This window comes from Neofelis nebulosa, chromosome 7 (genome assembly GCF_028018385.1).
Source record: "Neofelis nebulosa isolate mNeoNeb1 chromosome 7, mNeoNeb1.pri, whole genome shotgun sequence".
In the NCBI taxonomy this organism is placed as follows: Eukaryota; Metazoa; Chordata; class Mammalia; order Carnivora; family Felidae; genus Neofelis; species Neofelis nebulosa.
Window position 1 is genome coordinate 139,677,152 of NC_080788.1, and position 143,204 is coordinate 139,820,355.

The 143,204-nt window shown below is 49.9% G+C and overlaps 1 protein-coding gene across 2 annotated transcripts; it reads left to right on the plus strand.

Annotated features, from left to right (window-relative positions):
- Positions 1-38,062: 38,062 nt before the first annotated feature.
- C7H14orf132 (chromosome 7 C14orf132 homolog) lies at positions 38,063-94,169 on the plus strand. 2 transcript variants are annotated; one of them, XM_058740213.1, is made up of 3 exons: positions 38,063-38,315; positions 56,244-56,523; positions 88,088-94,169. In XM_058740213.1, the coding sequence occupies exons 2-3, from the start codon at positions 56,506-56,508 to the stop codon at positions 88,310-88,312; spliced, it is 243 nt and encodes an 80-aa protein (XP_058596196.1). In that variant the 5' UTR covers positions 38,063-38,315; positions 56,244-56,505; the 3' UTR covers positions 88,313-94,169. The 2 variants fall into 2 exon arrangements, with proteins under 2 accessions (XP_058596196.1, XP_058596194.1); XM_058740211.1 differs by lacking the exon at positions 56,244-56,523 and having other exon boundaries at positions 38,064-38,315.
- The last annotated feature ends 49,035 nt before the right edge of the window (positions 94,170-143,204 follow it).

Below are 143,204 nucleotides of genomic sequence, written 5' to 3' on the forward strand. Positions count from 1 at the left end.
AAGTCACAGAGAATTGAAGGCTTCTGCAGCACAGCCTCGCCTGTCTGGACTAATATTTCTATGTGCTATTTTCCTCTAGTCACCGAGTAGAAACAGACATTGCATTACAAGGTAACATAATTAGATTGTTACAAAGACTCCAAAATCTTAACACCATTCTAATGCGGCTGGTCTCTGGACTTCTTTCTGGAGCCTCTTTGAGTTAGATTCATTTTCCTGCTGTTATTTCTGAGGTGTGAGGGAGGGGTTGGAGGGCTCACTGCTACCCTCCCTCCTCTTTCTGACTCCAGCCCTTCAGTAACGTGTGTAGCCCAGACTCTCCTATGAAGTCTTTCATATGAAGTCTTTCACTGCTCATCCCACTAGGAAAGAGAGATGGGGACCCAGCAAATAATCTTCACCATTTCTGAACCCAGTCAGCCTGGCAACAGCTCACTCCTTGGGTTCCCAGCTCCAACCTGAGCCAGCTTTCTTGGAATATTTCTCTCCACCATGATATCTTTGTCCAGTGCACCTAGGCCAAAAGACTCCATGCTTTCTGAGACACTGAGCTCTTTGAGGAGCATTTGTTCCCGGCTCGAAGGATGCCTTTACCCAAAGTTAGGAAATCTAAGATTTAGAACCTTAAGCATGAAAGCCTAATGGTATGTCTCCTTCCCAGACCTAGCATTTAGGAGTGTGGAAGGCACAGAGAAGCTAGATACAGGTTCAGCTCCAAAGAGTGCCCGGGTCAGGATCCCGTCTCTGCACCTGCTGTATCTGAGTTAAAAACCTTCATTCATTTCCGTGAAAGGCAGTTCCCCCCTGAAGCCAGCCATCAACTGGCAGGCAAACAGGACTGGTTCACTCTTCCCCCAGTAAACCCTGACTTTTGAAAATACAAAATTGTCTAAATTATCTAGTGGTTCTTAACTTGCCTTCAGTTGTAAGAGGTTCAACGGTTCCCTAAAGCCTAAACGTGGGATTAGGGATTTGAATATCTTACCTAGAGGGGGGAAACACTGCATTTTAGGCTTTTTGACAAATGTATAAGAGGTCCTCCAAAGACATTTCCTAATGACGCCAACTTTGACCATCATTATTAAGAACATGACTCTCAGGGCGCCTGGGTGGTTCAGTCGGTTGAGTGTCTGACTCTTGCTTTTGGCTCAGGTCATGATCTCATGGTTTGTGAGTTCAAGCCCTTTGTTGGGCTCCAGGCTGGCGGTTCAGAGTGTACTTGGGGTTCTCTCTTTCCCCCTGTCTCTCTCTGCCTCTGACCCACTCACATACATGTGTTCTCTCTCTCTGTCTCTCTAATAAATAAAATAAACTTTATATTAAAAAAGAACATGACTTTGAATCCATTACAAGGCTCAGAGTCATAGCATTCCTGTGGTCGAGGGGGCATTACAGATCAACTAGCAAGGGGTCATGGGAGTGTCCTAAGGAGTCACGGGGATCCCAAAGCCATAATAGGGGTACTTCCTAGATTGGAGGCCTCATCCTTTAACTACGTCAAACACCTGAATCACTTTGATCTATTTTATATTATGGAGGGTCACATAAAGTTCTTGGGAGGCAAGAGGAAAAGCACAGTTTAACTGCTCAGACAATTAAATTAAAATCTCATCCAAATAACCTTCAGTTTACTGATGGAGAAACTGAGGCCCAGACTGGCCTCTAGGGTAAAGCAGACCCTACGTCACATTCCTGTAGTTTTGCTGCACTTCCTCCTCTGTCTGGACCAGTCTTCCTGAAACGTCCTTCCATGCCTCCCTATGCCCCAAGCTTACCTGATGCATACTTGTTCACTTTCCCAAATTGGGATCTCTCTGGGCTCCTGGAAGGAACAGACGGTCTCTTCCTTGGTGAACCTACAGAGCCCTCTGTATACCTGCCTCTTGAAGGTCCTATTGACATTTCCAATCTGTCTTCCTGTCTCGGTTGTGAGCTTTTTGGGCCCAAGATCTATGTTGCTTGGTCTCTCTATCCCTCCCACCATAATATCTCATTTTGAGTTATTTATCCATTTTGACTTGCATGACTTTGGCTTTAGGAGGAGGACCCCTTGCACGTTGGAGGTTCCTGGTATACTGAGAAACCACGTGAAGGGGGGGAGATGGGACTATAATGGTCCTCAAGACTGGGCAACTAACCACCCCTTGGTAAGTCTCCTGCTGTCAGAGCTAGGGTCTTGTCCTTGAAAGGGCCTAAGTAGCACACTTCTAAATTACATGTAGGTCAAAGAACAAATCTCAAGAGAAATTTTAAAATACTTTGAATTAATGAAAATGCAAATATAACATTTCAAATTTATGGGTACAGCAAAAGCAGTGCTTGGAAGGACATTTATAGCATTGAATGCAGATGTTAGAAAAGAAGAAAGATCAGGGTACCTGGGTGGCTCAGTTGGTTAAGCAGCCAATTCTTGATTTCAGCTCAGGTCATGATCTCACAGTTCATGGGTTCAAACCCTGCATCCGGCTCTGCACTGACAGCATGGAGCCTACTTGGGATTCTCCCTCTGTCTCTGCCTTTACCCCACTTGCTCTCTATCTCTCTCAAAAACAGAGGGGCGCCTGGGTGGCTCAGTCAGTTGAGCGTCTGGCTTCAGGTCAGGTCATGATCTCACGGTTCATGAGTTTGAGCCCCGCTTTGGGCTCTGTGCTGACAGCTCAGAGCCTGGAGCCTGTTTCGGATTCTGTGTCTTCCTCTCTCTCTCTCTCTGCTCCTCCCCAACTTGTGTGCTCTCTCTCTCTCTCTCTCTCTCGCAAAAATAAATAAACATTAAAACAAAACTGATAAATAAACATTTAAAAAGAAAAGAAAAGAAGAAAGATCTAAAATCAATATTTTAAGTTTCTGCTGTAGAAAACCAGGCAAAGTAGAGAAAAATAAATCCAGAGTAACCAAAAGAAAAGAAATAATAGGAATTAGAGCAGAAACCAATGAAATTGAAAAATAGGGAAAAGAAATGAAACCAAAAGCTGGATCTTTGAAAAGATCAATAAAATTGATAAGCCTCAAGCCAGGTTAATTAAGAAAAAAAGAGAACACAAATTACTAATATCAGAAATAAAAGAGGGGATGTTGTTACAGATCCCATGGACGTTAAGGGATAATAAAGAAATACTATGAGTAACTCTATTCTCACAAATTTGATAACCTAGATGAGATGGACCGATTCCTTGAAATACACAACATGCCAAAACTCACACAAGATGAAATGGACAACCTAAGTAGTCCTGTGTCTGTGAAATACATCTAATCAATAATTAATAACGTTTCGAAACAGAAGGCACCAGGCCCAAGTGGGGCCACGGGTGAATTCTCCCAAAATTTAAGAAAGAAATTATAGCAATCCTCTATGATTTCTTTCAGAGTATGGAAGCCGAGGGAACACCCCTAACTCATTCTAAGAGGCCAGCATTACCATAATACCCAAACCAAAGACATTACAAGAAGAGAAAACTACAGACCAATATTTCTCATGGACATAGATGCAAAAATCCTCAACAAAAATACTAGCAAATTAAATCTAACAATATATCTCAAGGAGTATGCACCGCAACCAGATGGGATTATCCCAGGTATGCAAGGCTGGTTCAGTATTTGAAAGTGAGGGAGCCCAGGAAGAGAGCTAGGCAAAGAAACCTAAGGACCAAAAATAGAGGGTTCCCTGAGTGAGCTCTCTCCTTGGAAATCGTCAGGGAACAGGACAGGCCCCAGTAGAAACTAACCCTGCCAAGGTCAGACATCTGAACGCATCAGGCAAACGAGATTCCTGTTCCCGTTGTCCTCTGTTGTCCCCACTAGATATTCAGTGACCTCTTTGGAAATTCCTGTGGCCTCAGCTTAGGGATCCAAGGGTCAGAAGCTTGGTCTCATGCAAGCTTTATTACTTGAGGGCAAAGGTACCTTCATGGGAATCTCAATAATCAGAGGAAAGCTACCAGGGATGGAACAATGGCTGCCAGCTCGGCTCTTTCCACCCTGCACCTGCCGGTTGAAACCTTGGGTATATTTCGATACATGAATCTATTCCCCCAAGACTCTTTCTAAGACCCATATGAGAACAGGGCCTGAATGTTGAACAAAAGCTACCTCCTGCATGGAGGCTCCAATATTTCTCCTTCATGTTCCCCACAGACAGAGGAGACTCTTCAGAGGAACTTCACATAGCAGTAACCAGTGCTCACTGAGCATCCACTCTGCCAGGCACTCAGCGAACACATCTCTAATCATCTCAGCAGCAATTTATGGTGGAAGTTTCCACCTCCATTCACAGGAAGAATCTGAAGCTCAGAGAGGTCAAGTGACTGGCCCAAGATCCGCAGCAGATAGCAGAGCCGGGACTGGAACCCAGGCTTGTTGGATCTCAAAGCTTATGCTGTTTCTACCTCCAGTTTAGCTTTGCACCTGCTGCTTTGTCCCTTCCCTGTTAGAAGTCAACTCTGCATCACTTCAGTCTCACGCAGCCATCATTGCCCCACCGCCTACCATGCACCCAGCACCATGCTGGCCCTTGAGGGTCTGGGGTGACCAAGAAGTATGCAAGTATGCAATACAAGCAAGATGGTCAGCTTCTTGAAATGTGCACCATTTAAATCGCCGTGGCTGATCTCTGTTGAATGTAAGGCAGAGGCTCAGATGGTCAATGTCCCCTTCCCATTCCAGCTTCCCACATGCCCTGTGTTGCAACCTTCTCAATCTGTTCTCTGATGCCAGCATATTCAAGGTGCCTTGCAGGACTCTCCAGTGTGGCTCTCAATCCTCCTCATCAAAGCTGGCCAATCCACTGACTCGTCTCCCAGAACTCAGCTGACCGCACACCGTGCTCTTTCTTCTCAGGAGCTCTGTAGACAAACAATTCATCCATTCGTTCATCCAGCAGACACGGTCCATTCAGGGTGCTGGGCTCCCTTGGGTAGACCCTGGGGTTACAATGATAGATAATACAGTGGTGTTGCCTGCATCGAATGCAGGCTAGAAACGGGGAGGTGGACACACAAGGGCACCGAAGTATGACAGGTGTGGTGACAGGAGTCTGGACACAGCACAAGGTTACAAGGGAAGGGAGAGTCGATGCATTCTGGGGGCCAATGATTCCAGAGAGGCTTCAGGGAAGAGGTGACAGCTCAAAATAAACATGAAGCATGGGCAGCTGATCTTGGGTTTCCCGGAGAGGAAGTGGGTTGTGGGGGGTTTGGTACGGGAAGCATTCAGGAGAAGGAACCAGCATGAGCAAGTGCATAGCTGTTTGAACCATTCGGGTGCGTTCTCCAAAGCCAGGCAGCGGGGGAGGGCCAGGTTCCAGCGTATGGGATGTGTGTTGTCGGAAGAAGGATGCACAGGGAGGGGTGCTAGGCAGAGGCCCGATTCTGCAGGGCTGATGAGCCGAGCCAGGGAGAGGCTGGACTTTATCCTATGGGCAGTGGTCTCACACTTTAGTGAGCGTCAGGATCCCCCAGGGGTCAACTGTGTGCTGGTGGGTCCACACCAGCATCTCTGGCGTGGGGGGTGGGTGGGCAGGAGGCTGAGGGTCTGCATGTTTGACAGGCAGCTGTGAGCCCTGTGCACGTGGTCCTGGGAGCCCAGCTTGCCCTGAGAGAGGCAGAGCCCGTGGACAACACCCTGAGCGAACCCCACCCTGGCTAACAAAACAACAGCCAACTGCAGCACAGAGTTTCAGTGTTCTTGGTGGCATTCACACCACCCTCTCGCAAAATCAAGATGCAGAGCCTCCGAGAAAACAAGGGCCCGGCTCAGGCTATGCCTTCATTTACAGATGAGGCTCAGAGAGAGTGCAGCCTGTGGCTGCCGGTGGCCGAGCTGGGATTCGAAGCCACGTTCTTTCCCTGCTCGCACTGCCACGGCCACAGCCATCTCTCCACAAAACCATGATCACAGAAAAATCACCTCCGGCTGTCGGCCGACTGGGACCAGGACTGGTCAGCTGATGGGCCCTCTGTTCTTCCTACAGGGCATAGTAACCGAATAAAGGGCTCTTGGGAGCCAGCGGTCAAGTACAATAGCTTATATAAAGACACTCTGGAGTGGTGTTGATGATCAGCTTTGGGTCTCTGGAAGGCTAACAGAAACGCTTCTGGAGCCCCTGTCCGAGCCCTCAGCACAGGAAATGCACTGTTGAAGACAGAATATTCTGTGTGGGGATGTTGTGGGGTGAAGTTCAAACTGTTTCTTCCCCAGACTTCAGGCTGTCTACATCACTGACGGCAGACGGCAGACAGAGAGGCCTCTTCTCCGCGGGCCCTGGCCCGGAGCTGGGGCGGGGCGCCTAGCTCTGCCAATTTCAGAGAGAACAAATGATCTATTGGAGGAATTTAGCCTGTCGTCAGAGGCCCGTTCCTTAAGCACCAGAGCCCCCTGCTGGCGACACGTGAATCTTGCTGATCCTGCCTAAATTGACCTAAGTGGGGAAGCTCCCAGCCGAAGATGTTCAACGCTCAGACTTCTTATTTGTGACATCAGATCACACACCCTTCAAATTCCATGGAGAAGAAGGTGCCTTATTCTGTAATGAGTGCTGGGGGCCGACTGTGGGAGGAGACTTCATTAGATTCCACTTCACATACGAATTCCACTCCACTATATGAATTCTAGAGTTACATGTAAAAATATGGACCACTAAAGTCAAGAGAAGATAGGGTGAACATTAACTGGGTGCCTGGTGGAAAATACTTTATACAGATAGAACCGAAATAAGATTTCATAAAGGAAAGTAATAAAAGGTTTGACAAGGGGAAGTATGTCCGTTTCCCCATGGCAGTCGTCTTAGGCTGAAACAGACAGAGGGCGGAGATGCGTGTGCTGGGGGTGTCCTGGAAGGACTCGCGCAGTGACACCTGTTGGGGAGGGAGTGGGAGAAGCAAGACTGGACAGAGGAACTGAACTGCAGACCTCACAGGCAATTCTAGATCTGGGGCTCTGCCTCCAGCTGTTCTGAATCAAGGCAAAAGGCGCGGGTTTTTGTGTCCCCATGTGGACCAGGCGTGGGATGCCCCTGGAGACAACTATTTCTCAGGAAGGGACTAGGTTGTGAGCCCTTTATCAGCAGCCAACACTCCTGGCAGCTGGGAAGTGAGTGCCTGTGTCCTGCAGTGGAAATCCAGATGACAAACCACAGTGTCCCCTCCACCAGTATCTGTGTCCATGAATGAGTGATGTTTTTAAATCTCTGCCGGTTGCATGGGTAAATATTGAATATTGTTTTCATCTATTAAGGCATCTCTGTGTTCACATATTTACTGATCTCCCCCCATGTTTTGTGACACGCCTAGCTAGCTTCCTTGCTCCTTTTCCTACTAACTCAATTTGGCTTCTCCATCAAGTGGGAGTTTGGATAACAACCAATCTGCAAAGGGAAGTTGGGAGCAAATTACGACTTGAAGGCTTTTTTCTACCACCATAATCCTAAAACTGTAAAGGTATTCTTAAGAACAGAAAACCTTCTCACCCTATTTTATTCTTACTCTCCATTGCCACCGCTGTATTTCACTTGGATTCCATTCCCTTCCTTTTTCTTAAAAGCCCCAAGGCAATAAATCTGATGAATGCTGCCTGTCAACGGCTAAAATAATAATCAATTACTTTTGAGAGAAATCTATCTTCTAGCAAAAAGGCACTCAGATCCATTTTTAGATGTTCTGAAATCTATGTATGATTACTGAATCTTTTGTATTCCAAGAAGTGCATGTACTAGACTCTTTAAAAAGCCAAATTTGGCGGGGGATCCTGGGTATCTCAGTCAGTTAAACACCTGACTTCAGCTCAGGTCACCATCTCGCGGTTCGTGGGTCCGAGTCCTGCACTGGGCTCTGTGCTGACAGCTCAGAGCCTGGAACCTGCTTCAGATTCTGTGTCTCCCTCTCCCACTGCCCCTCCCTGCTCATGCTCTGTCTCTGTCTCTCTGTCTCTCTCTCTCTCAAAAATAAATGAACATTTAAAAAAAATTTTAAGCCACATTTTTTAAATTTTATTTTTTATTTTTTTTAAATTTACATCCAAATTAGCGTATAGAGCAACAATGATTTCAAGAGTAGATTCCTTAGTGCCCCGTACCCATTTAGCCCATCCCCCCTCCCACAACCCCTCCAGCAACCCTCAGTTTGTTCTCCATATTTATGAGTCTCTTTTGTTTTGTCCCCCTCGTTTCTTTATTATTGTTGCTTCCCTTCCCTTATGCTCATGTGTTTTGTATCTTAAAGTCTTCATACGAGTGAAGTCATATGATTTTTGTCTTTCTCTGACTAATTTCATTTAGCATCATACCCTCCAGTTCCATCCACGTAGTTGCAAATGACAAGACTTCTTCTTTCTGATCGCCGAGTAATACTCCATTGTATACATATACCACATCTTCTTTATCCATTCATCCATCGATGGACATTTGGGCTCTTGCCATACTTTGCCTATTGTTGATGGTGCTGCTATAAACATGGGGGTGCATGGGTCCCTTCGAAACAGCACACCTGTATCCTGTGGATAAATGCCTAGTAGTGCCATTGCTGGGTTGTAGGGTAGTTCTATTTTTAGTGTTGTGAGGACCCTCCATCCTGTTTTCCAGAGTGGCCGCACCAGCTTGCATTCCCACCAACAATGCAAAAGGGCTCCTCTTTCTCCGCATCCTCGCCAACATCTGTTGTTGCCTGAGTTGTTAATGTTAGCCCTTCTGACAAGTGTGAGGTGGTATCTCACGGTGGTTTTGATTTGTGTTTCCCTGATGATGGGTGACGTTGAACACTTTTTCATGTGTCGGTTGGCCATCTGGATGTCTTCTTTGGAGAAGTATCTATTCATGTTTAAGCCACATTTTCTTAAGGATCACTTTCTGAGAAAAAAAATCACATTGTCAAGCCATGAGACTTTTCTCTTTTTTTTAAGTTTATTTACTTGTTTTGAGAGAGAGAGAGTGCGCGCTTCTGTGCACACGCAAGCAGGGGAGGAGCAGAGAGAGAGAGAGAGAGAGAGAGAGAGAGAGAGAGAATCCCAAGAGGATTCCAATGTGGATCCCAATGCAGAGCTCAATCCCATAAACCATGAGGTCATGACCTGAGCTGAGCTCAAGAGGCGGACGCTTAACCAACTGAACCACCCAGGCGCCCCAAGACTTTTTTTTATGAACAGGGACAAATATCAATTTCACATGGTGGCCTAGGGAATGTGTTGGGGACAATGCTATTATTAAAACAGACGTGGTAAAGCTGCAACTTTGCAAATTGCCTCTCAAACCAGAGGACAACAGACGGTTCAAGATAGAAACAATGACTCTTCCTACCTTCGTATCCATTTAATTCAACATCACAGGAGCCTGTTGAATGTCTACCCTCTGGAAGGCAGCTGGCTAAGCTTCAGGATCTGTGTCCATATTTCTGAAGACAGTTCAAGGTTCTTCCTGTTCTTCTCCACTGCTCTTGTCATTCCAGACCCTTCTCCAGCCACACCCAGCACAGCCCTCAAAGTGCCCCCATACAGGACCCCGAGATGGCCCCGGCATGCCTCCTTGTCTCCCGCCTCCCTGTATTTGTTGACCCTCCCTCTGAGATCATCTTTCTGTCCACAGTGATCTCCTGCTGAGGCTGCTAGGCAGCTCAGACCTGCTCTGTGTAGGCTCCTCGCTTGCCCTCTGTCCCCAGCGGGACTCTCCCTCCCTTCTCTGCGCTCCCACGGCGCTTTGCACAACCTGGACCCCGCTTTCAACAGTTGTTCTCTCCTACCGCCAGGAGGCCGCCAACTCTTTAAGGAAATGAGCTGTGCCCTCCAAATTGTGCAGCGTGCAGCTGGTAGACATCGTTAGCAAATGTTTGCGAACGAGCAAATGAGTGGATCTGGAAAGCATGGTGTAGTTTACAAGGTGTTTTCACAGACTTGAGACGGTGCGATCATCACAACAGCCATGCAGGCTTCATGCTGTTTTGTCCCTTTTTTTTTTTTTTTTTTTTGTTAATGAAAATAAAGGAGAGACAGAGAGAAGTTCCTACCCTCAAGGGGTTTACAAGCTTGTGGGGCAAGCCTTTGACGGTAACAGAAACCTAAGTGGGACACAGCAGAATCGGTCTTGGAGTCCAAGAGGTGAAAGAGATGAATTGCAATTTAAGAGGCAAGTAAATAATGTTCATTTTGATTTTTCCACGATTTAGAAAAATCCTAGCAATAACCTAAACACGCCACACAGGGGCAGAAGCAGCTCATTATAATTAGGATTTCTTCTTCAACGAGTCTGCCCCTGTTCATAGCTCTACATTGGGTGGAGACACAGAAGGAAATGAAGTTCCTCACATTTATTGAGCGCCTACTGTATGTCAGAATGTTTACATATGGTGAGTCAGTAAATCCTCTTAATCCTGTAAAGGAATCTTATCTGCCCCTCAAACTCGTCGGCTCTCCATTCCTCCCCACCTCTTTTTAGTCCCAGAGGTGATGTGACATGTCCAAGGAAATACATATATGGTCAGCAGTGGTAGGATTCAAGCCCATGTTAAATTCCAAAGTCTGTTTTTATTCTTTTCATTTCCTATTTCCTTTTCACACTTTTTAATTTTTTTAAGTTTTCATTTATTTATTTTGAGAGAAAGAGAGAGAGAGTGCAGGAGTAGAGTAGGGGCAGAGAGAGAGGGAGAGAGAGAGAGAACACCCTCATGCATGAGTTGAGGAGAGGCAGAGAGGGAAGGAGAGAGAATCCCAAGCAGGCTCTGTGCTGTCAGCTCAGAGCCTGATGTGGGGCTCGATCACACAAACCATGAGATCATGACCTGACCTGAAATCAGGAGTCAGACACTTAACCGACTGAGCCACCCAGATGCCCCTCCTTTTCACACTTTTTAGATTACACAAAAAAGACAAGAATACATTCTCATGGTTAATGAAGACATTCAAGATAAAAGATATGTCACCCTTGACTCCCACCCAATCCCATCCTTCTCTTAAATCAGTTTTCTGTGTCCCTTTCCAGACTCCTGTCCATGCATTTATAAACATACGTTTATTTGAGCACAAATTACTTCATGCTGAGTTATTATGGCACTGTAGTGATACACTTATTGACTTAAAATATATCTTACAATGACATCCTACGTTTAAAATTTGATAGTGTATAGGATTTGCTGCAAAATAATCCACTGATGTGGGAGGAAACAAGATGAAATGAGAGGGGTCTCGGATTGACAATTGTTATAACTGGGTGGTTAGGTTCACTGCACTTCAATTTATCATACTAAAACTTTTTCAGATACCTTGACTTCCAGTCTCCATTTAGGATGTAGGAAAATGGAAAGAACCCTGCTCCACCTTTACAACGACAATAAAACTGCCAGACAAATTTATACCTTTTCTTGAGCCTTCAGAAAGCTGAGGTCAGAGGGCAACCAACCACTGCCGTGGGGCAATAAACCTTGTCATCCTCAGGGCGCTGGTGAAAACCCATTATAGCTGCAGAAAAAAGGGGGGAAACGTCCCCTATTTGGGGGAAAAGTGCATGATCACTGTCCACTGGCCAAACCACAGTTGGAGGTAGGCAAGATCACTGACGAGTCCCACCCCCAAGACCTAAGGAAAGAGCTTTTGACGAAAACTAAGTCTTAGAACAAGAAAGAATGTCTCCCAAAACCCACCAGAGGCAAAAATGACGTTGTGGGCATGTGAGGTGTGCAATCAGAGGGCCCATGCTCAAAAGTGTCCTGTACTGGGTTTAAAATTCTGCTATTGCCATTTAAAAAATTTTTAGGGGCACCTGGGTGGCTCAGTCGGTTAAGCTTCCGACTTCAGCTCAGGTCACGATCTCGCGGTCCGTGAGTTCAAGCCCCGCGTCAGGCTCTGGGCTGATGGCTCAGAGCCTGGAGCCTGTTTCAGATTCTGTGTCTCCCTCTGTCTCTGACCCTCCCCCGTTCATGCTCTGTCTCTCTCTGTCTCAAAAATAAATAAACGTTAAAAAAATTTTAATGAAATTTTATAATTTTTAAAAATTTTTAATGTTTTATTTATTTTTGACAGAGAGAGAGAGAGAGAGAGAGAGAGTGAGTGAGGGAGGGGCAGAGAGAGGGAGACACAGAGTCCTATGCAAGGCTCGAACCCACGAACCATGAGATCATGACCTGAGCTGAAGTCAGATGCTTAACCAACCGAGCCACCCAGGCGCCCCAGAATTTTTAATAATTTTTGAACATGGTGCTCCACATTTTCATTTTTCACTTCAAATTGCATTGTTGATCTTGTTACCAGGCTAACAAGTGTCCAGTAACAAGTAACTTGGTTGAGGAAAGAAACAGGAAACTTCAAGATAGTTTCATTGAGATTATCCATTCCGAGGAACAGAAATTTTTTTTAAAAAGAGGTTTTTTTTTTTTTTTTTAAAGAACAAGATAAATGAACACAGCTTCAGAAACCTGTGGAACACCATCAAATGTGACAACATACACATAATAAGAGAACCAGGAGAAAAGAAAGAAAAGACAGAAAGTATATTTTAAAACAGAATATTCTAATACTTGGTAAATTTTGATGAAAAACATCAATATGCACATCCAAAAAATTTAACAAACTCCAAGTAGGATAAATGCAAAACTTTCCATATATATATATATATATATATATATATATATATATACACATATACATATCATAATCCAACTTTCAACATCCAGTGACAAAGAGGGAGTCTTGAAAGCAGCAAAAATACAAGTGACTTTCAATAAGATTAATCAATGATTTCTCAGAGAAATCATAGAGCCCTAAAGGCAGTAGTATGGTATATTCAAAGTGATGAAAGCAAAAACCCATCAAATAAGAATTTTATATCCATCAAGCTATAGATATGGAAACTAAGGTATTCTCAGATAAATAAAAACTTAGAGAATTAGTTACTAGCAGACCTTTCCCACAAGAAATACTAAAGAGAATACCACTGGCTGAGAGGAAAGGACACTAGACAGTAATTCTAATCTGAATGTCCCCATGAAGAAAGAAAGACACTGGTAAAGGTGACTCTATGGTAAGTATAAAGGATGGCCAACATGTATTTTTTATATGTAACTTTTCCCCCTTCTGTCTTATAAAAAAAACTGCATAAAGCAAAAATTGTAAGTCTGTGTTTATGGGTATAAAATGTATAAAGGTGTAATTTGTATGATAATAATAACACAAGGGAAAAAATAATATTACAAGGGAAGAGGAAAGTGAACAGAGCTATACACGACCAAAGATTTTGTGGACTATTAAAATTAAATTGGTATTAATTTGAACTAAACTACTATATATATATGATATTAACATATATAGACATATTAAGAAATAAGAGGATTAAAATGGTATTAGAAAATGTCTATTTATGGTATTAATTTGAACTAGACTACTGTCTATATGATATTAACATATATAGACATTTTAAGAAGTAAGAGAATTAAAATGGTATTAGAAAATATTTAATACAGAATAATGGAGGAATAGAGGAATAAAAAAACTGAAGACATAGACAAAGCAAACACCAAAGTAGCAGACATAATTCTACCTGATCAGTAATAACATTAAATGTAAATGGCTTAAATATTCCAATTAAAAGGCAGAGGTTGGCAAAATGGATTAAAAAAACCCACTATCCAAGTATATACTATCCACAAGAGACATACTTTAGATTCAAAGACACAAATAACTTGACAATAAAAGGATGGAAACAATATACTATGCCAAGTGTAACCTGAAGAGATCTGGAATGGCTCTTCTAATATCAAATAAAATGGGCTTTAAGACAAAAAAAAAAATTATTACTAAGGACAAAGAAAGACATATATAATGAGAATAGGGTCAATCCATCAAGAAGATATAACAATTATAAACATATATTCACCTAAGAACAGAGTCCTAAAATACATAAAGCAAGAAATGACAACGTTGAGAACAGAAATAAGTGATTGAACAAAATAGTTGCAGATTTCAACACCTCAATTTCAATAACAGAAAGAACAAGTATACATAAGATCAGTAAGGAAATACAAAACTTTAACAATATTATAAGCCAACTAAGTCTGTCCTCAAAGGACACAAATGTCCCATGGAACATTTTCCAGAATAAATCATTAAGTTAGACTATAAAACAAATCTTGAGAAATTTAAAAGGACTAAAATCACACAAAGTATTTTCTCTGACTACAATGGAATGAAATGAAAAATCAATAATAGAAGGAAATTTGGTAAATTCACATATGTGGGAATTAAACAATACATTCCTAAATAATGAATAAAAGAAGAAATCACAAGGAAAATTTAAAAATATTTTGAATAAATGAAAGTGGAAGCATAATGTACCAAGATTTATAAGTTTCAACTAAAGCAGATGTAGGGGTAAAATATAGCTCTAAATGCTTATATTTAAGAAGAGGAGAGATCTCAAATCAAAAACCTAACCTTATACCTTAAGATACAAAACAAAGAAAATCAAACTAAACCCAAAGCAAGCTGAAATTTTTCCGCCCATTTTTAGATTGGATTGTGTTGCTGTTGTTTTGCTTTGTTTGGGGTTTTTTTTTGTGGGTTTGTTTGTTTGTTTGTTTTGTTTTGGTGTTGAGTTGTATAACTTCTTTATATATTCGGATACTAACCTTTTATCAGATATGTCATTTGCAAATATCTTCTCCCATTCAGTAGGCTGCCTTTTAGTTTTTTGATTGTTTCTTTCACTGTGCAGACACTTTTAATTGTGATGTAGTCCCAATAGTTTATTTTTGCTTTTATTTCCTTTGCCTCAGGAGACAAATGTAGAAAAATGTTGCTACAGCCGATTGCAGAGAAATTACTGCCTGTGCTCTCTTCTAGGATTTTTATGGTTTCAGGTCTCACATTTAGCTCTTTAATCCACTTTGAATTTTTTTGTTTACGGTGTAAGAAAGTAGTCCAGTTTCATTTTTTTTTTTTTCTGCATGTAGCTGTCCAGTTTTCCCAACACCATTTTTGAAGGGACCATCTTTTTTCGCATTGCAAATACCTTATTCTTTTGTTGAAGATGAATTGACCATATAATTGTGGATTTATTTCTGGGTTTTCTATTCTGTCATATTGATCTATGTGTCTATTTTTGTGCCAGTACCATAGTGTTTTGATTACTACAGCTTTGTAATATAACTTGAAGTCCGGACTTGTGATACCTCAAGTTTTGTTTTTCTTTTTAAGGATTGCTTTGGCTATTTGGGGGTCTTTTGTGGTTCCATACAAATTTTAGGATTTTTGTTTCCATTCTGTGGAAAATTCTGTTGTTATTTTGATAAAGATTGCATTAAATCTGAATATGTAGATTGTCCTGGGTAATACAGACATTTTAATAATATTTGTTTTTCCAATCCATGAACATGGAAGATGTTTCCATTTCTGTGTGTTGTCTTCGATTTCTTTCATCGATGTTTTCTGCTTTTTAGAGCGCACGTCTTTCACCTCTTTGGTTAAGTTAATTCCCAGATATTTAATTATTTTTGGTGCAGTTATAAATGGGATTGTTTTCTTAATTTCTCTTTCTGGTGCTTCATTTCCATGTTTAGAAATGCAACAGATTTCTGTGCATTGGTGGCATACTACAACTTTACTGAATTAATGTAGCAGTTCTAGTAGTTTTTTAGTGGAGACTTTAGGGTTTTCTATATATAGTCTCACGTCATCTGCAAATAGTCAAAGTTTTACTTCTACCTTGCCAATAGTCAAAGTTTTACTTCTACCTTGCCAATTTGGATGCCTTTTATTTCTTCGTGTCTGATTGCTGTGGCTAGGACTTCCAACAGAATGTTGAATAAAAGTGATGAGAGTGGACATCCTTGTCTTGTTCCTGATCTTAGGGGAAAAGCTCTCATTTTTTTCCCCATTGAGAATGATGTTCACTATGGGTTTTTCACACATGACTTTTATTATGTTGAGTTATGTTCCCTCTACACCCACCTTGTTGAGGATTTTCATCATGAATTGATGTTGTGCTTTGTCAAATACTTTTTCTACATCTATTAAAATGACCACATGTGTGCTTTTATCCTTTCTCTTATTGATGTGATGTAGCACGCTGATTGATTTGCGAATATTGAACCACCCTTGCATCCTGGGAATAAATCCCACTTGACTGTGGTAAATGATTTTTTTAAATGTATTGTTGGAGTCAGTTTGCTGTATTCTGTTGAGGATTTTTGCATCTATGTTCATCAGAGAGATATTGGCCTATTTTTTGTCATGTCTTTATCTGGCTTTGGTATCAGGGTAATGCTGACTTCATAGAACAAATTTGGAAGTTTTCCTTCCTTCTTAAACTTTTCGGGATGGTTTGAGAGGAATAAGTATTAACTCTTCTTTAAATGCTTGGTAGATATAGCCAGTGAAGCCGTCTGGTCCTGAACTTTTGTTTGTTGGGAGTTTTTTGATTACTGGTTCAATTTCATCGCTGGTAATCAGTCTGTTTAAATTTTCTATTTATTCCTGATTCCGTTTTGGTGGGTTATGCTTCTAGGAACCTATCCATTTCTTCTAGGTTGTTCAATTTGTTGGCATATAATTTTTCATAATATTATCTTACAATTGTTTGTATTTCTATTGTGTTGATTGTTATTTCTCCTCGTTCATTTGTGATTTTGTTTATTTGAGTCTTCTTTCTCTCTTTCTCTTTTTCTTTGTAAGAGTCTGGCTAGAGGTTTATTAGTTTTGTTGCTCTTTTCAAAGAATCAGCTCCTGGTTTCATTGATCTGTCCTGTTGTGATTTTTTGCTTCTGTGTTGTTTATTTTTGCTCTAATATTTATTATTTCCCTTCTTCTGCTGGCTTTAGGCTTTATTTGCTGTTCCTTTTCTAGCTCCTTTGGTTGCGTATTTGAGACTTTTCTTGCTTTTTGAGGTAGACCTGTATTGCAATACAGTTCCCTCTTTTCTTTTCCTGCATCCCAAAGGTTTTGGACTGTTGCCTTTTCATTTTCATTTGTTTCTATGTAATTCTTTATTTCTTCTCTGATTTCTTGGTTGACCCATTCATTTATCAGCAGCATGTTGTTCAACCTCCATGTATATATGTTCTTTCCAGATTTTCTTGTGGTTGACTTCCAGTTTCATAGTGTTGTGGTCAGAAAAGAAGCACGGCATGACTAATTTTTTTTTTCAATTTTTTGAGACTTGTTTTGTGGTCTAATATGTGATCTATTCTGGAGAATGTTCCAGGATGCAGCCACTTTGGAAAACAGTTTTTCATTTCCAAAAAGTTAAACATAGAGTTACCATCAAAGCCAACAATTCTACTCCAAGAGAACTGAAAACATATATAATTTGCACGTTCATGTTCGTAGAAGAATTATTCACATCAGACCAAAAGTGAAAACACTCAAACACCCATCAATTGATAGGCAAACAAAATGTGGTCTCTCCATACAATGGAATGTTTTCAGCCATAAAAAAGAAATATAGTAGTGATACATGACACAACACCGATGACCCTTGAAAACATTAAGCTAGGTGAAAGAAACCAGACACAAAAGGCCATACATTATGTGATTCCATTCATATGAAATGTCCTAAATAAGCAAATCCACAGAAAGAGAAAATAGATTAATGGTTGCCATGGGCTGAGAGGAGGAAATTGGGAGTAAATGCTAATGGATGTGGGGTTTCTTAATGGTATGTTAAAAATACTCTGGAATTACATAGTGGTAATGGCTGCACAATTCTGGGAATACACACAAAAAAACCCCACTAAATTGTTCACTTTAATGTGGTAAATTTTAAAAGATGTGAGTTATAGCCCAATTTGAAAAGCCTGTACACAAATGCTTATAGTGGCTTGTTTGTAATTGCTAAGCAGGGGAGAGAGAGAGAGAGAGAGAGAGAGAGAGAGAGAGAGAGAGATGGAGAGAGAGGGAGGAAGGAAGGACAGAAGGAGGGAAGGGAGGGAAAACACCAAGTCCCTCAAGTGGAGAATGGATAACGTGGGACATGCACGCAGTGGAATATTCCTCAGCAAGAAAAAAGAGAAGGAACTGTTGAGACACAGAGCACCATGGTTGTATCTCTGACTCATTATGTGAAATGGAAAGAGCCAGACTCAAAGGCTTGCATACTGTATAATTCCATTTCTAGCACCTTCCTGCAAAGACACAGTTGTATAGACAGATAACAGATGTGTGGTTGCTTGTGACTGGGGTGTGGGGAGAGGATGGCTACAAAGGAACGTGGTGGGAGGTACTTTGGGGAGATGATGGAAGTCTTCTATATCTTGATAGTGGTGGGGGTTACATGATTACCTACATGTGTCAAAACTCACAGACTTGGGGGGCGCCTGGGTGGCTCAGTAGGTTAAGCGGCCGACTTTGGCTCAGGTCATGATCTCGCGGTCCGTGAGTTCGAGCCCTGCGTCGGGCTCTGGGCTGACAGCTCAGAGCCTGGAGCCTGTTTCAGATTCTGTGTCTCCCTCTCTCTCTGACCCTCCCCTGTTCATGCTCTGTCTCTCTCTGTCTCAAAAATAAAAAAATAAATTAAAAAAAAAAACCTCACAGACTTGTACTCTAAACAGAATAAGTTTGACTTTATGTGTCTTATAACTTAATAGAAAATGTGAGTGATTTCTCTTTAATGTCTTAGAAATCTTACCTGTCAGTGTTTGGAACACCACTCATTTTTAGAGTGATGCAGAGCATTGCACATTGCACACTACAGATATATCCTAGTTTATTTACCCATTCCTTAATTGGGGGGGGGGCACTTTTCCCTTCCCTTCCCTTCCCTTCCCTTCCCTTCCCTTCCCTTCCCTTCCCTTTTCTTCCCTTCCCCTCCCTTACCTTCTTTTCCCTATAGCATTCTTTCCATAAACATTCCTGTCCTTGCTTCCTTACACCATGTTTTTATTTCTCTAAGACACAAACCTACAAATGGAATCCCTAGGTCACTTCTTACCCTTAGTGTTCTGCTGAACCCAGACAACCCTAGGATTCTTCTACCCAGTGGTAGCCTGAAACCTTTCCTCTGCAGCCCAATAGGGGGCTGAATACGGAGGCACTGGTGCTCAGTTTCACTGCCTAAGGGTTGGTTACTTTTTACTCAAACACTTGCCTCCAGCATTGTTGCCCTGTTTGGTGGAATGAATGAGCTGATATATATCCCCTCTGTGGTTCACTTATCTTGCTTTCCAACAATCTTGTCTTTCGTGAGGTGGGTAATAGATTTGCAAAGCTACTCAGGATTTTTTGGCAGGAGCACTGATACTTTTTAAGCAACGTTGGATAGCCTCCGTTACCACAATTGACAGCTTTACTTACGATGCACAGATGATTCATGCAGGGTTTTATGTCTAATTTAAAATCCCTAGGAAGTATTAATTTCTCAAGGCGATTGTGTGTGTGTGTGTGTGTGTGTGTGTGTGTGCATATATATATATATATATATATACATCAACATATATTTAGCCATGGAGTCTTGAAACTAGGAAGAACCCACTACACCCATGTGGGAATGAATAGTAATTGTGGAATACTCAGTATCTCGCACTGTGCGTGGCATGGGGTAGCTGTGGACTAGATGTTAAATATACAATCCCTCCGGGTCACTAACACCAGACTAAGAGTATTTACACTCACAAGCTTGGGAATCAGGCATCTGTCTGCTGGGACCCTACTCCAACCTCTCTTTCTCCATCATGGATTCTTTTCAGAGCCCTAGAACTGCAAGTCTGTCTGCCTATCAGACATCATCATGGGATAGCCCATCAACCTGCCTAAGAATGGAATCTCAGCTTCCTTCCTTCTCCTCCTGCAGTGCCCTGACCTCAAACGATGGTGTAACAACCCCCTCGGTTGGCCAAACCAGAAACCCAGACATCACCTTTTTAAGTCAGTCTCCCACACCCAATCAATTCCCAGCCCTGTTGATTCCACCTTCCTAACCATGTTCTATAAATGCCTTTGGAAACCACGGATTCTATCCATTACTTCACCACAGTTCTCTCCAGGCCATGTCCCAGAAGAACTGTGACTTGTTCCCAGCTTCTTTCTTGACTTCTGTGCCCTCTTTTATGCCATTCTCCAATTGGCAGACAATGTTATGTTTTGAAGGTGCTTTTGAGGGGCACCTGGGAGTCTCAGTCAGTTGAATGCCTGACTATTGATTTCAGCTCAGGTCACGATCCCAGGGTCGTGGGATCAAGCCCCGTGTCGGGCTCTGCCCTGAGAGTGGAGCCTGCTTGAGATTCTCTCCCTCTCTCTCTCTCTCTCTCTCTCTCAAATAAACAAGAAAGAAAGAAATGTGGCTTTGGAACGTAAACAAGATACTTGCTTTTATAATCGATTGAAACCTTGGCTTTCATGACGGCTGCCTTAGCTATGAGTATGAAAATAATGTTCTTAAAAACTCAATTGACAACTTTGTTCTCTCAGAGATCAATAATTTCCCCTGAGGCCATAAGCCTCAGACACCTAGCCTACTCTTAGTGGTGAAACGATTTAAGGTTAAAATGAATTACCTACAATGTATATATGTTTCAAATATATACACTATATATGTGTGTGTGTGTGTGTGTCTATACATATATATATATATATGTATATGTATATATATATATATATATATATATATATGTATAGACACACACACACACACACATATATAGTATACATATTTCAAAATGTTATCCTCCCATATTTTTGACAGTATAAAGATAAATAATGTCAGTTTCCATGTCCTTGTAATGGACAGGGCGAACCTGATGTCTGAGCCAAGGTGCTCAGTTCCGATGAGAGTCTTAACAGTAGCATGTACATTTCTGATTCTGAATTATGGAAAGAAATCTCAAGCATAATAAAATTTGCTCCATTGACTTATTTTTTTCTGAAGAATTATGATGAACTAGAGACATATTGACTGCAAGGAGTAGAAATCTACTCAGATGAGCCAAAACACAAATGCGCTTACAAAATATCAAAGGGAAGTTCGTCGATATCAAGTGCAGGGTGTACTTGGAAACTGGAAGTGTGCCAGCCTCCTCTTTGCCCCTGGATAGCTAGAAGGCAGACATGGGGTGGGGGTGGGGATATCTTGGACCGTGGGGTCAAGGGCAACACCAAAGGATGGTTCAGTAGCAAAATGAAGAGAATCTGGACTCAAGTAACTTTGGAGAGTAAAGCCAAGACAGACTTGGACTATTCTGTGAGACAGAATACGCTGCAGTCTTGTTTATTTCACTGTTATTTTGGTTTTCTGCCATGGCAGCTGAACTGACATCCTAAATACTGCACTCCACATCCCTTATACCCTTAACTGAACCCCATCTCTACATTTATCTCTCCCAGGCTATGTGTTTCTCGTATCTTGCTCTCTGCTTGCCATCTGTGTTCTCTCTCAGTGCAAACTCTGCCTCCATGACTGATAAGCCAGCCTTTACCTCAATGCCAAATTCCTAAGACAGGGAGCGTCTCCCGGGCTCCCAGCTAGACCTCCATCAAGCTATAGGTGGGATCCCAAGGGCTCCTGGTGCCAGAACAGAGGATGACGCAGGGTCTTTAGGAAAGAAATGTGAAAAGGAAGGACATGATTAACAACTCCAAGATAGCCTGACACTCTCTCCACCTAACCATGGAGACCATTTGTGGGGCCCAAGTTAACAGCATAGGAAATAAAGCAGAAAAAGCTCCTGAAAATTAGGTCTGAGCAATTTGTTTTAATTTATCATTTCATTTTGTCCTCCTGACTACCGATGACACAGGTACTATGATCATCCCCATTCATAAGAGAAAAGTGCAACACAGAGAGGCAGAACACTGTGATCAGGCTGGAAGAGGTAGGGCAGGCGCTCTTGCCCACAGCGCTGAATTGCCTCTGAAAGTCTCAGGGACCTCTAACCCAGCCTTACTAGAGAGAACAAGTCTGGGGTCCCCTGGCCAGCTGCCGTGCAGCAGGGTGAGACCCTGAGTCTCTTGACATCTAGCTGGTGATCTTTGCACTGCACCAGGCTCCTCTGGGGATGTCTGGAGAAAACACCTAGAAGGGTGTTGGAATGTCAGCTGCCTCTCTTGCCCCGCTCACTACTTCTGAGCCTCAGACACCACTGTGGTAATGGAAACAAAGAGTTTCTGATTGAGTCCGAGGGCTGCGATGTGGACATTGACCCTCAGCGTCACTATCTTCTGCCTGGTCACCTGCAAAGTATCGCCCAGAGCCTCTTCCTGAAGCCTTCCAAGTCCTCCCCAGTGTGGAATGGACAGGCGTGCTGCCCCGGTCAGCAGGCCCACCGTCCATGGTGATAATGGAGGGCTCGCTTGGGTTGAATGCATCAGTGGATTCCCCAAAGTGATGATTTTCAGCTTGAAAAACAATTACCTAGTTAGCACAACATCCATTACTGGGAATCAAGGTCACTGTCCCGGGATTCTCTCTGGCTTTCCACGCCTGCGTCCTGGGATGCACGACTCTGAGGGAAGGCAGGATGCCAGTGGTACCCAGCTGCGCCCCATCGGGTGGCACGGAACCCTTTCCAAAACAACGCAAGGTGGAGCCTTTCTGGCAAATAATACAAAGCAGGAGCCAGTGGCTCAAACACGCATGCGCAAGGCCACCCCTCCCACCTTGCCGATGCCGAAGTTGGTTGACATGTGTGGTGTGTGAGAATGAGAACTCCCTGTGGACAAACCGAAGAAGGGCAATTTATGGTGGCCTTGGCATTGACTTGGGACATCTGTCCACAGGATACCTTTACTCAAAGACCAGGAAGTGGGTCAGGCAGGCCAATGCTTGAAGAACACACTGGAAAGGGGGCACCTGGGTGGCTCAGTTGGTTAAGTGTCTGACTCTCGGTTTTGGCTCTGGTCACGATCTCACGGTTGTGAGATCAAGCCCGGCGTTGGGCTCTGCACCGACAGCAAGGGGTCTGCTTGGGATCCTTTCTCTCCCTCTCTCTGCCCCTCCCCTGCTCTGCTCATGCTCTCTTTCTCAAAATAAATCAACATTAAAAAAAAAGAAAGAATACACTGAAGAGAACAAAACCTGGATCCCCATGAATGAATTAAAAAGGATCTCAGCCTATTTTATGGAGCATGCCCTATAGGCAGTACTTTTCATGGGTCCTCTCATGTAACATTCATAAAAAAAACCCTACGATGTACCATCACCGTTCTCACTTTACAAATGAAACTTTGGATTCCAGGTCCTGAGATGTCTCCATTGCAACATCCAGGACGGGGCATGGTGATGCCACATGTCAAATCTCAGCACAGAGTGTTTATAGCATATGGAAAATTCCTTACATCCTTGGATATCCCTCTTCAACAAGAGAACTCTCCTTTTATCTATATGCTAGATGGTAATAGCCCCCAACCAACACACAAAAACACAAAATTCCACTTTTAAAAAATCAACTCAGATCCAGGTTTGAGTTCTTCTCAAAAGGTTTCTAAGATCTAACACTGGTGCACTCCCTTAGGTTATACCAGAAATCCCAAGGCTTGCTCAGACCATAAAATTGGGGGACAGACCTAGCTCTCTACTTCATGGTACCTGTGTTCTCCTTCCTCATCCATGGAGGCTGCTTTTAGGAATAGAGCTCAGGCATCCCCACTCCAAGAACATGCAAAATCTGCCCCTTTCTGATCTCATGGCCTCAAAGCTCAGAAATAAACAGCCCCTCCCTCTAAGAAGAGAACCAACTTAATTATGAAACACAAAACCATTAAATCCTCTTGGAACTCAAAGCCTGCCTGCCCATCGTACTGGGGCAGGGAAGGGGACAAATCCCTCTTCACTTTTATTCAAGTGTCCCCAGCCGCCCAACAAGCCAGAAACCAACTAATTTCTCAAACACCCCCCCCCCCCACATCTATTTTACCCACCGGGCTTCTTTGAACAAAGCACACCACAGCTAAAAATAAAATGGTTGAAACAACTGGAAAATGTTTGCATTTTACAGATGAGAAGGTAAGGGTTTCCCCCAGGGTCTCTGAGCTTCTGGAGAAGCCCATCAGAGTTTCAGAAGTTGCCCCACTCTGGGTTCAAAAGCCCAGTGATTGTTACATCTTGATTTCTAAACACCAGTCCCAATGAAGGAAAACAGAGCTTCTTTGAAAAATGTCTGGCCTCAGGCTGGAACAGGAAAAGCATGATATGGGTCTATAACATCAAATTGTGTCTCAAGAATAAGGACGTTCTAGAAAAAAAAAGAAGGAAGGAAGGAAGGGAGGAAGGAAGGAAGGAAGGAACAGAGAGAAAAAAAGAAAGGAAGGAAGAAAGGAAGGAAGAAAGAAAGAAAGAAAGAAAGAAAGAAAGAAAGAAAGAAAGAAACAAACAAACAAACAAACAAGGGTGGGAGGGAGGGAGGGAAGAAAGGAAGGGAGGGAGGGAGGGAGGGAGAGATGAAAGAAAGAAAGAAAGAAAGAAAGAAAGAAAGAAAGAAAGAAAGAAAGAAAGAAAGAAAGAAACAAGGGTGGCGGGGGAAGAAAGGAAGGAAGGGAGGGAATAGAGAAAGAAAGAAAGAAAGAAAGAAAGAAAGAAAGAAAGAAAGAAAGAAAGAAAGAAAGAAAGAAAGAGAAAGGGAGGGAGGAAGGGGGAAAATGTAAAAAGGACACAGAAACCAACGTGAACCAACTTGAAGGAGTTTCCAGTGGACAAATCTGAGACAATGTGCACCTCAAAATAATGTAGTTTCTCTTCACTAAATTATGTCCCCACAAAATTTACATATCAGAGCCCTAAAAATGAAATGGCATTTGGAGATGGAGACTTGGGAGGTAGTAAGAATTGGATGAGGTCAAGAGGATGGGCCTTGATGATGGTATCAGTGCTCCTATAAGAAAAGACAACAGAGAGGGGTCATCTGTGACCCCGGAAAGCAGGGCCTCACCAGAAACAGAATCGGATGACCCCTTGATCTGGGCCCTCCAGCCTCTGTAACTGTGAGGAATACATTTCTGTTGTTTGTAAGCCCCACTGTCTACGGTACTTTGTTACAGAAACCCAGGCGGACAAAGACACCAACTGAGGAACATTCTATGGAACAAAAATGCCAAGATGTCAAGAAAAACAAAGATTAACCAATGGACGATTGATTCCAGGCTAAAGGAGACGAAAAAGCAATGAAAATCAAATGCAACACTTAATCCCAACATGGGATCCTGGATTAGAATAAAAATGACCATAAGGGACAGTTAGATATCTGATGAAATTTGAATAAATTCCATGGATTAAATAATAATGTTACATCAGTGCTAAATTGTCTGATTTTGATCATGATACCGGAAGAAATATTCTTTTTTTTAAGAACACACAGTACCTCTTTGTGGGTTAGAGATGCACAATATCTGTATCCTTAATCTCAAATAGTTCAGAAGAAAATTAATAATTTGGATATATAGAGAGGGAATAATAAAGCACTTGCCTTATTATTAATAAGCATTATTATTAATAAAGCATTAGCTTTATTATTGCTGAATCAATATAGTTCACAAAAAATAATTGGATATATATGGAGAGAAGGAATAATAAAGCTAATGCTTTATTATTGGTGAATCTGGGTGGTATATGGGAGGGCCTCATAGTATTCTTGTGACTTTCTGGTGTTTGACGTCATTTCAAATCTAGAAATTTGAAGCTAACGTGAAATTCAAAGATAATTGGAGCGCCTGGGTGGCTCAGTCGGTTAAGCGTCTGACTTCAGCTCAGGTCATGATCTCGCTGGGTTTGTGAGTTCAAGCCCCGCGTCGGGATCTGTGCTGACAGCTCAGAGCCTGGAGCCTCCTTCGAATTCTGTGTCTCCTCCTCTCACTGCCCCTCCCCTGCTCATGCTCTGTCTCTCAATGATAAACATTTAAAAAATTAAAAAAAAAAAGATAATTATGTGGAGCTCAAAGATAAGTATATTCACTCACACTTACCCCCTATGTGACAGGGGTGGGGGTGGGGGTTGGTGGGGAGCCAAATTCAGTCTCAAAGTGAAGATTTCCACACCTCAGTGACTCCACATGTCCATCGGGTTGACACAGCTGCGGAAGTTCCGCAGTTGGTGATGGGGAGTTTTCTGTCATTCACATGGAGACGGAGGACGAAGGGCACAGAAGATCAAACCCTTACAGAAATCCCCAGGGCTCTTTGACTCCAGATGCCCCCACCCCAAGAATCGGCCTGCGTTCCTATATGCCAAGGCTCTTTCTACCGTAATGGCAGGCACCCAATTCAAGTCGGCTGGCCAAAGAGACAGTTCACTGGCTCACTTAAGCCTCAGGTTCTAGGAGCTCAGAGGCTGTCGTGGTAGGTGTGTCTCACTCTGTCCCTTCCATTCTGATCACCTCTGCTTTCAAGCAGACGCTCCCTTCACAGGAGCAAGATGGTACCAGCAGCCCCAGGCTTGCCTCCTACAGGCTTCATGGCCTCAGGGCAAAGGGAACCTCTTTTTGCCTCGTGGTTTCAGAGGAAGTACTTGCTTGACTTTCATGGGCATCCTATGTCTCTGCCTGACGGACTCGGGGATGTAACCACTGATCGTCCAGGCTCTGGGTCATGGGGTAACCCCTAAGTCTGAGAGGGTGGGTGGGAGACAAGCTGCCAACCCGGTCGGGCACTCTGTGCGACAGTCGGGGAGGGCTTTGCTCTGCGGTCTTTTCTCCCACAGGGTGCTGGGAATGGAGAAGGCGAGAGTGAGTGCCGGGCAGGTGAAAACCACGGACGTCACCTACACCCTGCCCTCCAACTTGCACGTGCCACAGCCTTCCCGTACCTTCAAATTGCCTCCACCTAACAGGATGCAATGAAATCGGGTCCAGTCAGACACTGCCCTCTCCCCCAGCCCCAAACAGAGCCGACCTAGAGGCATATCCAGATCGGAACCCATGACCCCTGGGTGAATTTCATTAACCTCCGTCAGATCTCAGGATGATTTCCAGAGGCCCAGCTCACAAGCAGCTGAATGATAAATTAACTCCCTCTCTCAACCCATCTCTTGTACAACAGAGGAGACAGAAAAGGAAAAATTACAACACAAATCCCTTTAGGAGAAGGAGGAGAAACGGCAGACTGCCCCTTGCCCATAGTGTTTGCCTTAGGAACGATAACAAAGGACTCCCTCCCGGCAATGAACGAGTCCTTGGTGGGTCACTTTTGGCTGCCCGTGGTCTGCTCTCTGAGCAGATCCCCTCATCTGCTGACCTTTGTTGCTGGATCACGAAGGATGCTCCTTTGAAAGCTGTATGTCTTTGGCAACCCAATCTCTGATCGTGTAGGCTCAAGGCCTCACGATTGCCTCCAGGGTGGAGGAACCGAGGCTTTCAGTTTTCCGGTACTGGGATTTCTCTAGAAGCCCAATGACCTGACGAGTTCATATCCTGGTCTGCTTATTTCAGAGCAAATCCCCAGGCCAGTTAGAAGCCTGCTTGAGGTGGTCCTTACATCCAGACCGTGGCTTGGGAAATTCTGTAGATCAGAAACAGCCTTCCCTCGGGGCGCCTGGGTGGCTCAGTCGGTTAAGCGTCCGACTTCGGCTCAGGTCATGATCTCACGGTCCGTGAGTTTGAGCCCCGCGTCGGGCTCTGTGCTGACAGCTCAGAGCCTGGAGCCTGTTTCCGATTCTGTGTCTCCCTCTCTCTCTGCCCCTCCCCTGTTCATGCTCTGTCTCTGTCTCAAAAATAAATAAACGTTAAAAAAAAAAAATTTAAAGAAACAGCCTTCCCTCTGTTCTCATAGCTGGCTCTTGGTCAACCTGGATCATTAACCACAGGCAGGGAAACTCGCTCAGGGAAGCCAGATTTTATTCTCCACCATGTCTTGGGCAGGCCAGCTTCCAGAAAAGCTCAATTCTTTCTTGTAAGAACTTACTAAAGTCCGCAAGAAGCTTATGCCAAAATCCATTTTCCCACCGTCTCTTAAAGCCAGTACCAGTGGGCACACAGTCTCTGTCCCTGGAAAAGCAAGACACTCTCAGCCGGCTAGTTTGCTCCAAATAACATCCCGCTGTAGATTTTAAAATTCTCATTGCTCAACACCACTTACCGTTCAGCTGATTCCTCATTTTGGGTTCTGTTACTAACAATACCTCACTTCTGCCATGCATTTCTTTTTTTTCTTTTTAAGCAAGAGACTTAAAAAATTTTTTTTGTTGATTTATTTATTTTTGAGAGAGACAGAGACAGCGTGAGTCGGGGAGGGGCAGAGAGAGAGAGGGAGAGAGAGAATCCCAGGAGGGCTCTGTGCAGCCAGTGCAGAGCCCCAATACGGCGCTTGAACCCACGAAACCATGAGATCGTGACCTGAGCCGAAACCAAGAGTGGGATGCTTAACTGTCAGAGCCCCCGGGGTGCCTGCCCCTCTGCTACGAATTTCAATACTGAGCCAGATCTTTTGGTTTCAGGACACAAAACTCTTATTTATTTTCTCCAGCAACTGCAAAGCCCAGAAGTAGATGCGCCTTCAAGCACCAGAGGATCCAGGTGTTCAGATGACGACACCAGGGACCCTCCCTCTTGATCCCTCAGCTCTGCTTTCCGATGGGTCACTTGGGTAGGATGATGACTAGTGACAGCTCCAGGGCTAACTCTCATTGGACCAACCTGGGATTACTTGCTCTTCCTTCAATCAAATTCCTGTGGTAGCCCGGGGGGTGCGGGGGTCAGCGTCAGTCCTGGCCAAGCCACATGGATGGAGAGCTGAGGATGGGGAAAATTAGGGTGCCATCGCCAGAACAGAGAGAATGGGTGCCGAACAGACGCCAACAATACATATCCGCTAGAAGTCTCTGGGCTTAAATGGCAGTTGTCCCTGGAGGGCACAAAGAAAAAGGGAAGGCACAATTCTGGATCGCCTACTATGTGGCTTTCATCCATTTCTTTTCTCCACATAAACTTTTGAGCCCCTGCGATTACCAAGAATAATAACAGCGAATTCTTATGTAGCACGTGTTGTTTACTGAGCTTCAGTCTTCCGTTTGCTTGGCTGACAACTCTACAAGGGAAGTCCCATAACGATCATCCCGGTTTTACAAGGAACTGAAGCACAGTTCAGTTAAATTGTAGGGCTGGGCATCTATGTTAATTTCCTAGCGGTGCTGTAACAAAGAACCCCAAACCAGGAGGGGCTTGAAACAACAGAAATACATTGTTACAGTTCTGGAGGCTAGAAGCCTGAAATCAAGGTGTCAGCAGAACCACATTCCTTCTGAGACCCTAGGCAATTCTCCTTCCTCGTCTCTTCCCAAGCTGCTGCTGGTGGATAGCGGCCCTTGGGTTTCCCAGGCTTACAGGTGCACCACTCTGGTCTCTGCCCCATCATCGTGTGACCATAGTCTCTTCTCTTCTTCTTCTTCTTTTTTTTTTTTCTGTTTATTTTTGAGAGGGGGGAGGGGCAGAGAGAGAGAGGCACAGAGGATCCAAAGTGGGCTCCGTGCTGACAGCAGACAGCCTGATGCCGGGCTCACTCACGAACCGCAAGACCATGACCTGAGCCAAAGTCAGATGCTTAGCCATCTGAGCCACCCAGACACCCCTCTCTTCTCTTCTTATAAGGACAGTCACATTGGATCAAGTCCCACCCTAATGACTTTATTTAGCCTTTCAGGTAAGGGCATTTGGGGTCCTTTCACAGGTACTGGGGGATTAGGACTTCACCATATCTTTGCGGGGGGGACACAATTCAACTCACGGCATCCAAGGCAGGCCAGGTCCCAGAGGTCTCTGTTCCCTCTGGTCTCAGGTCTGGGAGACAGCTACTGGGGTCCCAGCGGTGAGGAAGCCAAGAAGCCCTGTACCTTTCAGGGGCTTTCACAGTGTGGGGAGACACAAGGTAGGCAGAGAACGCTCTGATACGAGTGGGCACAGAAACTGGACCCTGGCAGGTTCCTGGAGAAGGGGAATGTCTGCATGGAGCCATGAGGGTTGAGCACAATGGAGGCAGGAGGGGGCAGGGATGGGAGGGAGACATATTCCAGGCAGAAGGGAACAGGACAAAGGCTGGGAAAGAGAGGGAACAGAGCTTTTTGGATTTGACAAAACAGTTCAGCAGGACCCAAAGCACAGAAGTCAGAGGGAAATGCGAAACAGGAAGCCATGCTGAGGAGCTCACGTGCTGTCCTGGACGTCACAGAAGCCATGCGAGGGTATGTTGGGGCCCCGATAAAGGTGTTGATTTCAACTGAATTCTCACTGTCCTGTGGGGTCGATGATATTAGCTCAGTGTGACACAACAGAGAAATCGGGGCTCCCAGGGATCAAAGCTGTCTAGGTAGAAGCAGAGGCCACATGTGGCTGGGTTCCGACCCTGGGAGTCCCCTAGGGACACATCTCATCCCTGGGGGTTGGGATATGAGGTGGTGGCAGTGAACAGATCACCAGGTCAGATGCTGAGTTCAAGCCCTGCCCTTCCGCTCACTCGCCCAGGACTTTGGGGAAGTCCGCCTTCGGTTCCCCGAATGGCGACCCCAACACACAGACACCTTGCCCCGGCAGGCTGCTGCCTCGAGTGGCCCAGAAGTGGGCACAAAGGAGCTTGGGAAATTGAGGAGCAGGAAAATGGGAGCAGCCCAGAGACAGCATGATTAATACCATCATCACCATGGTCATTGTTAGGTACCGGGAGAGGGTGGGAAACGGCTGCCCGGGGAAGGCAGAGCTGGAGGGAGAGGCGTCCTCCTGCGTCACAGCCCTGCCGTCCTCCCCAGCAGACCCGCCCGCCCCCCACCATTTCCTCCCAATGCAATCAGCGCTTTAATTAAAATCAGTTCATCAGACTCTGGAGGCGCAGCCAACAAAGGAAGCAGAAACAGCAATTACCTTCTGGAGGCGGTGCCGGGAGCTGTGGAAGTTTCCTACGAAGAGAAGCGAGTGGGGACGGCCTGGCATGACTGAGCTGGGGGTCTGGGGACAGGGAGACACTTTCCTCTCTGTGTGTGAGAGACAAAAGCGGCCATGCACGGATTTCTAAGCATTCCACACCCCAGCTCCCTCTCCAGGACCCTGATGTTGGGGGAGTGGGGGGCCTGGGATGCCGGGGGGGGGGGGGGGGGGGGCGGGCTATCTTCCCCAGACAGTGAAACAAGCAGATTTGAAACGCTTCTGTTCCGTGTACTTGGGAAGCTGGGGACACGTTTTGGTGAAAATTGCCCTCTGGCTGGAGCACTCTGTCCTTCTCTCTCATCCAGCCCATCCTTGAAGGCCACAGAGCTGGCCCAGACCCCTCCACCTTCCTGCCTCCCACCCCCACACCACAGACCAGCCAGTGCTCTGCAACAGAAGCAGAATGCAAGGCACACACGCAGCTTGAAATTTTCTAGCAGCCACGTTAAAAAAAGGGCAAAACAAAACCAAACAAAACCAAGCCAGGTGAAATCTATTTTAATCATACATTTTATTTGACCCATTATATCCAAAATAGTGTCATTTCAACATGTGATCAATATTGAAATCATTACTTTTTTTTTTACAGCATTTTAAGTTTATTGATTTATTTTGAGAGAGAGAGAGAGAGAGAGAGAGAGAGAGAGCAAGCACATAAGCAGGGGAGGGGCAAAGAGAGACGAGAGACAGAGTTCCAAGCAGGCTCCGTGCCTTCAGCCAAGAGCCCGATTCGAGGCTTGAACCCAGGTACCATGACATCATGACCTGAGCCAAAACCAAGAGTCAAATGAAAATCATTACATTTTTATACTAAGTCTCCAAAGTCCTGTGTGTATTTTTACACTTACATCTGAATTTGGGCTTGCCAGATCTCTTTTTCTTTTCTCTTGTCTTCTCTTTTTCTTTCTTTCTTTCTTTCTTTTTTTTTTTTTTGAGTATAGTTGACACACAGTGTTACATTAGTTTCAAATATACAACACGGTGGTTCAACATCTCTACACGTTGTGCTATTTTTGCCACAAGGGTAGCTACCATCTGTCACCACACAACATTGTTACAGTATCCCTGACTATATCCCCTATGCTGTGCCTTTTATTCCTGTGACTTAATCGTTCCCTACCTGCACTCCACCATCCCCCATGTTGCTCATCCCCGCCCCCCACCTTCTCTAGCCACCACCAGTTTGTTCTCTGTATTTATAGGTCTGGTTCGCATTGCCACCCACGGTGCCCAAGGGTTCCCTTTTTCCACATCCTTGCCAATGCTTATTATTTCTCGTCTTCGTGTCCAGCCGTTCTGACGGGTGTAGAGTGATGTTTCATTGTGGGTTCGATTTGCATTTCCCTGATGATGAGTGATGTTGAGCATGGCTTCATGTGTCTGTTGGCCATGTGTATATTTCCTTCGGAAAGATGTCTATTCAGGTCTTCTGCCCTTTTTTAATCAGGTTAGTTAGTGTTGAGTTGCAGAAGTTCTTTATATATTTTAGATATTATCCTCTTATCAGGTATACCACTTACCAATATCTTCTCCCATTCCGTTGGTTGCCTTTATTTTGTTGATGGCTTCCTTCACCATACAGAAGCTTTTTGTTTTGGTATAGTCCCAAGAGTTTATCTTTGCTTTTGTTTCCCTTGCCTTAGGACACCTATTTAGGAAAATGTTGCTGTGACTGATGTCAGAGAAATGACTATGTTTTCTTCTAGTTTTGTGGTTTCAGGTCTCAAATTTAGGTACTTAGTCTATTTTGACTTTAGTTTTGTGTATGGTGTGAGAAAGTGGTGCAGTTCCATTCTTTTGCATGCAGCTGTCCGGTTTTCCCAATACCACTTATTGAAGAGACTGCGAGGAGATGTGGGCTTGGCAATGACCCAGGAATCCTGCTCCAAGTTCCCTGCTCCTTCGCATGCCGTGGAAGCCCTCCACTAAAGAGGAGTCAGTGAGTCCAACAACTGAGTGTCCGGTGTCTGGCATTCTCTCATTTTAAATATCAGCCCCGAGGTGTGTGCACCAGCAAAGGAAAGCAGGTAAGTCCACTGAGGGCGGTGGGGGGGGGGGGGGGCAGGGGAGGGAGACATTCCACATCTTACACCCCCCTACTTAATTTCGTCCATTCATTTATTCAACCATAAATGCTTATTAGCTCATTAGTTTGCTCATTTCCGAAATGTTCCCAGAGTACTTCATTGAAGCCAGGCGTTTGCTAGGTGCTGATGCATTTCATGAATAAATAAGAAACCATTCTGTCTTTTGCTCTGTAATCCTCTGGTGAACTTATTCCAGCAGAACATGGGTTTGAACAGGAATAAACAAGCAAATGAGCAATCCTTGTATAAAACTAGCAACTTCCCTTCCCCCGGCGGACTTTAACCTTCCTTCTCTCCGTCCCCTGGCAGTACGCCTACTACGTGCCAGATTGAACCTTCCTCCACTCAGTACACCTGCTATGTGCCAGAGGCAGTGCTAGGTCCCCTAGCCACCATCCCATCCAGTCTTCCGTCTTCAGGAATGAAAAGACTCTGGGTCAGAAAAGGTCAAGTAGCTTGCCTCATGGCTTCCAGCTAGCAAGCGGCAGAGCTAAGATTCAAACCCGACTCTTCAGGCTCCCCCAGTAGGGGGCTTTGGATGCTACCGCAGCTCCTTGTCCTTGCTGCCTCCGCTCCTTCTGGCACACAGTCCCCAGCACACGGCAGGTGCTCGGGAAACATACTGAATGGACGAACGGAATACTTGTCGAATGAAAGAAAGAATGAATGAATCCCTCGTCACTTTGTGATGACTTGCTTTCGCGCTGGTCTGACAGACGTTTAGGGTCCTCACGGGCAGGAACCGTAGTGTGGAAGGCATGTGGACTCTGTGTTGGCTGGATCTGGGTTCAAATCCTGGCTCGGCCCATATCTGCTCAGTGACCTGAGCGAGTTTCTTAACCCCTCTGAGGCTATTCTTTTTTTGACGTTCGGAAGCAAAGTATTCGAGATTCTACGCCGAGCGTCGTATAGGTGCTCAGAAAACACCGTTATGGGATGCAGCTGAATCGCACTTTTTTAGCACAGTCTGAGGGAGGCCTGGGGAAGAGAAAGCTTAGTTCTGATTAGAAGGTGAGCCGGCGTCATCGGTGAAGCAGGTACAATGCCGACTGCAAGCCTCGCTTTCAGAGAACGAGATTCACCAGGAATCTGCCTGGCGACCCAGGCGCTGGCGGGCTAGGGATCACCTAGTGAATGGCCAGAAGAAGCATGTCATGCAACAAAGGTTGGCAGGGAAGGGACAGTGGAGGCAGGCCTCGAAGGGGAGCAGGATTTCCTGTGCATTTTGCTGCCTCCATCGCTGCCCTCAATTTTCTCGGCCTGCTCGAAGCAGGGTGGGTCCTAAGCCATGTCTGCCCCTGTGATGTGCCTTGAAAAATTTATCAAGTTGCTCGTGAGAAGCTCATGAATTCTTAAACCCTTTTAAGGGCCTCCCAGGAAGGGAGGGAATCCCCTCCAGGGTCACTGTGGCCCCTGCCCTCTCTCTCTAGGTCCCGGATGAGGCGAGACGAAATGTCAGGGTCAGGCACCCCTCTGTGGTGGCCTTCAGGCCGACAGCCTTTTAGGGAATAGATGTTTCCTCTCACAGGATCCCTACTTCTCTGTGTACCTGGATTCCATTCCAGTACTTGGCATAAGGGTGGTCTGGAGACCGTCCCTGGGGCCCAAACCCTCTCAATGGGCCATGTATAGATGCGTCCCCTTCCTCCGTCCCCAGGCCAGGCTGCCAGGACCTAGAGCCTGCTGGTGCCTTGAAACCTGGATGCTCAGGGCCCTGGCACATTGCCTCTCCCAACAAGTAAATACATTTAAAAAGTGGAGAAATGCTATGGGAAAAAAATGGTGTTTTTTTAATTTTAAGGACAGATTGCTTAAGCCAGGGAAGGCCCCCTGAAAAGGGTGGCTTTTGAATTGAAACCTGAAGCATCAAAGGAAAGATCTGGAGAAAGACAGGTGCAGCCAGAAGGATAGCAGAATCACACTTGGGGTGTTGCTGGGACAGAAGGAAGCCCAGTGTGGATGGAGCACAGAGAATGAGAGGGTTAATGGGGTGTAAGGGAGACAGAAGACCGGATCTACTGGTCCTTACGAGGGCTCTGGGGAGAAGAGCAAAGACACCCCTCTTTCTAGATAGACATAGCCCCTTATCACACACAAGATGCCACCAGAGGGACATGGCTGAATTTTAACTCCTGCTTGCCTATCTGCCGTGCCCCCTTGTGCAGTGCACAACACACAGAACTGTATAGGGAGGACCTGGGGAGTGACGTTATCTGCCTATGAGCAGCCGGATAGAAGGGGGAAATCATAGCTTAGTCCTGGCCAGGTTAAATTTGAGATGCCATTGGCCATCCAGGAGAAGGTGCTGAGTAGACAGACGGACGTGCCCATCGGGAGCTCAGGGCTGAGGTCTGGGTGTCCTCGCTGGATCATCACACACCTGGATGAGGTCGCCCAGGGCAAAACCACAGAGTGGTATTTCTAATGTGCAGATCTGCCTGTGAGGGGCTTACTAGTCAGTGGGAGAGGCCAACAAGGTGCTTAGGAATCAAACTTTAAGGAGAGGTGCCTAGGTGGCTCAGTTGGTTAAGCGTCTGACTCTTGGTTTTGACTCAGGTCATGATCTCATGGTTCGTGGGTTCAAGTCCCGCATCGACCTCTGCAGCGGGCAGCTTGAAGCCTGCTTGGAATTCTATCTCTCTCCCTCTCTCTGCCCCTCCCCTGCTCGCTCGGTCTCTGTCTCTCTCAAAATAAATAAATAAACTTAAAAAAATTTAAGGAGACACTCCCAGGGTCACATAAGTGAAGAGTGGCACATGAGAGTCTGTGCCACATTAAAATTCGTGTCTTCTTGGGACGGCTGGGTAGTTCAGACGGTTGACTACCTCGATTCAGGTCACGATCTCACCGCTCACGAGTTCAAGCCCTGCATCAGGCTCTGTGCTGACAGCCCTGAGCCCGGAGCCTGCTTCGGATTCTGTGTCTCCCTCTCTTTCTGCTCCTCCCCTTCTCATGCTCTGTCTCTCTCCTTTGAAAATAAACATTAAAAAAATTAAAAAAGAAATTTGTGTCTCCTTAAATCTAGTCCTGGTCCTAGAACTAAGAACTAAGAACTAAGAACTTTTCTATCAGAACTAAGAACTTTTCTTCAAAACAACACCATTCAGAAAACAAAAAACACCACAGATGGAGAAAAAATACGTCTAATATAGATAGCAGATGGAGGACTTGTATCCAGAACACTTATGGAACTCTTACAACTCAATAATAAAGGATAATTGACCCAATGTTTTTCAATGGGCAAAAGACTGGCACAGACCCTTCATCAAAGAAAACAAATGAACGTCCAAGAGTGAGCAAGTGAAAGTGATGTTTGAGTTTACCAGTCATCAGGAAAATGCAAATTCAAACCACAAGGCCCGCTAGAATGGCTTCAATTAACAATATCAAAAGGGGCACCCGGGTGACTCAGTCCGTTAAGCATCCGCCTCTTGACCTCGGCTCAGGTCATGATCTTGCCGTTGGTGGGTTCGAGCTGGGTTCGAGCCTCGCATCGGGCTCTGTGCTGACAATGGGGAGCCTGCCTAGGATTCTCCCTCTCCCCCTCTCGCTGTCCCTCCTTCTCTCTCTAAAAATAAATAAATAAAAACTTAAAACCAAAGACAATATCAAGTGTTGGTGGGAACAGGAAGGAACTAGAATTCCCATACACTGTCGGTGGGAATGTAAAATGTACGAGCACGTTGTAAAATGGCTTGGCAGTCTATCATAAACACACAACTAAGTCATTCCAATTTGAGACTGGAAACAAGATGTCTATACAAAGACTTATATGCCAGTGTTCACAGGCGTTTGAGTCACGATCGCCAAAAACCTGGAAACAACTCAAGTGTCCACGAGCAAGAGAAAAGATTGAAACACGCGTGGTCCATCCATTTGCAGGAACCGTATTCAGGCACCAAAATATAACCACCTACACATGCCACAATATGGAAGATTCTCGACAACATCACCCTGAATCGAAGAAGCCAGACGAAGAAAAGAATACAATCTGTACGATTCCAGAAATCTAGAAAAGACAGATCTAAACCATAGTGATAGAGAGGTGGGTGACTTCAAAGGAGCAAGAGGGAACTTTTGGTTAGGGGTGAGTGGAAGGTTCTATATCTTGATTATAGTTCTGGTTACAAGGGTGTATATATGTATCAAGACTCATCGACCTGTATGTGTAAAATAGGGACATTTATGTAAATTATCCATCAGTAGAGGGATTTAAATACCTCCATTCAAGCTTTTGTTGACAACCTTCTAAGTCCTCTGGTCCTCCTTGTCACCCTGAGTGTGGTAACATCAGTATGTTTTCTCTCTTCGAGGACACTGTGGTTTAACGGGTCAGTTCATGGCCAGGACCTAATAATGGACCCAGCAACTGCGAGAACGGATGGGAACTCAGTGAGGAGAGACTTATCTAAGGACCCACAACCCGAGACAGGTATTGACCACAGGGTGCTGCTCGGGGTGGGAGGTTTGGGTTTAAGAACATAAAACCAAAACACGCCACGAGACGGTGGTCCATCCAACATCCGCTCACCTTCTGTCCCGTTTTTCTTCAGAGCCGAGTCCTGGGAGAGGTCAGGGCGCCCGCCACCTCTCCCCGAGCAAGGCCAGGCTCGCCAGGCGGGTAACTGCCCAAACCCTTGGTCTGCAGAGATCCTTCCAGGTGAGACGCCGCCCCCCGGGAGCACTGTCTTCACGGAGCCGCGAGGATGCAGGGGCGCGAGGTGTGCCCCTTGCAGGTGTCTCCAAGCTTCATCACCGCCCCCCTTCCAGCGAGGGGTTAATGACCATGGCTGTCCGCTCTCACGACTTTTATGGAACCCAGAAGGTCTGCTCAGGAAAGGGAGGCGAGGCAGGGGCAAGAAAGAACAGCCCCGGCCAGGATGGAAACCTCCTTTTGCGGAGGCACACCCGACGCGGGGCGCAGAGCTGGCACAGAAAGCTGGGTCACGCTGACCCTGACCCTCAAGCCCCCGAGCAACACACGCCAGCCCCAAGGGGCGCCTACAGCGTCGTACTCGAGGTCCCGCTCCCGCCAGCCGGGCGACCTCCGGCCTCAGCTTCCGCCTGCGGCCCCCAAGCGGGAGAGGATCTTGGGCGCGCAGGGGTTCCGTCTGGCCCCGCCCTTGGGGTGGGGCTGGGAGCGGTCACGTGGAGGGGCTCCCGGGCCCCCGAGCCCCGCCCCGCCCCGCCCCGCCCCGCCCCCCGCCTCGGCCGGGTCTCGGTCCCGAGCGCGGAGCGCTGAGGCTGCCGAGGCCGCGACGCCGGGGCTGCTGAGGTGGGCGGCGCGGCGGGGTGCGGGGTCCCTGCTCGCTGCTCGGCCCGCTCGCGGCCAGCGGTGCAGGCGGCTGGACCCGCAGCGGCGGCGGCGGCAGCGAGGACTCCAGCGCGGGCGGCGGCAGCGACACCGGCGACACCATGGATCTGTCCTTTATGGCCGCGCAGGTAACGGGGCGCCTTCCCCGCGCGCCCCGGGCTGCGAAGTTTGGGGAGGTTCGGGGCCAGGGGCTGGACGCGCCGGGAGGATTCCAGCCGGGCGGTGGCGCCCGCCGGGGATCTACGTCCCGATCCTTTGTCCCGAGCCGGGCATCCCCACCTGGCTTTTCTCGTCGGAGGCGGGAGCGCGGCGCCCGGGGGTGGGGCTGGCCGTGCGCCCAGGAGCGCGCCCGGCCGACCTCGTTCCGGACTGCCAGGGGCCAGGGCGGTGCGAGTCGACCCCTCCCTGCCCATGCCCTATCTGCCGTCGCGGCTCCAGTCCCCAGGACGCACCCAAGGCGGTGCAGCCCGCATCCGCGCGGACCTGGGTGGGTGGGCAACCTCGCTGTTCTCCATTCCACATCTTCCCGAGGCGCAGATTTATCTGCAACTTGCCTGTGATTTGGGGCGCTCCCCCCCTCAACTCACTTTCTCCCCTTTGAGTGGAGACCACAGCCTCTGTAGCCGAGGAAGGCGGCGAGACCCCCTCGGTGACCAGCCAAGCGCGAGAGCGCAACGATCATTTTATCCTTTTTTTTTTTTTTTTTTTTTTTTTTTTTTTTTGCTTTGTGCTGAGTCTGTAGAGTCATCAGTGCCCGACGCGACCATAACTCTTCCCTGGACACAAAACAGGTTGCCAATGGCAGGAGAAAACAGATGACCTGTCATCACTCGATCACTTGATCCTTGCTGAAGGGGGGTCCCCTTGAGTTCTGAGCGTTGGGTGATCCGTTTCTGTGCTCAGCTCTCTTGAGCTAGAACAAAGGCAGACAGACCCCCTCTTTGTGGAGCGGCTTGTGGCCTTTCCCAGGACCCGGTGCCGAGGACAGTCTGGCTCCAGGGAAGGCCACATTTGGTCCGGGAGAGTAAATCCCAGGTTACCACATTCAGACCTTGCACCTTCCATGAGTTGGTTATGTTGGGAGCCCAGAGGTGGGAAGGCCACTGACGTGCTGTCTGTCCCCTGTGTGTGTGGCAGGGGCCCCACCTGCTGCTGTTTAATTTTCCAGGGAATGGATTTTAAAAGGACACCTGCCTTCCCCCCCCCCGCCCCCCCGCCAAATTTCACCCCAGTGGGAGCCTGTTGAAAAACTAACAGCAACATCCAAGCTGTGTGGACAACAAGCCCCCGACACAGTCATGGAAGGACACAGAATCCCCAGGGTGGCTCCAGATCCCAGCTCCTGGCAGCCTCTTGTTTAGTTTTCCAAAATGCTCGTTGCTCCTATCAGCAACACTGTTGTTGTTGTTGTTTTCCTTATTTTCTCTCCTGTTCCTAAACCCACGTTTATAAATATTGTCATGTGGGTGTTATTTTAGACAGTGGTGACTTTAGCTACATGATAACTGAGGCGGCTTCACCAGATTTATTTCTAGGGGAGAGAGGACCTTACACATGGCTGTCCCTGCCTTCCCCTTCTGGATCCCACCACACAGCCGGTGTCCCTGGTTACAAGATAAATCGATCACTGCTAACCCAGGGGCTGGCTGGAGCATCACATGTTGCTATGGTAACTTGACAAAATAAACATAAGGCTTTTCGCCATCTGTAGGCAGAGCCCGCGCAGAGACTGGGTTCTTTTTTTTTTCTCTGTGTCTATTTTGTTTACTCTCATGTTATGTGTGGTCGATGTGTTCCTGCCAACAGATACTTGGGCATCGATCACATGCTCGGTCTCGAGTCAGTTGCAAGGAACAGAAACAACGATGTGCGCTCAGGTGGGCAGAGATGCTGGGGTTACAGTAAATCCTTACAAGTCTGTGACGTGGGTGCTATTATTCCCCTGTTTATAGATCAGGATATCAGACTTCAGCAGGATTAATCATTTACCCAGGGCACACCATTTTAAGGAGGAGAACTGGGTTTTAAACCCGGGTCTGAGTATTTGCACAGCTGCTGGGTGTTCCTCCTTGCCGCTCCTCCCTGAGGAAGACACACTGTAAGGGCCAGGGGCACATGTTTAAAGAGGGGTCATCTCTTCTGCCTTCTGCCAGGAAGTGGTCTCACCAGGATGCATTGCCTTCTGGTGTTGCTGTGCACCTGTTATCCCCACGAGGGTGGGAACTTTGACTCTTTTTATCTGCAGCACTTAGTGCCCGGCTTCTGCGAACGCTCGACACGTGCTCGGACCGTGCAGGGACCACCAGGTGTGTGACACCAAGTTGCTGTCCCCCCACGCAGAAGCAGTGGGCAGTTTGACGGAGGAATGTTAATGCTTCCGTCTACTTGTTCGGCAAAAGCTGAGTCCCCGTCTTGTGCCAAGCTCCGTGCCCGGCACTGGGACCAAGGTGCTGGGGGGCACAGTGGAATGGGATGTAGATTTTCTTTCTGGGTGCTTATAGAGGACTGGAGAAATGATGAGCCACACCATCCTCAGCAAGGGGAATGGATCAGGGCTGGGGGGACCAAGATACTTGGCACATAGTAGGCCCTCAGCAAGTTTCTGTTAGATGATTGGATGGGGCGAGACACGACGTATGCGCGTGGAAAGACGAGGACAGGAGAACAGTGCATTCAGGGTGTAGAATGCCCTGCCTGTGAACCTGTCAAGGACTTTGAGGACTTGAGTTTTGATGGATTAGAACTACAGACAGATCTCTGATGGATTCTAGGCAGAGAGGCAGGAGGAGGAAGGCCCAGAATATATTCACAGACTCCTTCAGGAAGGAGGGAGGTGAGGGCACAGGACACGCTGAGAGAGAGGGGGGCCGACCGTTGAGCGAGAAGTTCACGTGACTCAGCGGGCAGTGGGAGCCATTGCAGGTTGTTGAGCGGGCAGTGGTTCATAATTGAAGCAGTGCTTTGGGAGGATCCCAGCCCTGGTGGAGCATAGAGGCTGGAGGCCTGAGGGGAGCTGGCAGCACCCACCTGCTTGATTAATTGACTGGATGAAAGGACATCCCTGTGATTCCAAGACTCCTCCCCCTCCTCAAGGTTGTGAAGTGTGAGTCCTGTTTGTGCCTTTATCTATTGATTTATTGATTTATTCGTTAGAAAGGGTGTGCGAACCGGGGAGAAGGGCAGAGGGAGAGAGAGGGGGACTCTTAAGTGGGCTCCATGCTTGCAGGGCTCCACCTCGTGACCCCGGGATCATGACCGGAGCCAAAATCAAGAGTCGGGCGCTCAACGGACTGAGCCACCCAGGCGTCCCCTCTTCATGGCTTTAAAAGGCCCGCAGGATATAAGCCATTTCGGAAAGATTTGCCTCTCAACAGCCAAGCATTACGAAGCTACCCTTTATGGATGGCCAGAGTGGTCAGTGGTTATCCAGCAACTCCTCTGACGCCCTCCCTGGTGGTGGAGGGAGGTGCCCTCCCTGGTGTGAGTGCGTGGGGTTGCGTGTTAGGGCTTAAGAGAGGCTTTGGGCACTGAAGATGTGAAGACTCAGCCCGTGGACCCCACCTCACCCCTGAGCCCTGGGGTGGTGCTCAGCTGCCCTTTCCTCGCCCTGGGAGGCACCCCGGTCCCACTCTGCACAATCCCTGCATCCCCACAGCCCCCTGGAGCATCGAACAGTACACAGGAGCACCTGTTTCTCTCTGGCCAGTGGTGGCCAAGAGGACAGGGCTGCCCAGACCCCCAGGGAGCTGGAGACCAGGGGACGACACAGACTTTGAGGACTGAGCCCCAAATCTCTGTGTCATTGGTGGGGTAGCCCTTCTCCAAAGATGGCCATGTTCCCTTCTTCCCCTGTCGGAGGGGAATCTCATTCCCCTCCCCTTAAATCTGGGCTGACTTTCTTGACCAAGAGAATGCCGTGTGAAGGGCCTTCTGGAGCCTCCGAGATTAGCTTTAAGAAGACCGTAGCTTCCACCGACAACCCCCAGGATGCTTGTTCTGGGGCAAGCCCACCATCAGGCAAGAAGTGCAGAGACCCTGAGACCTCCAGGATGCGAGGAGAGAGTGAAATTTCAGGAAGCTGCCGCATGGGCAGAAATGAACAAGAGGGCCCAGGAGCGCTCATCACACGTTCCAGGCCGTAAGGCCGTGTTGAACCAGCCCACCTGTGGCACAAGAGCTCAGTCTTGTGTTTGCCTTGAGCCGTCCCAAGAGCGACCAGTCTAGACCCAGTAGTTCCCAAATGCTGCTGCCATTAGAATCCCCTGGGAGCTTTTAAGACCAGCGACCCAGGTCCTGCCCCCAGTACCCCCTCGAAGAGTCTTAGCTGGAAGCAGATATCGGAATCCTCTGTCCATTGACTCCAGTTGATTCCAGCCCAGTGGCCAGGGTTGAGGCTCAAAGCTGAAACCACACTTAGAGCGTTCTCCTTCCCCCTCCTTGGGGATGGAACAGATCTGTGGCTCTCTGGTCCCTTCCAGGTCATAAAAAGTCATGCGGTCACTGGAAGAAAGTCACCCGAGCAGGGACTCAGCAACTTAAAATAGTGAGACCCAGGAACTTGCTCCAAAATTGAGGTGTTCCTTTCCTCCTGACCACACCTGCCGCAGGTGAGAAACCTGTGGTCGGGTAGGTGGCTTTGTTAGTCCCGCCATATGCACAGGGAAGAAATGGGGAGCCGGGGTGGTTCAGCCGGCAAGCAGAGGAGCCAGGAGTGGAACCCCGACCGCAGGGGCCACCCTGCATGGGACCAAACCACCTCGCAGAGCAGACCAAGTGCTGGGAGGACGGGAGGGACTCTAGGGCCCCATCATGGATCCTTTTCAGGGAATCAACAATACCGAGGTACACGGAGTGTTGGGTTTATGCATATATTTTTGAATTTATTTATTTAAATCCAAGTTAGTTAACATACAGTGTAGTCTTGGCTTCAGGAGTAGAAGCCGGTGATTCATCGCTTGCATGCGACACCCAGTGCTCATCCCAACAAGTGTCATCTTTAATGCCCGTCACCCATTTAGCCCACCCCCCCCCACTTCCCCTCCAGCAACCCTTAGTTTGTTCTCTGTATTTAAGAGTCTCTTCTGGCTTGCCTCTCTACTTTTAAACAAGTTCTTTTTTTAAAAAATTAATGTTCATTTATTTTTGAGAGAGAGAGAGAGAGAGACAGAGCGTGAGCTGGGAGGGGCAGAGAGAGAGGGAGACACAGAATCCGAAGCAGGCTCCAGGCTCCGAGCTGTCAGCCCAGAGCCCGATGCGGGGCTTGAACTCACGAACCAAGAGATCACGACCTGAGCCGAGGTTGGACGCCTAACCCACTGAGCTACCCAGCCAGCCCTGAGCAAGTTCTTAAAGAGGACTGTATTATTTCTAGGGCTGCTATAACAAATAACCACAAACAGAATGGCTTCAAACAGAAATATAATCTCCCCCAGTTCTGGAGGCTAGAAAACCCAAATCCAGGCGGTGGCAGGGCGAGTGTCTCGGAAGATGTCAGGGGAGACCCCATCCCACGCCTCTCTCTGAGCCTCAGGGTGTTGCCTGAAGTCCTTGGAGCCCTTCCACTGTAGCCACGTCGCTCCAATCTCTGCCTCTGTGTACCGGGCCCTCGCCTTGCACGTCTGTGTCTCTTCTCCTCTTATCAGGACACCAGTATGTTGGATTAGGGCCCACTCTGATGACCTCATTTTAACTTGATTACATCTGCAGAGAAACTAGTTTGAAAGGTCACTTTCACAAGTACCAGGAGTTAGAGCTTCAATAGCATATTCTTGGGGGAGACACAATTCAACCCGTAACGAGTTCTGAAGACCCATAAAGAATAAGGATCTGGGGGCACCTGGGTGGCTCAGTCGGTGAAGCGTCGGACTTCGGCTCAGGTCATGATCCCGCGGTTTGTGGGTTCGAGCCCCGCTTCGGGCTCTGTGCTGACAGCTCGGGGCCTGAAGCCTGCTTCGGATTCTGTGTCTCCCTCTCTCTCTCTCTGCACTTCCCCAACTTGTGCTCTGTCTCTCAAAAATGAATAAATGTAAAAAAAAAAATTTAAAAAAAAGAATAAGGATCTGGATTCTTGTGTGGGTGGTCACTGGTCTTAGAGGGGCAACGGACAGATCACTTCTCCAAACCTCAGTTTCATGTTCTGTGAAATGGGCGCAAAATCGCCTTCCCCATGGAGCTGTTCATTTAGCAAATGTTTCCTGTGGGCCAGGCCTGGGGCTTCAGGGAGGAGAGGGCCACCGGGCTGCCGTGTGGTATGTGACACGGTGCAGGTAAACACAGGTGCCCTGGGAGCCCAGAGGAGGCACCTAACCCAGAGGTCAGGGAAGGAGGTTTGAACCGAGCTGTCTGAAGGATGCCTGGGTGTTATGTACACCAAGGAGTGAGGGCATTCCAGGCAGGGGGGATGACATACACCAGGGTGGAGTGGAATGGGGGCTTGAAATAGTGTCTCCTGCTGGGCGGGGGGTTGGGCAGAGCATTTAGTTGGGCCAAGGACAGATGGGGAGAGAGTGGGAGATGAGAGCCCAGCCGCGGACCTCATGCAGTGCAGCAGAGAGGGGTGGGGGGCTGTGGTGACTCAGACAGTGGACAGCTGCTGCCTGAGATTTCCCCCCCCACCCCCCACCCCCTGCTCCTTCCTCGAGCCATGCAGACACGCAGGCCCAGGGCTGCGGGCTCTTGTGGGTTTTCAAAAACACTGAAAATTTGGATTTTTAACGTGCAGCCTGGATTTTTAAATGTTGGCCACTGATTAAAAATGTTTAACAAGCTGGGGCCCCTGGGTGGCTCCGTCGGTTAAGCATCCGTCTTTGGCTCAGGTCATGATCTCGAGGTTCGTGAGTTCGAGCCCCGCATCAGGCGCTGTGCTGACAGCTCGGAGCCTGGAGCCTGCTTCGGATTCTGGGTCTCCCTCTCTCTCTGCCTCTCTCCTGCCCATGCTCTGTCTCGCTCTGTATCTCAAAAATAAATGTTAAAAAAATTTATGTTTAATAAGCCAGCCAACCATGATGGGAGCTGTGTCAGTTACTTATAGCTCATTATTTCAGGTACTTAGTGGCTTACAGCAATCATTTATTTTGCCCACGACTTTGTGGGACCAGAGTTTGGGAAGGACTCGGCTTGGCAGTTTCTTCCTGCTCGGTGACATCAGCTGGGATACCTGAGCCTGGGGTCCAGACTTCCAGCATTCCTTCTGCACACGTGTCTGGCAACTCCATTCAACTTGACCCTTCTCTCCACTTGGCATTTCATCCTGTAGACGTTTCTTTAAGCAGCTGGGCTTTCCTCCCAGTATGGTGGTCTTGTGGGACACTGCCTTCCTCTCCCCACCCCCAACAGGTGTTCCCAGGTCAAAGCTACGAAGCTTCTTATGAATGAGCCTTGGAAGTTCCAAAATGTCACCCACTCTGCATTTCTTTGGCCAAGAAAGCCCTAAGACCAGCTCGCGTTTCAGTGGAGAGGGTACCCTCCACTTCTCAACGTGGGGAACAGCGTGCACGTCCGGGAGGGACGGAAGGAATATGGATATCTTTGGGGACTGGCCGCTGCATGGGGCAGACAGGACAGGTGTGTGGGCGGGGTTCACCCTGGGGCCGCCCCAGTAATCGCTCTAGACCAGTCAGATGTGTGTAGAGCTTGACAGAACTTTGTGAACTGCCTTGCCCGAGAGAGAAGTAAGTTACTACTGAGGAGGTAACCCATGACTTCGTTCGGCCGAACAGTATGAAGTTGCTTGACATTCGGCCACTTCTTTTCTTGATTTAAAACCACTTTTACTGAGCTGTCATTGACATGCAACATTTTATTAGTTGTAGGGGGCACCATAATGATCCAACATATGTATTTATTGTGAAATGATTACCATAGTTAGTTTGGTTACATCCTTAACCACACGTAGTCACATTTTTTTCTTGCGATGAGAATGTTTAAGATTTACTTTGTCAGCAGCTTTCAAATACACAATGTAGAATTGCTAACTATACTCACCATGATGTGTATATTACATCCCCAGGGCTTATTTATTTCATAACTGGAAGTTTGCCTCTTTTGGCCACCTTCACTCATCTGGCCCACTCCCTGCCCCCACCTATGGCAGCACCAATGTGAACTCTCTATTCACTAATTCAAGGTGTTTGTTTGGTTGGTTGGTTGTTTTGGTTTGGGTTTTGGTTTTGGTTTTTAGATTACTAGTATAAGTGAGATCAAAAAGTGTTCATCTTTCTCTGTCTAAATTATTTCGCTTAGCATAATGCCCTCAAGGTCCATGCATATTGTCACAAATGGCAAAATTCCTTTCTTTTGTGGCTGAATAATATTTCAGTGCCACATGTCAAAAATTTTTTTAATTTTTTTAAATTGTTTTAAATTTAAATTCAAGTTAGTTAACATAGAAAGTGGTATTGGTTTCAGGAGTAGAATTCAGTGATCCATCACTTACATACAACACCCAGTGCTCATCCCAACAAGCGCCCTCCTTAATGCCCATCACCCATTTAGCCATGCCCCCCACCTACCCTCTAGCAACCCCCAGTTTGTTCTCTGTATTTAAGAGTTTCTTAAGATTTGCGCCCCCCATTTTTATCTTATTTTCCCTTCCCTTTCCCTCATTTCATCTGTTTTGTTTCTTAAATTCCACATATGAGTGAAATTATATATTTGTCTTTCTCTGACTTATTTCGCTTAGCATAATACACTGTAGTCCTACCCACGTTGTTGCAAATGTCAAGATTTCATTCTTTTTGATGGCTCCATAATATTCCAGTGTGTGTGTGTGTGTGTGTGTGTGTGTGTGTCACATCTTTATCCATTCATCAGTGGATGGACATTTGGGCTGGTGCAACCTCTCTGGAAAACGTATGGAGGTTCCCCCTGCCAAATTAAAAATAGAACTACCCTACGACCCAGCAATGGCACTACTAGGTTTTAATCTAGAGGATACAAAAACGCTGACTTGAAGAGGCACATGCACCCCAGTGTCTATAGCAATGCTATCGTCAATAGCCAAATTATGGAAAGAGCCCACATGACCATTTTTGACCTGAGAGTTTCATGTAGTTCAGCCCAGTAAGTACTACCTGGTGAGACAGTAAGTTCTTGAGTTATGGAGGGGTGGAGTGAGTGGATGTGGGGAGGGTAATCAGCACCTGCTGGGGAGGTCTGAGGAGTAGAGGCCCCCCCCCGCCCATGAAACACACACAATTCTCCCCCCAGCTGGGCTCTTAGAACTTTGGCCTTGCTGGTGGGAAGACATAGTCACACCTGGAATAGTATGTTGACAGTGGACAGGTCTTTCTGGAAGACAGCCTGTGCGGTCCAATCAGAGCTGAGATACTGACCTATCTGCTGCCAGCCCCCAGCCCCCTGGACCTTGGGAGGCTCACCGTTAATTTGCATTTTAATCATTTTTCATGGAGGGGGAAAAAATCCGCAAAAAAATCTGGTCGTGTGGAAGAGGCTGTTATCTCTTGAAATGGTTGTGGCTACACTCATGGGCTCGTGGGATCGTTCCAAACGGTCTGCAACACACCCTGCAGAAATGTTCTCTCCCCAGGGGAACACAGCACCTCCCAGGAAAATAAAATTCTAGGGAGTCTGGCAATCTGCTGCTTACAGAATGTTTTCCCCAGCCACTGGCTGCTTCTTTCCCTTAAAGCAAGAATTATGATTAAAATACAAATTGTCTATTATCTCAGCTGTTTTTAATCGAAGGGCCTGCTTGTTGTACTTCAAGTTCTCATTTAAAAAATTTAAATATTTTATTATTCTAATTAGATCTGCTTCGGCGAGAGAGAACACAGGGCTACATTTTTGCAGAGGTGTGATGAGCAGTGAAGGAAGAGTAAAAATCTGTAGTACTTTTTGTAGACCAGATTTCTAGACAGCGTTTTAAGAGTCAAGACATTCCATCTGACTTGCAATAATTGTAAGTCACAGAGCTAAGAGAACTGGGGCATCTGGAGGTGGATTGCAGTCTCCAGTTAAATACTTGAGTGCTTAAGGAGCAGCTGTTGTGTGCTCAACCCTGCTCACCCTGCTTCGAGGGTCTGAACTCCGACTCTTTCTACTCTGAAGTGATGGAGTCCTGCCTGTATTCACTCTCTCCCCATTCTGTCTCCTCAAGATGTCCCTGTACCTTCCCATGATAGCTGCCATTTATCAAGTGCTTAGAGGGTGCTGGGCAGGCCCTGTGTCCTATAATACACAGAATCTCACTAAATCCTTTATGACAGCTCCTGGAATAAGCAATTTTAAGGTCCATTTTACAGATGAAGAAACTGAGGCTTAGGCACACAGGTGGGATTCAAACCCAGATCTCTGTGCCATGTCAGCTTGTTTTTTAAATGCAATTTCACAGTCTCTGCCTTCAGATTAGAGTTTTTAAGCCGTTCGTGTTTAGTGTGATTCCTTATATGGTTGGATTTAAATCTACTCTCTTACAGTTGCCTATTGGTCCATATGTTCTTTGTTCCTTTTTACCTCTTTTTCTGCCTTCTTTTGGATTGAGAACATTTTATTATTCCATATGATCTCTTTTGTTGGCTTATTAGTTCTAACTGTTTTGTTATTTGGGTGGTTGCTTTAGGATTTGCAGTGTATATCATTAACGTAGCACAGCCTATCTACAAGTAATATTATGCCCACTTCACATGTAAGAACCTTATAACCAAACACTTCTATTCTCCCCTCTCAGCTGGTGTGATATTATTATCATACATTTCACTTCTGCATGTTATAAACATCATACCACATTATCGTTTTTGTGAAAACGGAATTATCTTTTATTTTTTTAATGTTTATTTGTTTATTTTGAGAGAGAGAGACAGAGAGCATGAGAGGGAGAGGTGCAGAGAGAGAGGGAAAGAGAGAATCCCAAGCAGGCTCTGCTCTGGCCGCACAGAGCCCACCTTGGGGCTCGAACTCACAAACTGTGAGATTATGACCTGAGCTGAGAGCAAGAGTCAGATGCTTAACTGACTGAGCCACCCAGGCACCCCCAGATCGATGATCTTTTAAAGAGAACTAAATAGTAAGAAAAAAGCCCTATGTATTTTCCTATATAGTTATTATGTCTAGTGCTTTTTATTCCTTTGTGCAGATCACAAATATGGTATCATTTTCTTTTTGCCTAAAGGACTTTTAACATTTTTAGTAGTGCGGAAGGGCTGGCACTGAATTCTTTCAGCTTTTATATGCCTGGGAGGGTGGGGAATATGTCTCTTTTTTTTTTTTTTTTTTTGGCTCTCATTTTTGAAAGTTAATTTCACTAGGCATAGAATTCCAGGTCGGCAGTTTGTTTTTCAGTAAAGATATTGTTCCACCATCTCCCTGCTTGCAAGGTTTCCACTGAGAGATCTGCTGCCATCGGATCATGTTCCTCTGAACATAATGTGCCTTTTTTCCTTCGGCAAAAAAAAGTTTTACAGTTTTCTCCGTACTGATGTTGAGCATTTTGCTTATAATGTGCCTCCGTGTCATTTTTTCCCATGTTTCTTGTGGTTGGGGTTTGGAATCTTTCACAGTTGTGGGCTTATACCTTTCTTCACCTTTGGAGAGTCTTCTGCTGTTCTTTCTTTTTCTCCCCCAAGCCTTTTCAAGATATAGTTGACGTATAACATCGTGTACGTCTGAGGTCTACAACACGGTGACTTGGTATGTGTGTCTATTGCAAAACGATGACCGTATCCTTACCTCACCTAATTACAATTATTTTTTCGTTGTGATGCGAACTTTTAAGATCTACTCTCTTAGCCACTGTCAAATATATGGTACAGTATTGTCACCTGTAGGCACCATGCTGTACATTATGTCCCCGGAAGTTACCTTCTAACTGGAAATTTGTACCTTTTGATTATCTTCACCAAACTCCTCCACCCCCTCTGGCAACCACCCATTTGGTCTCTGTTTCTATGAGTTTGGTTTTTTTTTAGATTCCCCGTATAAGTGAGATCGTACGGTATTCCGTTTTTCTTTCTGACTTCGTTCATACAGCGCGAAGCCCTCAAGGTCCATCCAATGGTGGTGCCGACGGCAAGATCTCATTCTTTATTGTGACTAAATAGTATTCAGGTGTGTGTATGTGTGTGACATCTTTGTTCACCCATCGATGGACACTTAGGTTGTCTCCGTGTGCCGGCTGTTGCGATAATGATGCAGTGAACATAGAGGTGTGGATAATCTCTTCAGGGGGGTGAGTTCATTTTCTCGGGCTATATACCCAGAAGTGAGGTTGCTGGATCATATGGCGGTTCTGGTTTTTCATTGTTAACTTAATTTTTGAACCTCCGTACTTTTTCCCACAGTGGTTGTGCCAGTTTTCACACCATCCGCAGTGCACGAGGGTTCCCTTTTCTCCGGGTCCATGCCAACTGTTGTTACTTCTCATCTTCTTTCTTCTTGATGATAGCCATTCTGACAGGCGTGAGGTGACATCTCATTGTGCTTTTTTAAAGTTTTTTATTTTGAGAGAGAGAAAGAATATGAGTAGAGGAGCAGCAGAGAGAGGGGGAGAGACAATCCCAAGCAGGCTCCAGGCTCTGAGCTGTTAGCGCAGAGCCTGATGTGGGGCTTGATCTCACAAATCATGAGATCACGCCTGAGATGAAATCAAGATTTGGACGCTTAGACGCCCCTGATTGTGGGTTGTTTTTTTTTTTAACGTTTATTTTTGAGAGACAGAGAGCGCAAACGGGGGAGGGGCAGAGAAAGAGGGAGACACAGAATCCGAAGCAGGCTCCAGGCTCCGAGCGGTCAGCACAGAGCCCGACGTGGGGCTCGAACCCACGAACCGCGAGATCGTGACCTGCGCCGAAGTCAGATGCCTAACTGACTAAGCCACCCAGGCGCCCTTCATTGTGGTTTTGATTTGCATTTCACTGATGGCTAGTCATATCGAGCACCTTTTCATGCACCCGTTTGGTCATTTGAATATCTTCTTTGGAAAAATGCCTTTTGGGTCCTCTGCCTCCCCCCACCTTTTTTTTTTTACCTGGATTGTTTGGGTTTTTTGCTGTTGAGTTGCATGAGCTTTTCGTGATTTCTTTACCTATTTCTTCTGTTCCCTCCTCTTCTTTCCTTTGGCGACTCCATTCACACATACACATACCTGCTGCCCGCACGTGTCTCCCAGCCCCCTGGTATTTATTCACGGTTTTGAGTCTCTTTCTCTATGTATGTTTCACGTAGGCTGATTACTACTGATGTGTCCTCAAGTTCACCAGTGTGTTTCTTGAACATCTCACCTCTGTGAATCCCATGCAGTGTATTTTTGATGTCAGACATTGTAGTTTTTAGGCCTGGAAGCTTAATTTGTGTCTCTTTTTATATTTTCCATTCTCTTAACCTGTTCAGTGCCTCCTCTAGCCTTTTTTAATTTTTTTTAATGTTTCTTTTTGAGAGACAGAGACAGAGAGAGAGAGAGATAAAACGCGAGTGGAGGAGGGGCAGAGAGAGAGGGAGACACAGAACCTGAAACAGGCTCCAGGCTCTGAGCTGTTAGCACAGAGCCCGATGCGGGGCTCGAACTCATGGACCGTGAGATCGTGACCTGAGCTGAAGCCAGATGCCCAACCGACTGAGCCACCCAGGTGCCCCTGGATTTTTTTTTTAATGTTTATTTATTTATTTTGAGAGAGAGACAGTGCCAGCAGGGGAGGGGCAGAGAGAGAGGGAGACACAGAACCTGAAACAGGCCCCAGGCTGTGAGCTGTCAGCACAGAGCCCGACGTGGGGCTCGAACCCACGAACTGTGAGATCAAAGTCAGACACGTAACCGACTGAGCCGCCCAGGCGCCCCCCTCCTCTCGCTTTTTGGGTGTGTGGAACAGTGACAACAGCTGCTCCCCTGCCCTCCTCTGCTGGTTCTAAATCCACCTCCGTTCTGGCTGGGTTTGATTGCTGGCTGTCTCCCCCTTATGGGTCATAGCGTCCTGCTGCCTTGCATGCCTGATAAATATTGAGTGGATGCCAAACACTGTGAGTTTTACCTTGTGGGACACCCGGTGCTCTTGTGTTCCTGCAAATATTCTTGAGCTTTATTCTGGGGTACAGTTATGTTACCTGGAAACACTTTGATCCTTTGGGGTCTTGAGCTTTCAAGGTTTCTCAGGTCGGACTGGGGCCGTCTTTAGTCTAAAAGTAAGTCTTTCCTGCTGCTGAGGCAGGCAGTTTTGAGGATTCTACCCAGTGGCCTGGGAATTAGGAGGTTTTTCAAAGGGGCTGGTGGAAACAGGGACTGTCTCTGGCCTGTACGGGTGCTAGGAACGACTTCCTGTCATGCTTCTGGGGGATTCCTGCCTCCAGAGTGTCCCTCGCACATGTGCACGCTTCAGTGCTCTGCTGATATCTAAGGGGTCCTCCTGCAGACCCCCAGGATCCTCTCTCCGTACACCTCTCTCCCCTCCATGCTGTGCCTTGTTGTCTGTAGCTGCATTGGTCTCCCCAGACTCTCAACCCTGCCCTTCCCATCAAGGCGCCCACTGGCCGCTGTCTGGGTTCCTCCTCCCTGCTCCACAGCCTGGCACCTCTCCCCAGACGGGAAACTGAGTCACTTGCAGGGATCACCTGGTTTGTTTCCTAACTCTCGAGGGCCACGTTCTGCACCAGCCTGATGTCCCACGTCTTGAAAACCATTTTCGTATGTTTTGTACGTTTTCGTTGTGGCTTCATCTGGAAGGGGAGATCCAGTCCCCTCTACTCCATCTTGGCCAGAAGCAGAATTTCCTCAAGCCGGTGTTTTTAACAGCTGTGTTTGCACCTTCCTCCTTTCCCGCACTGTGGAAAAGGGGATGTAACAGTTGAGTCCGAATCGGGCCCACTGCTAACTCCCCCGGGCCCCGGCTGCAGCACCTTGCTCGGTCTGGCACGTCTTGGAATCTTCTAGATGCCGTAAAAGGTGGGCAGTGTACGCACTGAACCTCACAGCCGAGTCTGATGCCAGGGTTAGAGAGCCAAGCCGTGAACCTACAGAGCAAGTCCCTTTCCACACCGCCATTGCCTCTCGAGTTGCTTCTGGGTGCCCTGTGACCGCATGCGGGAGTCATCCAGAGGGCCAGTGTTGGGATGCGGGAGTCAGGCCTGTGTGCCGGCAGCCCGAAGCCGGGTGGGTGCCCCCAGGCCTCCACCCAGGCCCCTGCACCGTGGGGAGTCTCGCTCCCCAGGGGTATGCAATTGGGCAGTGGGGGTGGGCACCAGACGGCCGCAGCCTCAGGCCTCCCCGGGGTGGTCGCCAACAGCCGGGCCCCCGCGTGTCCTCTCCAGACCCCGTGACGGCCCCTCATCCTTCTCAGCACGGGGCTGTGGGGGCCGGTTAGCAATGCAGTAAAACTTGGCTTCCAGCAGCTTTGGCAGGAGTGGGGGGGGAGGGGCCTAGGGGAGGTGACGAATTGGTGTCCCAGGCCCCTGTGCCCCTGCCTCTCTGCCGAGCCGGGTGGCACTTGCCTGTACCCCCTGCCTCCTCTCTGAGGTCCCTGCAGCCCTGCTTCCTCCCCGTGGAGATTCCACCGGGGCCCCCTCTGTGCCCCCCAACAACCAAATCTATCAGGCAGGGTCGGCCACGCGGGCAGCGTGCCACGGAGAGGCCCCCCTGTGCTGTGTTGGGGGGCGCCGAGGAGCCCGAACGAAGCTATTACCAGACTTTGTCACCTTGGTCACCCTGATCAACATTGTGTCAACGCACGTTGCGCCCCGAACGTCACCCTCAGGCACGCAGACAGGTGAGGCAGGAGCCTGCCTTCAGGTGGAAGGGGGGTGGGCAGACGGCGTGGATGCATCTTGAGCACCAGGCCCTGTGCTGCACGACCGCCCTGCCACACAGCCCCTTCACACGGGGATAGCAGGGCTCAGAGAGCCTGTGGGTCTGGCCCAGAGTCACCCAGGTAGGAAGGGGTGAGAGCGGGCTGGGTCCGAGCCAGGGCCCAGGTACCAGCTGGATAGCAGCTGATGGACTGCAGCGCTCAAGGTGGAGGGCAGGGAGCCCTGAGCCCTGGCAGGTGTGGTTCAGGGTCACAGACCTCCGCGGCCCAGCCTGCCGTTAGCCTGTCTTCCTCCCCGGAGCCTGTGTGCGCAGAGGGCATTGTGGCTGCAGTGAGTTGTCCCAAAGCCCAGACGGGCTGGTGCCAGAGGCTGGCCGGCGGGGTGGGGGGCCCACACGAGGCTGAAAGAGCCCGGGACGGGGCCGCAGCAGGGGAAGCTTACTCCGGAAGTGGTCACCCCTCCTCTCCCGCCTCCTCCGCACCCCCACATCCCCTCTGTGTCCGTCAGAAGAGCAGAGGATCCTGGCGTTCCTTGAGGGCGAGCCCTCCTGTCTCGTTTATACCCGGATCGCTGCTACCCCCCGACCCAAGGCCAGACTCGAGACAGCCAGGAATCAAGAAGAGCACAAGAAAAGCTGGATAGAAAACCTCGTCTTCCACCCGCTTGCCGGGCACTGACTGCTTGAGTCCGGATCGTAGCTCTCTTTCCCCAGGGCAGGGCCACCTGTTACTGGCCATACCCAGTCCCGCCACTGCACCCCACGCCCTGTCCCTGAGCTCCCCAGGCCCCAGCACCCTCCCCTGCCCCCTGCAGGGTGATTGCCACGATGCGGCCCAGGACGCGGGCTTTCCGGGAAACGTTGCGTGCCAGCCTGTGAACAGTCCCAGCGGTGGGAACTGAGGGTCGTCGTTCCACCACCGGAGAGGGTGAGACCTCTGCAGCCCGCAGCCGGTGGTACTTGGGTTTGAATAGAGGGCTGATCCCTCTCAACTTCCGGGCCTCGGTATCAACGTGGTGGCTCGGAGGTAAGGCCACACCAGCTGTCCGGGTCGGCCCAGGACCGAGGGGTTTCTCGGAACGTGGGGCTTTAAGTGCTGAGACCCAGAGACTTCCTGGCAAACCTGGGTGTTGGGGACCCTACTCACAAGTCACCTGGGGTTCCCCAGGGATCTTTGGATCCCTCGGGGACGACTGCCATACCCTTCCAGAGTGTAGGGCACCTCACTGTGTATTTCACTAATACTCTTGCTCTTTAAAAAGGAAGGGGGATGATGGAATTAGCACCTTCCTTCTGGCCATTCATTTCTCAAAAATTTCATATGCACCCAGTATAGGTCTGATACGGTTCTGGGCACTGGGCACACAGGGGAATATGTGCTAAAGTCCCTGCTCTCTGCGTGGGGACAAGTAATGAGTGTAGAGGTGAACATGTACACAGCTGGTTGTCAGTGATGGCACCCAGTCCCGACCCCTCGGCACCTCCCAGGGAAGGTGGCCCAGGCCCAGGAGACCGCACAGCCCCTGCTGCCCCTCCCCCACCTCTGTGTCTCAGCAGCCACCAGGAGGGATGCCCAGGAATTAATGCCCACTCCTGTGGCTTCATCGGGAAGGCGGCAGAGGGCGAGCAGGACCCATCACACCCCTGGCCCCGGGGAGTTGACTCCCCTGGGCTGCCGGCGAAGTGCACTTTTCTTCTGTGCCCTAGCCCTGCTGTGTCCCCGGGGACCCCCTGAAATCCCAGCCTGGGCCTGACAGCGGTTGGCGACCCCATTAGGAGACCTCTAGGAAGTAAATCCCAAAGCTCAGGGAAGTTGGTTTGCCTGACTACTCTTGGTCCCTTCTGTCTCCCACTGGCCACCCACCACCCAGAAGCCCCCCACGGGTCTGGAGCACTGTTGTGGGAGCACACTTAGCCAGAAGCATGGCTCGCCCTATGGCTCCCCAGTAGCCCATCTGGGGAAGAAGTGCCAAACAAAAACAAAACAAAAAAAAAGAAGACGACGACGACGACAGTTCCACTAAAGTCATGAGCCTCCATGGGGAGCACTCCAGGCAAGCTGAAATTGAACCCCCCGCCCCCCGACATCAACGTCTTACAACTCATTCCTCTTGACACATATATCTGCCTCCCCTCTCTGTCCAGGAGACCCTCCGAGGCCGATGGGACAAGCTGTGCCTTGTTCCTCTTTGGAGCCCCAGGGCCTGGCCCACAGTAGGTGCTTAATAAAAACCCACGGGATGGACGCAGTGAGCCCCCAAGTCAGGGAGCCTGAGGGTGAGTTCTGACTCCTGTGTTTTCATTGCTCTAGGCCCCTGGCCAGATCCCTGAGCAGATCTCACGTAATGCCAGAATCCTTCCCAGCATTCCTTAGAAAGGGTGACTGGCCCTCTGTGTGCCTTCGGCGACGGGGAACTTACCACCTTGCGAGACAGTGACTTCTGCTGTCAGGCTGCCACTGTACGGCCTGGGACCTCACTTCTTCTCTCCAAGCCCCGGCACGCTCAACTTTGCAACAGGATGGCGGGGGTTGTGATGAGTTACGACACACCTCGAGATTGTGAGGCTTAACTATGGTGACGTGGCCCCTAGTAAGTGTCAGCAAATGGGACTTGCTCACTGCCAGCTTCCTCTCTTGAGCCAAAGGTGACCTTCCCTTTAATTCTGCCCCTTGGTCCCAGGAAACAAGTCTGTTCCTCCTTGCACATGGCAGCCTCTGCTGTGATTGCACGGGGCCAGGGAGAGCATTGAGCTGGGGAAGCCGGAGGCCCGAGTCCCAGGGTGGCCCTTCCACCTGTGACTTAGGGTAAGATACCTTCTTGGAGCCTCAGTGTCTCTGTCTGTTACATGGGAGCAGTAACACCTAGCTCAGAGCGTGGGCCGGAGAATGATACGCGATGATGGATGAAAAAGTGCACCCTGCACAAGATTGCACGAATGCCAGTAACTATTACTCTGTTCGAATCGTCACCTCCTTGAATCTAGCCCTGATACACCCATTAATGTGGCCATTGAGGGCCAAATCTCGCCTTCCGTGATGCTGGACCCTTGACTCCTACTGAGGAGACACATCTCTTTTCTGAGCGCTGTTTAGCCACTTCTGCCTTCCAGAATGTGCACCCCTGATCTTTTTGAACCTTAGCACAGATATGTCAAGAACAGTGAGGTGTCTGAAATCGCATGTTTGCCTACTATAATTTAAAAGATGCTGGGGCGCCTGGGTGGCTCAGTCGGGTAAGCGGCCAACTTCAGCTCAGGTCACGACCTCACGGTCTGTGGGTTCGAGCCCCGCATCGGGCTCCATGCTGGCGGCTCAGAGCCTGGAACCTGCTTCCGATTCTGTGTCTCCCTCTCTCTCTGCCCCTCCGTTGCTCTCGCTCTGGCTCTCTCTCCCTCCCTCCCTCCCTCTCTCCGTCTCTCTCTCCCTCCCTCTCTCTCTGTCCCTCCCCTGCTTGCTCTCTATCTCTCACTGTCTCTCAAATAATAAACATTAAAAAAAAAAAAGATGCTGACAGAACACATGGGCTTCTGGATAAAGGACTTTCTCAGCCACAGCACAGCCAGCAGCATGGGCTTCATGTTCTCTCTGTGCACCTTACCGCACAAGTCCCGGTGGGGTGATGTGGGGCATCCTGGGGGGAGACCCTGGGCACACACTGGGTTTGTGGAACGGCCAAGAAACCACATGCTTAGGAATCCCCACTCTTTTTTTTTTAATTTTTTAACGTTTATTTTTATTTTTGAGAGACAGAGAGAGACAGCATGAGTGGGAGAGGGGCAGAGAGGGAGAGAGACCCAGAATCCGAAGCAGGTTCCAGGCTCCGAGCTGTCAGCACAGAGCCCGATGCGGGGCTCAAACTCACGAGCCGTGAGATCATGACCTGAGCCGAGGTTGGACTCTCAACCAACTGAGCCCCCCCAGGTGCCCTGAAACCCCACTCTTTTAAAGGGAGCTGCCGGCAAAGCTGTCCAGCCTTTGCTCAGAGGGAGACGTCACCATGGTCAGGAAGCAGAGGGACCGCTATGTCTTTCTTCGGGGCGGTTTGCTGTGCAAACGCCTTTAAAAGACCGTCGGAAACAAAAGCCATCAAGGCCTTTGCTCGGAAGGCGCGCGAGAGACCGATGGAGAATTGTCTCCTGATAATGCTCATCCCTCGAACTGCAGTGCCCAGATCTGGGTTTGCATCTCCCTTGGCCACTCCTGAGCTGTGTCACCCTGGGCAAAAGTACTAGCCTCTCTGATCCTGCTTCTACAGCCTGAAGTAGAAGTGCTGTAAGGGGTTCTGGAAGCTTCTTCTGGAAGCATGCTTACTGTGCGGGTACGGAGGAGCCTACGGGGAGAAGGCACAGAGCTGCGATCGCGGTGGTTTGGAGCTCCTCTGTCCAGCGCTTGATTCTCCCCCGTGTGTCTTCAGGATCCCTCCCTGACCTGGTCCTCGGGCTCCTGCTCCTTCCCTCCTGTCCAATGGGCAGAATCTCCATCCCGGCCCAGAGCCCGTCGGCCGGCGGTGCGCGCCCGCAAGCTGGGGTTGGGAAGGCACGGAGCCCGGCTCCCGCCCAGGCTTAGGGGAAGCGGGTGAGTTACTTCTGAGTCTCAGCCTCCTCATCCAGGTCATGGAACCTGCCTCTTGGGGGTTAGGGGACAAATGAAAGGAGGGGATAAACACGGCACGTTTGGAGCCTCCACCCCTCCCCCCGCACTCCCCGTGCTGAGCAGGGCCATTATGACGCCGTTCCAGAAGTCTGAGCTTCCTGGGACACAGTGTGAGGCAGGACGTGGGTTTCCTACCTGGGGCCGTGTGGAGCGAGCTGGTGTTGCAAACCTTGCAGACCCGTCCACATGCTGCCACACGGGCAGTAATTTACCAGGCATCCGCGCGGCAGGGCCCCTGTGCGTCTCCTGCGCAGGGAACACAGAACTGCCCCGCGTGTCCTTCCGTGGGCTGGAGCGGTGGGGGTAGCTCGGGCCCCCAGACACCTGCTGTCCGGTCTCGGCAATGCTGCCCACGCGCTGTGCGACCTCGGGGCTGGGTGACGGACGTCCCCCCTCGAGGCTCCACTTAGGGTCTCAGCGAAGCCGGCGGTTACGGGCCAGAGACGAAGAGTCAGACAGACTGGGTTTGAAACTTGCGTTTGAAACTGGCTGGGAGATTCAAACGTGCCCTGCATCTTCCTAGGCCTCAGTTTCCTCGTCTGCGAGGATTTCTCGATGACCTCTCGGGCCTCGTGGATCAGACCACGCCGTATGTGTGCGGGCACGTGTTGTGATGTTGCATTTCCTGTGTCCTGGTGCGCAAAATGGGGCGGTGGGGGGGAGGTGGACCGCGGGACCTCTTGCTGCACGCAGAAATGGGAAGACCCCCCAGAGACAGGGTGGGGAAACCCTGGTCCAAATTCTCTTCAGCCCCTTCTTGGTCGCGTGTGACCTGGGCAAGCCATACTACCTGTCTGTGCCCACCGCCAATGGCAGCAGCTAATCGCACCTCCTCCCACCATGTGTGACAAACGCACCGGTCACCATGCCTGGCCCGGGACCTGGGCCGGTGCTCAGGGTGCCTCCCGGCTCTGAGCTTGTCACCCTGCAGGGCTGTTGGCCGCAGAGATGGCTTCTCTACGTGGGGTTGCAGCCAGCAAGAAGGTGACAGATCCTCAAAGTGGGCCATGCACAGGTCCCAATGGCTGGAGCTGCCCATCGTTCTGTCCCAAACCAGGGGTCAGTCCCCAGGACACCCACTGGAGCAGCTTGGGCTGATGGACCCTCCCCAACTCAGTGCCCCCCAGTGCCACGCAGTGTGGACTGGCCCGTGGGTGGACAGGGAAGAACGATGCCTTCTGCTAAAGGAAGATCAGCTCAGCCTCCTCCTGGCAAACGAGGTCTACGGATCCCTCTGGGTGGAGCCCATTTTTTTTAACGTTTATTTATTTTTGAGACAGAGAGAGACAGAGCATGAATGAGGGAGGGTCAGAGAGAGAGGTTCACAGAATCTGGAACAGGCTCCAGGCTCCGAGCTGTCAGCACAGAGCCCGACGCGGGGCTCGAACTCACGGACCGCGAGATCGTGACCTGAGCCGAAGTCGGACGCTTCACCGACTGAGCCCCCCAGGTGCCCCTGGAGCCCATTTTTTATACTTTTGGTCAGGAAAATTCGGCACCGCTGGGGGATGCTCTGGGGGGAGGAACGTGCGGGCCTCCTCTCCCCGGATCCATCATGTCCGCAATGGGCGGACACCAGGGCTCCTTCTGTGTTGACTCGTGTCACGGTGGTGGAGGAGGTGACCTCCGGGTGCCCTTGGCCCCTCGGGTCGCTCTGTGGCGCCACCCGTGCTAACACCGGCCATTTGCGGGGCGCCAGGCTCTTTGCTGAGCGCTTTCCTGGGATCAACACAGATCAGCCTCCGCCCTCCGTTTTGAGTTAGAAATCACAATTCTGCTCATTTTTCAGGTGAAGCCACTGAGGCTCGGAGAGCTGCTGTAAATGGTAGAGCTGGGATTCCAGCTGGCTGCCAGGCGCCCGTGTGCTTTTTCCCACCTCCCTGCTCTGCCGTGCGGGGGACGGGTGGCTGGGTCTGAGCTCAGCCCGAGCAGGGAGCCGGAAGGACGGCAGTGACTGGCATCCCTCACATTTCCACGGCGCTTCTGGTTTGCAGGGCAAGCTTGCTCTGATGCGGGAGCACGGGTCACCAGCTTTGCCTGCAAAAGTAGGAACCCAGGTGCAGAGAGGAAAAGCGGGTCTCCCCATGCCAGGCTGCATGCCAGCCCTTCCACAGGGTATATGGCGGGCGGGGGGGGGGGGTGGGTAAAGAAGGGGCTCTGGAGAAAGGGCAGCACCACGGAAGGCTCAGGAAGCAGCCGGTGAGTGGCCTGGGAGGTCCCTGAGCAGGGGAGCCGGTGTCGCATCTGAAAGGTGCTTGGCGCGCAGGAGGGGCAGGTGGAGGGGACCTGCACCAACAGACAGAACAGTAGGACAGATGCCAGGTCCCGTGGCTTCGGTGCCCACTGGGGATGAGCCCCTTGGGCCTGGAAAGCAGAGGGGCCGGGGGCTGGACCCCGCAACGGGAAGACTGATGCTACCACTCAGGGCCTCGTGCCAAGCAAGCCCAGTCTTCCTTCCTCCGTCTGCTTAATTCGTTCGCCAGCCGTGCTCTGGGCCCCTTGCCTGGGTCCGGCTCCGCACCGGGTACTGGGAGAAGAGGCGGCCAGGACAGCCCCTGCTACCGAGGGGACAGCCATTTGGTGGGAGAGCAGAGGAGCCGAGAGAACTGATGATACTCAGAGAGAAGGCTGGGGCTGGCCTCACAGGAAGGCACTTCAGACAGCCTGCAGCGGCAGGCTCTCTGGGAGGGCTTCCTGGAGGAGGTGGTGTCTCCAGCCCTGCTGTTATGGACTTCCTGTCCTGCTGCTCTCATTCTGCACACTTGGGTCTTTCTTCTGGCTGCAGCAGCTGTGGTGTGGCCCCAGGCTCTGGAGGGGGCCGGCTGGCGGGTCCTCGAGTCCTGAAACTCTGGGCTCCAGCCGGTGCCGGCTTCCTTCTGTTTGGGGGCGTGCAGGGTTTGCCACTGGGGCGCAAGGGTCCTCAGGAAGGAAGGAGGGCCAGAGCACGCGTGGAGTCTGGGTGCCCCTCCCACCTTCTCCCCCGCCACCCGATGAGGCTCAGACCCCTTTATGTGTCCCCACTTCTCATCCCACCTGTAACGCACAAGGCCCGCTGTCCGCCTCATGCTCAAGCCCAGGGGCTTCGTGCCCGCCGCGTTCATTCCGGACTAGGCCCAGGCTCCTCCCTGAGACCCCTCCCGTGCACCTGTACAGGTCCCTGGGGTGTCGGCCCTGAGACATTTGCCCACAGGCGACAGTTGGCTCCCCCTTTGGGCAGGGAGAGCACACGAGGCTCAGACCACCAGTCATAGACCTGCATCCTGTGGAAGGCACTTGGGTCCCTCCACACAGAGCCCGCGTCAGTCCTGTGTGGGACAGTGTAGGGCGCGGGGTGAGCCTGGGACAGGGCCTGCATCTGTGGTCGGAGCTGGCCTCTAGAACAGATGCCCTCAGAGACCGCCTGCTCTTCTCATCTGTCCTAATGACCCACCTGTCCTTTTAATACCCGAAAATGCCTCCACTTTGGAGGGAAACGTGCCGCTGTCCGTGTCCCCTCCCCGAGCTGTGCTGCCTTTGGAGGAAGGCACCAGTCACTTAGCAGCTCTGGACCTGTTTTCCTGGCCTGTAAGACTGAGCCAGTGGCATTTGTCTGGAAGGGGAAGAGCGGTAGGGTCCCCCGTCACCCACGCTTGGGTCTGCTGACCGCCCTGTGCTTCCTCCGACCAGCCTGACTCCAGCTGGCAAAGCCTCCTGACTCAGACCGGTCCCTTCTCCCAGAAGAACCTTGTCTCAAATATGTTGGTTCTCTTGCCATCTTTCTTTTTTTTTTTTTTTTTAGCTCTTTTTTGGGTCAGCTTTGCTGGTAGGCAGCAGGGGGAGATTCAGTGTGTTGCAGTTGAAAGCTCATCTGTCAGTGACTGACTCGCAAGATAGCAAAGTAATAATCGTGTGCAAGGAGGCCAAAGCCTTCGGCTGTATTCCTCGTTTTTAAGGCAATCAGCACCTTGAACCGATTTCCCACCAGTTTGGTCAGAGGGCAACTCACAGCCAGGGTGGTGGAGACCATCCTCCCGAAGCAAACCTAGTCCACAACCCCGGGTGACCAGATCATTTTTCACCACAAATATTCCAACAAAGGATAACAATATTCACAGAGTCAGAGTTGTAAGTCATGCAGGGCTGTTGAAACAAAGCATTCATTACAACATCAAAACCGGCAGGTCTTCTCGGTAAACACAGCGAGGCTTGACCTTCTGAGGACAAGACTCAGCATCAGATTTACCTTAAACGTTCTGGTAACTGTTACATGAATACGTAATTATCTTCTTATCTGTCCGAGCGAAGGCCAACCAAAGGCCCGTGCCCACAGCTTCGTAGGTCTCACATCTCAAGCAAACGTGTCTGTGGATCCTGGTTTCCTGTTTGCTTCCGGGGAGGCGTAACTTAGCATCCAGAGCCCATCTCTGAAGTGTGCAGCCTGAAGCATCTACAGATGGTGTGACAGTGGTTGACATATCAGGCCTGTGTCCCAGCCATCCTGTGAAAGCCCTGCTTATACAAAGTTAGCGCTTGGCTGGAGGGTCCCCCGCATCCCAACTGCTAAGGACCGTTCACGCTGCAAACAGTACGGTTTACATGGGACACCGGCTTTCCTTCCCGGAGTCTGGAATTTGGGTAGGTGCTGGGCAGAAGGTGCCTGCGTGACCGGCCCCTGGTGAACACCTGGTGCTGAGCAGCCTGTGGTTACACTGGGGACATTTCGTCCGAACCCACTGTTGGGGAGCACGGGGCATCCTGTGCGACTGTTCCAGGAGGAGGCGCTCCCGAAGCAGGTGCCTATGGGCTCCACCCGCCTGCACCTTTCCCTTTGCTGACCTTGCTTTGTGTCCTGTGCTGTAGGTGATACACGAGCCGCGAGCCTTGTCAGAGCGTCCTCGACATACACATACCCATGTAGACGCCCCCATGACTGCCATCCAGGTCAAGAAGCAGACCATTCCCGGGGCCCCTGAAGATGCCCTCTCAGAGCCGGTGCCTTCCAAGGACTTGCTCACCCATCGCTGTCCCTGTCCCCCGATCTCTGCCAGACCTTGGGACCCATCTCCCTCACCTGCCACTCCTCTCCAGCTCTGTACACAGCTTCTTTTGCACACAGACAGCTTACTCACAAATGCATCTTTTGTCTCCTGGAAATAGCTGCCCCTGCCCCAGCTATGTTTTATCCACCAGAACGTTCCTTAATGACATCATTTCTACTGACCCTCTTCCCTGACCCCCAGCACTTAACTCCCCGTTCTCACTTTTAAAAACCTTGTGAATATTGGCTTATTATAATTATGTGCATCATTAAAATGCTCCTGGGGTGGGGGGGTGGTCAATAGTTAACTTTCCTGCTGAGACTTCTTAATAAACTCTAATCCCTCACTCCATCTGAGAACATTTTAAAGCAGAACAGGATTCATCGGAACAGCTTTGTTGCTGTTTTGTTTTGTCTTTGATTTTAGAGAGAGAGCATGGGCAGGGGAGAGGGGCAAAGGGAGACACAGAGAGAGAGAGAGAGAGAGACAGAGAGAGAGAGAATCTTAAGTAGGCTCTATGCTCATTGCAGAGCCCGACTTGGGGCTCGATCCCACAACCCTGGCATCGTGACCTCAGTCGGATGCCCAACTGACTGAGCCACCCAGGCGCCCCTTCAGAGCAGTTTTTTTTTAATGTTTATGTATTTTGGGAGAGAGAGAGAGCATGAATGGGGGAAGGGCAGAGAGAGAGAGGGAGAGAGAGAGAGAGAATCCCACGCAGGCTCTGCTCTGGCAACACAGAGCCTGACTTGGGACCTGAACTCAGGAACTGTGAGATCGTGACCTGAGCCCAAATCAGGAGTTGGGTGCTCAACCGACTGAGCCACCCAGGTGTCCCTTCAGACAGTTCTGAAAGGGCGCTAACGTTTCAGGTTTTCCCACGTAGTCAGACGCTCAGACATGCTCTAGGGACTTACAGGTGAAACGGGAAACGCATCAGAATCTGTCCTCTCAGGCAGGATGGGGTCCCGCAACCAGAGGGATCCGGGTCCTCTCTCAGAGTGACAGGCTCTTCCTAGTTTTAGCTGGAGGAGATACAGAAATGACACGACTGTGTTGACCAGGGGCAACAGCAACAGAAAATTACAACCGACAAATAGAGGCTCAAAAACAATGGAACACCTTAAAACAACAATATCGTGAAATCCCGATGACTCCTGTATTGATAGAATTCACTATTTTTAACTCTTTTCTTCGGTGTAATTCACTTTCATGCAAACTCTCAAGAAACCAGTGTATTCCTGATGATGTGTGAATGAGGCTCCCAAAACGAACAGAGCTGCGCAAAGTCCAGCTGCTTTCGTGGTTTTTATGGCATGAAATAACCTGATTAGTTCATGTTTACGCTTCTTCGCGTATAGAAAGGATTCATCTTTTTATCACTTTTTTTTTATGCATTAATTTTGAGAGAAAGAGAGCAAGTGGGGGAGGGGCAAAGAGAAAAAGAGAGAGAATCCCAAGCAGGCTCTGTCCGCACTGTCAGTGTGGAGCCCAGTGAGGGGCTCAGAGTCATGAAACACAAGATCGTGCCCTGAGGCTGAAGTTGGATGCGTAACAGACGGAGCCACCCAGACGCCCCTCTTATCACTAATTTTTGATGCAGAAGTTGAGGTCACTCCGAAGTTTCTCTGTCAGAAGCCGGGGGGGTGGGGCTGGGGGCTCATGCTGTACTGCTCTGTCCCTTGGCCACCTCTCCCTGGCTGTAGAGGAATCGGGTAAATACTTGGCACAGAATGGGATCTGTTGATCACATTGGGTTAAACTGTATCTGTTTTATATAAACGGTATCTTTTTATGTCTTTTACTTGTAAATGACATCTGAAAGCGAGAGAAGAAAACAGACACACTTTCCATTAGACAGGCTGGACGTCAACAGGGAGCCAGGAAGAGCGGCCATCCCAGAGTTCCGTGTTCTGGCCCTGCACTCGCGGGCGCCTCTGGGATAGAGCCGATGGGCTGCTGGCGGCAAGATCACTCGTCTTCCGTGGTGGGGGGCCCACTGGTTGTCCACGAGGGTCCGAACCCGCTCGGTTCTGCCATGTTGCGCTAGGTACCTGCACCTGTCATAACTCTGAGTCCCTCGGTAGATCTCAAAACAGGCTCGGTCACACCTGCACTGGTTCGTTTGGGACTCTGGCTGTGCTCGCGTGTGCACACAGCTTTGCACACGTAACAGCAGTGATGTTGGTGCAGCCCGACCTTTGTTGGACGTGTGCTAAGTGCCCAATACGGTGCCCGCCGTATATGCGCGAATCTTCACAACGGCCCGGTGCCGGGAGGGGCTCCTATCATCCCCATTCTACAGATTAGGAAACTGAGGACGCTTGCCCAAGTCCTACAACGAGCGAGCGGCAGGAGGGACGTGAAGGTCTGTGGTGGGACCTCCCTGCTGTCACCTGCCGTGAGAAGCCCAACGGTCAGATGCGGCGTAAATTGCAGGATATTTATTCCCTAGCGGGGTGGGGTGTTTCTTAACACACAAACATCCGTCCGCAAATCCCCATGGCATTGCTGTGGGCCGGCCAGCCCTCCTCTCCTGGACCATCGTGGGTGCATCTGACCTGCTGGGTGCCTCGAGTCCCTTCCTGACCCAGGATCCTGTCCTTGTCCTGCCCGTGGGGGGATCAAGTCCAAGTCCCCAGGCTGACCCTCAGTCCTGCGAGCAGACCCTGGTGCCCGCCCCAGCCCAGGCCCCAAATGCACCTTCTCGGTCCCAGCTCCGGCCTGGCAGACCCACACGCAGCCCCCGACGGCATGGCCCAGACTCCACGTGCTTTGTCCCTGGAATGCCCCGCTCCCCTCCTTCGGGGTCAGGTTCAGAACCCCCTCACCCACGTATCCGGGTGCCCTGGACCCCGCACATGAAAGCAGGGCTCTTTCTCTGTGCTGCTCTCGAAGCTCCTCCCCCTTCCATCCGCTAGGGTGTCGTCCCTGTGGACGTCAGGCGGGGCCCCGCTGGCCCGGGCTTCCCAGTGTCCCCAGCACAGAGCAGGGGACCGCACGAGGTGCGGTCTGCACGGGAGGAGGAGGTCGGTGGGCCTGGGTGGTGAGGCCCAGGTCTGCGCTGGGCCCCACACTTGCCGTGGGATGTCTGGCAAGTCCTCGCCCCACGGGGCTCCGTCCCCCCCATGGCAGAGTGGGAATGCTAGTGGCCCTGTTTATACAGCCAGTGCTGAGCGAGCCGAGCCAGGGGTGGTGTGCTTTGTGGGGTGTGGACGCTTTCCCGCGTCACGCACGTTTGCTGGTCCGGTGGAGAAACGGTGCGTTGAGTGTATGTGAGCAGATGGCTTGCCTTCCTGCCGGGCACTCGGGCCTCAGTTTACCCGCAGGGCGGCGTCCTTTCTCCCTCTCTGTTTCCCATGCGCCTCCTGCCTCACCTCGGCCAGACGCCTCTTCCCTCCCACCCACACCCACGGATCAGCCCAGCAAGATCCGCAAACACGCATCCGTCCGGAGAGGAGCAAACCATCACACCGAACATCAGAGGATGTGAGATGCCACCCGGGCAGGGGGTGGGCAAAGGTTTCCTGATCCCCCAGCTACCTCTAGTAGCGACGCTAAGGAATCTGGCGGCCTATCAAATAATCACCCGTCTGGTAGTTACCACGACACGTGCCACGCACTGAGCTCTCAAGGTCTCTACGTCTGTCGGCCGTGAAGCCCTTACGGCTCCCCGGCCAGGCTGTTCTCGTTGGCCTCCGTACGGAGGAGAAGCGTAAGGCGCAGAGAGGGTGAGGGACTAGTCCACGGTCACACAGCTCCCTGGTAGCCGCGTCAGACGTGGCACTCGGGTGGCCCGGCGCCCCGTCCTCGCGCTTATCTCCACTGGAGTGATCGGGGTTCGGTGCGACGCGTTGCCAGTGGACGTGCACAGCGTTGCCCCGCGTTACAGACCGTTAGGTTCGCTCGGGGGGCCGCTGGCTCTTGTTCAGGTGTCGCCAAGTCTCAAACTGGCCACCAGCCAGTGAGATGGCCGGCGCTGCGCGTGGTGGACCTCCGGCCACAGCAGGAAGTATGGGCTGGGCGTGTGTGTGTTTAATTCACTGTTTTCTTTCTGGCAGAGCTCGTTGGCCGCCTATAAGCAGCAGGTGATCTGAGACGATGCCTTTGGGTGGGCAAGATTTAAGGAAAGAAATGCTTCGGCGCGATCCTCAGTGGGATGACCGTCCTAAGGCTTGGTTTTCTCCCTCGGGCACCGCCTCTCTCCCTAATAAGGAGTGATTTTAATCAGACTTCCCGAAGAGAAAGCCTCTGTCCATCTGCCCTGGCCCTTCAGCGTGTTGTGAAGTCAGAAGCCCTTGCAGGCAGCTCTCTTAGCTGCCCACTGCTTTTCTCAGAAAGTCACCACGCTTATGAAGCCCCTGCTGTATGCGTCCTCTGTCTCTGAACCTGCCCCCTGTCTGGCAGCCGGGCTGCTGTCCCATGGGGCAGGTGAAGAAGGTGGGCTCGCGGTCAAGTGGCATGTCTGTGGCCCTCTCTCCGCTTGAACCATGTGATGAGCCTCTGATTGTTCCCAGTCAATCAGGGAAGGAAGGAAGGGAGGGAGGGAGGGAGGGAGGGAGGGAGGGAGGAAAGAAAAGAAGGAAGGGAGGGAGGGAAGAAGGAAAGAAAAGAAGGGAGGGAAGAAAGGAAGGAAGGGAGGGAGGAAGAGAGGGAGGGAGGGAGGGAAGAAAGGAAGGAAGGGAGGGAAGAAGAAAAGGAAGGAAGGGAGGGAGGGAAGGAGAGAAGAAGGAAAGAAAGGAAGGAAGGGAGGGAGGGAGAGAGGGAGGGAGGGAGGGAGGGAAGAAAGGAAGGAAGGGAGGGAGGGAAGGAGAGAAGAAGGAAAGAAAGGAAGGGAGGGAGGAAGGAAGGGAGGGAAGAAGGAAAGAAAGGAAGGAAGGGAGGGGGGAAGGAAGGAAGGAAGGAAGGAAGGAAGGAAGGAAGGAAGGAAGAGGAAAGGGAGGGAGACAGGGAGGAAGGAAAGAAGGGAGGGACGGAGGGACAGAGGGAGGGAAGAAGCCAAAGGATCTTTGTATTACCTTCTGGTTTATTCCCTCTTTGTTCTTCCCTGCCTCTTGCAAAAGCAGACATTGAGATTACAGCCCACACATGAATCATTTGACTGTCATCATTGCTTGGGAAGGAGGCATTTTCTACCTCTTCTTAGAGAAAATCCCTCCTCCCCTGCACCCTGCCAGCCACTGGTAATGATCAGGTACCCTCAATACCGCTATTCTGAGCAACGTTCTTGCCAGGCCACACAGGGGACAGCCCCACACCCCTTTCCAAACTTCTCAGCTGAGGCTGGGCCAGGGTTTTTCAACAGAGGATTGAAGTACTTTCTTCGCTCTTGGGCTGTCAAGCTGGGGCGCCCTGGACCTTGTTGGCCTTAAATACTCTGAGGAAGAATATGGCCTTGTTTCTGAGATGATTTCTGTCCAACAGGCAGGTTTCCTGTGGAGCATAAACCAGACTTGATTTTGCCCGAACGAGCCTGGGAGCATTTATTGAGTACCTGCTGTGTGCTCTCAGGATTGAAAGTGACAGCTCAGATCTCCCTAGCCCTGAATCGTAAAACAAATATCAGTACATGGTAAAACCATGACTTTTATTACATAGAAAGAAAACTCTCTGGGGGAGCCTGGGTGGCTCAGTCAGTTAAGCGTCCGGCTTTTGATTTCAGATCAGATAACGATCTCGCGGTCTGTGGGTTCGAGCCCCACGTCGGGCTCTGCGCTGACAGCTCAGAGCCTGGAGCCTGCTTGGGATTCTGTGTCTCCCTCTCTCTGCCCTCCCCTGCACTCTCTCTCTCTCTCTCTCTCTCTCAAAAATAAACATTAAAAAACATTTTTTTAAGCCCTTGTACCCTGAGGAACAGGACTGTGAGGTCCTTTGGGGGAATTACGAAAGTTGTATCCCAATCTTTATTTGCTTTCCTAGCCCTTGGTTTTTTCCACGCCGGTCTCTTCCAGGCCAGCCCTGTGGACCAGCTTTTTTCTCTCCGGCACGGACTATGCCCAGGGCACCAGCCTCCTTTATTTCTCTGGCCCTGTTTTCTTTACAACACACTGGCCTTTCCCTCCCACGGACAGGCAGGGGGCTGTGACGTGGCTTCCCGAACCCAGTTGAAGGAGGAGAGTCTCCCTCTGGCTTCTGACCCGGCAGTGGCAGAAACCCCTGTGAACACACCTGCACGTGTCCCAGGCGGCTTGCGTCTACGACGGCCGGCTTCCCGGACAGTAGCCAGAGCCGCCGACAAAAGATGGGGAGAGAGTGCTACTCCCCCAGCTCCCAGCTCCCAATGTCAGCAGGGACTGAACAGACAACCCCCTTTGCCTGGTGGGTTTTCTGTCCATGCATCAGGACCTGTCTCAGGGGGCACCCCTCATGGAAGCCTTCTGGAAGCTTCCTAGGACACTACTATTTCTCTCCCTTGGGGCGCGCATCTCTTGTCTTCCTGCTGCCACAGGTGTCCCTGTGGAGGAGGGGTGCAGCAGATTCACCAGGGACATCCTCTGTAGGAGGAGACTCTGGCGTTTTAATTTTTTTTTTTTAACGTTTATTTATTTTTGAGAGAGAGAGAGACAGAGCATGAACAGGGGAGGGGCAGAGAGAGAGGGAGACACAGAACCTGAAACAGGCTCCAGGCTCTGAACGGCCAGCACAGAGCCCGACGCGGGGCTCGAACTCACGGACCATGAGATCATCACCTGAGCTGAAGTCGGACGCTTAACCGACCAAGCCACCCAGGTGCCCCGACTCTGGCGTTTTAAAAACTTTCCCCTGGAGATCCCGGTGGGCACCTGCTGTGATGTCTGGCCTTGTGGTGTTGTCTCTTGTCACAGTTACTGCCGACGATGATTTTGTGGTAGAGAGGAAGGGAGATTAAAAAACAATCCAAAGTTTTCCTTATTGCAATAGTCACCCCTCCACTTACAGCAAAAATACTTTCAGCTAAGGTCTTTCCTTACCTAAAAGAAAGAAGGAAAAGAAAGAAAGAAAGAAAGAAAGAAAGAAAGAAAGAAAGAAAGAAAGAAAGAAAGAAGAGAAAGAAAGAAAGGGAAAAAAAAGGAAGGAAGGAAGAAAGAGAAAAGGAGAGAGAAAAGGAGAGAGAAAGAGACAGAAAGAAAGAAAGGAGAGAAAAAAAAAGAAAAGAAAGAAAGAAAGAAAGAAAGAGAAAAGGAAAGGAAAGAAAGAAAAGAGAGAGAAAAGGAGAGAGACAGAAAGAAAGAAAGAGGAGAGAAAAGAAAGAAAGAAAGAAAGAGAAAGGAAAGAAAGAAAAGAAAAGGAGAGAAAGAAAGGGAGAGGGAAAGAGAAAGAAAGGAGAGAAAAGAAAGAGAAAAAGAAAGAAAGAAAAGAAAGAAAGAAAGAAAGAAAGAGAGAAAGAAAGAAAAGGAGAGAGAAAGAAAGGGAGAGAGAAAGAGACAGAAAGAAAGAAGGAAAGAAAGAAAGAAAGAAAGAAAGAGAAGGAAAGAAAGAAGGAAAGAAAGAAAAGGAGAGAGAAAGAAAGGGAGAGAGAAAGAGACAGAAAGAAAGAGGAGAGAAAAGAGAGAAAGAAAGAAAGAAAGAAAGAAAGAAAGAAAGAAAGAAAGAAAGAAAGAAAGAAAGAAAGAAAGAAAGAATGAATCAAGATCCCAAAGGGTCCGCCGAGGGAGTCAACATGCTGGGTATGTCATTGCCCCCCTCCCTTCTCCCCAGGATGTACTCACTCCCTGACCCCGAGCGATGCTGTGCTCCCATTAATTTCACGTGTGAGTTCTCCTCTCCACCCCCCTCCCCTCTCCTCTTCTCCCTCTCCTCCTGCTCTCTTTTCCTCTCTTTCGCTCTCTTCCTCCAAAGTAGAGATCACATGGCTTTTCGCTTTGCCGCTCTGGCTTCCAGCCGGTCTCCCTGGCATGTAATCCACATTTGTTCAGCCAGGGAATGAATGAACAATTGGACGAACTTCCCACCCTTCACCCCAAGGCCCTGAAACTCTATTCCACTGGGCGAAAGGGAATTTAGTATGATCCGGAGGATGTGGGCCCACCCAGGGGACTGGGCCCACTGTTCCTGTTGAATCATTCTGACGACGTAGTGAGTAAGTTGGGGGCAGAATAGGTACTAATGTGTGACCGCTTTTGCCAGCTCTTCCCTAAGGGAAGACTTAAAAAAATCCCCCATTGTTTTGTGTTTGCTGAACTGCTTCGACCCAGTGACGGTGACAGGAGTTTCTCCTAGCTGAACCAACAGACGTGTGGTGACCCCTCCACCCCAGGGAGCCGTGACCTTGGAGAGGAGGCCATCGGGTGCAGCAGGGAGGACGGCAACATCCCCACTTGGTTTTGCCTGGTTCCCCTCGAGGTTCTCAGAACAAGTAGGGGGCCCCTGATTCGCACTGAGGACCACGGACGCACGGTGAAGGGCAAGGTCCTGGGAGTCCTAGACCACCTGTCTCTGACATTTCTGTCCCCCAACGCAGGTGTTCCTTCCATTATGGGTCATCAAAGATGATGTGTGCTCTGACAAGCCAGCGTTTTCCCTTGCTGCGTGGTGCCGAGTTTCTATGGCAACGGCTTCAAAAGGGTGAATTTGCTTTTTCCTCGTAATTCTGTGATGCTCTGAGGCTTTCCAAAAATACCCTTGTTTTCCTGGGTCCTAGGGTTTTCCTGGATCTGGACATGTTCAGTCCCAAGTAGAAGCACATCAGCTGCCACGCAGATATTGTATCAAACGGCACAATGCACAGCCACTAATTGGAGCACATTTTTAAAAATAAAACACCGCAGGGGCGCCTGGGGGGCTCAGTGGGTTAAGCGTCTGACTTCAGCTCGGGTCATGAACTCACATTCCGTGAGCTCAAGCCCCTCGTCGGGCTCTGTGCTGACGGCTCAGAGCCTGGAACCTGCCTCAGATTCTGTGTCTCCCTCTCTCTCTGTCCCCTCCCCTGCTCGCACTCCTTCTCTCTCAAAAATAAAGATTAAAAAAATTTCTTCAAATAAAATACTCTATGCGAGTTGATGTGCTAGGCACTGGGAACTCAGAGAGACATTAGACTCCGTTCTTGTCCTCAAGATCACAATCCCTAAGAAAGATAAGGACTCAGCACACTGTAACATAATGTAACTTAATATAACACAACGTACTCTCATGTGATGTTAGTACACAGCTAAGTGTGATATAACGTAACATCACCTAATGCAACATAAAATAACATGACGTCACTGCAACTATTTTTAACACAATGTAACATAGCATAATGTCACGTAATGTAATGTAACCTAACAGACCAGTAGGCAGCTGACTGTAACATAATATAACATTATATCACCCAATGTGCCATAATATAATACAAGTATACAATAAGTACGGTGCAGTGCAATAAATGCAACACAAAGCAACGTAAGAAATGTTTTATCGTTGTAGGAACAAATTAACACGCCATCCCGGTGGAGAACGCCATGACGTAGCCTGCAGTGACAAGGGTTAGGAGTCAGCTGATGTGGAGTTGTCAGTTACTTAGAGCTGTGCAAGCTCAGAGAAACGACCGCACCTCCCTGAGCCCCTAGTCACCCACCTCCTGCTAGGCTGGTGTGAGGTTGAGGCGACACCGTGAAGCCCTTCCGCGGGTGGGTTACCGTTCGTTCCCGCTGGCCGGCTCAGGAGAGGCTCGGGACAGGACGCGAGCACAGAGGGAGGACCCACAGGCGGTGGAGGGTACAGGCAACGGCCTGAGATGCGAGGTGGCCACATGAAAACACCTGGCATATCCGGTCCAGGAGGAGGCGGGGGGGCAGTGTGGTCTGTGCGGTGGAGGGACGGGGTCCGACCCATTGCCGTCCCGGGGTGCTAAACGAGATCGGGGTCGCCGTGGCTCAGTGCTACTGAGGGAGGCACCGAAATAAACACACGTTGCTTTAAGAGCTCTCGGCGTGTGTTCAGCACCGGCCTGATGTCATTGTGCCCTGTCACTTTTGCAAACGTCACTGATGTGTCCTCTGCCTTCCTGGCCAGCTTAGATGCCCAACGAGAGAAGAGGTGTCTCTCCCTGTCCGGGCCATGCTGGCACATGGGGGTGTCCACTCACTGGGGTTACAGAGAGGATTGTGCGGTGATGCCTCACCACCCTCCTTTCACTGTGTGCCTCAGTTTCCTGCCCTGTCAATAGGTGTGGTGATGGTACTCATGAGGCTGTTCATGATAAAATGTGATCATGCCCATAAAGGGCCCAGCCCATATCTGGTGTGGGGCAGGCGTTCCATAAATACTCGCTTTTATCATTATGTCATACACTTTGGTTTTCGTTAAGAACTCTACAGGGGCGCCTGGGTGGCTCAGTCGGTGAAGCGTCCGACTTCGGCCCAGGTCATGATCTCGTGGTTTGTGAGTTCGAGCCCCGCGTCGGGCTCTGTGCTGACAGCTCGGAGCCTGGAGCCCCCTTCAGATTCTGTGTCTCCTCTCTCTGTCCCTCCCATGTCATGCTCTCTCTCTGTCTCTCAATAATAAATAAACATTTAAAAAGATTAAAAACAAACAAACTCTCCAGCATGTAAGCACCTGGCATATCCTGTCCCGGAGGAGCAGGGAGGGCAGTGTGGTCCATGTGGGGGATGGGCGATGGGGTCTGACCCATTGCCGTCCCAGGATGCTAAAGGAGATACAACGTAATGCTGTCAACATCAGCCAACACGAGTGGCAAGGGTTGACATCAGGCAACGATATTGTTTGAACTCCAGCCTACGTACGGAAAGAGGCAGACGGGCGGGCCGCTGGCTGTGTGTTGTAAGTTTGACGGGAGGACAGAACTGCCTTCTGCCTTGCACTCTTTCAACGACATAGCCAAGCTGGAGGCCAGTTCTCTGTGGGACACCATCCAAAGTGGCTTGGGGCTGGGTGACTTCGTGGGAGGGCTCTCCGGGCTTGGGGTCTGGGCGGATGCTCCTTTGAGTGATGGTAGGCTGGAGGCCTGAAGCCTGGGGCCGGGGGTCGGGACACTCCCTACAGACTGGGAGGCGTCGCGTCTGCTCTGTAACTTCCGCGTCTGTAGAAGGAGGCAAAGCCGCTTGCTGATGCCCCCATGGGGAGGAGAAAAGGATTTCCCGCTTCCGAATGAGACCAGAGCGGGGTGTGTCTGAGTCTTCGTTTCTGCTTCCAGGAGAACAAGCGTGTGGATATTGTCGGGAGCACCAGCTGGTGGGGGGCGGGGGGCAGGACCCAGGCACTTTGCTCAGCGATGCCTCAACATCAGGCTTCTGTAGAAAGTTTCTGTCCCCCGGCACCTCATCACCTTTACACCTTATATGTTCCAGGCGCTGAGCACTGGGACATGGTACAGCCCGTTCATTTCTATAAGAATCATCCTGTAATATTCCTACGAATCCCCTGATACTCAGACTGTTGGTTTCCGTAACAAGCATCCTGGAACATTGCTACGAACCCCATAATACACAGACTGTTCATTTCTGTAATGATCACCCTGGAATGTTGCCAGGAACCCTATAATACCCAGACTGTTGACTTCCATAATAATTATTCTGGAATATTGCTACGAACCCCGTAAGAGTCAGGCAATTTGAATTCAGGCTTTGGAACTTTGGGAAGGTTTCATCCATTGAAGCCTCGGTTTTATCATCTGTAAGATGGGGAAATACCACCTCCTTGAGAGGCATTCTCTCTAACCGGGGCAGGTATGAGATGGGCAGGAAGCCAGGTGACATGGGCAGCTGGTTGGCTCAGTTGGTTAAGCGTCCAACTCTTGATTTCAGCTCAGGTCACGATCTCACGGTTTGTGGGTTCGAGCTCTGCATCGGGCTCCGTGCCGACAGCACGAAGTCTGCTTGGGATCCTCTCTCTTCCTCTGTCTCTGCTCCTCCCCTGCTCACTCTCTCTTTCTCAAAAATAAATAAATAAACTTAAAAAAATAGAAGCAAGGTGACATGAGAGGGACACGTGATGGCCAACATGGGGCCAGGACAACTAGCCCGGGCAGGTGGGGTGGCTTTTGAAGGTTTCAGCCTCCTCCACTGTCCTCAGAGGCCAGGGCTCAGAGACTGAATGACCACGGCCTTCATGAATTAGGCATGAGACGGAGGCGAAGGGCACTGAGGATGTTGAGCTAGATGCCATGAAATGCTGCCTCTCTTACTTTTTAGAGGACATAATTGTTTTAGAGGGAATGGCTCCCTTTATTTGGGGGTCCTTCTTCCCAGGCTGTGGCACACTGACCTTTGTTTTTACAACCTGGAAGTTTATATGGGGTCCTTAGCACAAACCTCTCTTCAAGGAGAAGTCTTCAAACCTGTGCTCATTACCATTTCTTCCAGCACATTCCAGGTCCCAAGGAGGAAACTCGCAGCAAGATGGCGTCCTGCTTCCACTTAAGACTCCACGTCCAAGAGCCCTGCTCTCAGAATGGGAGTTGCCTTCTGTACTGAGCCAGGAGGATTGGCCAAAAGGCCACCGGTAGCCAGAGCTGGGCCAGGAGCCCAGGGGGCATAGGCTCTTTGATGAGAGAAGGGTTCCCCCCACTGCGGAGGGCACTCTGGTTGTCCTTAGAGGATGGTCCATTGCCTTCGGTGATTAACTCTAGGGGCCCAGAACCCTCCCGTCTTCACCTGGTCACTTAAGGTTCTGCGTCCGTTTTCGCTGAAGGCATTCGTGAAAGCCACCGAGCCGTGCCACTGGCCGACCTGAGGATCCAAACTGATGATGTGCTGTGGCCTCTGCCCTCAGGACGCCCCACCTTTACGTCTCCATTCTTGGGGCCCGCGGGGTCTCGGCAGCCAGCTAGGACAAGTGTGGGTTAACGATGGCCACGTCGGGGTGCCTCGTCCACAGACGCGCGAGCTCGCTCTGAGCCTTGCTTGATGCGCAGAGACGGGGAAGCAATGTCCCGAGAGGTATGGACGGTCCGAGCAGAAAGTCCGTCTCAGGAGTCATCTGAATCAACGTCAGGACTCCTGTGCAAGCCTGGCTGTTCCTCTGTCTTCTTAAAGGACAGCTTTGGAAGAAGGACAGACGCACGGGACAGCGTCCAGCTTGATGTGTTTCTGTCTCCGATCAGAATATAGCCAGCCCCCACCCCAAAACTCCGCGTGCTCCTTTCCCAGGCTTCACCCCTCCCACAGCAACTAGGCTGAATCTGACACGAGATACTAGTTTTGCCCGGTTTTGACCTTGATAAAACTCAGGATTTCTCAGTCTGCACACTCTTGGGATTGGGACCGGAGGATTCTGTGTTGTCACGGGCTGTCCTGTGTGCTATAGGACGTGTGGCAGGATCCCCGGCCTCCGCCCCCTAGCTGCCGATAGCACGTCCTTCCCCTCAGTTGTGACCATCAAAAATGTCTCCGGGCATCACCGAAAGTCCCCGCGGCGGGGGGGGGGGGGTGGGGGGGGGGGTGCAGAATTACTCCCAGTGTGAGGACCACTGAAGTGAAGGCAGTCCCCTGATAGGTGCTTGTTCGCGTGAGCTTTTTGGGTCATCGTTGCGTTTGTGAGGTTTCTCCATGCCGTGGCGCATAATTGTGGCTCACGATTCTCCTAGTGTAGAATTCCGCTGTGTGAATACGCGGCGATTTACGTATCTGTTCTAGTGTTGACGGGCAGCTGGGCTGTTTCCAAATTGAGGCTCTTCCAAATTATGCTCTACAGACGTGTGTACAAGTGTCGTGGTGAACACACATTTGCACATCTGTTGGGTGTGCGCGCTCTGTTTTGTGAGGTGGTTTGCTTCTTCCCCACCCAGTGGCCATGTGGCCTTCGTGCCTGCATCATAAAGGGACTTCCTCATACTCTGAGGTGGCCTAAACAAGCCCCTGCCCCCTTGAACCTTCCCCTGGACCCGGCGGCATAAACCCCAGTGACCTGCTGAATCACTCTGCTTGAGTCGTTAACGCTCCCCTCGTTGCCCAGTGGGGACCCCTGGCCTTTGGCCACCTGGCCCAAGTCCTGTCGCCTGGTGGGACCTGGGGGTGCCTGTTGCCCCAGCCCTGGCGGACGGCACCACTCCATCTGTGGGAGTGAGAGCCCCAGACATCCAGTGGGAGACCAGCCCCAGGGGGCAAGGGATGGACAGTGGCCCCCACTCTGAGGACTTTCACATGACTGTCCTTTTCCTTGATCAGAAATGTTCTTCTTACCCACGTTATGTGCTAACCAAAGCAATAGGATTTGGGTGCCAGCCCTTGGATCAGAATTTCCTTCCTTCCTTCCTTCCTTCCTTCCTTCCTTCCTTCCTTCCTTCCTTCCTTCCTTCCTTCTTTCCTTCCTGCCTGCCTTCCTGCCTTCCTCCCTCCCTCCCTCCCTCCCGGCCTTCCCTCCCTCCCTCCTTCATCCCTCCCTCCCTTCTTTCCCTCCCTCCCTTCCTTCCTCCCTCCCTTCCTCTCTCCCTTCCCCCCTTTCCTTCCATCCTTCCTTTCTTTCTTCCTTCCTGTTAAAATGTATGAAGGAACTCTGTATGAAAAGCCTGGACGCTGCATGGGGTGCAGAGAAAAAAAACTCTCCAAGGCACTTAGGAACCCAAGGCGGCATGCAGTGTGTGTGTGTGTGTGTGTGTGTGTGTGTGTGTATACCGTATCTTATGGATGCTGTGTGTGGTGCTCTGGCATCGGGGAGATGGTAGGAGAGGCACAGGTAAAATGCTCTGAGAACCAGAGGAAGTTGAAACCTCGAGGGAAGGCTCCAGGAATAGTAGCTGGCCCTGGAAAGTCGGGAGAGTTTTGGTTAAGTGTAGGTCTAGGACCAGGTTCTGGGCGAGGGAAGGGTGTGAGTGGCCACAAGGAGACAGAACGGTCATGGTACTTAGTACGTCCTCGGGTCCTAGGCCCTCAGCCAGCCTGTGGAGATGTCACAGTGACTTCTGCAGTGGGCCAGGCACCTCAGTTTCCCTATCTGCCTTTGCCACACACGCAGGAAAATCTGGGGGCTGTGACAAGAGCTCGGGCTTCAGAGGCCAACCTCGGTTGGGGCCCAGCCTCCCCGGCCTGGCTCTGCACGTGGGTCTCAGCTCCAGCCTGTGCATCGGGACTGCTGGTGTCACCCAGGGCACGGAGAGGACTGCGAGGCTCAGACTGTTATACTTTTATGTTTACATTTAAGTCTATGATCCACTTTGAGGTAATTTTTATATAAGGTATAAGGATGGGGATTTTTGGTAATTTTTTTCATTAGAAAATTTTAAACATTTATTTATTTTTGAGAGACAGAAAGAGACAGCACATGAGCAGGGAAGGGGGAGAGAGAGAGGGAGACACAGAATCCCAAGCAGGCTCCAAGCTCTGAGCTCTCAGCTCAGAGCCCAACGTGGGGTTCGAACCCACAAACCGTGAGATCATGACCCGAGCCGACGTCAGACGCTTAACCAACCGAGCCACCCAGGCACCCCGGCTAATTTTTATATAAGAGATCATGTTCCAGGGACATTTTATATTTTTATTTTTTGCCTACTGGTATCCAAGTGTTCTAGTACCATTTGTTGAAAAGACTGCCCTTTCTTCATTGAATTTCTCTGTGATTTCTTAAAAACTGAATGAATCATATTTATGTGAATCTATCTCTCTGGACCCTGTGTTCTATTTTCTTGATCTATGTATTTTTTTTTTTTTTTTGCCAGTGCTACTCTTTTTTGAGAACTGTAGCTTTTATAGTAAGTCTTGAAATAAAGTACTACTGTGAATTCATCAACTCTGTTCTTTTTTGGCTATATTTGGTCCTTTGCCTTGGAATACATATGTTGGCATCAGCTTGTCTGTATCTACAAACACGCCTGCTAGAATTCTGACGGGTATTGCATTGTATCTCTATATCAGTTGGGGGAGAATTCACATCTTAACAATATTGAATCTTCCAGTTCATGACCATACTATTCTCTCTGTTTGTTTAGCTATGCTTTGATTTATTTCATCAGTATTTTGCTGTTTTAGCATTCAGATCATGTTCATGTTTTGTTAGATTTATATGTAGTGCTTTAATTTTTTGGTGCTCTTTAGATGGAACTTTTTAAAAAACTCTAATTGTTCATTGCTTGACTATAGACATACAATTGATTCTTTTAATATTTAAATTTTTTTAATGTTTATTTATTTTTGAGAGACAGAGAGAGAGACAGAGCATGAGCAGGGGAGGGGCAGAGAGAGAGGGAGACACAGAATCCGAAGCAGGCTCCAGGCTCCGAGCTGTCAGCACAGAGCCCGACGCGGGGCTTGAACCCACAAACCTCAAGATCATGCTCTCAACCGACGTCAGATGCATAACCCACTGAGCCACCCCGATGCACTGATTTTTTAAATATTTTAAGTATGATGTCAGCTCTCAGTTGTTTTTTGTTGTTGCTGGTGGTGGTGTTGGTTTTTTGCTTTTGTAGATGGTCTTTGTCAGATTTAGAGAGTTCCTTTCTATTTCGAGTTCGCTAAGAATTTTTACCATGAACGGGTGTTTCATTTTGTCAGATGACTTTTCTGCAATTATTGATAAGATTATGTGTTGTTTTGTTTTGTTTTTACTTCCGTCAGGGTATGAATTACATTAACTGATTTTCGAAATGTCGACCCAGACAACAGAAAATGCATCCTCTTTTTATGTGTTCCTGGAATCGGGTTGCTAATGCCTGTTGTCTGCTTTTTGTCTATGCTCCATTGGGATATTGCCCTTCAATTTTCCTTTCTTGTCATATCTTTGATGTTGGTAGCAGGGTGGGGCTGGCATCATTAACCTGATTTGGGAAGCGTTCCATAAAAAGAGTTGGAAAGTGCCTTTCCCTCTTCTGTTTTTTGGAAGCGGTTATGTAGGATTGGTATGATTCTTCCTTACACGTTTGGTAGAACGTGTCAGTCCGTAGGACCACGTGGAGGTTTCTTTTTTCAGAAGGTTCTTGCCCCGCCTTCCGCAGGTGGTGGTCCCAGCATCGGCCTGACCGGAAAGCCGCTGCCGATGCTGCTGGGCTCAGGGCTGCAGAGCCGCCTCTCAGGGGCGCATCTGGACTTGGACAGAGCGTTCCGTCTCAGTTCCGTGGTCAAAGCCTTCTTTACACTTCTGTGGGTCCCTCACGTGCCTGCACAACACGGAGCGAGCCCAGAATGTGTGCAGGTTCCTACACAGAATTAGGGGATCCCTTCCCCACCCTCTTCCCCTGGGGTACTCGTTGGCTCCCGGAGGCCTTCTTTCCTAACCCTCCAAGTGAGGGTCAGTGTTTCTGTCAACTTTATTGCCCTGTGTGTCACACAGCTCTGCATTTCCGGCACAGAGCCCGACGCGGGGCTTGAACTCACGGACCATGAGATCATGACCTCAACCCACTGGGCCACCCAGGCGCCCCTGTCTGTATTCCTTTCAGGGAAGCTCTCCAAGGCCAGAGGTCACAGGCGTCCCTAGTGTCTGTCTAACACCTGCAGGCTCAGAGTAGGCCTTCGGTGTTTGTCGGATGGGTAGCGAATGGATGGATGGCACCCCCAGTGTACCCAGCCCTGGGACCTGGACCACAGAGACATTCCTGAAGTTAGTAGTGAGAGAAATTACCTTTATAATGTTTGCAGGCTGGCCAGAGGCATCCCTGGAATTTTCCAGTGAACTAGGTCACCCAGAGAGCCCGGGCTGCAGATGGTGGGCTCTGGGGAGACGAAACTGAGGGCGTGTCCCCTTACACAAACTCAGAAATGGCAGCTGTCCGCGTGGCCACACACAGAGTTGCCCAGATTTAGCAAATAAAAATGCAAGAGGCCCAGTTAAACCTGAACGTCGGATTAATTCTTCAGTACGATATTTTGCTGTATGTCCCATGCGATGTTTTTCACGCTAGAAACTGGTTTTGTTGCTGTTTGTCTGAAATTCAGATTTAACTGGGTGAGGATGTTCTCTAAGGGCCTGTCTGCCAGCCCTCGCCACACGGCTGTCACGTGAGGACCATTGACACCTGACCCTGGCTTTCTCCGTGTCTGGTGAGGGCTCCTGAGCTCTGGGCTTGGCCTTGGCGAACACTCACCCGAGCCTCTCCCTGGTAAGCGAGGCTCAGAGAGGGCAACAGGGCCCCAGCAGGACCAGCACCCAGGCGTCCCGGCCGTGAGCAGCACCAGAGTGCCACCACTCCCTGGGGACGGGGACAATACGAACATTTTTTACCCTTCTTACCCCCGTATGAATTTAACTTTGAAATCCACAGCCCGGGAGCATCAGATCCTACTTGTGTCTGGGCAGGGATGCCCCAGGGGCCCCGAGGATGGCCTTTTAAGGGAGGAGGGTCAGGTGGAACCAGCATGTGGCCCGCAAGCCCGCTGCAAGGAGCCTCCCGCATCAAACGCTCTTTGTCTCTCTTGTCCCCTCCTCTGAAGCCCGGGCATTATTCAGGAAGCATCTGCCAGGACCACCTCTGGTTACCAGGCTTTGAAGATTTCCTTTTGAAAGCATTTTCTGTTCCTTCCTTCTGGAGAGGCCCAGCTTGTGGGAGATTTATCTAACCTCCCTCTTCTCAGCAGGAACAGATGGGGACCTGGGGGCCAACCCCCTCCTTGGAGCAGCTCTGCTATGCAGCCAAGGTCCACAACAGCCACACCCTCTTGGAACCCCTCCACACCATGCCAGGCTCCCACGTGCCACATAGTGACTCCAATGCTGAGGGACGGGGACCCTGGAGGCTCAGAGAGCCTCAGACCCAGTCAGTTGAGCATCCGACTCTTGGTTTCAGCTCAGGTCATGATCTCACAGTTCGTGAGTCTGAGCCCCTAGTCTGCGCTGACAGCCTGCTTGGGATTCTCTCTCTCCCTCACTCTCTCTGCCCCTCCCCTGCTCACGCACGCTCTTTCCCTCTCTCTCTCTCTCTCTCTCTCTCTCTCTCTCAAAATAAATAAAATAAACTTTAAAAAATAAATAAAAATACCAAAAAGTAACAGACACCCATATGCTCAGTGACCAGAAGAAGCTATTTAATATTTCAGTACGTTTGCTCATCTTTTCTTGTAATAAAGTATGACAGGCAAAACCTATCTCCTTTGCCCCCAACCCTTTTCTCTGAGGCAACAGCCATGGTGAGTCTGACTCGTATGTTCGCAATTCATGTTCCTACCTTGACTTCGTATGTGTGGATCCATGCATAATACAGAGTGTTCTGTAGGCATGTTTTTAATTTCAAGGAGGGTATCTGAGTTTCTCCTGTGACCTGTCTTTCCCCCCCGCAGAAAGCATATGGCACCTGTTCGCAGCCCCCTTTAACGGGGCAGTTTGGTGTTCTCCCTGTGTTTTGGTGAGAATCTACAGCCTCGGACAGGTTAAGAAATGGGCCTGGAACACCCAACCAGGAGATGTTGGCTCTAGGCTGACTCTCAGCCTGCCCTCAGAAGTCTTGGCTGATGGTTCTGGAATTCGTTCGTTCACCAAATATTTTTTGAGCACCTGCTCTGTCCCAGGCACTGGGGATACTGTGGGAAATAGGGAGGGTCCCTGCCTTCCTGGAAGTTACAATCAAGAAGCACGGCCTTTATTGAGAACACTGACCTTGAACATGGGCCTGTCTTGGTGTCCCCTCCTCCACGAGCCAACAGATTTTTTTTTTTTCTGACCCGGACGTGACCATCTCCTCTGATGGGGAAACGAGCCCCCTGCTCCTCCAGCCCCTGCCCTGCCCTGTGTCATCCTGATTGGGATTGTGACTCAGCAACATGACACACAGGTTCTTGTTCTGCCTCCGTGGGCCTCTCTCTTCTGCAGGGTTTGAACTTAGGAGCCTTAACACCCACGTCGAATTGCAACAGGTGAAATATCTAATAATGATCGCTTCGAAACCTCACCCAAGGGTTCCGTTCCCAGGGGGCCAGGGACTACGCCTGCCCACTGGTGTGAGAAGGGCCCCGTTGCCCCCGGGGGTGTGGTGGCAGCATCTCCAGGGGACCTTCCAGATGCTTCTCCGACCACCTGCTTCTGGGGTGGCTCCAGCCACCACCCCTCACTCTGACCGTGAGTCCTCCCGGATGTCTCTTCCCAACTTCCAAATGATGCAGTAGAGGCTGACCTTTCTGTTTGTTTGTTTGTTTTCTCTTCACGAGATTTTGCCATTGAGACTTGTTTTCGTGTCTGTCCCGGCACTTAGAATGGAGAATCTGTTTTACAAAGCAAAACAACATCAGAAGAAGAACCGAACACCCGAGACAGAGGGAGTAAATGACATCGCTGGCCGAACCTGGGACACCTCTCGGCCTAAACATAAGTTGGGGAGCAGGGGGGCTGCCTGCTGCACCTGCAGATTAGAGTCGGATTAATTGATCGCATAAATGCACGCGACTGGCGATGCCAGGCTCCCCATCCCCTCCCTTCAGCTTCAGCAGCTGGAGAAGAGATGCGTGTAATGCTCCTGGTTCCGAATTTCTGCAAGAACGATAAAAGGAGAGGTATGAGGATTTACTGAGTGACTATCGTGCACCACGTTTCATCGTACTTGATTTTATTCCCTCCTTGCAAGAATCCCGCTGCCTCCACTGAAGATAAGGAATTATCTTCATTACTTACAGGCAAGTGGGTTAAGGGACTCCCCCCAGCTCTGTTACACGTGATGAAGCAGGATTCACCCCTGAGTCTTTCGAGCCCCAGAACCCGCCCTTGGCCCCACACTCTGAGGTAGCAGCATCCGTCGGACGCCGGCCGTGCTGAGCTGACTGTCACGGCAGGTGCAGGGCCGGGAGGGGGCTCACCCCATGGAGAAGGCACTGTCCCGCCGCTGGGGTCTCTGGGACCAGGTTTATGATGCACAGCCTGGGGCCGGGGCGGGGGGTGGGGGGGAGGCTTCTGCTGACTTCAGTTCACTAATTCCATTCGGTCGTACTCGTCACCTTGTCTGTGTTAAGAAGGGGGCTGAGGGAGCTCGAGATGAATAGGTCGTATGCCTGCCTTCAAAAGAGTTCAGTGGGAGCCCGAGCTGCAGTTAGGTGAGCCTCTGGGTGCGTCCCCTTACAGGACAAAGAGACTCTGCAGGTGTGTTTAAGGTCCAGGGCCCTGCGATCAGAGACGATCCTGGCTTATCCAGCAGAGCCCAGTGTGATCATTGGGGTCCTCACACGAGGGAAGCCAGAGGGCCAGAGAGAGTTTGGAAGGACCCCACGCTGCAGGCTTGGGAGACAGAGGAAGGGGCCACGGGCCGACGTGGGAGCTGGGTGCAGCAGGAGCACAGGTGACACGTTGAGCGAGGCCAGTGAGACCCGTGTCCCAGGCGTCCGACCTCCAGGCCTGCGAGCTGCTGAGCGTGTGGTAACTCGTTAAGGCCGCCGTGGGAAGCTGACACAGGCACAGTAAATGCGTGCAGGGGGCCAGCGCGCAGGAAGGGGTGCAGGGTGGAGGGGCGCTGGGCCGAGAGCCAGCGGACGGCAGCGGCCGCCGGGCGGGATGGCGATAGCAGGCAGGGCCGGTCCGCCTGGGGCTGCTCTCTCTTCCCCCCACAGGAGCTCCCACCACCTTCCCCCTTTGCTCCAGGGATTTGATGAAAATACCGATTGAGCTGGTGCTCCCTGAGAGACGCGAGGGGGGCACAGGCCTCCCCCGAGGCCGCAGCAGGATGGGAGAGCGGTTGGGGGTGGGGTCTGCCCGGAAACCCAGCAGGGCCCTGGGTGGGGGAGAGGGACGGACAGGTGGCTAGTGGGGACACTGGGATGTGGGTTAACTGTGGGGTAGAGCAGGCCCAGGGGAGGCGCATTGGGAGGCAGAAAGTGCAGCTTCCCGCCCTGGCCGCAGCCTCGCTGTCTAAGAGGCCACCAGCAGAGAGTGTCCGTGGCCTCACCTCAGCCCTGCTTCCGCTGCGGGCGGTCAGAGGAAGACACTAGAGAAGGCGGGCCCCCTGGGGTGGCTGGGGCGCCAGCTGCCGCAGGGAGGGCAGCAGGACCCCGCCGCCCTCCATACCTGGCAGGTGGCAGGTGGAAGGGGGAGATGCCAGACACGCCATTGTCCTGGCAGTGACATCTGTTTGTCCCAGTTGAGAGAGGCTGTCATTCGTCAGTCCGTGAAAAGGCATTTATGAGGCACCACTGTGTGCCAGGCCCGTGCCAGGCTCCAGAGACTCCATGATGAGAGTAAGCGGATCTGGTCCGGCCTCCCGGAGCTTCCAGGCCACTGGGTCTTGGGACGGGTGGCCGCGAGGACAGGACGGGGTCTTGGGGGCACGCGGGAAGGAGGGCTCCAGTGGAGAGGACCGGTGGCTGAGCTCTAAAGCAGGAATGGATTTAATGGGAAGGCCCTGGACCCAGGGCTGCCCTGTTTCACCAGCCCCTCAGCCCCCCCTTAAGCTGTCTCTGCCTGAGCCGGCTGCAGCCCCTCCCCTCTGCTTGGGGGCAAGGGAGGTCACAGCTCTCTTACTGAAACGCTTAGTTGTATTTTTCATAGAATGTATGTCAACTGTGATTTCATTTGCGTTCATCATTATAGTCATTAACATATACTAAGTGTGTTAATTTAACTCAGTATGTGAATTTAACATCCTGCTAAACCATAACACATGTACACGTATGTAAATGCAGCGCTGGGCTGCACCGTGAACACGCCCCTGTAACCACTGGCCCCCGAGGCTCGGCCCCTGGCCTGTCCTGAGATCCCCAGTCCCCCTTCTGTCACTACATCCCCAGGCTGACGGCTGGAGGGTCCCCACCCCAATAAAGGACAGAGCTGTGTTACGGATGAAACACCGAGCTCCTCTGAGCCCATAGAAGCTTCTGGGATCCGGGTGGGCCGAGCACAGAGCTGCCTGAAGGTGGCCTCCCTGTGGGGATCCTGATGGCGTATTCCAAGCAGATGTTCTGCCTTTCGTCTTCCCTCTCCATCTTCCTCCGGGGTCATCCCCCGGCTGGAGTGTGGGCCCATGAAAGCAGGGGCCTCTTCTGTCTTGCTCACCACTGTATCCAGAGTCAGGAACTGGGGGCACCTAATTAATACACCCCTCATATGGATTTGTCAGGTGAGTGGCCAAGTGAAATGGCCCCCGATTTGCTCCCCTGTGGCCCGAGTCTTCCTGGGGTCAGTGACCTTTACGTCTCCAAGCCCTAACGTGGAGTCAGACCCCGGAGTCGGGGCAGCTGCGTGCAGGGCAGGAAGCACCGGGCTCCATAGCCAGACTGGCTCTCAGCGCTGACTCCACCATGAAATAGCACTGCAGTCTTGACCTCTGCTTACCCACCTGTGAAAGGGGGATATAGGGATACCTCCAACAGGTTAGCTGAGTGATTAAATGAAATGTGTATTGAAGGAAGGCTCCAATGTTCATTCACTCGGGTGCCATCCAAAACAAACAAACACTATGGGCCTAATAGTTGCCTGAGCCAACCCTGGAACCTAAGGCACATCAGCCCTTGGAGTGATCTGGAAGGCCTGGACCTCGGTTTTCTGGGCTGAAGCAGGGAGGGGTCTCTCCGTGGCTGTGTGGAGGGTCGGCACCTCCCCACCCCCAGCCTGGAGCCTTTACTCCGATCTCTGGGGTGCCCACATGCTGGCCTCCTCATGTGCGAGGCTTTGGGAAGAAGAATCGCTCTTCTGGGGAATGTGTCCCTGTGCACCAGAAGCTCTGAAGTATCCGTCCACATTGACTCAGAAGTTCCAAGCTGGGAGGCCACCCCCAATAAATGAAAATGCACGAACAAGCATGTTTGTACCCCCAGATGTACGTACTGGATGTTTCTCAGTGCATTATTCATAATAGGGGGGAAAAGGGGAGCCTGGGTGGCTCAGTCAGTTGAGTGTCCGACTTCGGCTCAGGTCACGATCTCGCGGTTCGTGGGTTCGAGCCTCGCATCGGGCTCTGTGCTGATGGCTCAGAGCCTGGAGCCTGCTTCGGATTCTGTGTCTCCCTCTCTCTGCCCCTCCTCCGCTCGTGCGTTGTCCCTCTCGGTCTCAAAAACAAATAAACATAAAACAAATTTTATAATAGGAAAAAAAAAGAAATTCCTAAATCGCCAACCATAGGGGAATGGTTAAATTATGGCTTGTATTTGTGGTAGAATAGGATACAACGGTTAAAATGGTACTTCAATGGACCTTTTATACAGGAGCGTAAAACCGCACGTTTAAACACGTTCTCTCTGCCTCTCACACACACGTACACACTCACACAGAAAAAAGATTTAAAAGAAAAATATCGCAGCGTTGACTCCTAAAGTGGGGAGGCGGACTCTTCATTTTTTTCTTTATCCTCTCGACTGTTTCCCTAATGTTCTGTGCTGAGCATCATGACTTCACAATGAGAAGAGGGAGGAAGATTTACAATCCAGGCTGGTGTGGAGGGCGTGGCCTGTAGATGGGGCGTGGCCTTTAGATGGGGCGTGGTTTCTGGAGGGCTGGTGTGAGCCCCGCTTGATTGCCAGCAGCCGTGGTGGGCTGCCCCCCTCCCCCGCCTCCCCCGCTGCTGTGCGCCTTGACGCTTCCATCCGCGAAATGGGCATGAGGGTGTCTGCCTCCAGGCATGGCTGTCAATACTAACTTTTATAGGTGGAAATGGGCACTGCCAATGATAGCGAACGCAAGGAGAGCCCCGTGGGCCCCGGCTAACTCTCTCTCTCTCCCTCTCCGCAGCTGCCCATGATGGGAGGCGCCTTCATGGACTCGCCCAACGAGGACTTCAGCACGGAGTACTCTCTCTTTAACTCCTCCACCAACGTCCATGCGGCGTCCAACGGCCAGGGCCAGCCGGAGGAGCCTCCGCGGTCCTCCAACGACGCGGTCTTACTCTGGATTGCCATCATAGCGACACTGGGGAACATCGTGGTGGTTGGGGTGGTGTATGCCTTCACCTTCTGAGCTTCAGGGTGCCCGCGGGCCCCAGGCCGGCTCACCCCGCGCGGCGCTCGCAGCAGGGCGAGGCTTTGCTCAGAGCGCTGTCGCCGTTGGCCTTGGGCTGTGCCCACGTTCTGGAGCCGGGAGTTCTGACCAGGGGCGCGGCACCAGGGTCAGCCACCGTGCGTCAGGAATTTCCCCAAGCGGCCCGATCGCCCACGTTCTATGCTGTGGTCCAGCTGATCCAGAAAACATGGGAGTGTGAGTTTCCAGCCCCCCCCCCCCCCCGGGGGCGGGACGGGGCAGAGCCTTGGAGGAGCAAATTGGGGAATTCTTAAAACTGCATTCCAGGAACGTGAGACCCAAAGGAACAGCCAGTCAGGTTTGAAATACGGACATGGTCGATCACTGGCGGGCGGGAAGTAATCACACACGTGTCTTGTTTTTATGCCAACTTTTCACACCTGGTGTGTCCAGTGCCGGGAAGGAGCTGCCCTCAGAACTGGAGCGTTCCCGGAACGGCCTTGGTTTCCCACTCGGCCCTTTGGAATATTGGCTGTGGTTACCTGCGCCATAGAACGTTCCCACTTGACTTGGAGAGGGCACCTCTGTCACCAGTCATGTGTCCCCTTTCAAGACCCAGATGCATCAGGAAACCCAAGGACGGGTAGGATTTCCTGGGGCGGAGGGGTGGGGTGGGGGGGGGCCGGTATCTGCTGGACAGACTTTCTCTTCTTCTTTAAAACCAGAAGAAGCGCCTTTAAGCTTTAGATCTGCTGAGTAGTCGCGTCTTCAGACACCCGCACGAAGATGCTTTCCTCTCTGAGAAATCACGGAATTTTAGATGGCAGGCTCACACACACCTGATCTTCTGATGGATGTGACCACGCCCGGAGGTCACAGCGCGGATTCCTGGGGGGTCAGAGCAGGAGGGACATTTCCTGACTCGGCTCAGGGCTCAGGGCTCTCTCAGCCCCCCACAAAGCAGTCTCTTAAGCAAACTCCTGCTTCTCAGCTGCCCTGGGGGAGAACGCCCGGAGGTTCTGGAAGCTGTGTGCGAGGCAGGCAGGGTGCTCAGACCCCCGCGGTTTACTCTCGGCGTGGCTCCCACATTCTGTCGCAGGGCATGACTGCACTCTGTCTGGGTCAGTCCCCTTGGGTTCTTCCAGATCAGTGGCTGAGGGGGGCCTGGCAAGCAAGGGAACCCCCACGCGATGGGACGTGCCGTGGGGACGGGGCAGCGTGGGGAAGGGCTCGCTCTTCTGTCCTTAGGAGAGGCCCCTGCGTGGTTCTCCCTTTCCCAGGCAGCACCCCTGTGCTGACCAGAGTGGGAGAGGCTCCCCTGCGGGCTCCCTCGGGCCAAGCGTGACTGTCTCCCTGTGTCGCACAAAAGAAAATGAATGGCATACGCCCCGTCCTCCGTGGCTGAGAAACTGGAAAGACTGGGTAAGAAGCCGTAGTACCGTTTGGGGACCATTGCAAACGGGCTGGACGTGTCCCTGTGGTCTCAGGAGAAATGAGTGTTCCTGATAACAGGCAAAGGGACATCTCAGCTGTCCAGAGGCAGCCACTCACTCGTCTGGGAGGCTGGCGCTGAGCCGCTGTGATAACGGGATTACTGGCCCGACCTCCAGACGGCCGCCAACTCTTACGAGCCACATCTGTCACCGCAGCCACGCACGCGTCCGTAAATGCTTCGGCTCAAGTGGAGTCCATGAGTGCGGAGAGCTGGAATGACCTTTGCAGAGAAGGAGAAGGGATGTGGGACCTTCTGCCTGGACTCGTTCTGGGGTCACAGACAGGGTTGTGCTCTCCGCAGGGCCGGGCCGGGCTGGGTGGCTAGGTGTCGCGTGCCCATCACCCCCGCTGCCTCTCCAGCAGACCCCTCCCTGTCTCAGGCCCCCATGTCCGCCCCATGAGCAAGGTCTTTCTTGTAGACCCGTGTCTTCATAAGAACCCAAGGAGGAAGTCCAGAGCCAGAGGTCCAAGGCGATGCTAGGAGGTCACTCCAGCCCAGACGTCCTGATGCCTCACCCTCTGACCCCACGTCCTCGGGGGAGCCTGCAGCCCCGAAAAGAGGCAGGCGACCTCTCCCTGTTCCCCAAAGGGCCTGTGGCGAGGGCAGGGGAGAGAGGGTTCTGGGCCCCGTGATGGGGAAGGAAGGGAGCGTGTGGCCCCAGCTCTTAAGAAAGACCTGGTATCCGGGAGAGCCCTGGCAGGCCGGGTGTTTTCTGGATAATTCTGGGTGCAGGGATCTCCCCCACGAAGGCTTTCTTCCCCTCTGGCGTAAACGCCGGTTAAATTCAACTTTCAAGAATTTCTCTCCGTTCAGCATCAGGGCCACAGACACAAGGCCACGAGCGTTAGGGCCCATCTTGTCCATACTTCGCATTCTGTGATGACAGTGATTTGCTCAGGGTCACTCTGTCTCAGTCGCCTGTGGTGTTTTTCTTTGTGCGTGTGTTTTTTTCCACCATCACTTCAACAACGAGGATAGATGTGCATGTGAATGTCCAATGGAGGGTGAAGGACAGATTTCCAGCCAGAGAGTGTGCTGTCCTGTCCCCCCTGCCCTACGTAGCTGGGTTCTGTCTTAGATGTGGGGTAACGGGCAGGAGGCACTGGGTGAGCATTGTGTCCAGGCGCCGTGCTAGACTCACGCGCACACGTTCAATCCATATGGTTACCTTACGGCCTCATGGCTCCAGTACATAGATATGGAACCAGAAGCTCAGAGCAGTTTGCCCAAGGCCACACAGCACGAAGGTGACAAGCTGGGATTTGAGTCTGGACCATCTAGCTTTAAAGCCAGCCTCTTTTCTGCCACACCATGCCACCGTCGGCCGCTGGCACCTGCAGGGCGCATTTAAACCAGGCTCTGGGTCTACAGAGGCCATTCCCCGGGGTCCCATGTCATCGCGTGGCGTGGGCCGGCTCTGGCCTCTTCCACAGGTGGAAGTCTGACCGTCCTCAGAACAGGGCACGCTCGTCCCCTGCCCATTGCCGGCTCTCTGCTCAAGCTTCAGGGATGGTAGTCCCTGTTGCCTGCTCTCCTGTCTAAAGTTGAGCGCACGTCTTTTTATGTGGCCGTGGAAATTTCCAGAGAGCAGCTTTCTTGGGACCATGCAGAAGGACCCTGGCCAAGACCTGGAGTCCGACAGAGGGCCCACACGAGGAGTGAGATGCCGACCGCCGGGATTGCCGAGGAGAGGTGGGACGGTCTGTGTTGCGGGAAGAGGCTCCAGCCCAGGCTCAGTCATTCTGTCGAGCCCCAGGGCTGTCCCGGGGAGGAGGGACAGAGGCTGCTGTCGCTGACCCCAGGCTGGAGCTCGCGTTCTGGCTTCTCCTGGGTGACGTTGGCCCCAGAGCCCACCTCGACTCGATGAGCCAGCGCTGAGAAAGAAGGGGCTTGCCTCTTCAGTAACTGCTCTTCAGGGAAGAGGTCCTGCCCTTGCTAGAATGTTCTTCATGCTTGGCCTTCCACGTCTCCCCATCTCCCCCCTGCAAGCCACAGGTGTCCCACACTTGTGTTTGTTTGTATGTGGGACACTTCACTGAACAGAGTAACACCTGCTTTAGGAGGTCTTGAGCCACCGTCCCCGCAGCTTTGGAGGAGAGGCCAGAAGGCACTTCAGGCAGGTGCATCCCAAGGGCATCCCACCTCCCGTGTGGGCCTGGGCAAGATGATCGCGCTGCCATCCCTCCCTTCCCCATGAGGTCAAGGTTAAGAGGCAAGCGATACTCCCCTGACCTCCCCTAACCACCCCCCCAGAGAGAGACAGTTATATCTCCCTTAAGGTCGCCGGGATCCAAGGGAGAAAGTCAGGAGGGCAGGCCACTTGGTTGGAGAGGCAGTAGGCCGTTTTCCAGCCTGTTCTAAATGGAAAGCTTGGATGTGGCCAGACCACTAGCATATGTGGGAATCCCTCCCTGGAGACTGGAAGACTCCACCGTCGTCTGCCCTGCTCCCCGATTCCTTCCAGACAAATGTCACGCTTCTTCAGCATGACCTTCTTTCGTCATTAATAGTGGTACTATTAATAATTATTATCCTTACTGTTGTCACTTCTTGTGCACCTTTTCCTTGTGCTGTGCTCTGTTTGTATCTCATTCACTTCTCAAATCACCCCTTGGGGGCAAAAGTGAGGTGCAGAGAAGTACACATTAGTCATTGTCCCATTCTTCTGCTGAGAAAACTGAGGCCAGGCTAATGTGCCTGAGAACCCACATCTAGAGAGCTGTGATTCAGATCCAACCCTGTTGGCTCTCCAGGCTGAGTAGTTAACCCTGTGTCTCCTTGCACGCACGTACTCTATGGGGAGCTCCCTGGAAGGGACCATCCCAGGACGGGGGGCTCTGAGGCTGGGGCTGTGTGGGTCCCGGATAGCAGACTTTCAAGTGTAGGTGTTGGAAAGGGGCAGGAGAGTGCACACGTGTTCATCAGTCTCAGAAGCTCACAGTGGTCACGAGGCATCAGAGAGCCTCCCATCAGGATCTGTAATATTTGGAAGGGCAACTGGGGCCACACGGTTACTGAATGGAGACCTGGCAAGTGTCCAGCTGCCTGGTCCAAGGCACCGCTTCCCAGCGTGCTGTGCATTCACTGGGGAGTGCAGGGGTGGCCCTGGACGTGAGCTCCAGCCCCAGGACAGGCATCATGCTGTCACCTGTTACCGGGCCCCTGCACCATGTCCTGGCGAGTGCCCTTTGACCATCGCCAGAGCAAGTCCTAGGTGGGCTGGACTGCCGTGACCCCGGGACAGCCAAGGAGCTGTGCTCAGGGGGCCAGAGGGGGCAGTCAGAGCCTGAATGTTCTGTGTTGGCCTGCCCCACCGGCCCCTGGCCTCAGTCATTCAGTGACAGGGACGCAAGACAGGCTGGCTGAGCTGAGTGCTTGCGAGCCCAGAGGGACAGAGTTCATAATCTCCGATCGGAAAAAGGAGCCTCTCCAAGAAATTTAGGTGGTCGGAATTAAACAGATGCTCCCAGAAAGTCCCTTCTGAGATTAGACCTTGGGCATTTTCTTGTCCCTTTTTTTTTGGGGGGGGGGGGGGAGGGGTACGACAGGGGACAAAATAGTGCAAACCACAGTGACTGGAGAGAGGAGCGATTCCCCCAGTGAGAAAAGGGGAGCTGTCGGGAGTGTGACCGAATGGTCGAAGGTATGTAACATCGGCTACATAAATTTTGGGATGTAAGTCTGTGATGTTTGTTCTGAGTCACTGTGAAAGGCATCATGTTCTATCAAGATGGGCAACAAAGGCAGAGGAAGCCCTTGGAGAGGCTGGAGGGGCCGCACGGTGCCTGGGACGAACCCTGCACCCATCTTTAGGCCGAGGTGCAGACGTGTGCGTGCCCAGAACAGTCCATTCCGCTGCATAATAAGGTTCATTCTCTGCTTCCGGGTCCTTTTGCAGGCTGACTTCCCACCTCCCCAGAGGGAGGTCTGAGACCCCTCCTGCCTCAGGAGTAAATCCCGACAAGGTAGATTTGCAGGGAACTTGTATGTTGTGGCACTTAGGGAAATCCAGAGCCCTTATTCCTCCCAGAGCCCCCTCCATGTGGCTAGGCAGCCACCAAGTGACCCCAGTGTCTGTCCCAAACCGAGCATCGGAGAAGTTGGGGAGAGTTTGCCGGGTCAGGCTGGTCGGCAGGTGAGCGGGGTCTTGAGCCCAGGGCATCTATGTAGCAAAGTTGCTGAACCATTATTAGGCCAGTGGTTCTCAACCTCGGAAAATTCTGTCCTCCAGGGGACCTTTGGCCTGGAGACAAATGTCGGGAGACATTTTTGTTTATCACAACTTGGTGGGGGGTGGTGTTCTACTGGCCTCAGGTGGCTAGAACCAGGGGTGTTGCTGAACAACCCCCCCACACACCCCCCCAGTAACAAAGAATTAATGATCTGACCCCAAAATACGAACAGTGCTGAGGCGGGGAAACCCAGCACTAGGCCATACTGTCTCTGAATCCAAAACTATGGGTGTTTTCCAAAGCTCCACGTTTCCCCGTCTGTGAGTCATGGCATAAATCAGAGCTCCTCTGGGCAACCTCAGTGGTCGTGGCTGCTGCCCCAAGTTCAGACAGTCCCGGCCAAGGGCAGTGATCCACAGTCAAGCAAGTCTTCTGTGTCGCCATGGACGCTCGGTTCCCGCCGTCCCGGGTTTTCGCGGGGAGACTCCGCTTGGATAGAGGAAACCCTACAAAGTGGGATGGTAAGGTCGGGCTGAACTCGTCCCCGTAACTTTGGTCTCCGGGACCTTGAAGGACCTGACCGCTCACCGATGCATCTGAGAAGCATTGCTGAGGAGGGGAGAGGGAGGGGGGAAAGCTTAGAAGGGATGGATGGATACGGAGGGGCTGCCTAACAGCCTTTGAGCAAACCCATGTCTTACCTTGCCTTTGACCCTTTTCCACGTGCCCCACCCCGTTTCCCCCAGTTGAAGGTGTAGGAACACTTTCTACTATTTAAAGTTTTACAGAGACCTTATTCTTGCAACTGGCCGCTCTCCGGGTCCCAACTCTTCACGCAGAGAGAACCGGAAACGTTTCTGTGTCTTACTGACGTTTTCATAATCAACCTGTAAGTAGTTTACTTAATAGAAAGGTATTTTAACTATTCTTGTAATCCTTTGCTACTCAACCCCCCTGGGTTTCGCGACGAGGTCACTAACTTTTACTACAGTGAAAAGGCGATTTCTTAACGGAGGCCTTCAGTGTGTTCTTTTGCTTAAAAATATCTAACCGTGATTGATAGATGTACAAAATGTGGCTGTGGGATCGTGCCCTTTTGACTGTTAGCACCGTTACTCTTGTCATTTTCTATTATCATTAAAAAAAAGAAAAAGGAAAAACTTGAACTTGTAAGTGTCTGACTCCAACCTGGGCGTTAAGCTGAAGGATCCTAGACAGTGTCACCTCCACTCTGGTGCTCCTTCTGCCCCACCTGAGGCAGGATGACTCCCTCCTCCCCGCACCCCTCCCCAGTCTCCCCAGCCTCACCCCTGTAACAGATCCCAGAAGCTACATTTGCTTACCCATCGGTAACCCTCCCACCGTGAGCCCTCCCAGAGCCGGTGGATCTCACTCACCTTTTGAATCCCCTGCACCTCACACGGTGCCTGGCTCACGGCGAGCACCCGGCAGGCATTCAGGGAATGAATGAATGATATCCGAAAGACCAGCCCAAATACATTTCAACACAACACGGGACAGTGGGTATGCACTTAGTTTCATTCATTCACTGATAACAGCACACATAGGGCACTTACTGGGTGTTCTGTGAAGTTCTGAGCTCGTTACATACATATTAACTTGCTTCGTCTCCACAACAACCATACATCGTAGGTTCTATTGTCTTGCTGTTTATGTGTCTACAGATGAGGAAACTGAGGCAGGGAGAGGTTCCTTGCCCAAGGCCATGTAGCTGGTGAGTGGCAGGACCGGGACCGGAATCTGGCTGGGCTCAGAGTCCATATTCTAAAGGCTGTAAAATGTCCCCTAGACGTTTGTTGAGAACCAGCTGCTCTGAAGGCCATGTGCCAGGAGCAGGGGTGCTGAGCCAAATAAGCAGCCTCTGCCTTGGAGCAGGTTTGAGGGGGAGAGACGTCCAGGTAATGTCACTGTCAGGTGTTATGTGCTGAAATGATAAGGGGCCAAGTGTTGGGTCCTGCACCAGGGTCCCTTCTGAAGGATCCGTATCAGGCCCCAAAGGAGGTCCACCGTGGTGGCCGGGACCCCACTGAGGCAGGAGCAGTGCAAGGGGCTAATTGGATCAATGGCTTAGGCAATAGCTGGGACCCAAAGCCTTGGATCCCAACTTAAAGTCTGGTCATCCTAAAAGGTAGGAGCAGTCTACCTCGGGGACAAGTGCAGGGAGGGGTAAGCCAGTCAACAGATCCATGGGTCAAGGGTCAAATGTTTTATGACCAAGAAATCTTGGGCTGCAGACCTCACCCGCTGCCCCCCTTGAGAGCCTTGGACCGGGTCCAGCTCCTCGGGTCCCTCTGCAGGCAGCAAGACCCTGGACCTTCGGGGTTCCCGGTGCATCATCCACTCTCAGGTCCAGCCACCTCGTCCATGGGACCCAATGTAAAATGAAAATGTGGGGCTCTTCTTGTCCAACGTTATTGAGAATTTCAAGATGGCGGGGCACCCGGGTGGCTCAGATGGTTAAGCACCTGACTTTGGCTCAGGTCATGATCTCATGGTTTGTGGCTTCAGGCCCTGGAGCCTGCTTCAGATCCTGTGTCTCCCCCTCTCTCTCTGTCTCTGCCCCTACCCCGCTCCTGCTCTGTCTCTCTCTCTCTCTCTCTCTCTCTCAAAAATAAACATTAAAAAAAATTTTTTTTAATAAGAAGATTTTCAAGACGGGCATCAAACCAAGCATAGGGCCCTTCTGAATGTGGGGACCTGGGTAGCTGCACAGGTCACATGCCCACGAAGCGACTCTTGGCCATCGCTGCTCTGAACCACGTGGCCAAGGAAAGTAAGGGGTAGATTAACACTCCATGCCACCCCATGCGACCTTCTCTCCTAGGATCTTTTTATTTTATTTTTTTAATGTTTTTACTTATTTTTGAGAGAGAGAGAGCAAGAGTGAGCACAAGTGGGGGAGGGGCAGAGAGAGAGGGAGACAAAGACTCTGAAGCAGGCTCCAGGCTCTGAGTTGTTAGCACAGAGCCCAACGTGGGGCTCGAAGCCACAAACACGCGAGATCCTGACCTGAGCCGAAGTCGGATGCTTAACTGACTAAGCCACCCAGGCGCCCCATCTCTTAGGATGTTTTTTAGAAGGATTAATGTTGGCTACAATGCAAAATGCAGAAAGCGCCAGAAAACGTTCCCTTTCCTGCATGCAAGCTCCTTTTGCAATGTGACTGTTCGGTGCCTCCATCCAGAGGTGGGGCCTGTCTTCTCCCCAACATCTGACTCTCTGGGCTGACCTGGTGACCTATGTCGACCAAAAGGCTTTGGCAGGACTCACTTTGGTCGAGTCCTGGGCATAGGCCTCAAGACAACATGCAGTTTCCTGTCTTAGTGACTTTGGAATCCTGCAGAGTCAAGGCTAGCCTGCTGGGTGAGGAGAGCCCAGGCCCTGGCCATCCCTCTGTGCCAGCTGACAGCCGCAGGGAAGTGAACCAAAAGGGACGGGAGACGTCCAAGGAAAAGAAGGCATCGCACAGCATTGAGCACTGCACAGGGCTCCCTAGGCACCAAGTAAAGCCAAATAGATCACCGAGGGCTGCCTGGAGGAGGCAAGACTCTACCTGGCATGGTATCTAAAGAAGCCGGTGCACGGCAGAGGGGTGTGTGGGCGCTGGGGGGTTGGGAGGCCAGGCTGGAGCCTGGAGTTCAAGGCAGTAATGGGGAGAAGGCTGATAAGCAGATAAAGCCAGCTCAAAGGGGCCCTGAATGGCCAGGTGGGGAGGCAGGGTGGACAGTGGGCCACTATGAGCTGCACCAAGCAGGGCTGGTCTTTGGAGTAGAGGGGACACCGCGTCTGGAACAGGAAGGCAGCGAGGAAGCTGGGGAGTGACTCTTGATTCTGCCTCTCAAACCACCTCCTCCAGCTGTCTTCCTGGGACCACACCCTGTCCCCGACTTGGACAGGGTCTTCCCCTGGGTCTTTCTCCCCCATCCGACAGCCCGCAAAGATGGCAGGGGCGTTCACATGGCCAGCAGACAACGTTCTCAAGATTGATGAGGCATATGACTTTGGAGTGACAAAGCCAGCACAGCCACAGCACAGCATGGCCTGTATTTATGGGGTTTTTTTTAAGTTTATTTATTTATTTTGAGAGGGAGGGCAGAGAGAGGTAGAGAAAGAATCCCAGACAGGCTCCTCTCTGCTGGCACAGAGCCGGACGCAGGGCTCGAACCCACGAACCGTGAGATCGCGACCAGAGCCGAAGTCAAGAGTCCTATGGTCAACTGAGTGAGCCACCCAGGCGCCCCTGTATTTGTGTTTTATTTTTTTTTTTTAATATGAAATTTATTGTCAAATTGGTTTCCATACAACACCCAGTGCTCATCCCAACAGGTGCCCTCCTCAATGCCCATCGCCTGCTTTCCCCTCCCTCCCACCCCCATCAACCCTCAGTTTGTTCTCAGTTTTTAAGAGTCTCTTATGCTTTGGCTCCCTCCCTCTCTAACCTCTTTTTTTTTTCCTTCCCCTCCCCCATGGACTTCTGTTAAGTTTCTCAGGATCCACTGTATTTGTGTTTTAAGAGGCCCCTGCCAGGCCACCCACACAGAAAACGTGCCCCGCCCCCCACCTCCCCTGCTGGGGTTTCTACTACATTCTTGGTTTTACACATTTGCATTCTGTTTGCCAGCTGCCAATCAACCCGGATAGTTTGATGGTTGGAGATGGGTCGCTGGCTCAGAATGTCAACGTGCAATATCGGGCCCGCAAAAGAATTGGCCGGTTCCTGAGTTCGGGGGGCAGGCGTGCTCCCTTCTCCTGGATAATAAGCCAGCCTGTCACCTTTGGCTCACCCTCCGCGCGAGTGTGAAAGCAGATGCAAGGAAAGACACACTGCCCTTGGGTGCCCGGGGAGGGGGTGGGGGGATGGCCATTGCCAACACCACCCCTGGAGAGGAGGGAGAAGAGGAGGAGGAGGAGGGGAGGGATGGTTCCCGGGATGATGGAGGGCCGCCTAGGAATTCTGGAGCCTGGCCTGTTTGCATCTCCGAAGCCTGCCCTCCCTGCTGATTTTTCCTTTGGCCTGGGCAGGCCTCTAAGTGCTCAGGTCCCTGCAGAGTGCTGGCCTGACCAGGGCAGCAGAAATGGCAGGATGATTAAAATTTATTCAAGCTAGGCTGCGGGGTGGCGAGGGCGGGGGGTGGGGGGGGTGGGGGGGGTGCCTCTTCTGCAAACAACACAAATAACATTAACCACCATGGTAACCGCCCTCGATCGCTCGCACTCCCAGGGTGCTGTCTTCAGGGTCTGCAAAGCTCTTTCCAAGCCGGCTTTGATTCTCCAACTGGGGGCTCCCTCCCAACCTGTGTCTGGGCTGAGCTCTGAGATGCGCTAGGGGAGCAAGGCAAGACCCCAACCCTTGGAATTTCCTGGGTGATAGGAACTTCTTTCATTCGAATAAGGTGACTTTGGTGGGGGCTGGTCACCAAAAAGCCCGTGATGGACGGAGGCTTGGAACTTTCAGCCCCAGCCCCGTTGTCTGGCGATAGATAAGCCATCTTGCTCAAAGCAGCCGCTGCAAAACCCCAAACTGCAGGACGGAGAGAACGTCCGGCTCGAGGAACACACCCACATGCCAGAGGGTGGTGCACCCCAAACCCCGCGGGGATGGGAGGACCAGGACCCTCCCAGCCTTGGTCTAAGCTCCTCTTTACGTGGCTGTTCACCCGTATCCTCTGGGACGTGGAAACCTAGCCAAGTGTTCCCCTGCCTTCCGTGAGCTGTTCTAGCAAATCCTCAAACCCGAGGAAGGTGCCGTGGGAGCCCCCACTTACGGCAGGCCAGACACAAGTGCGGGGATCCTGGGGACCACCTGACGTGGGGGCCCTCCGGTGGGTGGGCCTGAGCCCGTCGGCCTCCGGGCGGTGAGGGTCAGAACGAAATGAAAGCCCAGGCCACTCCGTCGGTGTCCGAGAGTCGGAGACATGGTCGGCGTGTTATTTGACGGCGGGACTGTTGTGCACAGAGGAACAGTTTTCCCTCAATAGCATGGAACGGTGATGAAGGTTTGGAGGAAAATAAAGCGAGTCCGGCTGGAGTGAAGGGGCACACAGTTTGGGGGAAGGTTGTCGGTCAGGAACCTGGCAGAGATTCACAAGGCCCAGCAGAGTAAGTTCAAGTGTGAGAACCCAGTATATTGGGTAACCACGGACAGCCAGGCAGCCAGAAGCAGATTGGTGCAGGGGTGACAAGAGGGAGCAGGGAAGGGGGCGGCGAGCGCGTGGCGGCGGGGGGGGGGTGCTCAGGGGGACTCAGGAGTGAACAAGTAAGAAGGAGGGTCCGTGGGTATGGGGTGCGTCCAGCTGTGTCTGAAAGCTGGCGAGTCTATAAATAAAGTCTACCCTCCCGCAGAGACGGGGAGACAGAGGCCCTGTCCTTCCCCACGATTACATTTTAGGCGAATGGCTCTTGGGCCCTTGAGGAAAGGCCCGCCTGAGTTTTGGGCTGCTCAGAGACAGAGGGAGGATTCAGAGTCTAACAGAGTCAACGAGATTGTAATAACTTTGCATAGTCAACAACACCGTAATCAATCAACACTTATTTTGGTGGGTCTAGAGTGGTGGTCAGACTTGTCCAATCACTGTCTTGTGCACTTGAAACTCGTCTAATATAGTATGCCAAGTACAGTCTAATTAAATTCTAAAAAGAAAAGTGAACTCAAGTCTGCTCTTTTTCGCTCAGTATTACATGGTTGAGATTTAACTCAATACATCTGACTTTAGCTTGTTCGTGTAACTGACATAGAGTATTCTCATTCGTTTGTCGTTTGTGCACAATTTGTCCGTTGTCCCACTGGGGAGCATTTAGGTTAAGTTCACATATTTTTGCAATAATAAATGATGCCGCGATGAACAAAAACAACAAAAAGCCCCTCACCCTTTTCTTTCATAAATGCTCTTGAGCAGAGGAGGTCGGGGGCCCTGTGTCAGGTGTAGGCTGGAAAGACAGGAAATTCTTTCAACAGCTTAGAGCTTTCCCAGACGGGAACTCAGAGGGGGCTGGGGCCTCCCGGGGACGGGCCTCGGGCTGCTCGATGCCACCCAAGTCCCTCGGTGCTGGGGCTCGGACGGAGGCACCAAGTGCCGGGAGAACCATTTGCTGTTCTCGAACCCTCTGTTCCCAGGGGACACATGTGGTGGCTGCTCAGCCTAAGATGACAGTTCGAACGACGACCCGAGGTGCCCAGGCCACCCCACGGAGCCCGGTGGTGAAAAGAGTTTTGTCCTCAGCTCCTTACAAAGTGTGGTCTTGTCCCAGAAGTGCCTTTGGAAACAGCATCATTCACGTATCCGCTCCTTCATTCCGCGAGTACTCACTGAGCCTCCAAGCTGAGCTGGACGCACAGGAATACGGCCTGGCCCTTGCCCCCAAGGCACCCACTGTCCAGTCTTGAAGTCCCACTCAGAGACATGACCGTGTGACGTGCCCCAGCCCTCCCCCCAGATGGAGCCTCTGAAGGCACCTTATTACCAGCAGGGGTCCACATGTGCGTAAGACACGGCAGGGGACTGCTGTCCTTGGTGGGTGCCCAGGAGACGCCCCTTACCTTGCTGGCCCCTTCTAAGAGGAGAGGACAGCCCTGTATGACTCCCGCAGGTGTCCCTGGGCCCCCCTGGCTCCACTGCTGGGTTCTGAGGCAAACGTATGCCGATCTTGGACTGCCCAGCATCTGTCCCTCCTTTGAGCACCCCATCCCTGAAGGCACTGCCCTCCTTTGAGCACCCCATCTTCTTTTGGGGAGCCACCCTCTCCATCTGTGTGCCCGGTTCATCTCAGGCTCCCTGACCACAGTGAGTATGTGCAGGGTGGGCACGCGGCTCTAGCCCAGTCCGCTGTGACATGTTATCCTCCTGGCCCCAGTGACTGGGTCGGGGACGGTTAGGTGACCCAAGTGCAGACGGGCAGAATGATCCCTCGACTTGTATGGGAATACCAAGAAAAGACTCTGCTCCATAGGGGATCATGAGGACGTGAGCCTGCCTTGGCCCACTGCCACCTTGCCCCCACAAGAAGAACCATTTAAGAATGAAGCAGAGGGCACAAAGCCCAGAGATGGAAAGAAAGATTGGTTCCTGATGGGTCTGACTGGACTCCTGGATCAAGCCACACCTGAAGGCTGACCCATGGGATTCTCAGTTACCATGAGCTAATAAATTCCCGGTATGTCTGCACCAGTTTGAACTGGGTTTCCGCCCCTTGAAATGGTCTTCACTGACACTCTCTCAATGCACTCTGACCTTTAACCCCCATGATGGTTGGCCCACCAACTGATAAGGTGATAAGCTCTAGGGCCCCATCCCATTCAACATCAACCATCTTGGGCTCTCTTGCCTTGCTGCCACCTCAATCCCTTTCTGCTCCCACTGCACCTCCACCCCCGCCCACCCCTGGGGGCTTGCACTCTGAGTCTGACCACAGATGCAGCTTTTCTGGCTTGACATGTAACCCCTGGCCTTGGTCTTATCCTTTGGCCTCTGAACACCCCAGGTACTGCCCACCAATGAGTCCCAGCACCTAGGACCTGACCCTGGTATCCCTTTGGGCCAGGCCCCCAAATAATAACAACCTATCAGTGCCCTCCCTCTTTTCTTTTCTTACCAGTAGAGTGTTGCAGGGGGTGGAGGGGGGCAGCCCCAATACAATGCCATGTAATTATTGTTCCTTTGGGGAACCTAACATGCGCAGCACTCTACAGAGTTTTTTGGCATACTTTTTTTTTAATGTTTATTTATTTTTGAGACAGAGACAGAGCGTGAGCAGGGGAAGGACAGAAAAAGAGGGAGACACAGAATCCGAAGCAGGCTCCAGGCTCTGAGCTGTCAGCACCGAGCCCCACGCGGGGCTGGAACTCATGAACCGCGAGATCATGACCTGAGCCGAAGTCGGATGCTTAACAAACTGAGCCACCCAGGCGCCCCTGGGGTGGCCTTTAACCAGTGACTGACGGGCGCCACTCCTTTGCCTCTAAAGGGCTGCAACTTAACCTGTCCCAGCTCCCTGCAGGATCAGGCTGAGGCTGCCCTCTGCAGGGCGTTGCCTGAAACTGCTACCCTGACTTCACTCTGCCTTTCCCTCTCTCTCCACCTCTCCCCAGAAGCACTTCCTGGATAAATCACTTGCCTGTGAACCTGGTCTCGGGTCTGTTCCTGGGGAATACATCTAAAGCGATCACCCTAACCTCCCCGAGACCTAGATACGTTCATCTCCATTTTACAGACGGGAAAGCTGAAATTCAGAGAGGTTAGGTGACTTGTCCGATGTCACACAGCCCGTTCAAACCCAGTCCTTCTGGACGCCACAAGCCAAGCTGCCCCTTCCGCCACTGATTGCTTAGACACCGAAAGCTGTCACCAGCAGTCAGTCCTCATAAGCTAGGCTTCAGTGTGCTCTCTCCCGTCGCATCATGCGTGTGCTGCTTTGGGTCTGCAGGCACTGGCTGAGCTCCAGCCTCATTTTCACGGCCAGAGCCTTGGTCAGGGGACGCTCTGTGGCCCGGAGTCATTATGGAACTCTACCATCAGTGGCCACAGCCCCTCAGGTCATCCCTCTTCTCCCCTTGACTGTGTCCACCCTTTTTCTTGCTTTGTGAGTCAATAGTATGGATCCCGAGATAGAAGCCATCACCTGTCCATCCTAGTACAGTTGGAGAGGTTGTCACAGGATCCAAGCACAACTGTAACTGCTTCCCAGGCATAAAGGTGCTCCTCAGAGGCGTCAGTGTTGAAACCTAATCTTTAGCTTGTAGATATGAACCGTCCTGGAGGTATGAACAAATGCTCACCAAGCATCTATTCTGTGGCCTTGCGCACTGCGAGTAGAAGCCAGGGAGTCTCCCTGTATTAGGTGCCTGTGCTATTTCTAAAACCCGCCAAGTGAGAATGATAGATCGTCAATATACAGCTGCCCCTGGAACAACGCAGGGGTTAGGGGCGCCAGTCCCACACACAGATGAAAATCCACATATAACTTATTTTATTTTTAATTTTTTTCTAATGTTTATTTATTTTTGAGAGAGGGCTAGAGTGCGAGCGGGGAGGGGGCAGAGAGACAGGGAGACACAGAATCCGAAGCAGGCCCCGGGCTCTCAGCTGTCAGCATGGAGCCTAATGTGGGACTCGAACTCACGAACTGTGAGATCATGACCTGAGCCGTAGTCAGACGCCTAACTGACTGAGCCCCCCAGGCGCCACCAAAAAATCCACATATAACTTCTGACTCCCTGAAAACTTAACTACTAAGAGCCTAACGTTTACAGAGCCTATCAATGAACACCTATTTTGTATGTTATGTGCATTATATACACTGTATTCTTACAATAAAGTGAGCTAAGGAAGAGAAAACATTATTAAGAAAATCATAAGGAAGAGAAAGGACACGTGCAGTACTGTATTTAGCGAATAAAATCTGCCTCTCAGATTCAAACCACGCAATTCAAACCCGTGTTGTTTAAGGGTCTGCTAGTCTAGGATTTGCTAATCTTACCACACTCTTTTGCTGTGCACAGATAGGGAAACCAAAGGGATTAAATATTCAATTAACGTAAAGCTTGAAATCAGATACTTTATGGTAAAGGGCATTCAACTTAAGAAGGCCAAAGCACTGATATTATAGATTTGCTGTAAAGAACATTAGAAGTTTTAATTTTCTGTGTTTAAAAGCTACCCAATGAAGCTTGTTTCCATTAACTTAGGGGTGGGGGGAATATGCTTGTTACAAAGCCACTTACAAAGATTTCCTTGGGTCCACCCAAGACGGAGGGTTACTTTGTTTCCAGGCGGGGAGGAGAGAGGAGGAAGGAGCAGTATTTGGTGACTACGAACACAAAAATACAGTGTCATTGCTTTGGGCTTGGAGCACGGGATAACCCTTGTTGTGGGACAGGTGTCTCCTTCCCAGGGGGAAGGGAGTATGTGTGTGTGTCTGCACCTATGTTGACACTCAGTCTTCTTTTTTTTATTTTTTAAACCGAGATTTGGATTTTACTTTTTTTAACATTTATCTATTTTAATTTAAATTTTAGTTAACATACAGTGCAGTAATCGTTTCCGACGCTCACTTTTCACCTCCCTGGAAACCCATTCAAAATCCTGCTTTGCCCAGAAAACTCTGGTGCGGGAATTCGTTCCCAAAAATTGTCCCCAGGGGGCGCCATGACAGGCCTCGACCAGCAGGGGGCAGTGTGGCGTTAGGAATAAACCGGCCCGCGCAGCCCACTGGGCGGGGACTGTTAGAAACCCCGCCTACAGGAAGCACCTGGGGAAGCCGAGATGGTACTTTTCAGGAGGTCATGTTCCGGAACAGGGAGGAGCCCTAAACCGCAGAGGAAATTGATCAAAACTTCCTTGTATGCGGCCAGATCCCGCCCCACAAAATGAATGCCCTAGAGGAGCTGAAAGCCGGGGTCCCAACCGGTGGGCAGCGGCCCAAACCCAGCTCTCAGACCTCTTCCCATGGACCTGGGCCTGGCTCTGGTTTGTGTTAATAAAGCTCCTGACGTACAGGCAGCAAAACACACAGATCGTACCTGTGCGGTTCGATGAATTTTCACAGAATCATCACACCCACGAACCCAAGGACTCAGGTCAAGAGGACCAACATTCTCAGTTCATCCAGAAACCCCTTCAGCCTGTACAGGATTTATTGTAAAATTCATTTTTGCTGGTTGCCAAGAGCCACAGCAATAGAAAATCCGGATTCCTGGGCAAAATGCAAATATCCACATGGGGCTGCTGGCACACTGGGGTGGGGGGAGGTGAGGTTGGCCGCAGGCTCTAAAGGAGGTGTGGACTTGTTAGCTCATGTCAGGCCCAGGCAGAGGGGTCCCTGTCTTCGGCCCCACCTTTTAAAGGGCACCTCCCTGTCCTCCTCTACGTGGCCCTTCCTGTAGGGCAGGGAGCCCGAGAAGCCACGGGTACATGCATGTCCATAAGGACCCTTCCCTCTGTCTTCAAGACCAAACTTTACTACTCAGGACCCCAGAATTCTGTGTCCTCCTCAAGGCTTATGTAGTTTATAGGGTTTTTCTTTTTTTTAATGTTTATATATTTTTGAAAGAGAGAGAGGGGGAGAGAATGAGCAGGGGAGGGGCAGAGAAAGAGGGAGACACAGAACCCGAAGCAGGCTCCAGGCTCCGAGCCATCAGCACACAGCTGGATGCCGGGCGCCAACACAGAAACCCCGAGATCATGATCTGAGCCGAAGTCGGACACTTAACCGACTGAGCCACCCGGGCGCCCCTAATTTGTAGGTTTTGAAAGCTGACTGCCATAGGTGTCTGTACGTTTATGCCCTGGGGCAACACCAAGGGTCAGCTGTTTGCAAGATGGGAAAGACGGCACTGAATGGGGCTCAGATAGGTAGGTAGCAGGAGGCAGAAAGTGGGGTCAGGCCAGCTCTCTCTGGGGACCATATTCCAGCATAGAACCCCACAGCGTCTGTCTGAGGCAGAGTTCTCCAGAGAAACAGAACCAGTAGGATATACAAAGGTAGAGAAAGAAAGGTCTGTTTCAACGAATTGGCTCATGCTGTTATGGAGGTTGGCAAGTCTAAACTCCGCAGGGAAGGCCGTCTGGAAATTCAGGTAAGAGCACTGATGTTGTAATCCGAACTCCAAATTCCTCAGGGCAGCAGGCTGGACACTCAGAGTTTCTAAGATGCGGTCTGGAGGATCCCTTCCTTTTTCTGGGAAGAGTCTACCTCGGCCTTTTTGCCTCGTGGCCTTCAGCTGATCGGATGAGGCCCACCTGCATTCTAGAGGGCAATCTGCTGTATCCAAAGTCTACGGATTTGAGCGTTAATCACATCTACAAAATACCTTCACGGCAACATCAAGACTGCTGGTTGTCCAAACACCTGGGCCACCGTAGCCTGGCCAAACTGACACCTAAAATGAACCACAATAGAGTTCGAGAAGTCTGTATCAAACCCAAGCCTAAACCCAAATCCTTGCAGGTTGGCGTGCAGGTGTAGTTGTTAAGATAGAAGAATACAAGGACTAAGATAGATTTTAGCCAACAGTTCATTAGCTGATTTATAGCTTTCACGCATCTGGACGCATGGTAGGTGGGTTCTGTTGGTACAGTTGCCCAGTCCTGGCTCAGCCCGCCCACGGCTGCAGACTGTCTTATAGCGGCCGACTTCCGCCCTACCTTATTCCCTGGGCCCCCCGTAGGCATTGCATTTGCAGCCCGGGATTTAAAAACCATCCGTTAGGGGAGCGCCTGGGTGGCTCAGTCAGTTAAGCACCTGACTTCAGCTCGGGTCGTGAGCTCACGGTTCGTGAGTTTGAGCCCCACGTCGGGCTCTGCGCTGACAACGCGGGGCCGGCTCGCGATTCTCTCTGCCCCTCCCCCACTTGTGCTTTTTCTCTCTCTCAAAAAGAAAGAAAGAAAGAAACTTTAAACACAAAACAGAGGAAAAAAAACCACATTCGCAGGGGAGGGTGGGAGTAGCAGCGTGCTTCTTGGTACCAGACGGGCTATAGTTCTGCGACCATGTATGACCTTCCATGAAAGCCCCGCCCACCCCCTCCTGGTGTTAGGTATCGGGGCCGAGGTCCGGAGGTTGTTCGCAGTTTCATTTCTGGGCAACAGGACACGGGAGCGCCCTGTGGATTGAACTTGTTGACCTCGGCAGCCCCGCACGGGGTTCGCGCTCACTTCGTAGCGGCTGCAACCATTCTGAGGGCTCCCTGCCCAACCGATCAGCCCAGCCTGCCTTTAAAACCGTTCTCTCTCGATTAGAAGGGTGAGGGCAGGGCCCCTTCCGCCTTCAAGGGCACCAGGGAGCCCCTGTCTCCTTGGCTAGTGTCCGAGGGGAGGCAAGAGAAGGAGAAAATGCCCTGGGACAGGGGCCAACAGGGGCCACTGCCTGTTTTTATAAATAAAGTTTTATTGAGACGCAGCAGGCCCTTTTGTGTATGTCTCGTCCACAGCTGTGCAAGCAGGTCCGATAGCCTCTGAGCGGTTGCAACAGATACCATGGGGCTGGCAAAGTCGGGAACGTTCACTGCCTGGACCTTTTCAGAGAAAGTTTGCCAACCCCACCTTAAAAGACTGAGTACGTCCTTCCTAAAGGAGCCGCTGGGTCCACCTGGCTAACCAAACAGGAGGTCCGCATAAATAGCCCACCCGCCGGCCCTTGGGTCAAGAGGGAACATACGTCGGGGCCGCCTCGGTGGCTGCACGTGTAGTCATTACCCAGAGGCATCTGGCCTAGGGGCCTCCGGGTGCTGGCATCGGGTTTGTGCCACTGAACAAACTCCGTGCCTAGTACGGGCTTCATCTTCCCAGAGAAAACGGCACCTCCTCGCTGTCATAAATGTCCCTATGACCTGCACGAGCCAGTATGGGGGTCCTTGGCGGCAGCCTGGGATTTGAGTAGGGGCCCTGCAGAGATGTGTGATTCGGGGCCCTGGGGCCCGTCAAGATGTCACCTGTGTGGCAAAAAAGACTTTGCAGCCATGATTAGGTTAAAGATCCTGAGTGGGGAGAGGAGACTGGATTAGCCAGGTGAACCCAAGGTCATCACAGGGGTCCTTAGAGAAAGGAGGTGGAAGGGGGCTCCTGGGTGGCTCAGGCGGTTGAGCGTCCGACTTCGACTCAGGTCATGATCTCACAGCTTGTGGGTTCGAGCCCCACGTCAGGCTCTGTGCTGACAGCTCAGAGCCTGGAGCCTGCTTAGGATTCTGTGGGTCTCTCTCTGCCCCTCCCCTGCTCATGCTCTGTCTCTCCCTCAAGAATAAATAAATATTTTTTTAAAAAATTAAGAAAGAGGGGGGTGGGGGGCTGGGGTGAGTAGTAAGGGAGGAAAAGAAGGAAGCAGGAGCTTGGGGTGATGGCAGGAGGGGATCCCCAGCCAAGGAACATAGGCACGTGTAGGGGTCTGGAGAAGTCAGGGAGGAAGTCTCCCCCCTGGAGCTTCCAGAAGGAAACAGCCCTACCCACACCTCGCCTTCAGCCCAGGGAGACTGCTTTTGGACATCTAGTTCCAGAACTGTGCTGCTTTGAGCCACTAAATTTGTGACCATCGGGTACAGCAGCCATGGGAGCCCCACACACGCTCGCATCTCAGAAGGTGGCTTTAAGGACGGTCCTCGACGAGCTCCTTACGGAGCTCCGCCGCTGGACACAGCTGGGCTTCCCTGCCTCCACCTTGCCCTCCCCGCCACTCCTTCTGGCCCCGAGATGGCTGCTGTTCCAGGAGGTCCCCGGGAAGATAAGGGGTGACCTCTGACCGTGCGCAGAAGGGCAGGCAGCCAAGACGGCCAGATGGCAGAGCTTACAGTAAGGACAGCCCTGGCCCTTTCCAGAGCCGCCCGACCACGGGAGGCCAGGATGGCCATGAAGTCATCACTTACAGGCTCCGGCTTGCGACATGGGTTTTAAGGGGAGCGAGGGGGCGAAAAGCAAAAGTTACTTTCAGATTGGTCATCGGCAGCCAGCAGCCCAGACCATTCCCTACACAAATAAACCACACAGGAACACAGTCACCCCCTACACACGTTCCCTCTGCTTGTCCAGCCGCCTCCCCTTCCGGCCCAGTGACAGCCCTCCCTGCTGGGGGTGAGGGGGGGGCTTTACCTGGTCCCCCTGCCTCGGGGTGACCAGTTCCTCCAGGTTAGTCGGGGACTTCCCTAGTGCCAAAGGCCCCGTGGCCAAGGGACCCCCCAGAATCCCACAGACCAGGACAGCTGATCAGCTGACTCAGCCGGCCTCACCCCACAGTGGCTCCCCCAGTGTTCAGCCCCGCAACCCTGCACAGGATAACCGCACACAGAGAGAGAGAGAGAGAGAGAGAGAGAAAGAGAGAGAGACAGAGCACCAGCTGGGAAGGGGCAGAGAGAGACACACACACAGATCCGGAAGCAGGCTCCAGGCTCCCAGCTGTCAGCACAGAGCCCGACGCGGGGTTCAAACTCCCCAGCTGTGAGATCATGACCTGAGCCGAAGTCGGATGCTTAACTGACCGAGCCACCCAGGTGCTCCTAGAGTAATAATTTAAAAGGAAGAAGGAAAGGGTCACCTGGGTGGCTCGGTCGGTTAGGCATCAGACTTCCACTCAGGTCACGATCTCGCAGTTTGTGAATTTGAGCCCGGCGTCGGGCTCTGTGCCGACAGCTCAGAGCCTGGAGCCCACTTTGGATTCTGTGTCTCCCTCTCTCTCGCACCCTGTCCCTCTCTGTCTCTCTCTCTCTCAAAAAATAAATAAATAAATAAATAAATAAAATAAATAAATAAAAATGCTTTAAAATTTTTTTTAAATAAAAAAGAGAGGCCCTCGGGTGGCTCAGTCGGTTGAGCATCCGACTCTTGATTTCAGCTCAGGTCGTGATCTCACGGTTCATGAGCTCGAGCCCCAAATCGGGCTCTGCCCTGACCGCGAGGCACTTGCTTGGGAATTCTCCCTCTCTCCCCCTCTCTTTCTGCCCTTCCCCCCTGCTCGCTTTCTCTCTCTCAAACGAAATAGACATTAAAAAAATATTTTTTTTAATAAATACAATAAAAGGAGGAAGAAAAATCAGTGAGATAGAGTCCCACTGAGAGGGTAGAAAACGCTGCACCTCAGTCCCCACGTGGCTGTAGATAGGGATGGGATCCACCAAGGAAGGACAGTAACCATGGTTACCCCGGAAAGAAGACAGGCAGAGAGGGCGCCATGGGAGACCCCAGGCTTGACTCGAGTTTCTACAGAGGATGACGCATGGCTTACCTGCATAGTTTTCACATCAGTGCAATTAAACATAAGAAAGAAAAGGAAAAAAGCCAAGGTAAGAGAACAGTTCCCAGCGTGCACACCTCCACGCCAGCTCAGATATCTTTGTCTACTTTGACAATAGAGACAAGAGCCCAAATAGCGCCAAGATCTGTTACCATTTACAGAATACACATCCCCCCACACTTCACTCAGATGGGCACTTAGCCCTTATTTGATTGAGTACGCGCGCGCACACACACACACACACACACATACACACACTCCTAAATGTGGCTTAACACCATCGCCATTTTATTTAGTTCACAAATCTGTGAGTCAGCTGGCTGATGTTTCTGGTCTGGGCCAGCCAGGCTGATATTTTGCTGGATTTTCCTATGGTCAGCGGGCAACTGGATAGTCTAGAATGATCTAACTCATGTGTCTGGAATGTGACACCTTCTTCTCAGCCTGGCTCTCCTCCTCCGACAGGCTTATTCACAGGGTGCGTCAGGGCTCCTGGTGAAAGCCATAATGCCTCTTGAGGCACAGGCTCTAAAATTCACGGATTATCACTTGGACCACATTCCACTGGTTAAAGCAAGTCCCAAGACCAGCCCGCGTGCAAGTGGAAGGAAAGAGACTCTCTCTAGTAATAACACGAACAGCTCCTATGTGCCAGGCCCCGTGCAAAGCATTTTAGCTCTATTTTTCTCATTATGTTCTCACAGTAAGCCTACGAGAAAGGTGTATAATCTCACTTCACGCAAGAAGAAACTGAGGCAGCCTGGGGAGGGGGAGTGGTCAGAGACGGGAAACTCTCTAGTGGACTCCAAGACTCTAACCCACGTACCAACTCTCCCTTGCAGATGCCTGAAATACCGTTTCTGATTCTGTCCTGCTACCGGGTGAATTGTGTCCCCCTGGGATTCATATGGTGAAACTCCAGCCCCATGTGGCTGCATTTAGAATAAGGGAATATTTAGAGTTAAGTAAAGCCCATGGCGGAGCCCTGCTTAGTGTCCCGGTAAAAGGAGACAGCAGAGAACTCCCTTTCCGCCACGGGAGGGAGGACACATCGAGAAGGTGGCCATCTGCGAGTCAGGAAGAGGATTCTCACCGGGAGCTGAGCTGGTCAGCGTTTCAGTTGGTCTCGGGCTTCCGAGATTCCAGAATTTGGAAGCCCCACGGTCTACTATTTTGTTACGGCAGTCCCAACAGACTAAGACATCTCTCTGTCCCATTTTATATTATTTTGTTTTGTTTTATTTTATTTTATTTCATTTCATTTCATTTTTATTTTATTTTATTATTTTATTTTATATTTTATTTTAACTTTTTAAATATTTATTTTTGAGAGAGACAGAGACACAGAGCACAAGCAGAAGGGCAGAGAGCAAGGGAGACACAGAATCTGAAGCAGGCTCCAGGCTCTGAGCTGTCAGCACAGAGCCCGACACGGGGCTGGAACCCACGAACCGCGAGATCATAACCTGAGCCGAAGTCGGCCGCCCAACCGACTGAGCCACCCAGGGACCCCTCTCTGTCCCCTTTTAAAATGCGGTGCCCCTTGAGCCGATGGTGACCCTCCCTAAAATCTCAGCGTGCACGTGTCCTTCGTTTCGTGGCTCTCCTTCGTGGTGAGCCAGACTTCAAGGTGAAGTTCATGTTTCTGTGGAGAGCCAGTCTCAACCTCCGCTTTTCTCCACTTGGAGGACACACGTTTGGCCATGACTGCTGGGCCCAAGAGGTACATCCTGAGTCGAAAGAGAACATCTCAAGAGGAAGAGGAATGGGTTCGAAGGCACCTTGGCTGTGGGGGAGCCTCTGCCGTGAACACACCCAGGACAGAGCGAGAGGGAACAGAGTTCCAGCACCAGCACTGAGCGCGATGGAACAGGGCAGTGATGCCAGCAGCAGGACCACCTGGGCCCACATCCTGTGTCTCACTTTTCACCTGTAACATTCGGCACCTCACCCAACCTCACCAGGGCTCCATTTCCCCACCTGTAAAACAGAGGCAACAAGGGAGCGTCCTCGCTGTCGGCATTCAATGGGTTAACACCCGTTGAGCTTCTGGGGCAAACTGGAGGCCACAGGAAGGTGTGACCACAGTGTGTCCCCTGGAGGGAGGGGCTGGGGGGGAAGGGGCATCCAGGAGCCACCCAGCCCGAGCCCCGCCTCGGGGCTCGCCCACCTGCCCCTCCCCAGGGGACCCTGGAGGGAGCGCTCCTGTACAAGGGAACAGACCAGGCGTGTGGGGACACACACATCTTCTCCTTCGTCGTCACCACGTCACCACAGAGGAAAGTGTGGGGCCCATTTTGACTGGAGGGCGGATAATGAAGCTAAGAAAAGTTAAGCTACCTTGCCCCAGGTGACACAGCTGGGGGCCACCGCCAGATTCCCGACTGTTTCCGATTCTAGGAATCTTTACGACACTGCAGATGAGATGACTCCACCCTGGAGAGCCTCCCAGAGTCAGTTGACCGCATGTTCTCATTTAGAACCAGCATCAGGGATGCCTGGGGGCTCAGTCGGTGAAGCGTCCCACTTCGGCTCAGGTTATCATCTCGTGGTTCATGAGTTCAAGCCCCGCGTCGGGCTCTGTGCTGACAGCTCAGAGCCTGGAGCCTGTTTCAGATTCTGTGTCTCCCTCTCTCTCTGACCCTCCCTCTGTTCATGCTCTGTCTCTGTCTCAAAAATAAATAAACGTTAAAAAAGTTTTTTTTAATAATAAAATAAAATAAAATAAAATAATAAAACCTATCCCGAGGTTGCAGGAGATCCTCTTTAGGCATTCTTTCACACTGTGGTCAAAGACTAAACTAAGGGCATAGTTAAAGAATTTCCTAAAGTCAAGGAGGATCCCCAAAAGTTTTTCCAAAGAACTTAGAGTCTTTCTTGGGGCCTATATCCAGGGCTTCCAGATCTTTATCAGCTTATAAAGCTTGATAGAACCCCATGAAGTCCAAAAACGGATGCAGGAAGCAAAATCATGTAGCCCTGAAGACAGTATTCAGCATCATGATATTCAAGACCGAGATCTGGTCCTCATGGACCAGAAAAGGTTCTCAACATAGCGACTGATCTTTTAAAAAGCCATTCCTAGAGACTTCCCTGCCTGCACTGATGGGTCTATTATTCAAACCCATGGCAAGAGAGACGAATCCACTGCAGGCTTTGAGGCCGGTCGGGAAGCTCTCTTCCTGTGGCATTCTGGGTTTTATACAATGAATGAAGTCACCCAACGTGTTCTAGCTGCCCTGTTTGCAAATGGATTATCTCCTGAGATTAGTGGATTGATCAAAAGGAAGAAAACAGGAGGGGAGGCCACCAGTCTGACGGAGGTCAGGACCATAACTGGGCACTTTGAAAGGACTTTGGAACTAGATCGCAAACAAATGTTCACCAAGCTATTAGTCTCACAGCTACAGTGGCTCCAAGGCCAGAACACTAAACTAACACCTGAGCTTCCTGCATGGCACCCTCCTAGGGATCCGTCATCAAAATGCTGGCCTCGGGGAGGCAACCTAAGTGTCCATCGATGAATAAAGGGATAAAGAACATGTGGTATAGGCAGACTGGAATATTACGCAGCCACTAAAAAGAATGAGATCTTGCCATTTGCGATAACATGGACGGACCCAGAGAGTATCATGCTAAACGAGATAAGTCATAGAGAAAGACAATACTGCGTGATTTCGCTAATATGTGGAACCTAAACAACAAAACAAATGGACAAACGATAAAACAGAAACCGACTCAGAGATTCAGGAAACAAACTGCTGGCTGCTGGGGGGAGAGTTGGGGGCAGGAAATGGGCAAACGCGATTGGGGGTGCAAACTTCCAGATAGAGAATAAATAAGGCACAGGGACACCGTGTACAGAATAGGGAATATAGTTAAGTGATAACTTCACAGATGGCAACTAGACTGACCACGGGGATCATTTTGTAATGTATACAAATATCAAATCGCTGGGGTGCCTGGATTTGGTGCTCAGTTGGTTAAGTGTCCAGCTCTGGATTTCGGCTCAGGTCATGATCTCACAGTTGAGGGTTTGAGCCCCACTTCGGGCTCCGAGCTGATGGTGTGGAATCTGCTTGGGATTCTCTCTTTCTCCCTCTCTCTGCTCCTCCCCTGCTCTCTCTTTCTCCTTCTAAGTAAATAGATGAACTTAAAAAAATATATATATGTATATATATCATCAAATCATTATGATGTACACCTGAAACTAAAGGGATGCTTTGTCTCAATTATACTTCAGCTAAAAAACTGCTGGCCCAGGGATCAACGTCTCATTTGTAATCAGCTAGGACACTGGAAAAAAGATTGTCCTCAAAGGTTTATGCAAATCCTTCAATGCCAACTCAGATGTCCCCATATCTGCCCTCAAAGGTGGCCCCCCCACATGCTGCCCCCGCCAGAGGTGACAGGACTCTGAGAATCCTCCAGTAAACTGCTACCAGTAAGTAATTCCCTTAACTAGTCAAGGGGAAACTAAAATTTAAATTAACAGGAAACCTTTCCAAATTCTGGTAGGTACCACAGCTGTACTCTCCACTAAGACAATAAATCCCTTGAAGTGAAAAATGATGTTTCCGTAGTGGGTGTCTCTTATAAAATTCATGGAGACTTTCTATCTCGACCAGGACACCGACTCTGGTACCTTTCACTGAAAAACATTCCTTTTTGCTGTGATTAGGCTCCCGGTCCATTAGGTAGAGACCTCCTTTCTGAATTAAAAGGGCTAGTGATGGAAGTCCCACCTTAGAATTTCCTGACCACCATGAACCTGGTCTTTTATGTTCTTTACAACCTGTCCTTGATATAGAAGAGGCCAAATTCCAACACAAGTCCTCTTAATTTAATCGAGGTATCCCAAAATCGGTGGGCTACTTCTAATACTGACATTGGAAGAATAAAAAAATGCAGGACCTAGAAAGACTGAGGGAGACATAACTAAACCTTGTCCCAAGTGGCCTCAATATCCTTTAAAGTCTAAGACCACCCAAGGTGCACACCAATCATGCCCCGAACCAGCTCCGGAACATGCCAAACTGGCCAGTCCAGAAACCTACTGGGCAGGATGGCAACGTGTCCAGGACTCGAGGGCTATTAGCAAGAGAGTTGTTCCCCTGCTTCCCAGCTGTCCCAAACCCTGACTCCCTTTTATCAGGAGTCCAATCATCCCACAGCGGTTCACTTTGTGGTCACAGGGTCAGCCTTCTTCAGCCTTTAGCCCAACAGCCAGTACCACCGGCCTTGACATGGAACAACCAACAATCCACCTGGACAGCCATGCCTCAGGGGTGTCCTGAGGCCCCTTCTTATTTCTCCCGAGTGCCCCACCAAGATTGAAGCACCCCCTGGTCCCTCAGAAAATCGACCCTATTACAAAGACGATCTCTTACTGGTGCTCTGTTACCAAGGAGGTGTCCATAAAAGATTCCATTCATTTGCTGCAATTGAGCTGGAAAAGGGCATAACGTCTCTAAGGAAAAACTACAGTGATTTCTAGATACTGTTCATTCCCGAGGTCACAATCGAGGCGCTGAAAGAATCCAGCGAAAGAACGAAGCTAAGCCAAGAATTCCTTAGGTGTTCAACTAAACAGCAGCATCTCAGATTCCTACATAGATTCCAGGTTCCCAGTTTTTCTCTATTGGCTTCCCTACTCTAGGGGAACTTACTCAAATGTCAGTCCCTGAGTCCCTTCCTTGGGAAGATGAACGTGAACAGGTCTTTATAAGACTAGAACAAGGATTGGGGCGCCTGGGCGGCTCAGCTAGTGAAACATCCAATTCTTGATTTCAGCTCAGGTCATGATCTCATCATTCCTGAGTTCGAGCCCTGAATCGGGCTCTACACTTAGAGCACGGAGCCTACTTGAGATTCTCTCTCTATATATCCCTCAGGCCCCCCTCAAATAGAAATAAATAAACATCAAAAAGAGAAAAGACTAGAACAAGGGGTGCAAGAACCAGAACCACCTGCCCTGGGGCTACCTAAACTCTTCAAAACCCTCCACCTAATTTGTACACGAAAGAGGCAACCAAGCCCTGGGGAAGCTCCCTCGGGAACTGGGCAGGAAGCATCCGCCCGTTATCGCAGCATATGACCTTGATTCAGTTGCTCCTGCGCAACTAAGCTGGCTATGGCCGCAGCTGCAAAGTTAGTAGAAGCTTCCTCAGATTTAACCCCAGGAAATGAGTGTTTTACAACCCCCTGCCCAAAGCCTCCTCAGTTCTGAATTGACCCAACCTCTCTCTGCAAGCAGACTAACCTGCTGCACGATCCTCGTGCTTTCCCCACCTAATCTTCACCTTGAACGTTGCAACGTTCTTAACCCCGCTACGCCACCACCCACCTGACGAAGGCCAGCCCTGTGATGGTGACGGAATAACACCCCATTTCGTGACACGCCGTCCTGATTTCCAAGGCATCCCTTTGACTAATGTCGATCTAATTTTGTCCGCTGATGGGTCAGGTTGTGGAGACAGAAAAGGAAATTTCCAAGCCGGCTAGGCTGTTTCCCCCCAGTATGAACCACTTGAGAGGGGACACCTCCCACGAGCTAAACCCACCCCCAGCAGAGCTTCAGGCCCTCGCCTGAACAGGAACAAGCCACTTGACAGAAGGACGAATTATTAATATTTACACTGACAGCTCGTTTGCCCTTGGAGTTGTCCATGATTTGGGGGATGCTGTGGACACTAAGGAATTTTCTTACGTTCATGAGGACTCCCATCATAAATGGACAATTAAACTAGCTTCCCACCGCTAGTCTCTTACCTTCTGAAACTGCTGTTATCAAAATGGAGGCTCCCACTAAAAAGACTGAGTCTGAATGTCACAGAAACACCCTGGCTGACTTTCATGCAAAGGCAGAAACCACGGATTCTATAAAGTCTGTGGAGCATGTGGATGAAGTCCATTCTGCTTTTCCAGAAAATGACCCCTCGTGGCGTCAGATTTTTGCCATCCCGATGTCCTTGCCACGTGGCAACAGTCCGCTCCCGCATCCGGGAAATCGCGATGGCAAACGATGGCTGTCAAATCAATGAACGGCCAGGGCTGTGGGGAGCCCAGGGCGGCTGCTTGCCTCTTGCTGGCTTCCTGGCAAACTCCATCCTTTGGTTTCTGCATTCCTCCACCCACCATGGTGCATTTAAGATGGCTCAAACTATGAACAAGCATGGTGGGGACACTTCCCTAAAACTGCCAAAATAGTGGGCCGCCAGTATCTGACCCATCAGGTTCAGAATCCCGGAAAAACCATTATCGGTTCCCGGAGATCTCAGACCTCCTCCCTCTGGACTCTTTGATCACCTGCAACCAGACTTGATTCCATCACCTCTTCATACAGGGGATCAATACGTTATGGTTACCGGATGTGTGTTTCCTGAATGGGTTGAAACTCCCCTGCCCCAGGGTTGATCCCTTCACAGTGGCAAATGAACTGTTAGGAAATGTGTCTCCCAACCGGGGGATCCCTTCCGCCATCTCCGGTGATCGGGGTACCAATTTCACTGGGCAAATCACGTAAGCCTTAAGGAAAGCCTTGCAAACTTCTTGGAATTCTCACTGGCCTTCCTGCTCTCGACAAGCAGGCAAGGTCGAGAGAACTGATGGGATCCTCAAACTCAAAGTCCTTCAGCTCGCGTGTTCAGTGCCCTCTTTGGGCAACTTCAGCTCACTCCACATGAGATAGTCACAGGTAGACCGGTGTCTGTTGATGTACAACCTTCTGCTGATCCCTTGTTATCTCGTACCAGTATGACGAGCTACTGTGAGTCCTTAACGTCTTATGTTAAAGCCTGTCATCAGCAGGCTGAAGAAGCCTCCCCAGATGCCTATTCAAAAAAATCCTGTTGGTCCCAGTCTGGAGCCCAGCGGCTGGGGATTCTGGAAATGTCGCCAGAGGAAGACAGCCCTAGAACTATGTTGGAAGGGACCTTGCCAAGAGCTTCTCACCACTGACACTGCAGCAGAATCAGAAGGCATTCTCATCTACAGAGTCTTTTATGCCCAGAACATCCAGTGTCTCGTTTCTACATCTCTCCAGTGTTAACCATACCCAACTAGATGTACATACCTGTGCAGACCATAACACATTTTGCACCCCCACATTCTTAGGATTACCTGCAGCAGATCTGTCCCCAGTCATGAAAAGATCTCCCCAGCTGCACCCATCTTTGCAAGGAACTGAGACCACTTTTTGATTTCGGGCTAGGAGATTTACTTCCTGAACGTGCTAGAAACCTAACTGACCCCTGGCTTCGATGGGCAGATGCGCCGATCTTGGGATGAGTCCATTAACAGTGCCACCTTAGTGGGAGTGGTTTGTGCCCCCCAACAGGATTGATCTTTGCGCTGGCTATCCTGCTCCTCAGCCCCAGGAATGCCTTGACAGCTGGCACTTACCCAGGCAAAGCCTCCTAAATTATCTGTGCCCCGGCTGGCACAAACCGAGACGCCTCATTAGTCAGCTCCCCTGAATTTACACTGCTGAGTTACGAAGGACTTACCAGGAGGTTTTCATGATTCAGGATTCGCTTCCTTTGGCTTTCCCCAGTTCCCTAAGAGTGAGTACAAATGAGGCCAGAATAAGGAACCTCTCCTTAACTCCTGAAGATATTACAGAATCTGCCGTTAAAGCAATCGGTGCCCAACGTAATTCCTTAGTCTCCCAAGCCACAGATGTTCTAGGTAACAAGATAGCCTTTGATTATCTTTGAGCTGAGCAAGGAGGCATCTGTGTTGTGGTCAGTACCACTCGGTGCCTGGATAACTCTTCCGGGAAATAGCTCTGCGATATTTCTGAACAACCCACTGGGCTTAGGGAAATGACTCCTTCATTGGAATCTTTTTATGACCGTTTGGTTTTGATTGGTGTGGGCATTGGGGACTGTGGCTCCAAAGCGCACTCCAGATGGTGGGAATGATCTTGCTCATAATAAGCACAGTGGTCCCCCCCCACCCCGCACTGCATTTGCTCCAAAGCTCCAAATGCATGTTCAAGGCTGCTAACCACGAAACAAACGATCTCCCCAAGGCTGGAATGTCAAAAAAAAAAAAAAAAAAGAACAAAGAGAATGACCATCTTGAAAAATGTGAGCCTGAGGTCACGAGCTGTGAGGTCCACTGAGATTCAGCAAAAAGATCTCCCAACCTGTGGATACCGGAGGATCAGCAAAAACTTCCAGAACTTCAGAGGGGCAGCTGGGAGGGGTGCTAATGGCTTACATTTTATCCCGCCTCCAGTGAAACCGTGAGTCTGCTCAAAAGAGGGGAATTGTTCAAAAGAGATAAGAGGCCCCAAATGGAGTCACTCGTGCTGAGCCCATGTCACCAAAGTGCAGTTTCAGCCTCCTCCAGGAACGTGATCTTAACCGGTCAACCTGGAATTATCCGGTCGGTGTCTAGGGAGGTAATCTGCCTGATGGGCCCCTCCCTGCCTTCCTCTAAAGGAAGGTGACCTTGCCTGAAACAATCCACTCCTTTCCAGTAACCTCCTTGTCCTTCCCCCTTCTGCCTATGAGAGTCTTCCGGATTTGCACAGCGCCTTGGGGCTACTTTCTCTCTGCCAGATGGGATGCTGTCTGATTCGTGAGTCATTGAATAAAGCCAATGAGACCTTTAAAATGTACTCAGTTGGATTTTGCTTTTCAACAGCACTCAACGCATTTTTTTAAAACAGATAGTTTTAGTTAAAAGTAGGCATTAGTGGGACGCCTGGGTGGTTCAGTCGGTCAGGCATCCGACTCTTGATTTCAGCTCAGGTCACGATCTCACGGTTCATGGGTTTGAGCCTCAAGTTGGGCTCTTCGCTGACAGCACGGAGCCTGCTTGGGATTCCCTCCCTCTCTCTCTCTGTCTCTGCCTCTCCCCAGTTCACATGCTCTGTCTCTGTCTCTCTCTCTCTCTCTCTGTCTCTCAAAACAAATAAACTTAAAAAAAAAGTAGGTATTTGTGGGAAGTATTTCAAAGATGAATGGCTCTCTTGATTGTGTCTGTTCTTAGGAAACAGTGCATCTTCCAGAAGTGGCTGCTGTTATAGGGCTTGGTACGGGCACGGGTGTGGTCAGGCCTAGGACTTGAAGAGCAACTTAGGCAACAGTGGTAGATGGAGGCAGGGCAGTAAATTGAAGGCATACAAGACTTGGGGAAGCCTGGTGGGCAACTCCCGGGTGGTCAGTGCCAAGAAAATCATGGCTGCAGTGAGACCAGCATGAGAGAAAGCCAGTGGGACCTCAGGGATTGGACCCTGGGGTCAAGTCCTGGATCCTGAGCTCCAGCTGGGTGGCCTTGGGCCCCCATAAAATGGAGGCACCACCAGGTCCCATCTTCTTGCGCCCACAGAATGCACATAGACAGCCCTGGCCATATTACGTGCCAACATCCTGCAGCCTTGCAGAGAGCAGCGTTCTGGGAAGGCACAAGCTTGGGGATCTTGTTTGAACTCCAGTTTTGCTGCATGAATCGGGGCCTAAGGGTTAGTTTCCATCTGTAAAATGGGAGTAATACCTACTGTCTAGGATTGTCGTGTGGTTGGAGTTTGATACTCCAGGAGGTAATAATCCTTATGGAATGCTTGGCAAAGTCTAATGTCCTTTTCCCGAGGGGATGCGGAAGGTGGGAGGCGAGGCCGAGAGTCACAGGCCTCCAGCTGCCCCCCTGCCAAACATTTCACAACTCCTTGGTTCTCTCCCAAGGGCCTGAGTGCTGGCTTCAAGATCCTTCCAAAGATTCACTGGTAAACATCCTAATCTGTTCCGAGAGGCACTGAGTCAAAGGGGGGAAATTAACATTTTGGAAGCAAGTTCGTCAGCAGCGAGTGTGATTGGAATATATTTAAAAGCCTCTTTATCCAGCCCGAATCTGTACTTTTCCAGGCCAAAACCCTTCTCGCTTTCCACTCTTCCTGAAAAATCAATGGTTTGGCCTGCCACCGAATAATCCTTCGCTGAGCACCCGCGATCTACCAATCCCCATGCTGACCACTGGCAAGACAAGAGTGTCTTCTCTCTGTCGTGTGTTCAAAGGACATTTTCTGAGGGCCCACTAAAATAATTTTCTTTCTGTCCTTCTGAGCTCTTGGCTGAGACCCCTGTAAAAGGACAGATTAACAAAAGGAAAATAAACATTGGTTTATTAACACGGCAACCTCACACACATGGAAGAGACCCAGAGGAATTGAGTAGATCCCCCCAGGTGGCCTAAACCACCAGCTTAAATACCATCATCAACTAAAGACAAAGAAAAGTGTACGTATGATGAAGTGCTGGGAGGAGGCCAGTTATGGAAAATTACCAGAAAACGCATGGTGAACCAGGGCAAGGTTGTTATGCAGATTTAAGCTAAGCCTTCTCTAGTGATAAGTCTCTTCTCATTTAGAACCACACTTCTCTTCCTGGTACAGGGAGGGGGACACGCTTGCAAATGAAGATTTCCTTTATAAATACAATGTCCCTTACAAGCTAACTACTCTGTTTCAGAGCCTCTCTGGGCTCCTTTGCTTCTCAAAATAACCCTTGTGGCAAAGAGGCATATTTTGGGGTGGCATATTCTTTTTTGTAAGTTTTTATCTATTTGGAGAGAAAGAGAGAGAGAGAGAGGACACACAAGTGAAGGAGGGGCAGAGAGGGAAGGGGGGAGAGAGTCCCAAGCAGTCTCCACACCTTCAGTACAGAGCCCGATGCGGGCCTTGAACCCATGAACCATGAGATCACGACCTGAGCCGAAACCAAGAGTTGGATGCTCAACGGACCGAACCACCCATGTGCCCAGGAGGTGGCATATTCCGTGCAAGACCCAGAGGACACAAAGGTAAAACGCCCAGTCCCTGCCCCCAAAGGACTTCATAGTTCCAAGTGTAGACCACAAGAACCACATCAAGCCCAGAATAATTACTCCTATCTCCCACATGTCCTCCAGAGACTTCCTTCACATGAAGTGTTAGCAACATAGGACAAGGAGAAAGCTTTTAAGCCACAAGTAATTATTATGGAGGAAATCTAGGCTTCCCGATGAAGTCAATGGGAAGCTTGGGAGAGGAGAATCGACCTTTCACAAAATCTCTGGAAACGGGATCACACAGGTGATACCTAAATGCTGACTCATCCATCCAGTTGACAACAGTGTGTGCCTACTGTGTGCTAGGCATGATGTCAAGAGCTTAACTAATCCACAAGCCTTCCTTCTTGTTTTCTCTTCATTTCAGACTGAGCCAAGGCTTTGGTACCAGAAATCAACAGGCACGTTTGGCATTACGGACATCGGTTCCTTTCGTGGGTGCCCGAGAATCAAATCAGAGGTTGCCTCGTAAGAAAACAGTTGGTTTCCTCTCGGGAGAACCACTGCAGTTATTAATTCAAGAACATCTTAGATGAATAACTCCCCGGAAGGGATGTCAGTGTAGGGGTGGAAAAAAATTTCCCCTCTTCCTTTTTAAGTTCTTTGGCTGGTCTCATAATTGAATTGACATAAGGCAGATTCGGAGATGAGAAGAAAAAGAAATTTAATTGTGTACATATGGGTACCCCATAAGAATTTTGAGGCTCAACGAGGTGAACAAAGCAGGAAGCTTGTATACGTTTTGGAGAGAGAAACCAACACATTTGTGAAAAACTGACAAGACAAAGGTTTGGGCCTGCGGGGCAGTAAATTGGTGAAGTGATAACTTTGCTCATAGACACTTCTCAGCCCTAAATTCCCTACCTCTGGTGATAAGGGTGACTCTACCCTCCTGGGACAGGGAAGTTACCTCACAGGGGAGATTTACCTCCTGCTTTGAGGAGACAAAGGAAGGTGTCAGGGTATTCTTCTTGACTGGCTGTTTCTCAAGTACTTTTTGTTTGTACAAAAAGAAAGAGAGAGAGAGAGAGAGAGAGAGAGAGCAGGGGAGGCACACAGAGAGAGGGAGGGAGAAAGAATGCCAAGCAGACTCTGAGCTTTCAGCACAGAGCATGAGTGGGGGCTCGAACTCACAAACCGTGAGATCACAACCTGAGCTGAAACCAAGAGTCAGGCGCTTAACCAGCTGAGCCACCCAGGCGTCCCCTCAAGTACTTTTAATTCAAATTAATCAATACGCCCAAACGGCATCCTTTGGGGCGGCCTATTCCGTTCCCCTTCATCAGTGTGGGGAGAAAGTCGCTCTGTGTCATTGCATGGTCACTTCCCAGTAGTCTTCACAGCGGAAAAATAAGCCCCAGACCAACTTGGCCTCCACGTTAACCTACAGGGATTGTTTCTAGCTCGAACCATACAGACGTGGGGTTCCCTCCGCTTACAAGTTAAATGGTAGACGTACAGTCTGTGTGTGAGAAATAGACATTTGGCAGCGTCACCTCTGAAACACCACGAGTGATTCTTTGTTCGAAACGTCTAAAAAGAGAAAAGATGGGGGAGACGTCAATCCGTACAGACTCTGTAGGCAGTTGCCGGGAATGACACCACCAAAGGCATCTTTCATGAAGCCCCAGGAGGACACGTTGCTGACGGGAGCTGAGGACACAAGTGGGGATGACCATAGTGACTTTGGGGGCTGATGTGTGATGCCTCCTGCTGCACCCAGAGAAACTGCCAGTCCAAATTGAGGCCCAGACGTCCTGACACATGGAGGGGAGAGGGGAGAGGGGAGGAGGTCCTGAAACAGGGGAGGAATCCTGGAGTCTGCGGGAACAAACAGTGACCAGCTGGAGGAGGTCAGCAATGAAGTGGCCCACTTGGGCCGTAGAAAGGCCTTGACTTCTAGAAAGAGAACCTCCTGCCCACCCCCCTCCTTCCCCATCCTCTTAGCCCCTGATTTGCAATGTAAGTAAGACAATGAGAACAGGATTTGGTGAGAATAGTAGGTCTCCAGGGCCACCCAGGGTTCTACCAGGAGGGCCAGTCCTCTTCGTCCTGTCCTCTGTCATCATGTTTGCAGGTGCCATAGGTTTTCAGAGCATTCACTAGTAGAGGGGCGCCTGGGGGGCTCAGTCGGTTAAGCACCAGGCTTTGGTTCAGCTCACGATCTCACAGTTCGTGAGTTTGAGCTCCGCATCGGGCTGCCTGCTGTCAGTGCAGGGCTCGCTTCAAATCCTCTGTTCCCCCCTTCCTCTCTCCCTGCCGCTCCCCTGCTCACTCTCTCTCTCTCTCTCTCTCTCTCAAAAATAAACATTTTTAAAAATTAAAAAAAAAGAATGTTCACAAGTAGAATAACAGATGTTCACACAGTTTTAGGTATTTATTGAGAGAGCTACCTGCAGGGCCAGGATCAGGTAGGGCAAGGCAAGTGCTCATCTTGGCACAAAATTTAAGGGGTGCCAAAAAAAAAAAAAACTATAACAATCAACATAAATATTATCTCAATGCAAAAAAAAAATCCATGACAAATGAAATACACAAATTTAAATTATTTTTTTAATGTGTATTTATTTTTGAGGGAGAGAAACACAAAGCGTGAGCAAGGGAGGAGCAGAGAGAGAGGGAGACACAGAACCCGAAGCAGGCTCCAGGCTCCGAGCTGTCGGCACAGAGCCCGACGCGGGGCTCGAACTCACGAACCGCGAGATCATGACCTGAGCCGAAGTCAAACATTTAACCAACCAACCCAGGCGCTCCGAAATACACAATTTTAAACAACGTAGGTATGTATGTAGCACCATGCCTGGCCCACAGGAAGCTCCCCGCGAACAGCGATGTTATGGAGCAATACGACGTTGATAAGAACAAGACGGGTCTTGTGCAGGTGGCTCAGGATCTAGGTGGGAGGGTCCAGCGCGTAGGCCAGGAGCCCCAGAAGCTCAGGGAAACAAGGGAAGCTTGTTTCAAGAAAATTAGGAAAGAGAACATTCCTTTGTGAAAATGGGTGACATTGTGATTTATAATTAAAAATATGTACTTCGTCTTCGTCCCCATTTCTGGCACAGAGCTCCCAAAACCCTTGGAATTTCCTAAGTGAAGAGAGTCATCGAGGTGTCTTTCGTCGTGTGAATGAGGTGGCTTTAGTGAGAGGGGCCAGAAGTTTCAGTCCCACCCCCCTGACCTCTGGGGAGAGATGAGGGGCTGGAAGTAGGATCAGTCGCCAATGGCCAATGATTCATTAATCATGACTGTGTAACGAAGCCTCCATAAAACCCAAAAAGGACAGTTGGGGAGAGCTTCCGGGTGGGTGAACACGTGGACAGGTGGGAAAATGGCGCACCGGGACAGTGCATAAAGCTCCACGCCCTTCCCCCTGACTTTACCCTTCACATTGCCATCTGGCTGCTCCCGAGCGATGTCCTTTTTGAGTAAATTGTCTCTCTGAGTTCTGTAAGCCTTTCTAGCAGATTAATCAAACCCAAGGAGGGGGCCATTGGCGCTTCTGATCTACAGCTGGTGGGCCACAAGCACAGGTGGCCACCTAGACTTGTGATCACTGAGGTGGGGAGAGGGGACAGTTTTGTAGGACTGCACCCTTAACCTGTGGGATCTGGTGCCACTTCCAGGTAGCGTCAGAATTGAAGCGAATTGTGAGACATTCAGCGGGTGTCGGAGAATTGCTGGGTGTTGTGGAAAAGGTCCCCGCACGTTGGAACTGGGTGCAGAATGCCAAAGTGACACCTGTTTTTGGACTCGGCTCTTGCCCAGCTTACCGATAGTAGCCGCTTGCCTAATGTTTTCTGAAAGAGAGACTGAAAATGAAGACGTAGGCAGCCGATGGCCGCATGTCAAGGCACAACGTCAAAGGACAGTGGTCACATAAGGGAGCAGGCGGGGGGCCGGTGGGGGGACACACAGCCCAGGGCCTTCTCCCACCCGTCTGCAAGGGCCCCCTGTGTACCTAGACTTTATGCTGGGCTTCTTTTTTCTTGTTCATTATAGAATTTAAAAAATATCCAGGGGCACCTGGGTGGCTCAGTCAGTTAAGCGGCCAGCTTCGGCTCAGGTCATGATCTCACAGTTCGTGGGTTCGAGCCCCGTGTCGGGCTCTGTGCTGACAGCTCAGAGCCTGGAGCCTGCTTCCGATTCTGGGTGAGGGTCTCTCTCTGCCCCTCCCCTGCTCATGCTCTGTCTCTCTCTGTCCCTCAAAACTAAATAAAAGTTAAAAAAAAATGTTTTTAAATGTCCGTAAAAGTAGGGTGAATCATATAACGACCCACCCCCATATTCCCCGCCAGCTTCAATAATTATCAACATTTTATTCATCTTACTTCATGTACCCTCTTTTCCCAGAGTGTCTTAAAGCAAATCCCAGATAGCATATTATTCTACCCATAAATACTTCAGTTTCTATCTCTAACAGGTAAGGCCTTTAGAAACATTTAACCACGGGGCACCTGGGTGGCTCAGTTGGTTGAGCCTCTGACTTTGGCTCAGGTCATGATCCCACGCACAGTTGGTGAGTTCGAGCCCCACATCAGGCTCGCTGCTGTTAACTCAGAGCCCACTTCAGATCTTCTGCCCCCCGCCCCGTCCCTTCTCCCCTTGTGTGCTCTCTCTTCCTCAGAAAATAAGTAAATAAATCTTTTAAAAAATGTATAACTGCAAAATCATTGTCACGTGTAATAAAAGTAAAAGTAATTCCTTCGTGGGGCACCTGGTGGCTCAGTCGGCCGAGCGTTTCACTCTTCATTTCGACTCCGGTCGTGCGCGATCTCGTGGTTTGTGAGTTCGAGCCTTGCCGCTCACTGTGCGGAGCCTGCTTGGGATTGTCTTTCTCCCTCTATCTGCCCCTCCCCCACTCATGCTTGCACACGCTCTCTCAAAATAAATAAAAAACATTGAGTAAAAAAAAAAAAAAATCATTATTTAAAAAAAAAAAAAAAAGTAATTCTTCCGCATCCATTACTACTTAGGCAAGGTCCAAATTTCTCCAAAGCGTTATCTGTTTAAGCGGTCTTCTAGTTGGGATCTAAACACGGTCCGTGCATGGCATGCATTTGATTTGTCTCTCAAATCTCTGTAACAGACCCTCTCTCTTTTTTGCCCCCCCTAAAAAAAAAATGAGGCCATTTGTCCAGTAGAATTTCCTGCATCCTTGTAATGACCTTTAATGGGTCCCTCTGACCTCTGTATTTCCTGTAAGCTGGGAATCTGATCTAGAGGCTTGATTAAATTCCATTTGAGGGATCTGGGCAGTTCACAGGTGGTCCTGGGTATTTCCTGTTGCATCACACACCAGCAGATGCATCATGTCTGTCGCCCCACAATGAGCAGGGTAAGGTCCCTCCATATAAAGTCTCATATTAACCTTTCATCTGATGATTTTGGCATCTTAACTGGGCCACAAGAGATTGCAAAACTGTAGCCGAACTTTAAGTCAGAACCCCTCTGAGCTCTGTCCTAAGGCCTCTTCTTTCTCATTTCATCTAAGGTTAGAAAAACAACCCGATGGATTTTGTCTGGTGTCACAGTGTTTCTTTTTTTTTTTTTTTTTTTTTTTTTTAATTTTTTTTTTTTCAATGTTTTTTATTTATTTTTTGGGACAGAGAGAGACAGAGCATGAACGGGGGAGGGGCAGAGAGAGAGGGAGACACAGAATGGGAAACAGGCTCCAGGCTCCGAGCCATCAGCCCAGAGCCTGACGCGGGGCTCGAACTCACGGACCGCGAGATCGTGACCTGGCTGAAGTCGGACGCTTAACCGACTGCGCCACCCAGGCGCCCCTGTCACAGTGTTTCTTAAGCAGTTGAGCCCATGTCTTAAAGCGGGAGTGTTGTACATTTAAAAAGTGCATGTTTTCAGTTTCCTTTGAAAAGTCGGGAACCCAGCAGCATTGGGTCCGCCTGACCACAGGGTGGCACGCCGTCAGATCTGATGAGTGGCCGACGCTCTAGACACCGTGTGCGCTCCTGGTCTCTGTGTCCCTGCCACGCCCTCTTTTGTCCCCAGAATGACATCGAGCATCTGTTGCATCTACCGTACACTTGCTGTGTTGTTTTCGTTATGATAGAAAGATTGTTCTCTGGGCTAAAGCGTCCATCAAAAGTTGGAAACCAGACGATACACAGAAGGGGAAGCTGGTTTCAAGAAAAGTAATAAAGGGAAAGTTTGTTGTGAGAAGAAAGGGAGATGATTCATTTCCAGAAATACCAAATAAAAGTTGTGCTGTCCAATTAACAATAGATTTACAGCCAACTAGAAATATGGTTGTCTTTTCCACTCCTACCCCACAATGGAGTCCTCAACCCTCGGACACTTCACTTCCTGGTTCTTCTTTCCCTCTGTTTCACAGGCTTATTTTCGAGGGCTTTGCAATGAGCGTGCACCAAAGAACAAATGGAGGAGGGACTGAAAGTCCCTGCATCGCCTCAGGGAATGTTCATTTGTTCCAACCAGACTGCTTTTTGCCTTATGTGGGCATAGGTGACTTCCGGGTAAGGCTGTGACCTCTGTAGCACTCAGCCAATGAGGAACCAAGGGAGGGACTTACCTCCGTAGTGCTCAGCCAATGAGGAACCAGGGGAGGGACTTGCACGCTAGGAGATAAATTGCCTGCTGTAACTCCCCCCAATGTGCCTGTCCCTCAGACACCCACTCTTGCAAGAACGTTGATTAAAACCTCACTTGATTGTGTCCTGAGTCTCCACATCCTTCCTCTGATTGGGGTGGTGGGCTTCTTCCTCACATTTGTGAAAATCACTTTAAAAAAAAAATAAGCATAATAGTCAAATAAAGTATATCTGTGCTAAAAGAATACAGCTCGAGATGTTAGTGAGTTACTACCAGTGCCTTTGTTCATTGATCTCTGGGTGGCTGACTTCACCCCTGCTCTCTCCTCTCCCCCCACCCCCCGTCAGATCACCCACTCCCGTGATCTCAGCACCCATCTTGTAATGGACTGAACCGTGTACCCCCAGAACTCAGGTTGATGCCTGTTAAGGAACAAAGTTCAACTGAGTAAATTCAAAGATTGAATTGGCTTTATTCAGTGATTCATGAATCAGGCAGCATCTCATCTACCTGAGTAGAAAGGAGCTCCATGGAGCTTTCTAAAATGGAAGGTTTTTATAGGCAGAGGGAGAGTGGGATAAAGGAGGTAAAGGAATGGATTGTTTCAGGCAAGGTTATCTTCCCTTAGGAAAAGGCAGAGGGTCTTATGCAGACTTCCTCATTAGGGCTGATTGGGAAATTCCAGATTGATCGGTTTAACATTCTGTTGTTGGGGGAGACTGAACCAGCAGTTAGGTTAGGTATTAAATCGTGGGGGCGCTTAGCAAAAGTAACTCCTTTGGGGGCCCGTTGTTTCTTTCTTTTTCTTTTTTCAACAAGTCCTAACCCCCAGTACCTCCCACATGACTGTATTTGAACATGGGGGTCTTTAAAGAGGTGATTAGGTTAGCATGAGATGATTAGTGTGGGACCTCATCCAATCTGACTGATGCCCTTGTAAGAAGGAGAGATGAAGACAGACGGAGAGAGAGCGCAAGCGGGGGAGGGGAAGACAGAGAGGGAGACACAGAATCCAAAGCCGGCTCCAGGCTCCGAGCTGTCAGCACGGAGCCCGACGCGGGGCTCCAACTCACAGACCGTGAGATCGTGACCTGAGCTGAAGCTGAACCCTTAACCGACTGAGTCACCCAGGCACCCCCAGACACGGGGGGGGGGGTCTTTAAAGAAGTGATTACATTAGCGTGAGATCATTAGTGTGGGACCTCATCCAATCTGGCTGGTGCCCTTATAAGAAGGAGAGATGAAGACAGAGAGAGAGACAGTAGAGTTATGTGTACACAGAGAGATGACCATGTGACGAAGCAACGGGGTGGCCACGTGCAAGCCAAGGAGAGAGGAAACCAGCCCCACCCTGCCTGCATCCTGATCTTAGACTTCCAGCCTCTGGGACTGTGAGCAAATTTCTATAGTTTCATCCTGCCCATCTGGCATTTCGTTCCGGCAGATCTAGCAAACTGATCTACATCTCTATGCTTTAGATCGTCCATGTCCCCAGGACACACTACTGCCCTAAGACTGGAATGTTCACCAGTCTGCCTTACAGCTATAAGCAAACATACCCAGGTCCGGGCCAAGATGCAAAGGCAGGTCCTGAGTAAGGCGGGAGAGCATAGGTGGGGCTAGCGTGGGGAGGAGAGGGAAAGAAGTTTGGACGGGAAGAGTGCAGTGGAATTGTCAAGTGCTAAGAAGCAGTGGGTTTTTCGGAGGCCACCAAAGATTCTCAGACAAAGTGCCATTTGGGGAAGATTTATCAAGAACTGTTGCCTGTCCTTATTAGGAGGAGCTATTAACATGGTTTGTTTTGTTTTGTTTTGTTTTGTGTTTTAATCTTCAATGCCGCCAACCAAACACAGCAGACGGCAATAAACACTTGTTGATTTCGATGGACTCCAGTCATTCCACTTTGGGACAAAAGGGCAACGGCACTGGCATGAGTTAGCATTTTGCAGGTTGTGCAAACAAGCATCATTTTGTGCGCTAACTGCTCCAGGGGGACAAGCGGGGGCCTGGGACTGGACCCCAGTCAGGGTGAGGTATGGCATACCAACACAGGGCGAAAACGAGGGTTTTCCCTGTGTCGGGTCAGGCCTTGGGTCGCCCTTGAAGGAGGGAGTTCATGCTTGAACACCAATCCCAAACGGGTAGCGATGAGAGAAGAAAATAGAAGGAAGAGACATCCAGAGGAGACGACATGGGACTCGAAAGCGAGGTTTATACATCGTTGTGAACTAGAAAGAGGTCAGGGATGCAGAGCTTTAGTGAAATTTAGGAGAGATATTCAGGCTCACAGGTTAAAAGCCAGGGCACAGGCTCAGGTCAGGGAGATGGGGAGCAGGAGGCGGGGCGGGGAGGGCTCAATTCACAGAAGGGGCTGGGAAAAAAATGGCCTGTCGCCTGGGAGTATAGCTTTATCGGAGCCTTTGGGGTAAGGAGGTAGGGCAGTAGAGATGGCAAAACCTCGGTGGCTGGCCCAAGGTCTCCCACCCCACTCTCTCTATAACCAGATTATGATTACCTTCGTGTCAACAAGAAACAAGAGCTCCAAAACCCAAGTACAGGTCAAGGTCCTCTTCTGACGATCCACAGGGCCATGTGCAAGCAACAGAAAAAATACACATAGATAGGAAGAGCGAAACATGCCAATAGAGGCAAACCCTCCAAGATCTCAAATTTACTTTGAGTTCACGAACAAAATATCGGAAACGAAAAAGTTAATGGCACGCAAGAGTCAACACACGGAACAAAGGAACTTTCATTCTGGATGCAAAAGCTTTGGGAAACACTGCATGTGGTCAACCTATAAAACAAGTACGTCTAGGGTGCTCACAGGGTTGAAGGAAAGCATTGCCTTTGCAAGAGAGAATATAACAAAAACAAGCAGAAATTAAACGAGGCGTATGTAAGAGAAAAAAATGAAATCTTAGCGTCTGCTACACACAGCCAAACTTATATTTTCTCAAGAAACCTAGCAAAGAGGTTGATTTGCAATGAAAATCAATGTTGATTTTCATATAAAGGTTATTTTTTTTCAACATTTATTTATTTTTGAGTGAGAGACAGAGCATGCGCGGGGGAGGGGCAGAGAGAGAGGGAGACACAGAATCCGGAGCAGGCTCCAGGGTCCGGGCTGTCAGCACAGAGCCCGACGTGGGGCTCGAACCCACAAACCGTGAGATCATGACCTGAGCTGAAATTGGACGCTCAACCAACTGAGCCACCCTGGTGCACTGATTTTCATAGAAATCAGTACAAAATAGACTAAACTTGAAAACATTAAAACAACTCCAATACATATGCTAATACGTTAATACATCTAATACATCTATCTAATATATCGAATATATACGCTCACATGCTAATACGTCTAAAGAGCCATAGAGTTGTTCAGATCTTTTGACTGCAAATAATTTCCCCTCGAGGGATTCATTCCATAGACATAACCAAACAAAAGCGAAAGCCTTCAGGCAGAAACATATTCTCTGTTACCTATCATGGCTGCTTCCTGAAAATGGTCTGAGCGTGCTTTCTGAGAAGCATAGGTTAATAAAACATGGGGCCTCGAAAGTGAAAGAGTATAGATTCACGAAAGCAATTACGGTGATTGCATGAAAACATTTGAAAATGTTTATGGTAAAAAGGTTAACGCTTAAAAATAGATGTCGCTTGGCAAAATAGATAGATTGAGTAACTCTACCCAACTAATCTTCCCACCATAAACAACCATAAAAATAGACAAAATAGATAAGCAACTGTTTGTTCCGTGTTGGACATGAAGTAGAGCGAGCGTGCTAGCCCTGGAGGAAGGGGAATCTACAGGATGAGCCCCATTATAACCCGGGCCCCCCCATGAGGATGGTTTCCCGACTGGTAAGCCGCAAGCTGGAGTCTGAACAGACCACATAGTTCTTCTGATCCCAAGAGGCAGGAGGCAGAGCAGCTGAAATGGTTGGAATCTGGGGGGCAGAGCATCAGAAAGAGGGAGCTGGGGTGAGCATAAGTCTGTGTTTGGGGTCCTCGCAAGTGCTTTGGTGAGCATTAGCCTGCACATGCACAGGGCGAAATTATCCAACGCCTCCAGGTCGTGGCTACTAGGGGCTGAGAACAGAATAAAGGTCCCCGAGATTGAGTCGTGCATGGGGGACATTAGAGTTCCAGGTCAGCCAGACCCCATGAACCGTTAAAGAACGGTGAAGGTATATTGTGAAAAATGGGATGCCAGTAAATTCGATAACCCAAAACACTCGGCTTACCAAAACGAATTCATGAAGAAATAATCTTATAAAGAGCCCTATATCTGTGGAAGAAGTTAAATGCGCTGTAAAAAAAAAAACAAAAACAAAAACAAAAAACGCCGCCTCACAAAGAAAACCCAGGTCCAGGTGGCTTCAGTGGTGAATTCTGAGAAATACTCTAAAAAGAAGTAATACCAATATTGCACAAACTCGTTCAGAAATAGAGGAAGAGGAAACATTTCTGCATCTGTTTTATGAGGCTAGCTTTACCCGGATTCCAAAACGAAGACACTTCCAGAAAAGAAAAGTATGGACAAATATCCCTTGTAAATATAGATGCAAAAATACTCAAATGAATTAACAGATCCAATCAACGATATGCACAAGGGGGGAACAAAGTATATCATGACCACGTGGGGGTTATCCTAGGAAATCAAGTTTGGTTTAATACTCAAAGAGAACCAGCAAGGCAACCGCTGTAAGTACTTTCTTAAAAAGTTGAGCCCGGGGGCGCCTGGGTGGCTCAGTCGGTTAAGCGTCCGACTTCAGCTCAGGTCACGATCTCGCGGTCCGCGGGTTTGAGCCCCGCGTCAGGCTCTGGGCTGATGGCTCAGAGCCTGGAGCTTGCTTCCGATTCTGTGTCTCCCTCTCTCTCTGCCCGTCCCCCGTTCATGTTGTGTCTCTCTCTGTCTCAACAATAAATAAAAACATTAAAAAAAAAAATTAAAAAAAAAAAAAGTTGAGCCCCTTAAATAGGGACGCCTGGGTGGCTCAGTTGGCTGGGCATCTGTCTCTTGATTTCGGTTCAGGTCGTGATCTCACGGTCCATGGGACTGAGCCCCACATCAGGCTCCGAGCTGACAGCTTGGGGTTCTCTTGGGATTCTCTCTCTCTGCCTCTCCCCCACTCCTGTGTGCTCTCTCCGGCTCACTCTCAAAATAACTAAATAAACTTAAAAAAAAAAAAAGTTGAACGTAGAACTGCCAGACAGCATAGCCATTCCATTCCTGGGTGTCTACCCAAGGGAAATGTACATGCTCACACAAGAATGTGCACATCGCCGCTCCTAGTGGCATGACCCACACAGAGCCCAAAACAACCTAAGTGTGCATCTGCTGGTGAATAGACAAAATAAGTATGGACACACAATGGCGTACTATTCAGCAATAGAAGGGAACAAGCTACTGACACGTGTTACGCCATGGAAAAAACCCTTAATATAGCCTGCTAAGTGAAAGAAACCAGACACAAGAGACCATATACTGTATGATTCCACATATAAAGGAAAGGTCCAGAAAAAGCAACTGTATAAAGGAGATTAGTGGTTGCCTGGGAACAGAAGGTGGTGAAGAGATGAACTGAAATGGGCAGGAAGGATCTTAATGGGGGGTGAAGGTAGTCTAACGCCAACTCATCACGACGGTTGCACCAGTTGGTAACGTTACCAAATGTCACTGAGACACGTAATTGAAAGGGGTGGGCTTTATGTAAGTTTGAAGTCATTTACAACTTAAATTTATTTTAAGGCATGAATGTAATTCATTCCATTAACAGAATGGAGGAAACCCATGTGATTATCTTAATAGGTGGAGGGGAAAAAAGCACGTGACAAGTTTCAACATCCTTTCATAGTTGAAAGTAGAAAAAAGCAAAACGACAACAGCAAAACCCTCTCAGAAACCCAAAGAGTAGAAAAGCAAACTCCTTAATCCTAAGGAAGGGTATGAAAGGTCTACAGATAGCCTCATATTCAACGGTAAAAGAGTGAAGGCTTCCCCCCTAAAATTGTACCAAGGCAAGGACATCCATTTTACGGGAGGCACTAGCCAGTGCAAAGAGGCAAGCAATAAAAATAAAGGTGTAAACGTTGAAAATCAAGAAGTAGAACTGTCCCTAGTCACAAACGACCTGATTGTCTCTGTCACAGCCCCTAAGAACGCTGCAAAATGTCTACTAGAGTAAGTAAATTCAGCAATGTTACAGGATAAAAAGCCAATATACAAAAATGCATTGCTTTTCTATGTACTAGCATTAAACAATTAGAAAATAAAATTCAAAAATAATATTACTATAATAGCATCCAAAATACTTAGGAACAAAGGTAAATATGTATACATATATATATATATATATAGAGAGAGAGAGAGAGAGAGAGAGAGATGGAAAGCTGCAGAACTTCACACACATGCACAAAATTTTAAAAGGTAGAAATACACCATGTCCACGTATTGGAGGACAATATTGTTGAGGTGTCCACCACCAATAGATTTGACTCAGTGTCAAGAAAATTCCAACAGAGTGTTTTGGAGACGTTGACAAGCTTGGTCCAAAATCTATATGGAAATGTTAAGGATATAAGGTAGTTAAAACAGTTTTTTAATGTTTATTTATTTTTTTAATTTTTTTTAATGTTTACTTATTTTTGAGACAGAGAGAGACAGAGCGTGAGCGGGGGAGGGGCAGAGAGCGAGGGAGACACAGAATCCGAAGCAGGCTCCGGGCTCCGAGCTGTCAGCACAGAGCCCGACGCGGGGCTGGAACCCAAGAACTGTGAGATCATGACCTGAGCTGAAGCCGGAAGCTTGACTGACTGAGCCACCCAGGGGCCCCAATACATATGTATATGCTATATGTATAATATAATGTATTCCCACAATAAAGTAAGAGAGAGAAAAAATGTATTCTCTTTATTAAGGAAATCATAAAGAAGAGAAAGTGCGTTTATGGTACTGCACTGTGTTTACTGAAAAAACCCCATGTATAAGGGCATCTGTGTTGGTCAAGGGCCAACTGTAGGTATCCAAATGAAAAACATAAACTTCAAACTACCTCACAGCATACACGAAATTTATTTGAAATGGAGCACAGACTTAAAAGTTACAACTATAAAACAGAAGAGAAAATATTTATGACATTGTAGTAAGCCAAGATTCAAAGCACAAAAAACACCGGCCATAAAATAAAAATTGATAAATCGGACATCTTAAGGATTTAGAACTTCAACTCTGTTTAACACACCGGTTAAAAAGTAAGAAAACAAGCTACCTTGAGGATAAAATATACACAATAGATATATCTGGCGAAGGCCCTATGTTCAGCATACACAAAGAATCCCTGAAACTCAGTAATAAAAAATTAAAAAAAAAAAAAAACAATTTAAAAGAGATCGGAGGGGCACCGGGGTGGTTCAGTCCGTTAGGGTGTCCAACTTCAGCTCAGGTCATGATCTCACTGTTCATGAGTTCAAACCCCGCATTGGGCTCTCTGCCGTCAGCATGGAGCCTGCTTTCGATCCTCTGTCTCTCACTCCCCCTCTCTCTCCGTGTGTCTCTCCCTCTCTCTCTCTCTCTCTCTCTGTCTCAAAAATAAATAAACATTAAAAATAATACTTAAAAGGGTATGGTAAAAGACCAGAGACTCCACAAGATAAAATCTATAAACGGCCAATCCTCGATAATATCAAGTATAGCAAGGGTAGGAAACAGCTGGAATTGTCATGCTCGACTGGGGCAGCCTAAAATGGTACAAATGTTTGGAAAACAAACATCCCCTACATATATACTTGCCATATAATCTAGCAATTATGCTTCTAGGTATTTACCAAAGAAAAATGAAAACATGTACACACACAGGCACACACACAAAAATACCTATACACAAATGTTCCTAGCAGCTTTCTTCCTAAAAGCCCAAAACAGGAAACAATCCAAATGTCATCAACCGATAACGGATACGAGAAATTGTAGCTTGGCCACATGTAAGTGGTTACCTGCAACGATTGGTGGGGATGGAATTGACTGGAAATGCACGCAAGGGAAACTTTGTGGGTGTTGGAAATGATTTTACCTTGATTGAAGTGGTGGTTACGTGGTGTATGCGTTTATCAAGCTCATCAAACTGTATATATAGTATGTAGATTATATCTCAATAAAGTCGATTAAAAATAGAGTTCACCTGTGAGTTTTTGTTTCCTTAAGGACCCGAATAGAGGCATTTAACATCATGGATGTCTCAGATGTTATTTATATGAACAGCTGAAGATAACAAGGAGGAACGGGGGCTGGAGGGAGGGAAAGACAGGCAGGACCTAGACCATGACCTTGAAGGGTTTTGCAAGTCCTGCTAAGGTCTTTGCACTCCGTCCTGTGTTAGAGGCATTAGGATGATAGCTAAGCTTTACGGGTTCTTTTTGAAACATTCCATTATATTGTCGTCCTATCTTTTCAAGGAAGCACATTTATTTTTTTTAAATATAGGCTATGGACACTGAGGCTGACACATTGTACTGGGGAGGTATGAAATTTATACCACAGCCAGATTAGCAGTTCAAGCAAACAAGTCTGTCCATCAACGTGTGTTGATTCAGGTGTTTTACGTATGGTGTCTAATTTTATTTACACAGCGGTACTGAAACACAAGTATATTATATCAGCTCTTACTACATAACAAACCACCCCCAAAATAGTGGCTGAGAAAAATAACCACTTATTCAGCTCACTTTTCTGCAAGTAGACAGATTGGGCTGGGCTTAGCTGGAAGAGTCTTCTAGCCTCCGCTGAGTTCACCTATGCCTCTGTACTCAGCTGGCAAGCGGACCGGAGGCTGGCAGCTCTAAATGACCTCTCCTGGAGTGGCTCCTTTCTGCTCCACATGTCTCTCGCCCTTCAGCAAGCCATCCTACATTTTCTCACACGGCAGCTGGGCAGGGTTCCAAGAGAGAGCAGAAGTGTGCGAGGCTTCTTGAGCCTAGACTTCGAACCGGCGCCCATCATTCTTTTGGCCAAAGGAAATGAAAAGGCCCACCCAGATTCAGAGGGATGGGAATCTGGGAATCACCACTTCCTGATGGGCAAAACCCATTGCAAAGGGTGAGAATTTAGGAAGGGGTGGAGGACCGTGACCATTTTTGTATCTACCGCAGTTACTATCTCCTTTGCATGTGAAAAAGAAAAAAAAGGTTCAGAGAAGCTAAGTAACTTTTCTATGGTCACACAGTAAATGACAAGGCTGCCGGCCTCCAATTCCAGACCGTTTCCACAACAAAGTGTGGGCCATCATCTTAAGGGACTTATAGTATTTCATGCTGTGGAAACCATTATTCCCTCCCCCCGTAATATAGGATAAACAGATGAGAAAATGAACCAACAGGAAGTTTATGAGCAGTAATGATTTCAAATGTAACAGTTTATTTCCTGAGATCTAAACAGAAAAGAATATCACTTCCTTCTGGTAGCATCAGGGGGTAAGAATGTCCCCTCAAAATATTCCACTTGTCCCTAAAGGGTTTCAGAACAAGTGTCCCCACGATGTGCCACTATGGTATGTGGACTGTTTTTAGCTGACGGCTATCAGACCCAGCGGACTCAAGAAAAACTTTTACCTCTCTCTTAAACTACCTAAAAGAATTTAGAGGAGGGGTCTGGCCCAGCAAGAGAACTATTTTATCTGAATGACCTACCTGTATAGCAGGACAAACATCTAATTATCAAACATGTGCTACTGTATTGTATTGTATTGTATTTTTTATTTAAATTCAAGTTAGTTAACCTATAGTGTAGTATTGGTCTCAGAAATAGAATTCCGTGATTCATCACTTATATACCACACCCAGTGTTCATCCCAGCAAATGCCCTCCTTAATGCCCGTCATCCATTTAGCCCATCCCCACCCACCTCCCCTCCAGCAACCCCCAGTTTGTTCTCTGTATTTAAGAGTCTCTAACGGTTTGCCACCTTTTGAATCTTTTGAATCACCCTCCTCCTCTTAGAAGCTTCAGGCCCCTATCCCGTCCTTAGCTCAAGAGGGCCCATAAGCCTCAATTGCCTGCGTGTCCTTGGGTCTCCTATTCTTATCAGACCCCTGTACTTATATAATTAAACTTGTTTTTCTCCAATTATCTGTTTTACGTTAATTTCTTAGCCCAACGAAAGAATCTAGGATAGGAAAAAAATGGCTTTCTCCCCAACAGCCCCACGTTTCCTTATCCTTCAGAAAAAGAGGAGCATAAAAACACCAGTCTATTTACCAAGAGCTGTTTGGAGTACAAAAGCAACGTCCGTGGACGCAGCTACAATGTTTGTGAGTGGCCACAGTCGGTGTCCAGGGAAAGGGAAGGGAGAAAAGCCTTCTCTTGGTAACTATGCTACAAGTTCCTGTGTAGCAATCACAAGATTGGGGCAAGAGAACACATGGAAAATTCCCCCTGATTAGAAACATTATCAGGTTATTGCCAAAACAGACCAGTCTGGAACTGGGCTGGACAAATGGACATTTGGGGTCAAATGCCAGCAGGGGAGGGAGCCCGCTATTTCCGAGACCCCCCAACAATGGGTTGGAGCAAAGGGAGAACAATGGGAGAACGTGCTTTTTGAATGTTCTGTAGCCATCAGCTGGAGAAGGAGCAGCCAGGCCAGTGCCGGAAGCGAGGCTGGACCTCGGGAAGTGGGCGCTGGCAATGTACACATATACATTGACAATGGGAGGAAGTGACTGCAGAGAAGTGGAAAAAGTCAGAGCTAGGAGCTTTTGTCTATTGAGTTCCTTGCGTGTGAGAACGAGGGGCAGGTATTTACTACTGCACCCCCACATTGGAAGGTCGATCCTTCTTACCAAAATAAATGGAATGGCACAGTGGTCCCCGGGCTTGCACAATCATGGGACTCACCTGGAGAGCTTACGCCCAGTACAACTTCCTGGGCCCCCGTCCAGAGATTCTGATTCTGTAGAAGGTCAAGGTGGGGCCCAGGAGTCTGTGTTTTTAACAAAAGCTCCAGGTGATTGTGATGCTCAGACAAGCATGGAATATGTTAACGTGTAGCTGTGCAGGGCTTTCTAAACTTTTTTCTCAGTAGGACACATAGAAAATATTTGGGATGCGTATGGGGCGGGGGGCACTGTTCTTGATAGAAGGCAACAGGCTCAGGCCTCTGGCATCCTGAGGGTTGGGATAACCAGTATCTTCGTGCTCCGCTAACAGGTGTAATAGTCAAAATACGGAGTCGCAAGAGGGCAGAGTGTCTGGCCTCTAGGACTGCCTTTTGTTCTGCAGGAAGAGTCTGGAGGATTCCGGGGACGGGCCCCGGGCAGCAGGATAAGGCAGGAGGCCTGCGCCAACGTTGACTAACAATGAGATGCCGGCCACGTGTAAGCCTCAGTGTCCCCATCTGCTCCAGGAGCGTGACCACGAATCCTCTCTCGCAAGGTTGTCGTGAGCATCGGATACACAGAGGAGCCCCTGATACTTTTGTTCAGACCTAAACCATTGCACCGGCCCCTGCTTCCAGTCTCGAAACTTAAAGATGCCTCGGGCACCTCAGTTTAAACGCCCTTTGGGATTTTTGTTTTGTTCGTTTTTTCAGGTTGAAGGGAAGCAGAATTCGCCACCACAAAACATCCCTCTTTGGCATAAGGATTGTTTGGGGCCGGTTGGTTTTAAGAAACAGCAGACACAGGAGAAGCTCTGCAAACTGAGTCCAAGTTACCCTTTTGTAAGAGACAGTAGCATTTATAAGGGAAATCTCCATTTGTCAGGGTGTCTTCTCTGTACCAGGAAGATGAGGATGACCAAATCTCTAGAAATTTTGTAGCAGGAGGAATGTTCTATGATGAGGAAAGCAACCACTTAAATCTGCACAGCAATCTTAACCTTGTTCATTGTGATTTTCCTGGTTGCCTCCTATAACTGCTCTCCCACCCCGACATCTTCTTTTGTCTTTGGCTGGAGATGGCATTTAAATTTTTTTTTTTTTCAACGTTTTTTATTTATTTTTGGACAGAGAGAGACACAGCATGAACAGGGGAGGGGCAGAGAGAGAGGGAGACACAGAATCGGAAACAGGCTCCAGGCTCCGAGCCGTCAGCCCAGAGCCTGATGCGGGGCTCGAACTCACGGACCGCGAGATCGTGACCTGGCTGAAGTCGGACGCTTAACCGACTGCGCCACCCAGGCGCCCCTGGAGATGGCATTTAAAGTGGTGGCTAAGGCCATTCGGGGGAGTTACTCAGTTTTTTGGGTATTTCCCATGCATACAGGAGATGTACATGCCATTAAAATTCTGTTTGTTTCCCCCCCCCTTTTATTGCAAGGGATCTCAGCCAAGAACCTAGAAGGGTAGAGGGAAAATTGTTTTTCCTCCCCCACAAAGCCAGTGAAATGTTCCAAGAGTTCCCATGCAGATCCACAATCCCTTGTCCACAATGCCCAAGTCCAAAACACTCTGAACTCCAAAAGGTTTCCAATTTTTGGTGGAATAACATGACCTGACCTGAGCCCTTTCCAAGAAAAACCTGGCATAAGGCGTTGCCAATAGACTTTGCTCCAGAAATACTACCGTTCCATTTTAGGGTGTTTCACAAACTCCCCTAGGGGTGTTACATAATGTATGATATATGCACAGTATTTTCTTTCTAAAATGTGGAAAGCCCTGAACTCTGGAATAATTGATCCCAGGGTGAGCTGTTTTGACACACAGAACTTCTGACACCAAAAAGTGTGTGTGTTGTTTTTTTCTTTTTCCTCACACCAACCAATTCTCCAACTCTCTAGACACTAAGTGGGTGTCCTACAACTCAACCATGACTTCAACCACCCAGAATTAGCCTCAGATCCACAAGGTCAAGGGCCAGTCCCACCAGACTGCCCCCACATCAGATACCAGTCACAAGTGTTGGGTCCTCAGGCAACGTACACCCTATCCGGAAAATCGAGGGGTTCCCACAACCTCCCCTCCCTTTCGTATTTGATACTTTGCTAGAACAGCTCACAAAACTCCGCAAAACACTTTACCAGCTTCATTACCAGTTTATTTTCAAGGCTACAAATGAACAACCACATGAAGAGGTACCCAGGGTGAGGGCCGGGAGGGCTCTGAGCACAGGAGTTTCTGTCTCCAGGGAGTTGGGAGTGCACCACCCTCCCAGAACCTGGATATGCTCCCCAACTTGGTAACTCCCCAGACATCACTTAGGGGTTTCTGTGGAAATTCCATGACACAGGCACAATTGATCAAATCATTGGCTTTTGGTGATTGAACTCAATCTCCAGCCCCTCTCACCTACCAGAGGTCTGCAGGTAGGGCTGAAAAATCCACCTCTAGAATGACGGGGCTGGTGCCTCTGGTGACCAGCCCCATCCAAGAGTCACCTCATTAGCATAAACTCAGGTAAAGCTGACAGGGACTTGTTATAAATAACAAAAGACTCTCTTATCACTGAGGAAATTCCAAAGGTATTAGAATCTCTGTGTCAGGAACCACAGACAAAGACCAAATATATATTTCCTATTATGTCACACAGGGGTTTCTGAGAAGGGACTGTAACCTGTCTCTCCCACTCCCCTTCCCCCAACTAAAAGCTGCGGAATGGTTAACCTTCAAGGAGGTCTCTGAGATTATTTGCCTTCATATCAGGGATCTCTTCTGCAGAGAACTTCTGATTTCTGCTTGGAATTATGGACGTCGAAAATAAAACAGCCTGGGGGTGCCTGGGTGGCTCAGTCGGTTAAGCGGCTGGCTTCAGCTCACATCATGATCTCATGGTTCATTGAGTTCGAGCCCCGCATTGGGCTCTGGGCTGACAGCTCAGAGCCTGGAGCCTGCTTCAGATTCTGTGTCTCCCTCTTGCTCTGCCCCTCCCCTGCTTGTGCTCTGTCTGTCTCTGTCTCTCAAAGGTAAATAAACATTAAGAAAGAAAATTTAAAAGAAACGAAAAGAAAAAAAAGAAAAGGAAAGGAAAGGAAAGGAGAAGAGAAGAGAAGAGAAGAGAAGAAAAGAAAAAAGAAAAGAAAAGAAAAGAAAAGAAAAAAGAAAAGAAAAGAGAAGAGAAGAGCCTGGTATTTTACCAGCAAAATTGGTTTATTC

Bases quoted from the DNA above. Each gene is read 5' to 3' on its own strand.
- C7H14orf132 (XM_058740211.1), top strand. From the start codon at position 38,289: ATGGATCTGTCCTTTATGGCCGCGCAG. The intron at 38,316-88,087 runs GTAACGGGGCGC...CCCTCTCCGCAG, and splicing joins TGTCCTTTATGGCCGCGCAG to CTGCCCATGATGGGAGGCGC.